Raw genomic sequence first — 144,179 nt, forward strand, 5'->3', positions numbered from 1 at the left:
GCATGTGTGTGTGTCTGGCTATACGCCTATATCTTAAATAATACTTAAAGCCTTGTAATGAAAAGCTACCCTCCTCATTCTTTTCTGACTCCCAGAAACAACTTCTTTAGTTTTCTGGTTGTACCTCTGTATTTCTAAATGAGCTCCTTATACAGTGGTTTCATTTTTCAGCTTTTGACTTTTTCTAATTACTTATCTGAAAAAAATAGCATGTAGTTCTCTTACATATCTTAGGACACAATTCCCCTTGTCCAATACAATTATTTAATGAATTAATACAAACCAAAATTCAACGTCTGTTGTTTTATCACATAAATGTTTAGCACTTTATGACATGTGAATCCTATCCATTGATACGCCATGTAGGATAATATGAAGACATTTCTTGTTTTTTCTTTTGACCTTAAATTTTTTTTAAGTTCATTCATTTTTGACAGAGTGCAAGCGGGGAAGGGGCAGAGAAAGAGGGAGACACAGAATCTGAAGCAGTCTCCAGGCTCTACGCTGTCAGCACAGAGCCCAACGCAGGACTCTAGAACCCACCATCCGTGAGATTGTGAGATCATGACCTGAGCTGAAGACAAACCCTTAACCGCCTGAGCCACCAAAACATCCCAATCTTTTGACGTTTTAAATGGTAAAATTCTGATTTCCTTTTCTTTTTTTCCTATCCATTCATCACTGGTTTATCCCTCTCCACCAGAAATTTAAGTTTCTTTTCAGTAGATCCAGATGCATGAGACGGTTTATCCATTTCTGTTGTTGCTTGGGGACATCCCTATTAGGCTTGAGCATATTACCTACGTGTTGGGGTTATTACTGAGGATGACCATTATACACAATGCTTGCTAGCTAAAATGTAAAACGGGGATTTCTGGTCTACTGCACGTAGGCTTGGGAGGGGCGTGGGTCTCTTGGAATGTCCCGGGCCTGCGTAACCCGCCAGGGCCAGCCTTCCCAGGTGTTTTTGCAGTCCTTGCGGAATTCCGGAATTCCGTTATCTATACATTGTATACAAAGTTTAACAAAACAGTAGGACACATAACCCTTGCTGCTTATCTCTGATTTGATTTGTCTCTTGGGATTGTTCACCTTCAAGTCGTGCATCTTTTTAGCATGCCTGAAATGTTACACGCCCTCTGTACACAACAAGCCAGCCGAGATTTGTGATTGGCCTGACTCTGCAATAAATGAGAACACAAGTGAGGCGAACAGGATCTTGGTCTTCGTCTGCGAACGTTGACCTCCATGCTTTCTCCTCTTTCTTAGCAAACTGTGGAGTAATCTTGCATCCATCGGTGCGGGGTTTGCTGGCCATTCCCAGCATATATGCATATACACACTATATCTATAAAAATGGAAGAGAAGAGGACGTCTATCTCTGGGCAAAGGACTGAGAGACCGTGCTGGGAGTGAGGGTATTTTACTGCCTTGTGAATGTATGACCTAGTACCCTCCCTGTCCCCTCAAAATTCTTAAAATGGCGCTAAGGCAAGTTGTAGAGAAACGAATATACGTATGGTCTCATTTTTAAATAAAGACAGCAAACATGTACAAAAAATTAAAAGCCCTAAATATGGGCACGTCGTTCTACAGCGTTATGTGAGGCTGTGTGAACCTGCAGAAAGGACTGCAGAAAAGTTGTTTCTTGGGCAGCCTGCTGCTAGTACGGTCTAGGGACCCACGGGAAGCCCCGCCTCCAGCCCCGCCCCTGGAACTGATTTCCTTCCACTGTCCCGCCCACCCGCCGAGCCTATTCCAGCCACACCCCTGCCCCGGGAATTGGTTTCCCTCGGCTACAACCCCGCCCACAGCCACGCCCCGGAACTAGTCTCCGCCCACCTCCCCGCCCGCCGTCACCCCGTTTCCGCCCACAGCCCCACCCACGGACCTGAACTCGGCCCGTCTGCCTGGCACCGCCCACAGCCCGCCCCTAGGACTGGTCTCCGTCCCTGGTGCTGACGCAGCCCAGGGCCGTGGGGCCCTCCCTCAGAGAGCTAGAAACTCTCGCCCCAGGCTGGGGTGCGCGGCGGTGGCCCCCGCCCGCCCCAACCCGGAGCCCCTAAACGCCCCTCTCCGCCGCGGCTCGACACAGACCGGAACTGGGGCGAGAGGCGGCCAGCCCGAGACCGGAAGCGGAAGCGTGGGGCGCTGCCGTGGAAAGAGCCTGCGGGGCTGGCTGCGTGGGGTGCGCTGTCTTCTTCGCGCGGGACCTGCTTCACGTGGTATGTTTGGCCTCAGCGCAACGGGCCGGACTCGGTGCGCGGCGGACAGTCCGGGGGGTCCGGTAGGCGCCCAGGGAGGGGCGAGGGCCGCGGGCATTCCCGGTCACGGGCTCTGGCTTCCCCGCGTCCCCCCGTCTGTAACCGGAGCCCCGTTTTCTCCTTGGGCTGTTGCCTCCGGTCAGTCCCAGGCTGCGGTTCCTCCCGACTCCGGGCGCCGCTGCCTCCTCCTTTGAGGGGTGATTTCCACCTCCCCCCTCTCCCCCAGAGGACTTTCAGCAATGTCTGGAGGCATTGTTTGGGTTGTACAAATGGGGGTGTGGGGAGGCCAGGGATGCTGCTGAGCATCCCACAGTGCACGGAACAGCCCCCCACAACGAAGCGTTATCAATAGTGCCGGGGTCGGGAGATCTGCTCTAGGGCCTTAAAAGCTCTGAAGTCCTGATCATAGTCAGCTGAGTCGCTTATCATCGCCCTTAAGTAACAAGCCTGTGTTTAAAGTGTCTGGAGTCACCGTAAAATCTTGATCCAGCCAGATGAGTTGAGCAAGTCACATGCACACCCAGCATGACACTGCTTTCTCCCACTTGGGGTGCAGATGGCTACATGGAAATCAGGTAAATCCAGTCACGCCAACGTTGACACTTTAAATGAAAACGAAACAAAGATGAATGGGTGGTCTTTCTATCCAAGAACGATTACTTCCTATCAAAAGGCCTCAAAAGCGGTCTTCGTGCCTCCCCCCCGCCCCAGTCTGTGTTAAAACCAGCTTCGAGATCCCACCAGCCTTGAAGTGTGCCATCCTCCCTGATCCGTGGGTTTCTGTGTGACCAGGTGAGCACCCCAAGGACCTTGTCACAACAGGTGCCAGCAACCTCCGCTATGCAGAGGAGAGCTCTTAGTGGGTTTTCATGCTGCTCAGGTTGTAAACGCAAAGAGCCACTAAGAGGGAGGGTATCCTAAGAAAAATTATTTGTCTGTTTGATAGATTACGTTCAAAGGAAGGATACTGAGGCGTGTGTGGTTATGTGTGTGGAAATAAGGCAGTAAATGCACTTATATGCAAATAAGTATACATTAAACAAATATGTAAATGAGTGTAACCGTAGAGAAATGCAGACTTTCTTGCATTCCATAATACTAGAAATTTCAGGATTTTATATAGAAAAATATATACATTTTTTACATGTACATGTAAGATTACAAGACATCCCACTGAAGATAAGCAGGACTACTCAGCCACAGTCCTTAGACCCATTCGGTTTGACCTCTAAAGCCCTACAAATCCTCCACAGAGGTTGAAAATATAGGCACATGGTGCGGGGGAGTGCTTAGGACTTCTTTCTGTTAGTAATTAATTTAAAACTGAATTGACCAGCAACAAGATGTATTTTGAAGAAGTGATTTTCATTTCTTTATTTACTTAATGAGATTTACAATTATTTGGGGGGATATACAGCAGCTTGTAGGTCGCAGGTTAGGGCACTAGTTTCCACAAAGATTGCCCTCTCTACCTTGCCTTTTGGTGGACAAGGAATTAACTTTATTTCTTCAAACTTCTCTGAAATAACAGTCTGGCGATTCACATCATAGAGGATTCTGTTAAGTAATCTATTTAATTGTTAGGTTTTACTAATTACGAGTATGTGTGCGTGTCCCTTTTTTGTTCTCACTTTCCTGTAATGTTCTGGAGGGGGGATGTTTATTTGTTACGCAGTAGGTATCCTTTGAGTGCACAGTTTATGGCGACCAACCATCCTTGTGTATTGGAGAGTAAGAGGATTGCCAGGACATAGGACATTTAGTGTTCAAACCGGGACAGTTCTGGGCAAACCAGGATGGCTCAGCATCCCTGGGAGCCAGGCCCTGAGCCAGATGCATAGAGACCTGGGAGAACCAAGAAGACCTTTTTCCATGTCCATGGAATTTACATTCTAATAGGGAATCGTGATTTTAAATAATTAATGACCGGAGTGATGTGGGAGTTTGGCCCAGAGGGCTCAGTGGCAGAAACAGGGAAGCCTTCTTGAGAAGGACGGATATTTACCTGGAGAGCTGAGGTTGGGGTCAGGTTGAACTAGCTGTAGGGTTAGCTGGAGCGAGCATATGGGAGTGTTTTCAAGAGAGCGTTTCAGGCCAAGGGAACCGCATGAAGATAACCCCTGAGGCAGGAGAGAGCCTTGTGTGCTCCATGAGCTGGGAGGACCGGAATGGCTGGGCCGATACAACAAAGTTGGGGGGCAGGGGGTGAGCCAGCCCAGAGCAGGGTAGGCTGGACCAGATCAGGTATGAGATTAGACTCTGTTCTAGGACCAGTGGAGAGACACTAGAGATGTGAGCACTGGGAGGATGTGAGTCACAGCTGGTCTATGCATGTGGGTTAAAATGGACTTCCGGATTAAGAAGGAAGACTTGATGGGGCACCTGGGTGGCTCAGTCTTCAGGTTAAGCATTTGACTTCGGCTCAGGTCACGATCTTGCGGTTTGTGGGTTCGAGCCCTGCATCAGGCTCTGTGCTGACAGCTCAGAGCCTGGAGCCTGCTTCAGATTCTGTGTCTCCCTCTCCTCTCTCTCTGCGCCTCCCCTGCTAGTACTCTCTCTCTCAAAAATAAATAAACATTAAAAAAATTTTTTTTTCAAAGAAGGAAGACTTAAGAGGCAAGACAGGGAGTGGTAAGAAGAAGTTTAGGAATAAGATGATTGTTCCCCAGGCCTGGATGATGGTTGTGGAGAAAGAAAGAAATGGGAAGAAGAGACCCAGGAGCGTAGAACTGAGAAAATGTACGATGCTTTCATTCATGCTTGTATTTTGTGTGATGGGACAGGGCACGTACTATGCCCCTGGTTCCTGTCCATGCAAACCTGCAGGCATCCCCTCACCCGAGTCCATGCTTTCCCCCCACTTTGCCACCCACAGGCCCCCTCCTCCGCATCCTGAAAGCAGTCGGGCCTGAGTGTGTCCACAGCTGCCCTGTCCATGGCGGTAGCCACGAGTCACCTGGAGCTATTTTAATTAAAACAATGGGAAGAGTTCCTTTTCTCGGTCCTACTGGCCACGTTTCAAGTGCTCAGTAGCCACATGTGGCTTGTGGCTGCCAACTGGACGGAGCAGAATTAGAGGACATTTATGTCATCACTGAAAGTCCCATTGGGCAGCACTGATAAGTGACCCATCATCCAGCACTGACATACATCCAGGAGCAGGAGTCACTGAATCTGTAAACTGAGCAGAGACCCCTCCTGCCTTCTTGTGAGGTTTCACCTTCCAGGAGACCTTGATGGGGGGACTCGGAGCCTAAAAGTGCCCCAGGCACCTTCTCAGTCTGCTTTTCCGCTTGGGGCTCTGGGGGTGGCTGGATCCCAGCCCTCTGACTCCTCAGCTCAGTGACTGGAACTCATCCTAACTGCAGATTGGGTCTCCGGTGGGGAGAAAGGAGACGTCCTCCACCTGCAGAAGGTAAGGAGGGCCCACGGCAGTTGTCCGGGTCTGTTGGACTCACACCAAGCCTTAGGGAAGGTTTGGTGTGAGAGGCTGTATTCGTTTACTGTGGCTGCTCTCACCACTTACCGGTACTTAGTGGCTTAAAGCAGCACAGATTTCACCTGCCATTCTGGAAGTCAGAAGTCCGCAATGGGTCAGCAGGGCTGCATTCCTTCTGGAGGTTCTAGGGGAGAATCGGTGTCCATGTGTTGTCCATCTTGTAGAGGCCTCCTGCATTCTGTGGCTTGTGGCTCCTTCCTTCACTTAAAGCCAGTGGGTAGCATCCTCAGATCTCTCTCTCTCTCTCTCTCTCTCTCCCTCTGACTCCTGCTTGCATCACCAACACCTTCTTCTCTGACCTGACCTTCTTACCTCCCTCTGGTAAGGACTCTTGTGATGACATTGGGCTCACCTGGATAATCTCCCCATCACAGGATCCTTACCTTAATCACATCTGCACAATCCCTTTTGCTATGGAAACTCACATATTCACAGATTCTGAGGAGTAGAACATGGACACCTTTGGGGCACGGTCATTAATCTGTCTGCACACAGGCCTGGGAGGCAAAAATGCCCCACAGCTCTTTCTTTCCACCTGGACCAACCAGACTCTTAGTGGCCAAGGTTCCCCTCCCTGCTCATACAGACCGTTTATCGCTTGTATCTTTTGGGTACAGGGAAGGCACACAGAGAGACCTCAGGAAGCTGGTTTTATGGAGTGACATTTGATTCCCTAACTCCGGAGAAAAGAGGTATTCATTCCCTTTTTATAAAAAGGAAACATTCCATATACACTGCTTTGAACATTGATTTTTTTTCCACTTATATTTATTGGAGGGGCACCTGGGTAACTCAGTCGGTTGAGTGCTGACTCTTGATTTTGGCTCAGGTATTATGTCACGGTTCATGGGATCGAGCCCCGAGCTCCATGTTGTCAGCACAGAGCCTGCTTGGGGTTCTCTATCTCCCTCTCTCCGCACCACTCCCTGCCGCCCCCCCCCACCAATAAATAAATAAACTTAAAATTTTTTTTTTAATATTGGAGATAAGAATCTCTATCAATACCTAGGGATCATCTCTTTCTTTTTTGGCTGCATGTTTCTTCATTCTGTGGATATTCCGTAGTTTATTGCACTAATTCCCTATTGATGCTCAGTTGTATTGTTTCCAGTCCTTTGATATTACACGTAAGGCCATTGTGAATAATCACAGCCTGCCTTTTAGTATTTGTGTATCCTTGAGATTGGTTCCTAGGAGTGTGATTGGCAGGGAAAGGGTAAATGATTTTGCATTTTGCATCAAATTGACAATTTTCCTTCCGTAGGAATTGTGCCCCAGTCGCATATGAAAGTGCCTTTCCAGACATCCTTGCCAATAAAAGATGTGCTCCACCAGGTCTTTGTCCATCTGACAGATTAAAAATGGTGTCATCGTAGCTACAGTCTCCCATCTCTGTGGTTATGAAGAAGATCAATGGTGATTCTATCAAGGGTGGCGTCCTTGAAATGGTCGTGGTGGAAGCCAGAGTGTCCTGGGTTGAGGAGCCAGTGGGACGTGAGAAAATGAGACAGAGTGAAACACTTTCCCTGGGCTCAGGGAGAGAGACTGGTACCAGAATGAAGACTGTCCTTACGATAGATTTATTTCACTACTAAAAACACTGCATGGGGTTTGAATGGTGTGGGAGGGGGTCCGGTGGAGGGGGAGAGCGGGAGGGGAGGGCAGACAAGAGACTTTCCCTAAGAAGGCAGGTGGAGGAGCACAGATCTGAGCCGCAGAGCCCGGCCTCACCCAGGAGGGGAGACAGCTCCCGGCTTGTAACAGGAGGGAGGGCGGAGGCCGGGGTCACGTGGCCATTCTGGCGGCTTCCGGGGAAGGGAGACTCCTTCTCGCGGGAAGGGGGGGGGGGTGTTACTGTGAGAAGTAGGAGGCAGGGCCGTCTGCGCAAAGTGAGGGTGCGTGTATCTGTTGCCACCTAACAGGTTGTCCCAAACCTCGGGGACTTAAAACGATGATCATATATCAGATCTCATGGTCTTTGTGGTTCAGGAGTTCAGGACCGCTTCGCTAGAAGGTTCTGGCTCAGGGACTTTCCTGAGTTCCTAGCGGGCTCTCAGCCGGGCTGTAGCCATCTGGAGCCTGGACTGGTGCCTAGGGTTCAAGGCCAAGGCGGTTCGCTCCCAGGGTCAGTGGTGCTGCTGGAGGGAGGCCTCGGTTCCTCTCCAAGTCGGTCCCTCCATGGGGCCGCCCGAGTTCCTTGTAACGGGGCTTCCCCCGGAGCAAGCGGGACGAGAGACCAAGCAACGCTGCAGTGCCTTGGAGCACCCAGCCTGGGAAGTCGCCCCCAAGGCGCTCTTGTGACCCGGGTCAGCCCGACGCGGGCGGGTGTGGACACCAGGAGGCTTGGGTCATGGGGGCCAGTCAGGAAGCTGGTTGCCGCAGAGGGCGGAGGGGAGGGTGTGCGAGGGGTAAAGAGATTAGAGGCCTGATGATGGGGAGCCACACGGACTTACAGGATGTCTTGCAGGGGCAAGGCTGTTTGCATGTTGGTGACCGTGCTTCCCCAGAGGTGGCGGCATGACAGCCCCACCGCGGGCAGGTCCCCCAGACGCTGCCATGGAGCCGGCAGGTCATTGGAACCGGGCCGGGCGCTGCTCTGCTGGGCAGGGGCGCGGGCAGGGTGTGTGGATGAGGAATGTGTGGGTGAGGGGTGATGAAATCCAGGGGGAAGCGTGAGATGAGAACAGGACGTGCCTAATGCCTGATGAAGTAGCGGGGGCGGGGGAGAGTCCTCCGTGTGGTGAAAGAACACGTGAAAGGGGCGCCGGGGTGGCTCAGTCAGTTGAGCGTCTAACTCTCCATTTCGGCTCAGGTCACGATCTCACAGTTCGTGGGATTGAGCCCCGCATTGGGCTCTGCGCTGGGTGTGGATCCTGCTTGAGATTCTCTGTCTCCCTCTGCACCCCTGCCCCCAACTCACACTTGCCCTCTTTCTCTCTCTCTAAAAAAAAAAAACAAAAAACAAAACACATGTAGGGAAAGAAAACATGAACAAGGACACTGTTTGGGAGGCTGGATTCAGAGAGACCTTTCTCAGCTATTGTTTTAGGTGGCAGAATAGTGTCAGGTGATGACAGGGTCTAGGGTGGCGCCCCAGGTGGAAGGGGACAAACTCGTAACACCGAGGGTCGTCCTCACGCACTCTGACGTCACCCGTCATCTGAGGGCGGTGGGGCTGGGGGAGGCAAAGACTAGTATCAGCCGTCATCATCTCCAGTAACCAAAGGGTCGGACCTGGGAATGTGTTTGTGACAGCCACCTGCATGGGAAGAATGTGCCCTGAGACTCAGGGAAGCTGGGGGTTTAGGTGGGGCGGCGGAGGCGTGTCCCGGTCGAACCGTTGGGACCCAAGAGGACGAGCTCTGGCTTCGCCAGCCCTGGTTCATCACCTGCTAAGTAAAGACCCAATACTGGGGACCCCACCTGCATGTTGAAGGAGGACACAACGGGCAGGCTGAGATGGGTTGGTCCGCGGAAGGCCGCGGTGGGAGGGAGGCTGTGAAGGCTTCCTGTTGTCCCGTTTCCACCAGGGCCCGGCCTGAGCACGCTGTGCCGACCAGAGGAGGAGCGTCCGGGAAATTCCTGTCTGAGTCACAGGATGGCGGCCGTGGTTCTGCCCCCCACTCGTGGTAAGTCGGGGGGCCCTCAGAGTCCAGGCGGTAAAGGCCCCTGCACCACGGAGCGGGAAAGGAGGGGCCGAGCGGTGAGGCCGGAGTGGGGCCGGATGCCCGGGGGTCACCGGTCCCCGATGTGGTTCTTGGGATTTGGGATTCTTTCTATAAACTTGGAAAAATAACAGTGGTGTCCCTTGAACTTCAGTTTCTTCATCTGTGAAATGGGACTAATAATCTCTTCCTCCAGGTCAGTAAGACCCTTGGCCCTATTTCCTGGCCCTGGGCCCTGGATGAGACGGGCCACTCTGGTGTCCTGAGAAAGCTGTGTGTGTGTGTGTCCACCCACACGGTGTGGGGTGGTCATGGGTGTGGCCGTGCGTGTGCGTGTGGGGATGTGGTCACGTGCAGGTGGGTGGGGAAGCCCCCAGACTGGTGAGTGCCGGCATACAGAGCCGTCCTGGGCTCTCCTGACTGCTTTCTTCTTCTCCAGCTCAGCCTTCCCTGTACTCAGCCTCTCCTCGGAACGGACGCCCGGAGGAGGAAGGGCTGGCTAAGGGCTTCCTGAGCGGCTGGTTACCGGTGAGTCACTACTCTTTTTTCCAAGTCATTATTCCTTTGACCAGAAGCTGAATTTGTTCTCCTCCAGTGACCCGGAGCCTCATGGCCAAAGCAGGTGTCCAGAGGGCCCCGGGTCTCCGGGCATCTGATGGAGGGCCGGGGGCCCCCCAGGCAACGTCGTGTTTGTCAGCGTTTTCGACGTTGCCAAGGTTCCTCCAGGGTCGCCGTCTCCGTCACGTTCTGCAGAGAGGTTTTTAGGGGAAACTGAGGAAGACCTGACTGTGTCCTAAACTCAAGCACTTGGTGACAGCTGTGGGGGAGTCGCTCATTCATTTACCGGGTGTTTCTCTGATCTCTGCCATGTCCCCGGCCTCTACTCAGCCCCGCAGATGGAGGGAGATCAGCTTGCAGGATTTCACAGTCTCGCTGGAATAAGAGAATCACCTCTGTGTTAGGGGCACGTTCCCCGTGGCAGCGGGCATAAGTGGACAGGGAGGAGCACCGCAGGCTGAGCCCAGAAGCGGTTGAGAGCAGAGCTCAGGACCCTGCCCGCGCATCTTGCGCTTTGGGTTCCCGGCCCCTCGTCCCGTCGTCCTCTGCCCTTCTGCTGCCCGCTCGGCGGGGATGGTCCTTGCCTAAGCCGTGATGTTTTGACGGTTCAGCACTCGGTGACCTTCGAGGATGTGGCCGTGGAGTTCACCCCGGAGGAGTGGGCCCTGCTGGACCCTTGTCAGAGAACACTGTACAGAGACGTGATGCAAGAGAACCGCAGGAACCTGGCCTCGCTCGGTAAGCCTGACCTCCTCCCCGCCTACACTCGGTCCCGTAACGAGACCTTGTTTGTCGTAGACTCTGGGTCTAGAGCTCTTTCTCGCCCAGCAAGAGAGCGGGACACAGGATTAAAGAATGCGAGAGAGATGGCTCATGTCCAGGAGAAGCCAAGAGCCCCGATTAAGGGTCCTCGCTCCATTTTTATTAGGATCAGAAGGCTTACAAACGTGGCAGTGGACGTGCACAAGGAGACCGTGAATCTGTGAACATTATCTCATGGGCGCGAGGGAAACGGGGTCTTGAAGATATGCGGGGTTAGGGGTGTGGGTTGATACAAAACAAAGTCCTGGCACCTGGCCGAAGGTTGTTTACAGCTGATGTGAGGCCCCACCTCTGTTTACCTAAAGTTGCCGAGGGGGACCAGAAAGACAGAGCATGCTACCTTAGGGTCACCAAGGCACCTTTCTTTTGCTAATTAGCTCGGCTCTGGGCGACTTGGCCCAGCACTGGTCTCAAGTCCTGTTTTCCTGGTTTTCCTCTTCCTCCCAGTGAAAGCAGCTTTCTGCTACAGTACTAACTTGGGGGGCGCTTCCGCCCTGAACATATAATCTTGTTTACCTCATACAACTTTGGTCTGTCCTGGAGCCTTTGCCCCGCCCTCTCTATACCTATTTACCTAATCTTGTTTACCCAAACTTGGGTGTGAACATCCTATGGCTTTCTAATTCTTCCTGCCTTGTTAACCCATCGGTGCAAGCCCAGGGAATTCCTAAGCTTATTCCCCACAATATTCCCCACATTATTGTCCTTTTTTTTTTTTAATTGAGGTGACATTCACATAACATAAAAGTCACTGTTTTAATTATTAAAAATTTCCTTTAATGTTTGTTTATTTTTGAGAGAGAGAGAGGGAGAGACAGAGTGTGAGTGGGGGAGGGGCAGAGAGAGACACACACAGAATCAGGCTCTGTGTCAGGCCCCAGGTTCTGAGCTGTCAGCACAGAGCCCAACGCGGGGCTGGAACTCACAGAACTGTGAGATCGTGACCTGAGCCAAGGACACTCAACCTACTGAGCTACCCAGGTGCCCCTGTTTTAGCTCTTTTTTTTAAGTGTTTATTTTACAGAGATTGAGAGACAGAACACAAGCAGGGGAGGGGCAGAGAGAAAGGGAGACACAGAATCCGAAGCAGGCTCCAGGCTCCGAGCTGTTCAGCACAGAGCCCGACGTGGGGGCTCGAACTCACAAACCGTGAGATCATGACCTGAGCCGAAGTCGGATGCTTAACCGACTGAGCAAGCCAGGAGCCCCTGTTTTAGCTGTTTTTAAGCGCACAATTCAGTAACTTTTGACATAGTAGTATTGCTGTGCAACCATCAACGCTATCTAATGTCAGAACATTGTCATCACCCCTCACCCCCTCCCCGGGAAGTGGCCAGGACCCATTACCTTCCCCACAGCCCCCTGCTGCCAACCACCCATTTGCCTTCCATTTCTCTGGGTTTGCCTGCTCAGAACATTTCCTGCCACCGGCATTGTGATCTCTTTGGTCTGGCTCCTTTCAGGCAGCGTAATTAACGTTCGAAGGTCTAGCAGTGTTGCACCATTTTGTGGATTGGCCACGTCTTTAAAATTCACTCATGGGTTGATACGCATTTGGGTGGTTTCCATTTACTGGCTGTTACAAACCTTGCTGCTGAGAATACTGGTGCACGGTTTGTGCAAACATGCGCTTTCGGCTTTCTTGGGTATGTGTTGGAGCAGAATGCTGGGTCATATATCAGTAGGTTTAGCTTTTTGAGGAACTGCTGAACTGTCTTCCCCAGGAGCTGCGCCAAGGTGGGAGGGTTCCAATTTCCCATCTGCCCCAACGTTTGTGCCTCTGATGGTAGCCGTCTTCACGGTTATGAGGCAGTATTTCTTTTCATTGTCGCCGTGATTTGTGTTTCCCTCATGACTGATGACATTGAGCACTTTTTCATGTGTTGGCTGTTCTGGATCTTCTGTGGAGAACGTCTGTTCAAGTCCTTGGCCCGGTTTGGAATTCGGTTGCTTGTCTTTGTTCTTGGATTATACACATTCATTATATGTCGTGAATACTGGTCCCTTGTCCAGAATATGATTCGGAAATAATTTCTCCCAGTTGGTGGCGTATTTTCATTTTCTTGATAGTGTCCTTTGACACACAACAGTTTTAATTTTTTTTAAGTTTGTGTTTGAATTCCAGTTAGTTAACATACAGTGTAATATTAGTTTCAGGTGTACAATATATTGATTCAACACTTCCATACCACACCTGGTACTCATCACGACAAGTGTGCCTCTTAATCGCCATCCAAACCGCCCTCCCCCCCACAACACACGCGCTCACCTCCCTTCTGGTAACCATGAGTTTGTTCTCTGTGGTTAAGAGTCTGTTTCTTGGTTTTCCCCTCTTTCTCTCCTTCTCTCTTTTTTCCCTTTTGCTCATTTGTTTTGTTTCTTAAATTCCACGTGTGAGTAAAATCATGTTTTTCCAAAGAAGACATCCAGATGGCCAACAGACCCACGAAAAGATGCTCAACGTCACTCACCATCAGGGAAATACAAGTCAGAACCATGATGAAACACCACCTCACACCTGTCAGAATGGCTGAAACCAACGACACAAGAAACGACAGGTGTTGGGGAGGATGTGGAGAAAGGGGACCCTCGTGCGCTGATGGTGGGAAGGCAAAGTGGCACAGCCCCCCTGGAAAACAGTTCGGAGGTTCCTTAAAAATAGAACTACCCCATAATCCAGCAATTGCTCTACTAAGCATTTACCCAGAGGATACAAAAATACTGATTTCGAAGGAGCACATACACCCCAACGTATATAGCAGCACTATCTACAATTCCGACTTATGGAAACAGCCCAAATGTCCATGGACAGATGAATGGATGAAAAAGACGTGGTGTGTGTGTGTGTGTGTGTGTGTGTGTATGTAGACACACACACAATGGAATATTACTCAGCCATAAAGAATGAAATCTTGCCACTTGTAATGAAGTGGATGGAGCTAGAGAGTATTATGCTAAGTGAACTAAGAGAGAGTTTTAATTTTTATGAAGTCCAATTTATCTTTTTTTTTTCTTTTTTTGCTTGTCCTTTGCGATCATACCTCAAAAATTCTTGCCAAATCCACCAAGGCCATGAACATTTACCCCTGTGTTTTCTTCCAGGAATTTTCTAGTTCTCTTCAATTAGGTCTTTGGTCCTTTTGGAGATAATTTTTTTATGTGGTTTCGTTCTTTTGTCTCTCTTTATTACCCAGTTGCCCATCATTGCTGTAGAAGACTGTTCTTTCCCCAGTGAGTTGTTTTGCTGCCTTGTCCAAAGTTGTGTGACCACAGACTTTACGAGTTTACACTCACTCAGTTCTCATCCATTGATCTCTGCATCTGTCCTTGTGCAAGTACTGTAGTGCGTTCTTCACTATTGCTTTGAAGTAAGCTTTGATGTCAGGAGGTGTGAGAATTCCTAATTCGTTGTTTCTCAAGACTGTTTTGTCTGTTCAGCATCCCTTGCAAATCCATGTGAGTTTAAGGATCAGTTTGTCCATTTCTGCAAATAAAAGCTGTTGGAATTTTGGTAACAATTGCACTGAATCTGTCGACCGCTTTGGTTGTATGGAAGCGATGACCCACGGGAATCTACCCCCAAAACCAAGAGCACACCTTACATACTGTATGTTAGCCAACTTGACAATAAATTATATTTAAAAAAATTTATAATTCTGTTGTAATTGATCTGTAATTGTTACATCTTCTAGATAATTTGACCTTTTAATCACTACATAAGATCATTCTTTGTGTCTTGTAGCAGTTTTTGTCTTAAAGTCTATTTTGCCTGAAATTAACATAGCTACACTCTCTTTTGGCGGCTGTTTGCATGGAATCTATTTTTCCATCTATTGACTTTCAACCCCTTAGTGTGTTTTTTTGTTCGTTTGTTTGTTTGTTTTTGCTTACCTCTTTTTTTTTGTATATTAAGTATAATTTATTGTCAAATTGGTTTCCATACAACACCCAGTGCTCATGCCAACAGGTGCCCTCCTCAATGCCCATCACCCACTTTCCCCTCTCCCCCACCCCCCCCCACCAACCCTCAGTTTGTCCTCAGTATTTAAGAGTCTCTTATGGTTTTCCTCCCTCCCTCTCTTTTTTCCCCTTCCCCTCCCCCATGGTTTTCTGTTAACTTTCTGAGGATCCACATATGAGTGAAAACATACGGTATCTGTCTTTATCTGCCTGACTTATTTCACTTAGCATTAATACCCTCCAGTTCCATCCATGTTGCTGCAAATGGCCAGATTTCATTCTTTCTCGTTGCCAAGTAGTATTCGATTGTATGGTAACCACATCTTCTTTATCCATTCGTCAGTTGATGGACATTTAGGCTCTTTCCATAATTTGGCTGTTGTTCAAAGTGCTGCTATAAACATGTGGTACATGTGTCCCTATGCATCAGCACTCCTGTGCCCCTTGGGTCAACTCCTAGCAGTGCTATTGCTGGGTCATAGGGTAGTTCTATTTTTAATTTTTTGAGGAACCTTCACACTGTTTTCTAGAGCGGCTGCACCAGTTTGCATTCCCACCAGCAGTGCAAGAGGGTTCCCGTTTCTCCACATCCTCTCCAGCATCTATAGTCTCCTGATTTATTCATTTTGGCCACTCTGACTGGCGTGAGGTGATATCTGAGTGTGGTTTTGATTTGTATTTCCCTGATGAGGAGTGACATTGAGCATTTTTTCACGTGCCTATTGGCCATCTGGATAGTCTTCTTTAGAAATGTCTATTCATGTCTTCTGCCCATTTCTTCACTGGATTATTTGTTTTTTGGGTGTGGAGTTTGGTGAGCTCTTTATAGATTTTGGATACTAGCCCTTTGTCCGATATGTCATTTGCAAATATCTTTTCCCATTCTGTTGGTTGCCTTTTAGTTTTGTTGGTTGTTTCTTTTGCAGTGCAGAAGCTTTTCATCTTCGTGAGGTCCCAATAGTTAATGTTTGCTTTTAATTCCCTTGCCTTTGGACATGCGTCAAGCAAGAAATTGCTATGGCTGAGGTCAACGAGGTTTTTTCCTGCTTTCTCCTCTAGGGTTTTGATGGTTTCCTGTCTCACATTCAGGTCCTGCATCCATTTTGCATTTATTTTTGTGAATGGTGTGAGAAAGTGGTCTAGTTTCATTCTTCCGCATATTGCTGTCCAGTTCTCCCAGCACCATTTGATAAAGAGGCTGTCTTTTTTCCATTGGGTATTCTTTCCTGCTTTGTCAAAGATTAGTTGGCCATACTTTTGTGGGCCCAGTTCTGGGGTCTCTATTCTATTCCATTGGTCTATGTGTCTGTTTTTGTGCCAATACCACACTGCCCTGATGATTACAGCTTTGTAGTAGAGGCTAAAGTCTGAGATTGTGATGCCTCCTGCTTTGGTTTTCTTCTTCAATATTACTTTGGCTACTCAGGGGCTTTTGTAGTTCCATACAGGTTTTAGGATTGCTTGTTCTAGCTTTGAGAAGAATGCTGGTGCAATTTTGATTGGGATTGCATTGAATGTGTAGATTGCTTTGGGTAGTATTGACATTTTAACAATACTTATTCTTCCAATCAATGAGCAGGGAGTGTTTTTCCATTTCTTGGTATCATCTTCAATTTTCTTCATAAGCTTTCTATAGTTTTCAGCATACAGATCTTTTACATCTTTGGTTAGGTTTATTCCTAGGTATTTTATGGTCCTTGGTACAATTGTGAATGGGATCAGTTTCTTTATTTGTCTTTCTGTTGCTTCATCATTGCTGTATAAAAATGCAACCGGGGGCGCCTGGGTGGCGCAGTCGGTTAAGCGTCCGACTTCAGCCAGGTCACGATCTCGCGGTCCGGGAGTTCGAGCCCCGCGTCAGGCTCTGGGCTGATGGCTCAGAGCCTGGAGCCTGTTTCCGATTCTGTGTCTCCCTCTCTCTCTGCCCCTCCCCCGTTCATGCTCTGTCTCTCTCTGTCCCAAAAATAAATAAACGTGGAAAAAAAAAATTAAAAAATGCAATCGGTTTCTGTACACTAATTTTGTACCATGCGACTTTGCTGAATTCATGTATCAGTTCTAACAGACTTTTGGTGGAGTCTATTGGATTTTCCATGTATAATATGTCACCTGCAAAAAGTGAAAGCTTGACTTCATCTTTGCCAGTTTTGATGCCTTTGATTTCCATTTGTTGTCTGATTGCTGATGCTAGAACTTCCAACACTATGTTTAAACAACAGTGGTGAGAGTGGACATCCCTGTCGTGTTCCTGATCTCAGGGGGAAATCTCTCAGTTTTTCCCCATTGAGGATGATACTAGCTGTGGGCTTTTCATAAGTGGCTTTTATGATATTTAAGTATGTTCCTTCTATCCCGACTTTCTCGAGGGTTTTTATTAAGAAACGATGCTTTTTCTGCATTGATTGAGAGGATCACATGGTTCTTTTCTTTTATTAATGTGATGTATCACATTGATTGATTTGCGAATGTTGAACCAGCCCTGCAGCCCAGGAATGAATCCCACTTGATTGTGGTGAATAATTCTTTTTATATGCTGTTGAATTCGATTTGCTAGTATCTTGTTGAGAAGTTTTGCATCCATATTCATCAGGGATATTGGCCTCTAGTTCTTTTTTTTTTTTTTTTTTTTTTTGCTGGGTTTCTGGTTTGAAATCAAAGTAATGCTGGCTTCATAGAATGAGTCTGGAAGTTTTTCTTTCCTTTCTATTTCTTGGAACAGCTTGAGAAGGATAGGTATTATCTCTGCTTTAAATACCTGGTAGAATTCCCCAGGGAAGCCATCTGGTCCTGGACTCTCATTTGGTGGGAGATTTTTGATAACTGATTCAATTTCTTCGCTGGGTATGGGTCTATTCAAGTTTTCTGTTTCTTCCTGTTTGAGTTTTGGGAGTGTGTGGGTGCTTAGGAATTTGTCCATTTCTTCCAGGTTGTCCGGTTTGTTGGCATATAATTTTTCATAGTATTCCCTGATAATTGCTTGTATTTCTGAGGGATTGGTTGTAATCATTCCATTTTCATTTGTGATTCTATCTATTTGAGTCCTCTCTCTTTTCTTTTTGAGAAGCCTGGCTTGAGGTTTATCAATTTTGTTTATTTTTTTTAAAAACCAACTCTTGGTTTCATTGATCTGCTCTACTGCTTTTTTTGGATTCTATATTGTTTATTTCTGCTCTGCTCTTTATTATTTCTCTTCCTCTGCTGGGTTTGGGGTGTCTTTGCTGGTCTGCTTCTGGTTCCTTTAGGTGTGCTGTTAGATTTTGTATTTGGGATTTTTCTTGTTTCTTGAGATAGGCCTGGATTGCAATGTCTTTTCCTCTCAGGACTGCCTTTGCTGCATCCCAAAGCATTTGGATTGTTGTATTTTCATTTTCATTTGTTTCCATATATTTTTAAATTTCTTCTCTAATTGCCTGGTTGACCCAATCATTATTTAGTAGGATGTTCTTTAATCTCTATGCCTTTGGAGGTTTTTCAGACTTTTTCCTGTGGTTGATTTCAAGTTTCATAGCATTGTGATCTGCGAGTGTGCACGGTATGATCTCAATTTTATATACTTATTAAGGACTGTTCTGTGACCCAAGTATGTGATCTATCTTGGAGAATGTTCCATGTGCACTCAAGAGGAAAGTGTATTCCGTTGCTTTGGGATGCAGAGTTCTAAATATATCTGTCAAGTCCATATGATCCAATGTTTCATTCAGGGCCCTTGTTTCTTTATTGATCCTGTGTCTAGCTGATCTATCCATTGTTGTAAGTGGAGTATTAAAGTCCCCTGCAATTACCACATTCTTATCAATAAGGTTGCTTATGTTTGTGATTGTTTTATATATTTGGGGGCTCCCATATTTGGCGTATAAACATGTGTAATTGTTCGCTCTTTCTGATGGATAGACCCTGTAATTATTATATAATGCCCTTCTTCATCTCTTGTTACCGCCTTTAATTTAAAGTCTCGTTTGTCTAAGTATGGCTACTCCAGCTTTCTTTTGACTTCCAGTAGCATGATAGATAGTTCTCCACCCCCTCACTTTCAATCTGAAGGTGTCCTCAGGTCTAAAATGAGTCTCTTGTAGACCGCAAATTGATGGGTCTTGTTTTTTATCCATTGTGATACCCTATGACTTTTGGTTGGAGCATTTAGTCCATTTACATTCAGTGTTGCTATAGAAAGATATGGGTTTAGAGTCATTGTGATGTCTGTAGGTTTCATGCTTGTAGTGGTGTCTCTGGTACTTTGTGGTCCTTGCAACATTTCACTCACAGAGTCCCCGTGAGGATCTCTTGTAGGGCTGGTTTAGTGGTGATGAAGTCTTTCAGTTTTTGTTTGTTTGGGAAAACCTGTATCTCTCCTATTCTGAATGACAGGCTTGCTGGGTAAAGGATTCTTGGCTGCTTATTTTTTCTGTTCGTCACATTGAAGATGTCCTGCCATTCCTTTCTGGCCTGCCAAGTTTCAGTAGAGAGGTCTGCCACTACCCTTATGTGTCTGTCTACCTTTGTATGTTAGGACCCGTTTATCCCTTGCTGCTTTCAGAATTCTCTCTTTATCCTTGTATTTTGCCAGTCTCACTATGGTATGTCGTGCAGATGATCGATTCAAGTTACGTCTGAAGGGAGTTCCTTGTGTCTCTTGGATTTTAATGCCTTTTTCCTTCCCCAGGTCAGGGAAGTTCTCAGCTATGATTTGTTCAAGTACTCCTTCAGCCCCTTTCTCTCTCTTCTTCTTCTGGAATTCCTATGATACGGATATTGTTCCGTTTGATTGCATCACTTAATTCCCTAATTCTCCCCTCATATTCATGGATTTTTTTATCTCTCTTTTTCTCAGCTTCCTCTTTTTCCATAATTTTATCTTCTAATTCACCTGTTCTCCCCTCTGCCTCTTCAATCTGTGCTTTGGCTGCCTTCATTTTATTTTGCACCTCACAACATTTTTTGTTCCTCATGACTATTTCTTAGTCCCTTGATCTCTCTAGCAATAGATTCTCTGTGTCCTCTATGCTTTTTTCCAGCCTAGCAATTAGTTTTATGACTATTCTCAACTCTTGCTCAGTTATATATTGCTTAAGTTGGTTTTGATCAATTTGTTAGCTGTCACTCCTTCCTGGAATTTCTTTTGTGGAGAATTCTTCCGTTTCATCATTTTGGCTAGTTTTCTGTCCCTTATGAGTTTTAAAAGCTTGCTGTGTGCTCTGTACCTGCGAGCACCGCTATATTAAAGGGAGGGTGGTGGGGGTCATACACTGTCCAGGCCTGGCCCCTCAGGAGGTGTTTTTTGGAGAGTGTTACTTGCTCTCTGTTGTGACTTTGGTTATTTTATTTCCCTACCCGTAGTGATGTTTTGGACCCTCCACCAGGTGTGCTTTGATTTGTTCCTTGGAGTAGCCCTGGAAAGGAAAACAGGAGACAAAAACATGCAAACACGCAAATAAAACAAACCAAAAGAAAAAACCCAAAACACCGACTACAAGTAAAGAACAGGGTGGAGGCGGTGCTGACGGAAGAGCAGATACGAAGAGAAATGACAGGAGCGGAGGAAAAAGAAAAAATAAACACTGACCAGGCAGAAAGACTAAAAGGCTTAATCCATAGAGAAAGGAAAATAAAGAAGGAGGCGGGGAAAATGAAACGAAGATAAAGTTACCCAGAGAAACTATACTGCTCGATTATTCCAGAGAGAGAGAAAGGAGTGTAAAGGAGGAGAAGAAGGAGGTGTAGAATATGTATCAAGACAATGGATTAAATATGTCTGTTTAGACAGACCAATAACCAGAGTAACCAGCCTATGGGGAGGAAAGAGATAAGGAGAAGTGGGAGGGAGAATATATCTCTCTCTCCAGAGTTGACCTAGAGTTAATCCAGGCAATGCTGCATCACTTGTGGGGAGTCGCTGTCCACAGGGTCTGTGCCCCTCGGTGGATACGCGGTTACCTAGTGCAAAGGGGCGTGGCTTGGCATAATCTGGACCCACCTCCACTGTGGGCCCCCGGAGTGATCCCTGAGGCCCCGCCTTGGTGCTGGGGGGCGGCAATGGTGATCCCCCAGTCTCTTCTGCACAGACCCCGACCGGTGGACTCGGTTTGAGTCTTCCTCACTGTGTCACGGGTGCAGACGGGGCGGTCCTTCTCGCTCCACCAACTCCCCTGACCCTGCGCTTGGCTAAGATTCACAGTCCCGTTCCCATGCTCTCTGGCACTGGGGAAGTGCCTCTCAGTGCAGCCCAATAGGTGGTCCCGGCTGGCTTTGTCTGTGCCGCCGCACTTCAAGGAGGACCTCCGTCTCCTCCTGCAGGCTGCGTCGCTGACCTCGCCACTGAGCCCCGGGGGTGGCGGACACAGGCAGGCTTTGGTCTGTCCCACCGCACTCTGGGGAAGTGGCCGCTTTCTCCCACTGCGGACGGCGCCCCTGACCTACCACCGAAGCCAGGGCTGGCTCCCCTCCTCCCCAGGTGCGTGAACAGGGAGCCGGCCCCAGGCCGAAGGAAGGCCTGCCGTTAGAGGTGGGATCCCTCTGAGTCCCAGTACGGGATCATTTTCCTGTGCAGATACAGTCCTACGCTTCCCTAGCCCTTCTCTTCCCTTTGTCTCTCCGCAGAAGGGGATCCCTCCCCTCTGTGCCTACCCACCCTGTTCTATCTCCCTCAGTTCACAATCACCCACCTATCCTTTCTCAAGTTGTCCCATTTTCTTCCTGGTAGATTCAGTCTCTTTTCCTCCCATACTCTTGGGGTTCAGAGTCCTTTGGCTTCAGCACTTCTTTGAGAGAGGCGGGAAGTAAGGATCCCCCTACTTCTCTGCCATGTTGACCCTTCCCTACCTCCCTCTTAGTGTGTTTAGATGTAAGTTGAGTCTCTTCTGGAGAGCATATAATTGGATATTCTTTATCTGTTCTGCCCAAATCTGCCTTTTAGTTGGACAGATTAATCCATTAACATTTAAGGTTATTATTGATAAAGAAAGACCTACTTATGCCATTTTGTTATTTTCTACATGTTTTCTATCATTTTTGTTCCTCAATTCTTTCATTGTGTGTGTGTGTGTGTGTGTGTGTGTGTGTTAAATGTTTTCTCATGGACCATTTTGATTCCCTGTCATTTCTTTTTATTTATTTGTTTTAATGGTTGTCCTGGGGATTACAGTTAACATTTTATTTTAATTTTTATTTAATTTAATTTTTTAATTTAGATCCAAGTTAGCATATAGTGCAACAATGATTTCAGGAGTAGATTCCTTAATGCCCCTTACCCATTTAGCCCATTCCCCTCCCACAACCCCTCCAGTAACCCTCAGTTTGTTCTCAATATCTAAGAGTCTCTTATGGTTTGTCCCTCTTCCTGTTTTTACATTATTTTTGCTTCCCTTCCCTTATGTTCATCTGTTCTGTGTCTTAAAGTCCTCATATGTGTGAAGTCATATGATATTTGTCTTTCTCTAATTTTCTTAGCATACTACCCTCTAATTCCATCCACGTAGTTGCAAATGGCAAGATTTCATTCTTTTTGATTGCCGAGTAATACTCCATTTTATACGTGTGTGTGTGTGTGTGTGTGTGTGTGTGTGTGTGTGTGTGTTTGTGTGTGTGGTATATATATAATGTGATATATACAGATACATCACATCTTTATCCATTCATCCCTCGATGGACATTTGGGCTCTTTCCATGCTTTGGCTATTGTTGATGGTGCTGCTATAAACATGGGGGTGCATGTGTCCTTTCAAAATAGCACACCTGTATCCCTTGGATAGAAACCTAGTAGTCAATTGCTGGGTCATAGGGTAGTTCTATTTTTAATTTGGGGGGGAACCTCCAGACTGTTTTCCAGAGTGGCTGCACCAATTTGCATTCCCACCAGCAGTGCAGAAGAGATCCTCTTTCTCCACATCCTCGCCAACGTCTGTTGTTGCCCGAGTTGTTCATGTTAGCCATTCTGACAGGTGTGAGGTGGTATCTCATTGTGGTTTTGACTTCTATTTCCCTGATGATGAGTCATGTTGAGCATTTTTTCAGGTGTCGGTTGGCCATCTGGATGTCTTCTTTGGAAAAGTGTCTCTTCATGTCTTTTGCCCATTTCTTCACTGGATTATTTGTGTTTTGGGTGTTGAGTTTGAGAAGTTGTTTATAGACTTTGGATACTAACTCTTTATCGGATATGTCATTTGCAGCTCTCTTCTCCCATTCCGTCGGTTGCCTTTTAGTTTTGCAGATTGTTTCCTTCGCTCTGCAGGAGCTTTTCATTTTGATGAGGTCCCAGTAGTTCATTTTTGCTTTTGTTTCCCTTGCCTCTGGAGACGTGTTGAGTAAGAAGTCGCTGTGGCCAAGATCAAAGAGGTTTTTGCCTGCTTACTCCTCAGATTTTGATGCCTTCCTGTCTTCCATTTAGGTCTTTCATCCATTTTGAGTTTCTTTTTGTGTCTGGTGTAAGAAAGTGGTCCAGGTTCATTTTTCTGCCTGTCGCTGTCTAGTTTTCCCAGCACCACTTGCTGAAGAGGCTGTCTTTATTCCATTGGATATTCTTTCCTGCTTTGTCAAGGATTAGTTGGCCATACGTTTGTGGGTCCATTTCTGGGTTCTCTATTCTGTTCCATTGATCTGAGTGTCTGTTCTTATCCCAGTGCCATACTTTCTTGATGATGACAGCTTGTAATACAGCTTCAAGTCCGGCAATTAACATTTTAATTCATGGCAGCCTATTTTGATTTAATACCAACTTTGTTTTGCTAGTATATAAAATTTTTGCTCTTATGTACCTGCGCGCGCACACACACACACACACCTGCTTTCTTTTGTTTTGCCACAAATTACATCTTTATACCTTGTGTGCCCATTAACATAGATTTACAATTACTGGTGTAGGCATTTATCTTTTAAATCATATAAGAGAAAGAGTTTCAAACCAAAAAGATAAGCATTATAAACCAAAAATAGCCAATTACTATTGGCCTGTGTATTTTCAATTATCAGGTTATTTCTTTATGTGGATTTGCATTAATATCCATTATCCTTCCATTTCAGCCTGAAAGTCTCCCATTAGCATTTCTTGTAGGGCAGATGTGCTCGTGATCTCTGTGCCTCTCAGTGTAACCTTATACTTGGGGTTTCTTAAGCTTCTTGGCTGTGTACATTTGTGTCTTTGTCAAATTTTGGGAAATTTTTGCCCTTATTTCTTCAAATATTCTTTCTACCTCATTCTCTTCTCCACTTAATGAATTCCCATGATGTGTATATTGGTATGTTTGATGGGATCCCACAGGTCTCTTGGGCTCTGTTCTTATTTTTTTCCTTCTTTTTTCTTTCTGTTCTTCCAGGGAGGTAATGTAAATCATCCTGTCTTCGTGGTTATTGATTCTTTCTTCTGCCTGCTCACATCTGCTGTTGAACTCTTCTTGTGAACTTTTCATTTCAGTTGTTGTACTTTTCAACTCCAAAATTTCTGTGTAGTTTCTCTTTGTGATTTCTGTCTCTTTAACATGGGTTCTAGTTCATCAGAATTGTCACGGTTTTCTTTAGGTCTTTGAGCATACTTAAAAGAGTTGACTTAAATCCTTTGAGGGGCACCTGGGTGGCCCAGTTGGTTGAGCGTCTGACTTCAGTTCAGGTCGTGATCTCTTGGTTCGTGAGTTTGAGCCCCACATCAGGCTCATTGTAGTCAGCCTGTCAGTGCAGAGCCCAGTTCGGATCTTTCTGCTTACACTCTCTCAAAAACTAAATAAAAAACATTTAAATTCTTTGACTAGTGAGTCTGATGTTTGGGCTTCCTTCGGGGCAGTTTCTACTCATTTTTTTTTTCCTGCAATGGGCCCTACATTTGTTTCTTTGCCTGCCTCATACTTTCCGTGTTACAACTGGACATTTGGAACATTATTACACAGCAATTCTGGAATCCGATTTCTCTCCACCACCAGAATTTGTTATTGTTGCTTGTTGAATGTATGTTTAGTGATACCTCTATACTAATTTTGTAATCTGTATTCGTCACGTGTGGTCCCTGAAGACTGTTATGTTAGTTTCGTGGTTAGCTAGTGGTTGGTCAGAGATTTTCTTGGGGGCCTGGAACAAAAACTAAAACACCTGTAGTCTCTGCAGGTGTGTTCTGTGTGGGTGTCCAGGGCCTACCTTCAAAATCAGCAGGCAATTGGCAGCTCTCCATAATCTTTACTTTCTGCTTGTGCAGAACCTGAAGGTCAGCCAGAATTGAGGACTTAATGCAACTTCAGGTCTTTTCTGACCGTGTGCCCGACCCTGGCTTTCTAGATTCAAAGAAATATGAGGGAAATTTTTTAAAAATTCCCCAAACATCTTATTCCATCGTTTTCCTCCCAGGCTTCTTGGTTAGTTTTTTGTTTTCCTCTACTATTTCACTTGCCTCTGGCGGTGATGGCTGAGATATTTGCCTTTAAATGTGTTCCGCACATGCCTCGTGGGTAGACAGCTCAGCCCTTGGAGAGTGGGATTAGATAAATAAAGGCAGTATGGAAACCAATTTGACAATAAATTTCATATATTGAAAAAACAAGTGTAAGAAAAAGTTTATAAAGTAAAAAAAAAAAAAAAAATTAAAAATTAAAAAAAAAAGATAAAGGCAAGCCAGAAAAGTCAAATCAGACAACCACGGATCTTTGACAATAAATAGGTCCCCCCTGCAGTACTAGGAATGTGGGCTGTCGTCTGCAAGGTCACAGCCAAAGCAGTGAATAGATTAGACAAGGGTCAGTTAAAATGTCAGCTGGTTGTTGTCTTTGATTAAACATTTTCCAGTTGCTGTAAACTTTTGATAAGTTTCCAGAGTTCTGATAAAGTTGGTTCTGATGGTGTTCCCCAGTTTAGTCACTGTTTTTGTGGAGTTATGGACTTTTGGTTTAACAGCCCTTAATTTTCACTGTTGTCACTTCTCACAAGTCTTTCTGAGGCACTCCGATGTTTCTGGGTCTTTGCTGGGTTTAGGAATGTAGTGATGAATGAGACAGACGTGGTCCCCACCCTCCTGGAGCTTTCTGTCTGATGCCTTCCCTGTGAACTGAATAGCTGTTCCTTACCCTGACTTTATATTCTCTGTGGTTAAAAGCTTTAGAGCTTTTGAAGTATGTTATGTAAACTTGGACATGGACTTTGGGACTGTTTATATCCTGTCACCTGGACATTGAGGATGCTTGAATTTTTGTTTCTGGAGAGTTACTATACCCATTAGAATTTATGCGTGGTTACTCCACTGTTGCAGAAGTCATACTGGCTCATCTTCAGAATTGTTGGCTCCAGTTTCATGGAGTTGCTTGTCACCTGCACAGTCCCCCTACATCATGTGTCTTTTCTCCACAAATAGGATGTCATGTTGATAAACGCAGTCTGACCTCCCAGCTGGAGCAAGAAGACAAAGTGATGACACAGGAGCAAGGAATTCTTCCAGGCACCTGTCCAGGTGAGCACCAGGTGGACAGGCGGATAGGTGTTTTCTTGAGGAATAGGTCTGGCCAGTGATTTGGGGCATGGGAATAGTACATTCAGGAAACGTCAATCAGGAAAGTTTGTAACGTGTCCTTTTTTCTCGCAGAGATGGTCAAGAACATTTGGTATGAGCTTCTTCGTGTATGTTCCTTCTTTTTACCTTTCTGTTCAACATCTCATGTGTTACCTTGGACTCAGAGGGGCGGAAAAAAGACGTATCTCTTTTCCTTTGAAGTGTACTTAACATATAGTGTTACATCAGTTTCAGGTGCACAACGTAGTGATTTGATAAGTTTATAAGTTATACTGTGCTCACCACAAGTGTAGCTGCTGTCTGTCATCGGACAATGCTAATACATTTCTTTTCCTTTTTAAGTTTAAATCTCATAGGAGCACTTTATCCAATTCCTTCCTACTTTGCATTCCTGATAATCCCTTCTTTTGTAAATCTCTGATCAGTCTTAATCCTTCTAGAATCCTTTAATACCTATAGTTTTCATACTCACATCCCTTTCATGGCAAACTTCCTCAAAAACCCTGATCCCTCAGAGTCTGCCTTTACTCATGTATGTACTTTACTGTTCCTTTCCTCCATCAACTTAAATTTCTTTTCAATTTGTTTCAGGTTTGGAGACTGTACTTAAAGTCAAGTGGTTAACTCCTAAGAAGCACGTTTTTAGAAAAGAACATTCCAATGGTATTAAAGCGGTAAGACTAACCTGGCTGATTTCTGGGTTTTTACAGTAGGAAAGTAAGTTAGAAAAGTCACAAAGTAAACAGTCATAGTATCATTTACACATGAGGAAATTTTGTCTCTGGAGAGATACTGTGAAAAGTTGTGAATTTGGAGAAAACCGTAAGTTAGCTCCAAACTTGTTTCTTCACTGGGAGTTTCCACTTGTAAATATTTCCTTAAATGTGACTACGATATTGATTGTTGAAATATAAAGTGGTCTTAAGTTTATCAGAAGATGCTCTGTGAATATGATAAGGATTTGTGGCAAAGCATCCTTCTTTAACTTCTAACAGCTCAAACTTGGCAGAAGCCACATACAAGCACTGAAAATAGCCAAAATGTCGATTGTAATAATGTAACAGAATTCCTGAAAAAGAGAATTCCTATGACATAAAATTCATTAAATATTAAAAATACTATAAATGATAGTTATCATTCATCTCTTAACAGGAAAGAAATCACCTCGGAGTGAAAGTCAACGAATGTAATCAGTGCTTTAAAGTCTTCAGCACAAAATCTAACCTCACTCAGCACAAGAGAATTCATACTGGAGAAAAACCCTATGACTGTAATCAGTGTGGCAAGTCCTTCAGCAGTAGATCCTACCTGACCATTCACAAGAGGATACACAATGGGGAGAAGCCCTATGAGTGCACGGACTGTGGCAAAGCCTTCAATGATCCCTCATCCCTTAGGCTGCACGTGAGAATTCACACTGGAGAAAAACCCTACGAATGTAATCAGTGTTTCCACGTCTTCCGCACCAGTTGTAACCTCAAAAGCCACAAGAGAATTCATACGAGAGAGAATCACCATGAATGTAATCAATGTGGCAAGGCCTTCAGCACGAGGTCCTCCCTCACAGGGCATAATAGTATTCATACGGGGGAGAAACCCTATGAGTGCCACGACTGTGGGAAAGCCTTTAGGAAGAGCTCCTATCTGACCCAGCACATGAGAACTCATACTGGAGAAAAACCCTATGAGTGTGATCAGTGTGGAAAATCCTTCAGCAGTAGCTTTTCTCTTACTGTGCACAAGAGAATTCACACTGGGGAGAAACCCTATGAATGCAGTAACTGTGGGAAAGCATTCAATAATCTCTCCGCTGTTAAGAAACACGTGAGGACTCACACTGGAGAGAAACCCTACGAATGTAATCATTGTGGAAAATCTTTCACCACTAACTCTTACCTTTCTGTGCACAAGAGAATTCATAATAGGTGGATATGAGTACAGTAATTAGGAAAGCGTTCATTGATCTCTTAACCCTCAGACAACTGACGGTAACTCACTAGATGGGTGAGTTATCTGCTGCTGCCTAACAACTTTCCCTCCAAAACATAGTGGCTTCAAACCTTATACATTTATTATAATTTCTGTAGGTCGGGAATCTGGAAGCAACTTAGCTGTGTAGTCCTGGCACAGAATCTGTCATGAGGTGAAATCAAGATGTCTGCTGGAGCCACAATCATTGGAGTCTTTACTGATACAGAATCTGCTTCCAGAATGGCTCACTCACATGTCTAGCAAGTTAATGCCAGTTGTTGGCAGAGAATCTTCATTACTTCACTCTCCAGAGGGCCAAGTATCTTCATGATGTAGCATCAGGTTCCTCCCAAAGCATTTGATCTACAGGAGAGCTAATGCAGAAGCCACATTGTCTTTTTTGACCCATCCTCAGGAGGGCATACTATCATTTCTTCCGTACTGTATTGCTTACAGAGTGGGAAGAAACAACACAGGGTGTGTGTGTGTGTGTGTGTGTGTGTGTGTATATATATATATATATGTATGTATATATATATATGTGTGTGTGTATATATATATATATATATATATATGGAGACAGATCATAAGGAACCATCTGAGGAGTTTCCATGAAATCAGTGAAGAAAAGCCTTTAGCAGACTCTCATTCTGCCAATCTATTGTATATGAAGTAGCCCTCGGTAACTTAAGTCAATTCCCTCTGGAGAGAAACCTCATGAGTGCAATCTTTGTGGTAAGCTTTCAGCTCAAACTCACCCTAATGTGCACAAAAGATTATGTGTGGAGAGAAACCTGAGGAGCGCAGTAGCTATAGGAAAGCCTTCAGTGATATCTCTAGGGAGTCACATAACAGTTCACACTAAGGGAAAAACCTTAAGACTATCCTCAGAATGCAAAAGCCTTCAGCGACACTCATCCCATAGAGCATATGTGAGAAATCACTACAGAGGAATCCTAAAAGGAATGTGGGAAACCCTTCAGCACAAGCGTTTGCATTACTGAGCGAAAGATGGGGAGAGATTCCGAATACAATTACTGTGGGAAAGCCTCGAATGTTCTCTCAGTTTTTAAGAGACACGAGGGTTTATTCTGGAGAGAAATTCCCTTCGAATGTCATCAGTACTGGAAAGTCATTTTTCCACATTCCTTAGGAAACTGAGAATTCACTGCAAAGACACTTGTGAATATAAAGACTGAGGGAATGCCTTTGATGATACCTCTTACATTAGGAAAAATAGGAAGTTTTCTTTGGAGGCAAAAGTTGTGAGTGTATCAATTTGGAAAAAATCTTTCAGTGATTCTTTGTTGGTTTGTGAGAACTCACATTGTAGGGAAACCCTAGAAAAGTGATGCCTCAGCTCTTTACTGAGGGGCCACAAAATAAGTTAAACTGGGAATGGAAATTATCGATTTTGAGTGTGGGTTTACCTTTATCTCGTCCTAAGATCGGGCCACTAGTTCATTAATTTTCAGTCTTTTTGTTTTAGTATAAACACGTCTATAGCCATACCTAAAATAAACCTTAAATTATGTTCCATAGTTTTGTATGTAACATGTTAACTCTAATTTACTCTTGAAAAACATCAGTACCTAGCATATCCAAAAAGACATTTCTGAATATCTCCTGAGTGAATTAGTTTATCATTAGTGGAAATTAGACCGTATTTACTATATACTTTTTCTAGTTTAATGGCATTTTTGTCAGGTAAGCGGACTTTATGATGCTGATTGTTTTTTATCTTTCTCCTCTAGTATGGCATTTTGTTTAGCTTCTTTCCCAATGCCCATCGTCCCCCACTCATTTACGTAAAAAATGTTTTCGTTGTCATTCAAGTTGTCGATGAGGATTAAAAATGCGCAACTTATAAGGCTTCTCTGAGGCCCAGAGAGGTATTGCCTGGCTCTGCTGACCATGAGGAGTAGGTAGAAGTCACTGGGGAGAACACCATCTGGCTCGTTCCCCACCTGTATCCTGTTCGTCTTACCCGTGCTTTCTCTTGAAAGTCGACTCAAGGCCAAGAGTCGGAAGTGCTCTATTTTGATCGTGATGCCAGACACCATAGTGCAGCACAAAATGACAGTGACATGGGCTCCCCCTGGACCTCTGATTGGCGGTCTCAGCTCTGGACTGCTTATGCCCAGACTACTCCTTACATGATTAAAAGTAACCTCTAACTGGTTGCAGCCAAAGTCTTTTTCTCGGGGGGTTTGTTTTTGAGGTGGTGGTCTGTTCATGTCCAGCCGAATGCAATATCTAACTAGGAAACCTATTAGTTGGTCCCATTTGATAAGTGTTCCATGTTTCTTTGAAAATAATGTATATTCTCTAAGTTTTCGATGTAGACTATGTGCCCATTTACTCAAGTTAATTGTGTTTTCAGATATAGTATGTACATTCAGGTTTTTGTCCTCAAACTTATTTAGTGGTAGATGTCTATTAAAGTCTTCTAAGGATATGGATTAACGGGTTGTTTGTTTTTTTTTTTTTTTTTGTCATTTCTGTCATTTTTTTCTTTATATATTTGGATGTATAACTAAATACATTCAGGATTAGTTTTTTTTCCTTGTGAATTGTTCCTTTTTATGTAGGGGTCATTTTTTTATAATGAAGTATTTCAGTACATTAATAAATGACTAAACATTTATGTAGCCCTTCCTATAGCTGAGGCACTTTTCTGAATGCCTTATGAAAATACGAACTTATTAAGTACTCAGTATAAGCTTAAGAAGTATGTACTATTATTATTCCCATTTTACAGATGAGAAAACTAACATGATATACTGGTAACTTGCCTGAACTCACTGGCTAGTAAATAGTAGAGCCCAGGTTTGAACCCCATCCGTGCTCTTAACCACTAGTCTATCTACTGAGTATATTCTATATGCCAGGCCCTGTTTGAGACACTGGTGTTTATAGCAATGCATGAAATGTACGTTTTGCTATTGAAGCACTTACATTCTAATGGGGGAAGACAGATTATAGAAAAATCAATAAGACTTGCTATTTTAAGTGTTGATCAGAAAAGCAAAGCATGATAAAATAGTTAAGGGGGGATTTGGATCTTACCGTTGTATATAAAATAGGAAGGGAAGGCCTCTTAGCCAAGGGACCCTTGAGCAGAGACCTTAACAAGTTGGGACAGTGAGTCAATGTGTGTGGCAAGAGCAGGCTTGGCATGCAAAGTCCCGCCACAGAGCAGCCAACGAGATGAGCGTAGAACGAGCTGGGGGTGCAGTGAGGGTGTGCTAGAGGATGATGTGGTCAGAGACGTGGTGGATCTTGATCTTGTTGGATTTTATTGTCCCATTAGGACTTTTTCTTATACTTTGAATGAGCTGGCATGCCAGTCAGAGTCCCAGCAGGAAGCAACTGACACAGACTAGGACACTTCAAGTAGAGTTTCCATAAAGAGGCTACTCACAGAGTTGTGGACAGGATGGAGGAAAACCACAAGAAGTCGTTGGTACCCAGTAGCGGGTAAGGCCAGGACTCTATTAACATCCCTACCCCTGGAAGGATAAGAGAAGGGAACAATTACTGAAATCCACAGACAAGAGAGGACAGAACTGCATTCCAGGAGCTGGGGGGAGGGGGTCGGGGGTAGCATCCAGCTCCACGTTCTGCAAGAAATAGCCAGAGCTAGACGTCCCCTTCTTTCATCCTTCTGATTTCATGCCTAGGGTCCCCATTGACCAAACCCAACCAAAGGCCACAAGGCAAGGAATCCCACTGATGTAGTTCATATTGATTAATGTTACTAGACTCAAAGGTAGAGAAAGTGGGTCCACTGGGGCAAATGGAAGCTATTCAGAACTTTTCACCCCGTTTGCTTCTCAGAATCTACTTTTGTCAGTCACCTGCGTAGAAAGTTCACATACCTGAATTGTAGCAGCCGCTGTACCATCTGGGTATTGTCAAAGCACTGATGCTCCCACCCGTAGTCTAGAACAGTTGCCTTCACACGTGTTCTTCATATAAGGTAGGTCAGGGGACTCTTGGGAGGAAATCACAAAAATAATTAACCTAAAAGCCTGAGTTACCAGAGGGCTTTTTACCAGCAAAGTAAGGGTCCCATGGAGCTTTATGATTGCATAGGTAACCCTATGCCAGCTGATGTGGGGCTTCTGTTACACAGTAAGGGCAGAGGACATTTGGCACTCAGGCAGTCCTTTGGCATGTCTCTTACCCCAGGTTTTTGTTTGTTCTTGATAAATAAATGTAGCAGCTGTATCCTGAGAGGGGCCTATTGCCAGATGTTCAGACTCCTCAGGGGTGAGGATCCAGACCAGCCCTCCAAGTCCAGCAGAGGTCATAGTTACGGGTGAAGGGAATGGAGGATGGGATGGTAGGAGTGTGGCGGTTAAGTATCAGTTGCAGCACCTCGAAGAGCTGCTGTCGAGAGCGATCTGTAATTTGTTCACCGATCTTCCTCTTGTAAGTTTCTCCAAGCAAGAGGACTAACCAGAATCCCGTGTGCATTCACTTCCAAGAAGCAAGTGCATCTGAGTGGCCTAAGTCTTGCGCCATAGTGGAGACGGTGGTATATTGCTCAGATCCTTCTTTCAGGACTCTTTAAGGCACTCATGCCCTCAGCTGCTGGAAGGGTTCTAATGGCTTGTGCCACCATGCTCTCAGGAATTCTCTTGGGCCAAAGGAAAGTACCACACCTAAGGCTAAGTCCGCCCCCACCCCGGGGTAGCCCACTTCCAATGACTGGTTCCTACGGGGAGTGCAAATGCCCAGATTCCTTTGCCTCCATTTGTGATACCCTGAAAGGCCACCTCAGCCCTGGAACTCCCCGTGAGACCAACTGTCATCTCCGTTTTGACCTTATCAGAGTTCAGTCTCTTGTTCTGCCCAATCTTGGTTCTCTCCTTTGGAGATGGTTACCTCAAGCAAGTGACAAACTTCTTGTCCCAAAGTTTTATTTCTTCATCTGTCAAATAGAAATGATAGAAGGCCTACTTTGTAGACTTGTATTAAGTATTCAATTAGTTAACATATGTAAAGCATTTGTGGGGCTTCTGGTGTGTATCTATAGGAAACATTATTTTATCTTTTATTATAACCTAATTGAAACATCATAGGAATGTACTGAGCAAAATAAGCCACACACAAAAAAAGAGTAAATATTATATGAGACTCTAAATTCCAAGAATAGCAAAAAAAAAAAAAAAAAAAAATCTGTGATAGGAAAAAAAATCAGAATGGTGGTTGTATCTAAACACACTGAGATGTGACAGGAAGGAACTTCATGGAGTGAGGATAATGTTCTATATCTCAATGGGAGTGTAGGTTACATAAGTATATGCAATTGTCAAAATGTATTGAATGAGACACTCAAGATACGTACATTGAACTGTATGCAGCTTCTGCCTCAACTTGATTTATTTTGCTAAGTGAAAGAAGCCAGACATGACAAGCCATTTCTTGTATGATTACATTGTATGATATTTAGTAAAAGGCAAAACTGTAGGGAAGGACAACAAATCAGTGGTTTTCAGGGACAAGGAGTAAGAGAGAGGGGGGAATGACTACAAAGGGGCAACTGAAAGGAATTTGGGAGTGATGGAATTATTCTCTCGTGGCTGTGTTGATGGACACAACTCTAGACGCTTGCCAAAACCCATAGAACTAGACAGCATAAAGAGTGACTATGACTGTCGGTTAAAAAAATCCACCAGGTAGCAGAGGGAATGCAAAATAGAATAAACTATAATACAGGAGCCTAACTATACAAATGAATAACATAATCACAAGGAAGAAAACCAAATTTACTCTGGAAAACTGTATATTTTGACAAGAGATGTAAGGCTGACTACGAAAAGAACTGTCTGGAAATCCTCTGGATGAAAATGGGTTTCTTACAATGGTGTGGATTAGCGATTGTGAAACTACTTTATGTGTGTACTAGAGTTGAACAAGTAAATATGTGGTAGATTATGAAAGCCAGTTTCTTACTCTCAAAGAGATAGGTTGCAAACAAGGAAAGAGAGAAGGCTAGAATAAACACTGTGGCGTTGGAGTGGATTGGAATTGGAGGTATCAGTATGAATTCATGCTTTTTGATAGGTGGATGGATAGGTGTTTGTGTGCGCGCACACGCATGTGCATAGGATAGTACACTTACATGTATTTTCAAGGCCTATCAGCTCAGGAGGCCTAGTAGCAATGAGAATATCACCCACTGAGATCTTGATTTCTAAAGTAATATTCTTAAAAAAAAAACAAACAAAAAACAAAAAAACAAAAAACAGCGCTCTTTGGAGAAATAGGGGGCTGTCACAGGGAATATAGAACCTGATCCTAAAATGTCTGAATTTCTTTTCATGTAACATAAAGGTTGACAAAGAAGAAGCCCCAAAAATCTGCCTAAAAATTCCCCGCAGGTCCTTAAATAACACCTAAGCTGTGCATGTACAGAGAAAGACTGTAGGAGGCTTAGAAGAGAGTAGCTAGAGAAAGCTGAAGATTGTGCAGAAAATTCAGAGATCATACATGCCAGTAGTTGGAGGTTGGTTTTTGGACCCATCTGGAGTGGAATGATGAGAGAAGAAAAGAGAGAAAGAGACAGGAGAAGGAAAGGGAAGATGAGGGGAGAGGAAGGGAAGGGAAAGGAAAAGAAAAAAGAGAAAAGAGGGAGGAAGGAAGGAAAAGAAACAGGGAGGGAGGGAAGGAAAGAAAAAAGAGAAAGAAAAAGAGGGGAAAAAAGAAAGGTTTTTAATTATGCCCCTACAAATGTCACACCCTGACAGTAAGTACCATGCACTACAAGTAAGGACTGCATCTTAGAAGTCAGTGCAAAACTGAAATAGATCTGTGCTTTTAGAGGCTAAAATCTAGACTTCAGAGGCTCAAGGTGGCCCATTAGTACCATAACTGCCTGCCATAACGAAACCTAATCTTTAGAGGAAGGTACCATAATTAAGAACCTCTACCAAGTATATTGTTCACAAGATCCAGCAAACAAGAGCAATAGACACGCAAAGTCTGCAGGAAGATGTTGTCAATTAAGAATATAGAAATCTAGGGGCACCTGGGTGGCTCAGTTAAACGTCTGACTTCAGCTCAGGTCATGATCTCACAGTTTGTGAGTTTGAGCCCCGCATCGGGCTCTGTGCTGACAGCTCCGAGCCTGGACTCTGTGTCTCCCTCTCTCTTTCTGCCCCTCCCCCACTCTCACTCTGTCTCTGTCTCTCTCTCAAAAATAAACATTAAAAAAAGAAGAAGAATATAGAAATCCATAGGAGCAGGCCCAGAGACCAGATATTGGAGTTAACAGACAAGGACTTCAAAACAACTATGAATAATATGTTTTTTTAAAAATGGAGAAAACGTGAAAAAATTGTAGAAAAAGAAAGACAAGCTGCAAATCTTCAAACCAACTGAAGAAAGGACATGTTGCCTTCAAAGGAGCAACAGTAAGACTGACGATTTTTCAAAAGAAACTATGGAAGCAAAAAAATAACATCCAACATCCAAAGGGTTGAATGGGGGGGGGGGGGGGTAGGGTATTAACCACGAATGTAAAACTCAATGACCTAAGAAAAATATTCTTTGAAAATGCAGAAAATGGAAGACGTGTTCCAACCGGGGGGGGGGGGGGTTAAAAAAGCAAAAGCTGAAATAACGGCAGAACTGCACCTCAAGAAAAACTAAAGAGAGTTTTCAGGTTAAGGGAAATCAGTTCACGTGAAGACAAATAACTCCAAGAATCAAGATCAGCAGGAGACAAAATGTAAGTAAATATAAATGTATGTTGACTGTGTAAAACAACCCTGTATAGTTTCACAACTTTTATGTAAGCCTAAACTTTTTCAAAATAAAATACTTTTAAAACACATTGAACTGATTGCCCAAAGCTAGAGATGATGTAAGCCGCTGCAAGAGAGCTCCCAGTCCGCCCCCACAAGACCAGACATTATGGGAACCCCAGCAAGTGCTGCTCACGGTCGACATCCCAGGCAAGACGACAGACGCCCTAGTTGAGGACCACCAGTTCCATCCCAGGACTAGAGACAACGGGACCTCAGATATCAACTGTCATTACCCAAACACAAATGACGGGGTCTGAGCAAGCAAGCCCCCCCCCAGTCCCCTCAAAACTAGGAACGAGAGGAACTCCAAGTACCCCCTTCAGTAGCTTTAATTCTAGAAGCGACGGCAGCCCCAGCAGTGACTCCTTCAGCTGCTCAACACTAGGCAGTGGGGAGTCCCAGTCCACTGACCAACCCCCCCCCCAGTCTCTACCAACAGTACAGGCAAGGGGAGACCCAGAAAGTGACTCTTCTTGTTCTACCCCCAAACTGGATAAGAATGACCTATATAAAAAGACTCCCCTAGTCCCCATCACTAGAGATACATGGAATCCCATGCAAATATCCCCCTGATCCTCTCCTCACATTAGAGACCATGGAATCTCTTCATGGCCCCTCCCTGTCGCACCAACACTTGAAAAATGGGATCCCCAGGCAGGCAGTGACCTCACAGTCCCCTGACACCAGAGACAATAGGAGCCCCAGCCTCATACTTCCCAGTTACCTCCAGCATCATGAGGGTTTCATCTGATGATACAAGTCTCAACAAGTGATTCCCCCATATCCCTCCAAGATTCGTGATGATGGAAATCCCAAAAAGCAACTTGTAATCCCCACACACGAAAGGAGACAGGAGCCCCAGCAAATGCCCCACCACTCTCACTCAGCACGAGTCACAGCTTGCCTCCCTTGACTCCCCCAGACCAGGTAGACGAATATCCCCAGCAAAGAGCAACCCGTCTCCCCCAAGGGAAGCAATACCAGTTTCAACAGGCAAGACTCCAGGTTCTCCAACATAGGTGTCAGGCAGTCCCAGAAAACTGCATCTATTCCCATGGTCACAAAATAAAGTTGATGGAAGGGTCAGCAAGCAGCACCCTCAACCGAATGAGGAGGGAAGCTCACAGTATAAATCCCTCAAGTCCCCCCAGCATGAGATGACTGCCCCTGTGGGGACCCTCCTTTATCCCAAGCACAGAATCATCTGAGCCCCAGCAGGTAACTTCTCAGCCTCTTCGTGCAATACAGAGATCTCTGTCCCCAAGTTATAGTGGATAGGTAGAGCCCCATCAAACCAAGTGTCCCTCATCTTAGGGAATGTTGAGGACCCGTCTCAGAACAAGGAAGACAATCAGGGCACCTGGGTGGCTCAGTTGGTTAAGTGTCCGACTCTTGATTTCAGCTCGGGTCATGACATCACAGTCATGCGATTGAACCCTGCATAAAGCTTCATACTCAGTGTGGAGCCTGCTAGGTCTCTCTCTCTCTCTCTCTCTCTTCCTCCCTCCCTCCTCCCATATCCCCTCCTTTCTCTCTCTCTCCCTCCCTCCTTCTTTCCCTCCCCCTCCCTCTGCCCCTCTCCCCTTCTCTTTCTCCCTCTTTCCCTCTCACTCCCTCTCTACCCTTCTCTCTCTCTCTCTCTCTCATAATCAATAAACATTAAAAAGAAGAAGAAGGAAGGCAATCGTAGTCCTGATAAGCCAGCAGAGACCCCAAGCTCTCATTATCCAAGAGACAGGAGCTCAGGAAGCAAAACTTCCTCCAACATTTCCTGCCCTAGCAGACCCATTCCCAGCTGACCCTCAGATCATCTCCACAAAGAGGCACTAGTGAATCAGAAAGGCTGGAGCTGGGGTCAAGGCTGAGAGGGATAGAGAGGGGAGAGGAGTAAAAGAAGTAAAGGAAGAAAGGAGACCTTCTAAGTTGGTCCAATGCCACATATGAATTCATGAGGCTCCAAACAGCTACAATGACCAGAAACCAGGCTCTCAGGAGAAAAATGAGCAGAACAAAGAAATTCTGGGCTGACGAAGAGAAGTGGCCTAGAGGAGAGGTGGGTGCCTCTGCTAGCCTCCAAGATGGCCACCAAGGGTCCTTGCACTTGGTACCCATGCCCTGTGCAGTCTCCTCCCACACTGAATCAGACGTGACCCAAGTGAGCAACACAACGTTACAGAAGTGACAGTATGTCATATCTGGGGCTATGTCCTAAAACACAGTGGAGCTCCCTCCTTAGTCTCCTAGGTTGCTTCCTGTATGGGGGAAGCCATCAGCCATCCCATGAAGGTACCCAAGCAACCCCAGGGAGATATCCACGTGAGAAGAACCAACTCAGCGGCAAAGAGCTAGCCATTCACCAAGCTGCGTTGAAAGATCTCCCAGCCCTGATTTTTGAACTCTGTGTGCTAAAATGTTTGGGGATGAAGTCTACTGCTGTCTGCAACCTACTTCAACATGTTTTTTTTTTTTTAATTTTTGTTAATGTGTATTTATTTTTGAGAGAGAGAGAGAGACAGAGAGAGAGAGAGAGAGAGAGAGAGACAGAGTGTGATCTGGGGAGGGGCAGAGAGAGAAGGAGACACAGAATCCGAAGCAGGCTCCAGGCTCCGAGCTGTCAGCACACAGCCCGATGTGGGGCTCGAACCGTGAGATCATGACCTGAGCCAAAGTCAGATGTTTAACCAACTGAGCTACCCAGGCACCCACCCCCGCCTTTTTTTTTTTTTAATGGTGGATTGATGGATGATAGAGGAATGAAAGTAGCAAAGCAAGTATAGAAAAATGCTGTAGAATCTAGGGGTGGATATTAGTTCATTAGGACCGCCTAAACAAAACACCACAGACTGGGGGACTTAAGCAACAGAAATTTACTTTCCCACAGTTCTGGAAGTCCAAGCTCAAGATGCCAGCAAAGTTGGCTTCTTCTGAGGCTTCTCTCCTTGGCTTGCAGATGACCACCCTCTTGCTGCCTCTCTGTGTGGTGGTCATCCCTCTGAGTGTGTGTGCTCCTGCCATCTCTTGGTCCATATGTTTTAATCTCCTCTCCTCATAAGGACACCCTAATGGCGTCATTTAACCTTAATTCTTGAAAGGCTCAACCTCAGAATATGGTCATGTGAGGAGGTGCCAGTGATTTGGGCTTCAACATGTGAACGTGAGGGGACAGAATTCAGCCCACAACACGAGTGTTCACTGTAAAACTCTTTCAAATCATCCCCATACTTGAAATTTTTTCATAATAAATTGGGCGCAGGTGATGTGCTAAGTCACTAAAGGAAAAATGGATTGTTTTAAAAAATCATGTCAGGGGGACCTGGGGAAGATGGCGGTGTAGGAGGACTCTGGGCTCACCACATCCTGCTGATCACTTAGATTCCAACTACACCTGCCTAAATAACCCAGAAAACCACCAGAGGACTAGCAGAACAGAGTCTCCAGAGCCAAGCGCAGATGAGAGGCCCAGGGAAGAGGGGCCCCTCCCGAAGCGGATCACCGAAGGAGAAGCAAGCTGAGCCTGCCCCTCCCGCCCCCGTGCACCTTGCCGATCCACCCCAGCTAATACACCAGATCCCCAGCACCACAAGCCTGGCAGTGTGCAAGTAGCCCAGACGGGCCACGCCACCCCACAGTGAATCCCGCCCCTAGGAGAGGGGAAGAGAAGGCACACACCAGACTGACTGTGGCCTCAGCGGTGGGCTGGGGGCAGACATCAGGCCTGACTGTGGCCCTGCCCACCAACGTGAGTTATTCAAGACAGCACAGGGGAAGGGCCCCGCAGTCCCACACCACTCCAGGGACTATCCAAAATAACAAAACGGAAGAATTCCCCTCAAAAGAATCTTCAGGAAATAACAACAGCTAACGAACTGATCAAAAAGGATTTAAACAATATAACAGAAAGTGAATTTAGAATAATAGTCATAAAATTAATCGCTGGGCTTGAAAACAGTATAGAGGACAGCAGAGAATCTATTGCTACAGAGATCAAGGGACTAAGGAATAGTCAGGAGGAGCTTAAAAATGCTATAAACGGGCTGCAAGATAAAATGGAAACAACCACGTCTCGGATTGAAGAGGCAGAGGAGAGAATAGGTGAACGAGAAGATAAAATTATGGAAAAAGAGGAAGCTGAGAAAAAGAGAGATAAAAAGAATCCAGGAGTATGAGGGGAAAATTAGAGAACTAAGTGATGTACTAAAGAGAAATAATCTACGCATAATTGGTATTCCAGAGGAGGAAGAGAGAGGGAAAGGTGCTGAAGGTGTACTTGAAGAAATAATAGCTGAGAACTTCCCTGATCTGGGGAAGGAAAATGGCATTGAAATCCAAGAGGCACAGAGAACTCCCTTCAGACATAACTTGAATCGATCTTCTGCACGACAGATCATAGTGAAACTGGCAAAATACAAGGATAAAGAGAAAATTCTGAAAGCAACAAGGGATAAACGTGCTGTAACATATAAAGGGAGACCTATAAGACTCGTGACCGATCTCTCTACTGAAACTTGGCAGGCCAGAAAGGAATGGCAGGAGATCTTCAATGTGATGAACAGAAAAAATATGCAGCCGAGAATCCTTTATCCAGCAAGTCTGTCATTTAGAACAGAAGGAGAGATAAAGGTCTTCCCAAACAAACAAAAACTGAAGGAATTCGTCACCACTAAACCAGCCCTACAAGAGATCCTAAGGGGGATCCTGTGAGACAAAGTACCAGAGACATTGCTACAAACATAAAACATACAGACATCACAATGCCTCTAAACCCATATCTTTCTATAATAACACTGAATGTAAATGGACTAAATGCACCAACCAAAAGTCATAGGGTATCACAATGGATAAAAAAAACAAGACCCATCTATTTGCTATCTACAAGAGACTCATTTTAGACCTGAGGACACCTTCAGATTGAAAGTGAGGGGATGGAGACCTATCTATCATGCTACTGGAAGTCAAAAGAAAGCTGGAGTAGCCATAGTTATATCAGACAAACTAGACTTTAAATTAAAGGCTGTAACAAGAGATGAAGAAGGGCGTTATATAATAATTACAGGGTCTATCCATCAGGAAGAGCTAACAATTATAAATGTCTATGCACCGAATACAGGAGCCCCCAAATATATAAAACAATTACTCACAAACATAAGCAACCTTATTGACAAGAATGTAGTGATTGCAGGGGACTTTAACACTCCACTTACAGAAATGGATAGATCATCTAGGCACACAGTCAATAAAGAAACAAGGGCCCTGAATGATACATTGGATCATATGGACTTGACAGATATATTTAGAACTCTGCATCCCAAAGCAACAGAATATACTTGCTTCTCGAGTGCACATGGAACATTCTCCAAGACAGATCATATACTGGGTCACAAAACAGCCCTTCATAAGTGTACAAGAATTGAAATCATACCATGCATACTTTCAGACCACAATGCTATGAATCTTGAAATCAACCACAGGAAAAAGTCTGGAAACCCTCCAAAAGCATGGGGGTTAAAGAACACCCTACTAAAGAATGAGTGGGTCAACCAGACAATTAGAGAAGAAATTTAAAAATATATGGAAACAAATGAAAATGAAAATACAATAATCCAAACGCTTTGGGATGCAGCAAAGGCAGTCCTGAGAGGAAAATACATTGCAATCCTCAGGCCTATCTCAAGAAACAAGAAAAATCCCAAATACAAAATCTAACAGCACACCTAAAGGAAATAGAAGCAGAACAGCAAAGACAGCCTAAACCCAGCAGAAGAAGAGAAATAATAAAGATCAGAGCAGAAATAAACAATATAGAATCTAAAAAAACTGTAGAGCAGATCAACGAAACCAAGAGTTGTTTTTTTGAAAAAATAAACAAAATTGATAAACCGCTAGCCAGGCTTCTCAAAAAGAAAAGAGAGAGGACCCAAATAGATAAAATCATGAATGAAAATGGAATGACTACAACCAATCCCTCAGAAATACAAGCAATTATCAGGGAATACTATGAAAAATTATATGCCAACAAACTGGACAACCTGGAAGAAATGGACAAATTCCTAAACACCCACACACTTCCAAAACTCAATCAGGAGGAAACAGAAAGCTTGAACAGACCCATAACCAGCGAAGAAATTGAATCAGTTATCAAAAATCTCCCAACAAATGAGAGTCCAGGACCAGATGGCTTCCCAGGGGAGTTCTACCAGAAGTTTAAAGCAGAAATAATACCTATCCTTCTCAAGCTGTTCCAAAAAATAGAAAGGGAAGGAAAACTTCCAGACTCATTCTATGAAGCCAGCATTACTTTGATTCCCAAACCAGACAGAGACCCAGCAAAAAAAGAGAACTACAGGCCAATATCCCTGATGAATATGGATACAAAACTTCTCAACAAGATACTAGCAAATCGAATTCAACAGCATATAAAAAGAATTATTCACCACGATCAAGTGGGATTCATTCCTGGGCTGCAGGGCTGGTTCAACATTCGCAAATCAATCAATGTGATACATCACATTAATAAAAGAAAAGAACCATGTGATCCTCTCAATCAATGCAGAAAAAGCATCGTTTCTTAATAAAAACCCTCGAGAAAGTCGGGATAGAAGGAACATACTTAAGGATCATAAAAGCCATTTATGAAAAGCCCACAGCTAATATCATCCTCAATGGGGAAAAACTGAGAGATTTCCCTGACATCAGGAACACGACAGGGATGTCCACTTTCACCGCTGTTGTTTAACACAGTGTTGGAAGTTCTAGCATCAGCAATCAGACAACAAAATGAAATCAAAGGCATCAAAATTGGCAAAGATGAAGTCAAGCTTTCACTTTTTGCAGATGACATGATATTATACATGGAAAATCCAATAGACTCCACCAAAAGTCTGCTAGAACTGATACACGAATTCAGCAAAGTTGCAGAATACAAAAGCAATGTACAGAAATCAGTTGCATTCTTATACACTAATAATGAAGCAACAGAAAGACAAATAAAGAAACTGATCCCATTCACAATTGCACCAAGAAACATAAAATACCTAGGAATAAACCTAACCGAAGATGTAAAAGATCTGTATGCTGCAAACTATAGAAAGCTTATGAAGGGAATTGAAGAAGATATAAAGAAATGGAAAAACATCCCGTGCTCATGGATTGGAAGAATAAATATTGTCAAAATGTCAATACTACCCAAAGCAATCTACACATTCAATGCAATCCCAATCAAAATTGCACCAGCATTCTTCTCGAAACTAGAACAAGCAGTCCTAAAATTCATATGGAACCACAAAAGGCCCCGAATAGCCAAAGTAATTCTGAAGAAGACCAATGCAGGAGGCATCACAATCTCAGACTTTAGCCTCTACTACAAAGCTGTAATCATCAAGACAGCATGGTATTGGCACAAAAACAGACACATAGACCAATGGAACAGAATAGAAACCCCAGAACTAGACCCACAAATGTATGGCCAACTAATCTTTGACAAAGCAGGAAAGAACATCCAACAGAAGACAGTCTCTTTAACAAATGTTGCTGGGAGAACTGGACAGCAACATGCAGAAGATTGAAACTAGACCACTTTCTCACACCATTCACAAAAATAAATGCAAAATGGATGCAGGACCTGTGAGACAGGAAACCATCAAAACCCTAGAGGAGAAAGCAGGAAAAGACCTCTCTGACCTCAGCCGTTGCAATTTCTTACTTGACACATCCCCAAAGGCAAGGGAATTAAAGGCAAAAATGAACTACTGGGACCTTATGAAGATAAAAAGCTTCTGCACAGCAAAGGAAACAACCAACAAAACTAAAAGGCAACCAACAGAATGGGAAAGGATATGTGTAAATGACATATCAGACAAAGGGCTAGTATCCAAAATCTATAAAGAGCTCACCAAACTCCACACCCGAAAAACAAATAACCCAGTGAAGAAATGGGCAGAAAACATGAATAGACACTTCTCTAAAGAAGACATCCGGATGGCCAACAGGCACATGAAAAGATGCTCAACGTCGCTCCTCATCAGGGAAATACAAATCAAAACCACACCCGGATATCACCTCACGCCAGTCAGAGTGGCCAAAATGAACAAATCAGGAGACTATAGATGCTGGAGAGGATGTGGAGAAACGGGAACCCTCTTGCACTGTTGGTGGGAATGCAAATTGGTGCAGCCACTCTGCAGAACAGTGTGGAGGTTCCTCAGAAAATTAAAAATAGACCTACCCTATGACCCAGCAATAGCACTGCTAGGAAGTTACCCAAGGGATACAGGAGTGCTGATGCATAGGGGCACTTGTACCCCAATGTGTATAGCAGCACTCTCAACAATAGCCAAATTATGGAAAGAGCCTAAATGTCCATCAACTGATGAAAGGATAAAGAAATTGTGGTTTATATACACAATGGAGTACTACATGGCAATGAGAAAGAATGAAATATGGCCCTTTGTAGCAACGTGGATGGAACTGGAGAGGGTGATGCTAAGTGAAATAAGCCATACAGAGAAAGACAGATACCATATGGTTTCACTGTTATGTGGATCCTGAGAAACTTAACAGAAACCCATGGGGGAGGGGAAGGAAAAAAAAAAAGAGGTTAGAGTGGGAGAGAGCCAAAGCATAAGAGACTCTTAAAAACTGAGAACAAACTGAGGGTTGATGGGGGGTGGGAGGGAGGGGAGGGTGGGAGGGAGGGGAGGGTGAGTGATGGGTATTGAGGAGGGCACCTTTTGGGATAAGCACTGGGTGTTGTATGGAAACCAATTTAACAATAAATTTCATATATTGAAAAATAATAAAATAAAAAATCATGTCAGAACCACTAGTTGGTCTGTGAAATGAGCATTTTATTTGATTTGATGTGAAAATGGGAAGCGATTAAAGTCCTAGAAGAAACCAAGGCATAAATATTTTATATATAATCTCAAAGGAGAGATGGTCTTTTTAAACTATACATAAAGCAAGAAGAAACAAAAATTAATACATTTGATTTCATTTTTAAAAATCTGCATGGCAACAACCTGAGGCCAAAAAAAAAAGGGAAAATGTTGGCAACTCATCACCAAGAGCTAATTTATTAATATTAGAGATCTCACCAAACCAAAGAAAAAGACCAAGAATCCATTGGAGAAATAGGTAAATGCTGGAACAGAGCTCACAGAAAACACAGAACAGTCTCAACAGACGAGATGATTCCCAACAACCCTTCAAAAGAAAACTACGAAGTAAAATACGGAGATTCCTCTTTTCATTTTTCAAGTTCATTATGTTACTAGCCAGGATGTGGGAAGTGGCGCTCCCACACCTCTATGACTGGTTCTTGAATCTGAACAACGTCTCCCTACACACACAAGAACCCGACCCGACAGTGACAGTCCGCCAGAGCCCAGGGTGGCGGAGAGAGGCGGAAAGAGCCGAACCGTGGCCGCGAAACCGGAATGCAGAGGCGAGGCGGCGAGAGCCCGACGGAAGGAGCGGAACGGAGGAGCGGGAGAGGCGGCGAGGCGGCGTTATACGAAAGGAGTCGAAGGCGGGCGGAAGGAGCCGAGGTCCGCCGAAGGGGGAGGTGGGTACCGGGCAGAGCAGAAGTGGCGGAGGGCGCCGAGCCGGGGCCTCACGGGGAAGAACAGACAGGTCGCGGGGTGGGGCAGAAAGGGGAGAGGCTGGCGGCACAGGAGCGCGAGGCCGAGGCGAGGGTGGCGGAGAACGGGCGGCTGTGCCGGGCGGGAGGAGCCCTGGAGGCCGGTCCCCGGGCCTTCCTGGGGCGCCGCGCGCAGGGGTCCTGGATGCCGTCCTCCCGCTGCCCTTCTCTCTGCTGCTGCCCTTCGATCCGACGCCGCAGCGTGTTCTCCGCCCGCGACGAGGACGCGCGGACCCCGCCCGGCCTGACCCCTCCGGGCTCGATCAGCTTCTGTCTCTTAGGGCCCTTGCTGTGGGCTTCGTCAACGTTTGCATTGAGCAGAGCTGGTGTTTTAACCCTTGGCCTTGGCTTGGTATTCTCAGTCCCGGCACTACGACATTTGGGGCTGGGTGACTGCTTTGTAGGATGTTTGGGAATACTGGCCTCCACTAGCTAGAGGCCAGGACCAATCCTCTTCCGCCTAACTTTGAGACAAAGACAAGTTGGGTCCTCCTCCTTCAACTCTTTGACAAGGACAAATGTCTTCGGTCATTCGCAAATGTCCACTGGGGTACAAATTTGTTCTCTCGTGGCCACCAATGACCTAGACTAGCTATTTTCTGAGCTACATACCAAGGTTTTACGCTTAGCATAGTTTTGTTCTTTAACATTTATTTATTTATTTTTGAGAGACAGAGCACGAGCAGGTGAGGGACAGCGAGAGAGGGAGAGACAATCTTAAAGCAGGCTCCAGATTCTGAGCTCTCAGCACAGAGCCCAAGGTGGGGCTCAAACCTACAAACTCTGAGATCATGACCTCAGCCAAAGTTCAAGGCCATCCAGGTACCCCTGCTTAGAATCATTTTTAAGTCCTATCTTGAAGGGCGCCTGGGTGGCTCAGTTGCTCAGTCGGTTGGGCGGCAGACCTGCTCAGGTCATGATCTCACAGCTCCTGAGTTCGAGCCCCACATCGGGCTCTGTGCTTACAGCTCAGAGCCAGGAGCCTGCTTCGGATTCTGTATCTGCCCCTTCCCTGTTCATGCTCGCTCGCTCTCTCAAATAAACATCTTTTTTTTTTTAAATAAAGTCCTATCTTGGGCAACTGCAGTCCTTCATTGTTCACCCCTCTCTCTTCTAGCACAGCTCTTGCTCCTGGATCTTGGCCCTGTGGTGCCCCCATGTGCACACCCTCATCAGATACCACAGCTTTGCCCTGGGAGATGGGAGTTAAGTAGAGATCCAGGCCTTATCCTCTTTTCAAATTTCAAGAGACAACACTTTCATCAACTGCTGTTTTTCACAACAGCCTCCACCAAAGTCCACAGCTAGAGGCAAGAATTTAATTTCCCTGGAAAGCACGCAGTGGGCAAGGGGAGAGTAGGTAGGTCCCTAAACAGCTTCCTTTCTGCTTCCTCAGCCATAATTCCAGCTCCGGCCCACTGGCAGGCTGCAACAAATTCCCGCCTCATAAAAACTATCTCCGTAGCCTCTCATCCTGCAGCTGGTTCTCTGGTCTTTTTCATTACTTCTCACGATAATTTCCTCCTACAGGCGTTCCTGGCTTTATCTTTGGAGAGGCACCCAGATGCCGGTTAATTTGCCAGCTTGTGGCTCCGAATTGTAGGCAACTTCCTATCCTACCTGCTTTTTTACAAATACGTTCAAACAGTTGAAATGTTAACTCAGATTTATGCTAAAATTTATGTTTCTACTATGGAAGGTTGAAGGCATAAAGAACAGTATAAGAGCTCCGTGTAATAAATGACAGGATAATATAACTTGAATATCACTATTTGCAACTACTAATGATACTGGATCCGTGGAAGATAAGAGTGCTTGTTAACTTCAAAAATAGATTCTTCCAAGATAACAGTTGCCTGCTGATGGATGCTCACAAAACCACCTTAGAATGCATCTTTCTGTAAAACAGAACATGAACCCGATCAAGACTTCATTTCCAACTATTATTCCCATTGGAACAACAGATGCCAGACTGAAATGTTAAGTGAAACCGTGGAATTTCAATAAACAAAATGCAAACTGTATAAAACTCTGCAAGACATACAATCCCATTCCTTCTAGAAATAATTAACATCATCATCATCATCATCATCATCATCATCATCATCCCTCTCCACCCCCACCCCAACAAGCTACGGAGATTGAAGAGACTTCACATACAGATCAATCAGTTGCAAACTGTGGATTTTACAAAGATCCTTAATCAAATAAAATGTAAAAACCAGGGAACAAACAAGACAATTGGGGAAACTATTTAAAAAAATAATAAAAATGCTGTAAGCTGTGTGAAGAAGTGAATCGCTTGAAATACGCATTTTGTAGTGTATGCACACTCTTTTTGGCTGCATTTGGGGACAGGATTTCATGCGTGTAAGGGCATACATAGTCCATGAACTATTCCAGGATGCAAGTACCTGTGATCAAATGTTGAATGCATCTTTCAGTCCTCCTCCATTTATTCCCTTCCAAACTTTAATATATATTTTGGTGTGTAGCATCTAAAACTTTTATCATTCCTAATTTAAATGTACACAAGTGCCTATTTTTTTAAGCACTAATAACATGTTTTTATTCTCTTTTCTAAGGTGACAGAAGACAGGTGATGGATGGATGGATGGACAGACGCTAGATATACATAGATGGTAGACAGATGTTCCTTGTATAGTTTTATATTTTACATTTTCTTTATACAATCTTGTAAACATTTTTATATCATTTAGTTTTTCTAATGTTTCTAGAACATTTAATTTTATGCATGCATAGTCATTTATTAAGCATTTCTATATTATTGAGATATTGTTTCTGATTATTTGCTTATTTTGTATAATATCGCAATGAAAATCCTCCTGCATGAATATTTCTTTGAATTGCTGAGTTTTTCCTTAGGAGATGTTCCTATATATATATATATATATATATATATATATATATATATATATATATATATAATTTATTGTCAAATTGGTTTCCATACAACACCCAGTGCTCATCCCAACAGGTGCCCTCCTCATTGCCCATCACCCACTTTCCCCTCTCTCCCACCTCCCATCAACCCTCAGTTTATTCTCAGTTTTTAAGAGTCTCTTATGGTTTGCCTCCCTCCCTCTCTAACTTTTTTTTTCTTTCCCCTCCCCTATGGTCTCCTGTTAAGTTTCTCAGGATCCACATAAGAGTGAAACCATACAGTATCTGTCTTTATCTGCCTGACTTATTTCACTTAACATAATACCCTCCAGTTCTATCCACATTGCTGCAAATGGCCAGATTTCATTCTTTCTCATTGCCAAGTAGTATTCCATTGTATATGTAAACCACATCTTTTTTTTTTCAATATATGAAGTTTATTGTCAAACTGGTTTCCATACAACACCCAGTGCTCATCCCAAAAGGTGCCCTCCTCAATACCCATCATCCACCCTCCCCTCCCTCCCACCCCCCATCAACCCTCAGTTTGTTCTCAGTTTTTAAGAGTCTCTTATGCTTTGGCTCTCTCCCACTCTAACCTCTTTTTTTTTTTTTTCCTTCCCCTCCCCCATGGGTTTCTGTTAAGTTTCTCAGGATCCACATAGAGTGAAAACATATGGTATCTGTCTTTCTCTGTATGGCTTATTTCACTTAGCATCACCCTCTCCATTTCCATCCACGTTGCTACAAAGGGCCAGATTTCATTCTTTCTCATTGCCATGTAGTACTCCATTGTGTATATAAACCACAATTTCTTTATCCTTTCATCAGTTGATGGACATTTAGGCTCTTTCCATAATTTGGCTATTGTTGAGAGTGCTGCTATACACATTGGGGTACAAGTGCCCCTATGCATCAGCACTCCTGTATCCCTTGGGTAACTTCCTAGCAGTGCTATTGCTGGGTCATAGGGTAGGTCTATTTTTAATTTTCTGAGGAACCTCCACACTGTTCTGCAGAGTGGCTGCACCAATTTGCATTCCCACCAACAGTGCAAGAGGGTTCCCATTTCTCCACATCCTCTCCAGCATCTATAGTCTCCTGATTTGTTCATTTTGGCCACTCTGACTGGCGTGAGGTGATATCTGAGTGTGGTTTTGATTTGTATTTCCCTGATGAGGAGCGACGTTGAGCATCTTTTCATGTGCCTGTTGGCCATCCGGATGTCTTCTTTAGAGAAGTGTCTATTCATGTTTTCTGCCCATTTCTTCCCTGGGTTATTTGTTTTTCAGGTGTGGAGTTTGGTGAGCTCTTTATAGATTTTGGATACTAGCCCTTTGTCTGATATGTCATTTGCAAATATCTTTTCCCATTCCGTTGGTTGCCTTTTAGTTTTGTTGGTTGTTTCCTTTGCTGAAACCACATCTTCTTTGTCCATTCATCAGTTGATGGACACTTGGGCTCTTTCCATAATTTGACTATTGTTGAAAGTGCTGCTATAAACATGTGGTACATGTGCCCCTATGCATCAGCACTCCTGTATCCCTTGGGTAAATTCCTAGCAGTGCTATTGCTGGGTCATAGGGTAGTTCTATTTTTAATTTTTTGAGGAACCTTCACACTGTTTTCCAGAGCGGCTGCACTAGTTTGCATTCCCACCAGCAGTGCAAGAGGGTTCCCGTTTCTCCACATCCTCTCCAGCATCTATAGTCTCCTGATTTATTCATTTTAGCCACTCAGATGGGTGTGAGGTGATATCTCAGTGTGGTTTTGATTTGTATTTCCCTGATGAGGAGTGACGTTGAGCATTTTTTCATGTGCCTGTTGGCCATCTGGAGGTCTTCTTTAGAAAAGTGCCTATTCATGTCTTCTGCCCATTTCTTCACTGGATTGTTTTGGGTGGTTTTTTTTTTGTTTTTGGTGTTGTTTGTTTGTTTTTGGGTGTGGAGTTTGGTGAACTCTTTATAGATTTTGGTTACTAGCCCTTGTCTGATATGTCTGTCATTTGCAAATGTCTTTTCCCATTCCATTGATTGCCTTTTAGTTTTGTTGATTGTTTCCTTTGCTGTGCAGAAGCTTTTCATCTTCATGAGGTCCCAGTAGTTCATGTTTGCCTTTAATTCCCTTGCCTTTGGAGATGTGTCAAGTAAGAAATTGCTGCAGCTGAGGTCAGAGAGGTTTTTCCTGCTTTCCCCTCTAGGGTTTTGATGGTTTCCTGTCTCACATTCAGGTCCTGCATCCATTTTGCATTTATTTTTGTGAATGGTCTAAGAAAGTGGTCTAGTTTCATTCTGCTGCATGTTGCTGTCTAGTTCTCCCAGCACCATTTGATAAAGAGACTGTCTTTTTTCCATTGGGTATTCTTTCCTGCTTTGTCAAAGATTAGTTGGCCATACTTTTGTGGGTCCAGTTCTGGGGTCTCTATTCTATTCCATTGGTCTATGTGTCTGTTTTTGTGCCAATACCATGCTGTCTTGATGATTACAGCTTTGTAGTAGAAGCTAAAGTCTGCGATTGTGATGCCTCCCGCTTTGGTTTTCTTCTTCAATATTACTTTGGCTATTTGGGGTCTTTTGTGGTTCTACACAAATTTTAGGATTGCTTGTACTAGCTTCAAGAAGAATGCTGGTACAATTTTGATTGGAATTGCATTGAATGTGTAGATTGCTTTGGGTAGTATTGACATTTTAACAATATTCTTCCAATCCATGAGCACGGAATGTTTTTCCATTTCTTTGTATCTTCTTCAATTTTCTTCATAAGCTTTCTATAGTTTTCAGCATACAGATCTTTTACATCTTCGGTTAGGTTTATTCCTAGGTATTTTATGGTCCTTGGTGCAATTGTGAATGGGATCAGTTTCTTTATTTGTCTTTCTGTTGCTTCATTATTAGTATATAAGAATGCAACTGATTTCTGTACATTAATTTCCTATCTTGTGACTTTGCTGAATTCATGTATCAGTTCTAGCAGACTTCTGGTGGAGTCTATCGGGTTTTCCATGTATAATATCATGTCACCTGCAAAAAGTGAAAACTTGACTTCATCATTGCCAATTTTGATGTCTTTGATTTCATTTTGTTGTCTGATTGCTGATGCTAGAACTTCCAACAGTATGCTGGTGAGAGTGGACATCCCTGTCATGTTCCTGATCTCAGGGAAAAAGCTCTCAGTTTTTCCCCATTGAGGATGATATTAGCTGTGGGCTTTTCATAAATGGCTTTTATGATATTTAAGTATGTTCCTTCTATCCCGACTTTCTCGAGGGTTTTTATTAAGAAACGATGCTGAATTTTGTCAAATGCTTTTTCTGCATCGATTGACAGGATCACATGGTTCCTATCTTTTCTTTTATTAATGTGATGTATCACATTGATTGATTTGCTAATCTTGAACCAGCCCTGCAGCCCAGGAATGAATCCCACTTGATTGTGGTGAATAATTCTTTTTATATGCTGTTGAATTCGATTTGCTAGTATCTTGTTGAGAAGTTTTGCATCCATATTCATCAGGGATATTGGCCTGTAGTTCTCTTTTTTTGCTGGGTCTCTGTCTGGTTTGGGAATCAAAGTAATGCTGGCTTATAGAATGAGTCTGGAAGTTTTCCTTCCCTTTCTATTTTTTGGAACAGCTTGAGAAGGATAGGTATTATCTCTGCTTTAAATGTCTGGTAGAACTCCCCAGGGAAGCCATCTGGTCCTGGACTCTCATTTGTTGGGATATTTTTGATAACTGATTCAGTTTCTTCGCTGGGTATGGGTCTATTCAAGTTTTCTATTTCTTCCTGTTTGAGTTTTGGGAGTGTGTGGGTGCTTAGGAATTTGTCCATTTCTTCCAGGTTGTCCGGTTTGTTGGCATATAATTTTTCATAGTATTCCCTGATAATTGCTTGTATTTCTGAGGGATTGGTTGTAATCATTCCATTTTCATTTGTGATTTTATCTATTTGGGTCCTCTCTCTTTTCTTTTTGAGAAGCCTGGCTTGAGGTTTATCAATTTTGTTTATTTTTTTTTTAAACCAACTCTTGGTTTCATTGATCTGCTCTACTGCTTTTTTGGATTCTATATTGTTTATTTCTGCTCTGCTCTTTATTATTTCTCTTCCTCTGCTGGGTTTGGGGTGTCTTTGCTGGTCTGCTTCTGGTTCCTTTAGGTGTGCTGTTAGATTTTGTATTTGGGATTTTTCTTGTTTCTTGAGATAGGCCTGGATTACAATGTCTTTTCCTCTCAGGACTGCCTTTGCTGCATCCCAAAGCATTTGGATTGTTGTATTTTCATTTTCATTTGTTTCCATATATTTTTTTTATTTCTTCTCTAATTGCCTGGTTGACCCATTCATTCTTTAGTAGGATGTTCTTTAACCTCCATGCTTTTGGAGGGTTTCCAGACTTTTTCCTGTGGTTGATTTCAAGTTGCATAGCATTGTGATCTGCAAGTGTGCATGGTATGATCTCAATTCTTTTATACTTATGAAGGGCTGTTTTGTGACCCAGTATGTGATCTTTCTTGGAGAATGTTCCATGCACACTTGAGAAGAAATTATATTCTGTTGCTTTGGGATGCAGAGTTCTAAATATATCTTTCAAGTCCATATGATCCAATGTTTCATTCAGGGCCCTTGTTTCCTTATTGATCCTGTGTCTGGCTGATCTATCCATTGTTGTAAGTGGGGTATTAAAGTCCCCCGCAATTACCACATTCTTATCAATAAGGTTCCTTATGTTTGTGATTGTTTTATATATTTGGGGGCTCCCATATTTGGCATGTAGACATATATAATTGTTAGCTCTTCCTGATGGATAGACCCTGTAATTATTATATAATGCTCTTCTTCATCTCTTGTTACCGCCTTTAATTTAAAGTCTCGTTTGTCTAAGTATGGCTACTCCAGCTTTCTTTTGACTTCCAGTAGCATGACAGATAGTTCTCCATCCCCTCACTTTCAATCTGAAGGTGTCCTCAGGTCTAAAATGAGTCTCTTGTAGACAGCCAATAGACGGGTCTTGTTTTTTATCCATTCTGATACCCTATGTCTTTTGGTTGGAGCATTTAGTCCATTTACATTGTGTTGTTATTGAAAGATACGGGTTTAGAGTTATTGTGATGTCTGTAGGTTTCATACTTGTAGTGGTGTCTCTGGTACTTTGTGGTCCTTGCAACATTTCACTCACAGAGTCCCCGTGAGGATCTCTTGTAGGGCTGGTTTAGTGGTGATGAAGTCTTTCAGTTTTTGTTTGGGAAAACCTGTATCTCTCCTATTCTGAATGATAGGCTTGCTGGGTAAAGGATTCTTGGCTGCTTATTTTTTCTGTTCATCACATTGAAGATGTCCTGCCATTCCTTTCTGGCCTGACAAGTTTCAGTAGATAGGTCTGCTACTACCTTTATGTGTCTGTCTACCTTTGTATGTTAGGGCCTGTTTATCCCTAGCTGCTTTCAGAATTCTCTCTTTATCCTTGTGTTTTTCCAGTTTCACTATGATATGTCATGCAGAAGACCAATTCAAGTTATGTCTGAAGGGAGTTCTCTGTGCCTCTTGGATTTCAATGCCTGTTTCCTTCCCCAGATCAGGGAAGTTCTCAGCTATGATTTGTTCAAGTACACCTTCAGCCGCTTTCTCTCTCTCTTCTTCTTCTGGAATTCCTATGATCTGGATCCGTTTGATTGCATCACTTAGTTCTCTAATTCTCCCCTCATACTCCTGGATTTTTTTATCTTTTTCTCAGTTTCCTCTTTTTCCATAATTTTATCATCTAATTCACCTATATGCTCCTCTGCCTCTTCAATCCATGCTATGGCCACCTCCATTTTATTTTGCACCTCATTTATAGCATTTTTTAGTTCCTCATGACTATTTCTTAGTCCCTTGATCTCTGTAGCAATAGATTCTCTGCTGTCCTCTATGCTTTTTTCAAGCCCAGCGATTAACTTTATGACTATTATTCTAAATTCTTGTTCCATTATATTGCTTAAATCATTTTTGATCAATTCATTAGCTGTCACTACTTCCTGGAGTTTCTTTTGAGAATTCTTCTGTTTCATCATTTTGGGTAGTCCCTGCAGTGGCTCCAAACTGCAGGGCACTTCCCCTGTGCTGTCCGGAGTAACATGTGTTGGTGGGCGGGGCCACAATGAGACCTGATGTCTCCCCCCAGCCCACCACTGGGGCCACAGTCAAACTGGTGTGTACCTTATCTTCCCCTCTCCCAGGGGCAGAACTCACTGTGGAGTGGTGTGGCCCCTGTCTGGGCTACTTGCACACTGCCAGGCTTGTGGTGCTGCTTCAATGGGATCTGGCGTATTAGCTGGGGTGGATCTGCAAGGTGCACAGGGGTGGGAGGGGCAGGCTTAGCTCACTTTGCTATCGGTGGTCCCCTGCCAGAGGGGCCCTGCAGCACCAGGAGGGAGGCAGACCTGTCGGAGGGATGGATCCACAGAAGCACAGCTTTGGGCGTTTGTGCAGTGTAAGTAAGTTTGGTGATGGGAACTGGTTCCCTTTGGAATTTTGGCTGGGGGATGGGAGAGGGAGATGGCACTGGCCAGTGCCTTTGTTTCTCGCCGAGCTGAGCTCTGTCGAGCTGGGCTCAGCAACTCTCCCTCCCGTTGTCCTCTCACTCTCCCTGCTCTCTGAGAGCAGAGCTGTTGACTTTTAACATTCCAGATGTTAAGTCCTGCTGGCTGTCATAACTCATGCAGTCTGGCCCCTCCACTTTTGCAAGCCAGACTTGGGGGCTCTGCCTTGCCCAGCGGGCTGCCCCTCCATGGCCCCGCCTCCCTCCCGCCAGTCCGTGTAGCGTGCACTGCCTCTCCGCCCTTCCTACCCTCTTTCCATGGGCCTCTTGTCTATGTTTGGCTCTGGAGAGTCCGTTCTGCTAGTCTTCAGGCGGTTTTCTGGGTTATTTAGGCAGATGTGGGTGGAATCTAAGTGATCAGCAGGACAAGGTGAGCCCAGAGTCCTCCTACACGGCCATCTTCCTCCATATAAATTTTAACATTTGTTCTAGTTCAGTGGAACGTGATATTGGTATTTTGATAGGGATTATGTTATCTTTGTAGATGGTTTGGGTAGTAGGGACATCTTAACAATATTAATTCTTTGAAATTATGAGCAAAATTTACCTTTCCATTTGTGTCATTTTTAGTTTCTTTCATCAGTATCTTATAGTTTTCATAATATATGTCTTTCAACTCCTTGGTTAAATTACTCCTAGATGTTATTCCTTTTGGTGCAATTATAAATGCGATGGTTTTCTTAATTTCCTTTTCCAATACTTTGTTGTTAGTGTATACAATATAAAAGATTTCTGTATAATAATTTTGTATTCTGCAACTTTCCTGAATTCATTTATCAGTTCTAATTCTGGTAGAAACATTAGCGTTTTCTATATATAGTATCATGTCATCTGCAATACTGACAGTTTTCTTCATTGCCAATTTCGATGTCTTTTATTTTTCTTATCTGCTTCAGCTAGGATTTTCAATACTGTGTTGAATAAAAATGGTGAGAGTGAACTTTTCTTGTCTTGTTCCTGTGCTTAGGGGAAAAGCTTTCAGTTTTTCACCATTGAGTACGATTTTAGCTGTGGGTTTTTCATATGTGGCTTTTACTATGTTGTGGTATATTCTTTCTAAACCCTCTTTGTTGAGAGCTTCTATCAGGAATGGATATTGTATTTTCTGAAATGCTTTTTCTTCCTCTATAGTTTTTACATCATACAGTTTTTATCTTTTCTCTTGTTAATGTGATGTATCACATTGATTTGTGAATATTGAACCACACTTGCATCGCTGAACTAGATCCCACTTGATTGTAGTGAATGATTTTTTTAATGTGTTGTTGAATTTGGTTTGCTAATGCTTTGCTGAGGATTTTTACATCTATTTTCATCAGAGATCCTGGCCTGGAGTTTTCCCTTTTTGTAGTGTCTTCATCTGGTTTTAGTATCAGGGTAATGCTGATCACATAGAATGGGTTGGAAATTTTCCTTCCTCTTCTATTTTTGGAATAGTTTGAGAAGAGTAGGTATCAACGCCTTTAAATGTTTGGTAGAATTCACCTGTGAAGCCATCTGACCCTGGACTTTTGTTTGTTGGAAGTTTTTTTTATTACAAATTCAATTTTATTACTCTTAATGTTTAAAATTTTCTATTTATTCCTGATTTAACTTTGGAAGATTGAATGTTTCTAGGAATTTATCTATTTCTAGGTTGTCCAATTGTTAACATACAAATTTTTATAGTATTTTCTTATACCCCTTACTTATGTGATGATTGTTATTTCTCTTCCTTCATTTCTGATTTTGAGTCCTCTTTTTTCTCATTGAATTTGGCTAGAGGTTTTGTTTATCTTTTCTTTTTTTTTTTAATTTTTTTTTAACGTTTATTTATTTTTGAGACAGAGAGAGACAGAACATGAATGGGGGAGGGTCAGAGAGAGAGGGAGACACAGAATCTGAAACAGGCTCCAGGCTCTGAGCTGTCAGCACAGAGCCCGACGCGGGGCTCGAACTCACAGACCGCGAGATCATGACTCAGCTTAACCGACTGAGCCACCCAGGCACCCCTTGTTTATCTTTTCAAAGAACCAGCTCTTGGTTTCATTGATCTTTTCGACTAAGTCGCTATTTCATTTATTTCTGCTCTGTTATTACTTCCTTCCTTTTACCAGTTTTGTTCTTAGTTCTTCTTTTTCAGCTCCTTTAGGCATCAGGTTAGGTTGAGATTTTTTACTTCTTGAGGCAGATTTGTGTCATTGTAAACTTCCCTCTTAGAACTGCTTTTGCTGTGCCCCCAAAATTTTGGATCACTGCTTTTTCCTTTGTCTCCAGATACTTTAAAATTTTCCTCTTTGGTATCTTTGAACCATTCATTGGTTCTTCAGTATCATGTTGGTTAGCCTCATGTGTTTGTGTTCTGCCCGGATTTTTTCTTATAATTGATTTCTAGTTTTATACCATTGTGGTTGGAAAATATGCATGATATGATTTCAGTATTCCTAAATTTATTCAGACTTGTTTTGTGGCTTAACATGTGATCTATATCAGAGAATGTTCCATGTGCACTTGGACAGGTATTACTGTCCATTTCTTTTTTAAATGTTTGTTAATAGTTGCATAACATATTTAAGTGCTTTCATATTGGGTGCATAAATATTTACAATTGCTTTATCCTCGTGTTAGATGGTTGCCTTTATCATTATATAGTGCCTCTTGCTAGAGTCTTTCTTTTAAAGTCTACTTCGTCCAATAGGAGTATTACTTCCCCAACTTTCTTTTCACTCCCATTTGCATGGTTTATATTTTTTTCCATTCCCATCACTTTCAATTTGCATGTATCCATCTCTTGTAGGTAGCATATAGATGGGTCTTGCTTTTATATTCATTGAGTTACCCTATGTCTTGATTGGAGCATTTAGTGCACTTACATTCAAAGTAGTTATTGATAGGTATGTACTTATTGTCATTTTGTTATTTGTTTTATAGATTATGTAGTTCTTCTCTATTCTTTCTTTGCTCTCTTCCCTTGTGGTTTGATGGCTTTCTTTAGTGTTATGCTTGGATTACTTTCTCTTTATTTTTGTGTATTTATTGTGGGGTTTTTTTTCTTTCAAAAAATTTTTTTATTTTTTTTAACGTTTTTATTTATTTTTGAGACAGAGAGAGACAGAGCATGAACGGGGAGGGGCAGAGAGAGAGAGAGACACAGAATCGGAAGCAGGCGCTAGGCTCTGAGCTGTCAGCACAGAGCCCGACGCGGGGCTCGAACTCACGGACCATGAGATCGTGACCTGAGCTGAAGTCGGACGCTTAACCGACTGAGCCACCCAGGCGCCCCTATTGTGGTTTTTTTTAATTATAGGTTCTGATTTACGGTTACCCTTAGATTTGTATGCAACATCTTATGCATGTAACAGTCTGTGTTAAGTTGATGGTTAAGTTTGAACCCTTTCTAAAAGCACTTAATTTTTTACTCAGCCTCTGTTTATATATATGGTGTCATATTTTGCATCCTTTTGTGTGGGGGATAAGTTTAGGAATCCCCCAGGTTTACACCAATGGGTTAACAAGGCATAAAGAAATACAAAGTCACAAAATGTTCACACACACCCGAGTTTGGGTAAATCAGATTGGCACCCTAAGAATGGGGGGGGGTGCAAAGGGACCCTGAGAATAGGGAGGTGCAAAGTTACCATAATGGGGAGGTGAAAGGTACCCTAAAATAGAGAGTGGGTGAAGAGCCCCCGGAATAGAGAGGGAGGGGCAAAGGCCTAAAATAGGAATGAATGCAAAGGTGCCCAATATATAGGAATATGAATTGAACAAGATTAGATATTCAGGGTGGAAGCACCCCCACTTCAGTACTATAGCAGAAAGCTGCTTTCACAGGAAGAAAGGACCAAATTAGGTAAGCAGGTAAGTTGGTCTATAGACCCGCTGTGCTGCAGGTGAAGCAGCCCAGAGCAGAGATGGTTAACAAAAGAAAAGGTTCCTTGTCAACCCTGAGGTTACTCACCCTACCTGTCTCATCCCCTAGGCTAGCTAAGGTAAACATAGGTGCTGCCTCATGTCCGCTGTAAACAACCTTCCTCCTGACTGCCAGGCACCCAGATTTTGTTTTGTGTTAACCCAAACCCCTAACCCCAAATTCCTCAAGACCCCCTTTCCCTCACATTAATGTTCACGGTTAATGTTCACAGATTCATCATCTCTTTGTGCACGTCCATTGCCATGTTTGTAAGCCTTCTGATCCTAATAAAAATGGGGCAAGGACCCTTATTCGGGGCTCTTGGCTTTTCCTGGACATTCGCCATCTCTCCCTGGTCATCCTGCATCCTGTTCTCTTGCTAGACAAGAGAGAACTTTAGACCCAGAGTCTATGACAGATGGTGACCCCGACGTGACAGAGGAGAAGGGGACTACAGGCCAACGTGGACGAGGAGCCGACGTGGCCAGGCGGTGTGACACAAGGACTGCAGGACGCCACGGAATGATCAAGGAGCACCAAGAAAAAAAAAATGCACTGTGTACAGTCTCTACCTGATGAGGTAAGCGATAAAGCAAAACTGTGTTAGTATCCACTGCCATGGAACTTTTTTGAGAGATCTATCATGGGAAACTCTCTAGCCCCAGAACGAAAGCACTATATTCGAATTCTTCAGTCCCCAGGAGAGACAGCAGGGATGACTCTAAATTATAAGGTTCTCCTTAGATGATTGCTGGCTGTCCAACAAAATTGCCCTTAGTTCCCAGAACAAGGAACTTATGGTCTTGACATGTGGGAACGAGTAGGGAAAACATTGAAGGCCAGGCATTCTGAAGGGGCTAGTGTCCCCCCTCAGGTAATCCTCACCTGGTCCATCCACACTGCCCTTCTCCCCTGGAGCTTGGTGCATGTGAAGACGTAGGAGTTATCTAAAAAGGAGGAGAAACCTCGGTCTCCCTATAATCTGGCTGTGTCTCTAGCACCTTTACAGCCAAAAGATACTCCCCCTCCCCCAAGAGGATGGGACAACATGGAGCCTCAAAAAACCTCATCAACCGGCTCTGATAAGGTCCTTACCCCAATGCAAAAATGCCTTAAAGAAGCCCATAAGGCCGGTGAGCTCCAGCTATTTCCCGTTGTCAGGCAAAATGGACAGTATGTCCATGAAAGCCTGGCCTTCCAAATAGTAAAGGAATTGCAGAAAGCAGTTCGGCCATACGGCCTCCACAGCCCTTTTACGATCAGTATCTTGGAAACCATTTGCGGCACTTATTCCATGTGTGCCTGGGACTGGGGCTCTCGCATGAAAATCACCGCGACCCCGGCCCAATATGCTGTCTTTGCTCGGGAATTTCATGATGTTTGCGTCACTCACGCTGTGCAGAACATGACGCTGCTATTCCAGTGACTTCTGAACAGTTGTCTAGCCCAGGGCAATATGTCCAACCAAGGCAGTAAGCTCCACTCCCGATCATTGTCAGCGAGCAACGCACTGATATCATGTGACGTGGTTTTCATAAAATCTCCATTTCAGGAAAACCATCAGGGTCCTTTACTAATATCCGACAAGGGGCCCGCTGAAAACTATATGGATTTTATGAATCGCCTCCAAGAGGCTATTCAAAGACAGCTTGATAATATGGAAGCAACCGAAACAATACTTCTCTCCCTGGCTGTTGAGAATGCTAATGACGATTGCAAAAGAGTTCTTAAGTTCAGCCCAAAGCAGCCCCACAGCCACTATCAGTGAATATGTTAAAGCCTGTCAAAATGTGAGAACTGAATCCCACAAAACAAAGCTACTTGCCCTGGCCCTTAGACAATCTGATCCAACCTGTTTTGGCCATGGAAAAGTGGGACACTTCAAAAAGGACTGTCCCTTTGTAAAAGCTCCCCAAGCCTCCCGCTTGCTGGGATTATGCCCTCGATGCAAAAAAGGAAATCAATGGGCAATGCCTGTAGATCCGAATTTGATAAAGACGGCTGTACCCACAGTTCAGGAAACTCCCAAGTGGGTGCCCCCCTCCACACCCAGGACAACAAAGAGAGGGGATGGCTCCTTTCTGCTCACAAGAAAAGTCACCCTCCCCCACCAAGGCATGGGCTACCCAGGATCCGTGGGATCCCTACCTGCCACCACCAGAGGAAGCACAGGGTTCGATTTAGAATCCCAGGAGACCATCAGGCTTAATCAGCTTGAGCATGTATACCTCATCCCTACTGGCATATTTGGCCCACTTCCTAAAGGCTACGTTGGTGTCCTTCTTGGAGGATATAGCACTAGTAAAGCCAGACTCCTAGTTCTTCCGGGGGTGACTGACAGTGGCTTTACCAGGGAAATTAAAATTATGGCGCAGGCCTCTAGGTTAATCACCATTAACAAAGGGTAGCAACTGCTCAGCTTCTTATCCTTCCTTCTTGGGTCCCCAGAACGGTGGACAAACCTCAAAAAGAAGGCAGGTTTGGGAGCACCAACTCACCTTTAGAGCAATACAGCCTCGCCAACATTTCTCAGGACAAACCTCTCTTGCAAATAAAAGTCAGAGATAAACTTGTCTCAGGGTCGATTGACACAGGGGCTGATGTAACCATTATATCCTCCTCCCAATGACCTTCTCACTGGGCCACCACCCCTACAGCCACCCTGGTAGGAGGTGGGAGCACCCAGCCTTCCCAACAAAGCCTCAGCTTATGCAGATGTTTAGGGCCTGATGACCAAATAGCCTACATACAGCCCTACATGACGAATATCCCTATCAATTTGTGGGGAAGAGACTTACTGAGTCAATGGAATATTCAGCTTAAAACAAGTTTTTCCTAGCCACTGCTCAAACTGAGCCCCTCCCATTGAAATGGAAAACTAACAAACCTGTATGGGTTGAGCAGTGGCCAATAAAAGGGGACCAATTGGTTCATCTCCAACAATTAGTGGACGAACAATTAAAAAGTGGGCATACTTGGAATACTCCTTGGTGCCCTTGGAATACTATGTTTTGTGTTCCTAAAAAAAAAAAAAACAAAAAACAAAAAACAATAAATGCAAAACAAAAACAAAAAAACTGGCAAGTGGCGATTTCTTCATAATCTCAGAGCTATTAATGCAGTAATTGAGCCTTTTGGCCCCTTGCAGCCAGGAACTCCCTCTCCCTCAACATTGCCTCAAAATTGGCCGATTCTTATCATTGATTTGAAAGATTGCTTTTTCACAATCCCCTTAGCTGAACAAGATAGAGAAAAATTTGCCTTTACCGTTCCTGTTCTCAATCACTGCCGGCCAATACCCTGTTACCATTGGAAGGCCCTCCCCCAAGGGATGCTTAATAGCCCAACTATGTGCCAATTTTATGTTAATGAAGCATTAGAGCCAATTAGGGTGCAGTTTCCTTCTTTGTTTATCACTGTATGGATGATATCCTTTTTTGTGCCCAGCATCAACGACCTCTAGATGAACTCTTTGTTATCCACCCCCCCTTCTAAACCGACAGGGTTTAAAAATAGCCCCCCCAAAAATACAAAGGTCGACCCCTTTTTCTTACGTGGGGCTACAAATGTTTAATACTCAAATCCCCCCCCACCCCCCCACCCCCGTCCTTTAGACCATTCCTAATGATGTTCATACTCTTAAGGATGTACAAAAACTGTTGGGCACCATTAACTGGGTTCTTCCTCTCCTAGGCATTACCAATGCCCACCTAACCAACCTCCTAGCGCTGCTTTCTGGTGATCCTAACTTAACATCACCACGCCAGCTCACCCTGGCAGCAAAGAAGGAGCTGGACGATATTCAGTCCCTTCTCACCTCTCGTAGCTACGATAGGCAAGATCCCAACCTTCCACTGCAGCTATGTATTCTTAACACTAAGGATTTTTCTACCACATTAATTGGACAAGCCACTGCTAAAAAAAAACTTTTAAAAATAGAATGGTTCTTTATCCTCATTAGTCTTAAACATACTCTCACCCCCTTCATATTCAACATAGCACAATTAATCCCAAAGGGATCTCTAAGATGCTGGGAATTGTTAGGTCGGGATCCTGCAAACATCCACTTGCCAACTGGCAGCACTTTCTTCGACAAGGCCATCTCTCATTCGCTAGAGCTGCAGCTGGCTCTCGCAGACTACGTGGGCAATACTATTTATGGGTTCCCCTCTCACTCTTGGTTTAAGACTCACCAGGAGATTCACATCATTCCTGAGGGAATCATGCTAAAACTGTTACGGAACCAGGCTGGAACGCTGGCGGAAAAACCAAGCAGCACTCGGAGATCTTGATGGATTGGAGATTTATTTTATACCGGCGGGCTCAGAGGAGACTGTTTCTCCAAAGGTCTGAGCCTGGAATGCCAGTGGGGAGGGTGATTTATAACCGACAGCCTCCATATCTGTGGGGGTTTTCGGGCGCACAGCAAACAAAAGAAGAAGAAACCAGAGGGGGGGTCCCTAAGCTAGAGACCAGAGTTGGTTTTAGTCCAATCAGCCATCTTTGGTGTACTTTATCCACTTCTCCAACAAAACAACCTATTAAGAATGCCCTCACGGTTTTACAGATGCCTCCGGAAAAACTCACAAGGCTTCTTGCCTTTGGAGAGTTGAGGAAAACTGGGAACATATTTCTTATACCAGAAATATGGCTCCATCCAGCATGTAGAATTACAAGCCATATTATTAGCAGTAGAAACTTTCCCCTACCCTTTAAACATTACTTCTGATTCTCAATATGCAGTGCGTTTAATGGAAAATTTCCCTTTTCATATTCTTTGCCTCCCTCCAGACCCTGCCTTTGCTATACATCTCCTAAGTATTCAGTTAGCTCTAATCTGTCACACCTCCCTCTCTTTTTCATTCACACTGGCTCCCATATGTCCTTTCCTGGGCCCATTGTTGAAGGTAATGCCTTAGTTGACAACATTGTTTCCCAAGAATGTTATCCCCTCTTTGAAGCCAGAGCCTCCCATAATCTTTACCATCAAAACTGGCTCTAAGCAAACAATTTAACCTCACTGTAAATGAGGCCAAACAAATCATTCACTCCTGATCAGACTGTCAATTACTATCCCCTGTTTCCTTCTCAGCAGGAAGGAACCCCAGGGCCTCAAGCCTAATGAGATTTGGCAAACTGATGTTACAGTTTACCCTACATTTGGTAAACATAAATATATCCATGCGTCTATAGATACGTACTCAAGTGTTGTATTTGCCTCAGCTCATACAAAAGAAAACACCAAAGTGGTATTCAACATCTGCGTGCTATTGCAGCCTGGGGTTTCCCCCACACAATTAAGATGAATAATGGCCCAGCCTAGGTCTCCTCTTCATTTCGTGACTTCTGTGCCTTATGGAATATCCGACATATTACAGGTATTCCTTACAACCCACAAGGCCAAGCTATTATAGGACGAGCCCTTAGGACATTAAAAAACATGTTAAAAACAAAAAAAATGGGGGGGGGGGAACATAACCATGGCTGTCTACATTACAACCTCAACTTCTCCTCGACCATGCTATGATTACTCTTAATTTCTTAAATCTTGACTCTCAAGGACTGACTGCAGCTGAATGGAATTCTTCAAAACCAGATAAGCCCTCTCACCCTCTGGTGCTGTACAAAACCCCCAAAGGGGGGCCCACATGGTCTGGGCCCACTAGACTTCTCACCTGGGGTAGAGGATATACTTGTGTTCTTTCAGATTCCGGACCTCTATGGATCCCCTCTCGGTTGGTGAAGCCATACCAGAGCATGGTGGAGACCCCCAAGACATCTTCCAATGAACCAAGACTTCCAGAGAATGACTCTGAGCGAGGAGCCATGCCCCTCTTCTTCAAGATGGAAGAAGCCTCTTCGTGGACTCCCCACCCTGAAGCCACTCTACAAACGCAAGTCCTTCCTCCTGATATAACATGGGGAAGCCTTAAGCACCTGTCTAACCAGGCCGGCACCCTCTTACAGCACAGTGGAATTGCATACACCCCCGACTCGCACCTAATGGCCATGATCTCCATCACTAACAGAAATTTGATGCGGGTAACCCTGGTTATATTCCTTGCCCTCATTTGTCCAGGTCAAGCTCAATATTCATATTGGGCTCATCTCCTTAACCCACCTATATTTGACAGCCTAACACTCCTGGACCAGGATATTCCTATTAGCAATAATGACACTGAGTTCATGGGAGGAGCCAATCTTAACCCGCCCTTCCAAATGGAACAAAACCATTGGCTTTCTATGCCAAGGCCTCAATGGTGGCTTCCTCCAGTACCTCCTATGTGTGTTACTAAACTCAACAACTTGGGGCGCCTGGGTGGCTCAGTCGGTTGAGCGTCCGACTTCAGCTCAGGTCATGATCTCACGGTTCGTGAGTTCGAGCCCCGCGTCAGGCTCTGGGCTGATGGCTCAGAGCCTGGAGCCTGCTTCCGATTCTGTGTCTCCCTCTCTCTCTGCCCCTCCCCCATTCATGCTCTGTCTCTCTCTGTCTCAAAAATAAACATTAAAAAAAATTTTTTTTTAAAAACTCAACAACTTATCTGCTTGCCTGAAACTAAAACTCAACTGGCTTTTCCATGTACAGCCCAAAACCTCTACAACAGCAGACAACCTTACCTTTTTCAAAGCTGCAAGCTTTGATATACCTCAAAAAACAAACATATCTCACACTTCTAATGTTGTGGCTTGCTCTAATCTCAAATATTCAGACCATCCCTGGAACATTACCCCTGGACAACCTGTTATGGAGAAACTGAGCATAACCTTCACTGAGGGCAATTGGACTATTATTGACAGGGGTCCTAGAGGACATCTTGAAACAAAATATTCTAATAAGACCATACCCTTTGGCCAGGCTAGTAGGGAGGATATTCTTTGGAAAAATGGAGGCTTGTCTGGTCCTATAATTTCTGCACATAAAGGGAAATTAAAAGAACCTTGGCTTGCTAATCTTTGGAAGCTAGGTCTTCCCTTCTTCACTCTTACTATTGGCCACAGTGAGATTCATGTAAAACAACGTGCTAACCTAACTTGGACCTCCCTGTACAATGACCAGTTCACATGGACCACTATTTGCATTCCTTCTCCCTATGTTCTCTTTGCTACCTCCACCTTACAGATCTGACAACTAGGAAATAATTGTAATGTCTCTACCTCCCAAGGTTGGTTTATGTCCTGTGTAAGTAATGATAACATCACCAATTAAACATCTCCTCTTTATTAGTACTTAGCACGTCTCAGCCTGGTTCCTGTTAATAGCTCTGAACCCTATATGCATCTGTCAGGACTAGGCATGCTTTCCAAGCTTATTCGACACTGGCACTCTGCTGCAAGGCAGAAAAGATTTGTTGGCCTGTTAATCATGAGCATCCTAGAAGGAGCAGGCATTATCACCTCTGCCACTGTAGCTGGAATCAGCCTGCATCATATTATCCAGAGAGCCCATGTCCTTAATAAATTTATGGTGAACACCACCAAAGAACTCATGAGCCAGACTTCCACTGATAAACAAGTCTTGTCCTGCCTCAAAGCTCTTGATGCTGCAGTAGAATTTATTGGAAAGAGATAGGAGGCCTTGTTCCTCCACTCTAAACTGCTCTGTGACCCTAACTATCAGCATATCTGCATGACTGGCATTCCTTATAATCACTCCCAAGCTTGGGATGCTGTCCAGACACACCTTTGCACTGTCTTTTCTTCCAACCTGACAATATAAAAAATTTAGGTATGACATTGCACCAACAGCTACAGTAGGCAGAGGATCAGCTTAAAAAAGAATGGGCTGATTCCTGGGAAATGTGGCACAACCTAAATCCTTTCTCACTTATGGCTAGCACCCATCTCAAATTCTGGATAACTCTGGGGAGCAGAATCTTTCTACTATGTCTCCTTTTATGTCTTTGCAGAATCACTCTTCAGGCCACCCAAAAGCAAAAGAAGGACCAGGAGCTCATCATGATGGTCCTCAAACACAAGACTAAAAGAACCAAAAAAAACAAAAAGGGGGAACTGTGGTGGATAAGCTTAGGAATCCCCCGTGCTTACACCAATGGGTTAACAAGGCATAAAGAAATGCAAAGTCACAAAATACTCACACCCGAGTTTGCGTAAACCAGATTGGTACCCTAAGAATAGGGGGTGCAAAGGCACCCCGAGAATAGGGAGGCACAAAGGTGCCAGGAATAGGGAGGTGTAAAGGCACCCCAAAATAGAGAGGGGGTGAAGAGCCCCCAGAATAGAGAGGGAGGGGCAAAGGCCTAAAATAGGAACCAATGCAAAGGTGACCAATACATGGGCATATGAAATGAACAAGATTAGATATTCAGGGTGGAAGCACCCCCAATTTAGTACTATAGCAGAAAGCTGCTTTCACAGGAAGAAAGGACCAAGTTAGGTAAACAGGTAAATTGGCCTATAGACCTGCTGCACTGCAGGTGAAGCAGCCCAGAGCAGAGATGGTTAACAAAAGAAAAGGTGCCTTGTCAACCCTGAGGTTATTTCCCCTGTCTCATCCCCTAGGTAGCTAAGGTAAACAGAGGTGCTGCCTCGTGTCCACTGTAATCAACCTTCCTCCTGACTGCCAGGCACCCGGATTTTGTTTTGTATTAACCCAAGCCCCTAACCACAAATATCCTCAAGACCCCCTTTCCCTCACATCCACAAGTTAACATTCATAGATTCATCGTCTCTTTGTGCACTTCCATCGCCATGTTCCTAAGCCTTCTGATCCTAATAAAAACGGGGCAAGGACCCTTATTCGGGGCTCTTGTCTTTTCCCAGACATTTGCCATCTCTCATCTGTCATCCTGCATCCCGCTCTCTTGCTAGACAAGAGAGAACTTTAGACCCAGAGTCTACGACACTTTTGTGAATTATTTGACTGATATTTATAGATCTAATTGAATTTACTGTTTTTGTACTTAAACCTCTGTACTGCTTTTATAATTGATTAATCTACTACTTTTATTATGTTTGCATTTAGCAGTGATTTTTTTTTTTCCTTTCCTAATTTTCTAACTCCTGATTGTGGCCTGTCTTTCCACTCAAAGAATTCCCTTTATAATTTCTTTTTTTCTCAAGCTTATTTATTTATATATTTGAGGGGGAGAGAGAAAGAGAGCATGCACATGTGTGCAGGGGAGGGGCGGAGAGAGAAAATCCCAAGAAGCTCCATGCTGTCAGCATGGGCCCTAGCATGGGGCTTGATCTCATGAACCATGAGATCATGACCTGAGCCAAAATCAAGAGTCAGACACTTAACCAACTAAGCCACCCAGGTACCCCTCCTTTAACATTTCTTGTAAAGCTGCTTTAGTGGTCATGAACTCCTTTATCTTTTGTTTGTCTAGGAAATTCTTTATCTCTCCTTCTATTCTGAAAGATATATTCTTTGTTTTATTTTCCTTTTAGCACTTTGAATATATCATGCCACTCCCTTCTAACCTGCAAAGTTTCTGCTGAAAAATCAGCTGATAGACTTATGGGCTTTTCCTTTGTATGTAACTGTTTCTTTTCTCTTGATGCTTTTAAAATTCTCTTTTTATTCTTTTTGCCATTTTAGTTACTATGTGTCTTGGTGTGGACCTCCTTGGGTTGACTTTGTTGGGTGCTGTGCCTCCTGGATGTGGATGTCCAATTCCTTCCCCAGATTAGGGAAGTTTTCCACTATTATTACTTCAAATGCATTTTCTGCCCCTTTTCTCTCTCCTCTCCTTCTAGGATCCTATAATGTGAATGCTGTTACATCTGGTGATGTTGCTGAGTTCCCTTCACCTATTCTCATTTTTTATTATTCATTTTTATTTTTGCTGTTCAGCTTGGTTACTTCCCATTACCCTGTCTTCCAGGTCACTGATCCATTTTTCTGTCTCCTCTAATCTACTATTGATTCCTTCCAATTATTGAATTCTTAATCTGTGGCTGCTTCCTTTTTATTTTTTATTTCTTTTTGAAGACCTCACTGACATCCTCCACTCTTTTCTCAAGTCCGGGAAGTACCTTTATGACCACTATTCTGAATTCTTATCAGGCATATTGCTTATCTCTGTTTCATTTAGCTCTTTTGTCCTTTTTCTTTCATTTGAGACATATTCCTCTGTCTCATTTTGCCTATCTCTTTATGTTTATTTCTATGCATTAGATAAGTCAGCTATGTATCCTGATCATGAGAGTAGTGGCCTTTTGAAGAAGAGATCCTGGGGTCACCATATCCAAGGGTCACCCTCCTGGGGAGGGTATGGGCAAAATTAAGGGAATACACAAAACACAAGGATGTGGCCCCAGTGGCATGGCCTGATGCCAGATTCCCTGCAGAGTAGTGCCAAACTGGGTTCTCTCATTCACACCACCCAAGATCTGCTTGTATTTACCTTTGAAGACAAAGTTGAGAGCCTAGGTGGGGAAGTATCTAATGACATTGGCCAGAAGGACAGGGATGCCTGCTCGTTGGAGATATGAACCACGCAGTTCAGCAGTTTATAATGCCCTTGTATTGTTTATCTGAGGATTTGCTTGCCAGCATGCTGCACCTGCAGGGGCAGCCTGACCTGCTCAGTAGGCACCGCCACAGTCTTGGAGATGGCCTCAGCCACTCAACCTGCCAGGAAGTTGTTGGCAAAGGACACAGAGGCATCTGTCATGTTGAAAGGAAAGAGGACGTGGGTGACTGCAGGACTGCAGTAGGAATCAGCTGGGACTCTAGGCTCATTCTTTTTATGGCTGAGTCATATTCTGGTGTGTGTGTGTAATATATATACAATGGAATTTTCCATTCTTCTTTATCCATTTATTTACTGATGGACACTTGGATTCCTTCCCTAATTTGGCTATTATAAATAGGGGTGCATATCTTTTCAAATTAGTGTCTTTGTATTCTTTGGGCAAATACCCAGTAGTGAAATTATTGGGTCATATATGGAAATTCTATTTTTACGTATTTTATTTTTTAATGGGGGTTTTCCCCAGTTTTGTTAAGAAATAATTGATATACATCACTGTAGAAGTTTAAAGTATACAGTGTGAAAGTTTGATTTACATATATTGTGAAATGATTATCGCATTGAGTTCAGCTAACATCCGTCATATCATATAGATACAATAAATTTTTTTTCCTTGTGAATAGAACTCTTATGATTTACTCTCTTAACAAATATCTTGGGGCGCCTGGATGGCTCAGACAGTTAAGCGTCTGTCTGACTTCGGCTCAGATCATGATTTCATGATCTTTTGTGAGTTCAAGCCCCATGTCAGGCTCTGTGCTGACAGCTCAGAGCCTGGAGCCTGCTTAGGATTCTGTGCTTCCCTCTCTCTGCCCTTCCCCCATTTGTGCTCTGTCTCTCTCTTTCAAAAATAAACATCATGAGGCGCCTGGGTGGCTCGGTTGGTTAAGCGTCCAACTTTGGCTCAGGTCATGATCTCACAGTTGGTGAGTTCAAGCCCTGTGTCGGGCTCTGTGCTGACAGCTTGGAGCCTGCTTTGGATTCTGTGTCTTCCTCTCTCCCTGCCCCTCCTATGGTTCACACTCGGTCTCTATCAAAAGTAAGCATTAAATTTTTTTTAAAAATAAACATCTTTTAAAATTTTTTTAAAAAACAAAATACATATAATATAGCAGTGTAAGCTAGAATCCTTGTGTTGTACTTTGCACCTCTAGTACTGACTTATAACTGGAAGTTTGTACCTTCTGACTCCCTTCCTCCAATTCTCCCTCCCTGCACATCCTCTGGCAACCACATGTCTGATTTCTTTTTCTGTAAGTTGTTTTGTTTCTTTTAAAGATTCCACATGTGAGATTATACAGGATTCTTTTTTAAATTTTTAAAATTTTTTTTATCATGACACGTGCACTCTCTAATCCCCATCACCTATTCCCCCCCCCCCCCCACATCCTCTTTTTGGTAACTATCAGTTTGTTATCTATACGTAGGAATCTGTTTCTTGGTTTGTCTTTTTTTCTTTTGCTCATTTGTTTTGTGTCTTAAATTACACATATAAGTGAGATCATATGGCATTTGTCTTTCTCTGTCTTATTTCACTTAGCATTATGCATTCTAGCTCTATCCGTGCTTTGCAAACGGAAATACTGCTTTCCTTCTTACGGCTGAATAATATTCCATTGTAAATATATACCACATTTTTATCCATTTATCTATCGAACACTTGGGCTGCTTCCATAGTTTGGCTATTGTAAATAATGCTGCAATAAACGAAGGGTACATATATCCCTTTAAATTAGTGCTTTTGTATGTTTGGGTAAATATCCAGCAGTGTGATTACAGATAATAGGGTAGCTCCATTTTTAAGTTTTTGAAGAACTTCCATACCGTTTTCCACAGTGGCTGCACCAGTCTGCATTCCTATCAACAATGCACAAAGTTTCCTTTTTCTCCACATCCTCACCAATACTGGTTTTTTTTTTAAGCTTGCTTGCTTATTTATTTATTTATTTATTTATTTATTTATTTTGAGAGAGCATGAGCGGGGGAGTGGGGCAGAGAGAGAGGGAGAGAGAGAATCCCAAGCAGGCTCCACACTGTCAACATGGAGCCCAACGCAGTGCTCGAGCTCACAAACCATGAGATAATGACATGAGCCGAAATCAAGAGTTGGATGCTCAATCAACTGAGTCACCCAGGTCTTCTTCTTTTGTTTTTATTTTAGTCCTTCCATCTGGTGTGAGGTGATGTGTCATTGTGGTTTTGTAGTTCTCTGATGAGTGATGTTGATCATCTTTTTGTGTGTCTGTTGGCCAGCTGTTTATCTTCTGCCCATTTTTTATTGAATTATCTGGTTTTGGGGTATTGAGTTGTGTTCGTAATATATTTTGGATACTAACCCTTTATCGGATATGTCATTTGCAAATATCTCCTCCCATTCAGTAGTGCCTTTTAGTTTTGTTGATTGTTTCCTTTGCTGTGCAGAAAAGTTTTATTTTGATGTAGTCCCAGTAGTTTATTTTTGGCTTTATTTCCCTTGACTCAGGGGAGACCTATCTAAAAAAAAAAAAAAAATATGTCACTATGGCTGATGTCAAAGAAATTATTGCCTGTGCATTCTTCAAGGATTTTTATAGTTCCAGGTTTCACATTTAGGTCTTTAATCCATTTTGAGTTTATTTTTGTATATGGTGAAAGAAAGTGGTCCAGTTTCATTATTTTGCATGTAGGTGTCCAGTTTTCCCAACACCATCTGCTGAAGAGACTCTTTCTCATTTTATATTCATTCCTCCTTTGTCAAATATTAATTGATGATATAATAATGAGTTTATTTCCGGGTTTTCTATTCTATTCCATTAATCCAGTATCTTACTGTTTTGATTACTACTGCTTTGTACTATAACTTGAAATCTGGAATTGTGAATTAGTGATGAATCACTAAAGTCTATTCCTGAAATTATTACATTATATGTTCACTAACTTAGATTTAAATTAGAAAAAAGAACCCATTTCTGTTTCCACCAAAAGTATTTCACAGAGGGCTTGGGCCATGGCATACATGGCATCATAGATGAAATAACTGGAGTCAGACATGGTAATTATGTCAATATCTGGCATAAGCTCTAACAAAGAATTTGGTGGGCAGTCTCCAACTTTTCCACATAGTGATCTAGCAAGTGAACAATAAAAAATTTCAAGCGAGAGGCACCTTGCTGGCTCAGTTGGTTTAGCATCTGACTCTTGATTTTGGCTCAGGTCACAATCCCAGGGTTGTGGGATCAAGCCCCATGTCCATGCTGAGCATGGAGCCTGCTTAAGATCCTCCCTCCCTCTCCCCCGCTCATGCTCTCTCTCTTAAATTTTTTTTTCAAGTCAAAATTTACTGAAGTAAAACTCTTCTACGTACTGGGAAGGATTAAATGTCTTGAGAAAGTATGTAAAAGGAGGGATGTCCCTCTTCTGGTGTGAAATGTGAGAGTTCCACGGAAAGAATACAATATGTGTCTCACACAAAACATATCCCACTCTGCTACCATCACCCACACCTTCTCCAAGGTTAAATAGGATTCTGCCATCATGCCAAGTGTCATGGAGCTTGCTACATTGCCATAAATTATATTCATCTCTACTTTATGAGATCATTTGCATAAAATACCCCATTTCATATTGTGGTTAAAGATAGAGAGGGGAAAAAGTGAGAAGGAAACATGAAATGAGATAGCTAGAAGGGAGGTCCTCACGCGGATGAGAGAAAGTAAGACTGAAATTCTAACCCCAAAGATCAGCATCCTGGCTGTCCCTTCCCTCCAGTGCAAGGGCATCTACTGAAATGACAAGTGTGAAGTAATCTCTCCCCAAAACTGTTATGGATGGAGTTACCCCATCGACAAGAGAAAAGAGATAGGAGCTATGCACCTCATCGAAAAGCTCTGGAGAAACTCTTGTCCTGGGGCTGTGCACCTGACTCCCTCCATCCAGGTGAAAAACAATTAGGAAAAACATGTTGTTCCTCATACCTCTACGATATCATGTTATGTGACCAGTATAACTTCCAAGGTGGTGGTGGGAGACAAATCCATCCTGAGACAGAGAGCTCCATAATCCTGTGCCCATAATTCCTGTGCCTAAAAAGATCTCAGGGTAGTTGTCAGACTACTGCTCTGAAGGATTTGGTAAAGTTTGAACAAGCTGGTGTCTGAATCAACAAAGAACCTTGCAGCATCATTTCATCTGATGCTTTAGCAACAAGATAAAAGATAAGCAACAGTCATTGATAATGACCTGTACCACCCACAGAGGGCACTTTATTTCAAACAAATATTAACTCAATTTTATTTATCTCCTGTCAACAACCTGAACTTACATCCTAAAAAATTGGGAAAAGAAAGGCAAACTAAATCCAAAGCTATCAAATGGAAGGAAATAATGTAGATTAGAATGGAGATAAATAGTCAAGAGAAAGCAAAACAGAAAGTCAACAATATTGATTCTTGGAAAAATCAACCAAATTGACAAGACTTTAGTTATTCTGACTAAGAAAAAAAAGGAATGAAGACTCAAATTACTAAGATAAAAAATGAATGTGGGGATGTTACCACTGATTTTGCAGAAGTAAAAAAAAAAATTATGAGTAATATAAGCAGTTTATGCCCAGATTGTCCATTTCATCAACGTTGTCCAAACTCCTAGACACACAGCCTACCAAAACCGAATCACAATGAACCAAAAAAATCTGGATAGACCTTTAACTAGCAAGAGGATTGAATTGGTAATCAAAAACTTTTCAACAAAAGAAAAGCCTTGGACCACACGACTTCACTGTTGAATTCTACCAACCATTTACAGAAATGGTTAATATCAACCCTTGTCAAATGCCTCCAAAAAATTAAAGAGGAGGGAACACTTTCTTCCTCATTCTTCAAAGGCCAGTACCACCCTGATCACAGAGTCAAACAAAGACAATACAAGAAAAGAAAGCTGCAGACCAATATCTCTCATGAATAGTAGTGGAAATATCCTCAACAAAACGCTAGCAAACCAAATTCAGCAGCATATTAAAAAGATCATACACCACAGCCAAGGGGGATTTATTGCTGGAATCCAAGGATGACCCAACTTATGAAAATCAATCGATGTAATATACAACATTGACAAAATGATGGGGAAAAAACCCACATGATCATTTCTATTGATACAGAAAGTGCATTTTTAAAAAACTCAACACCCTTTCATGATAAAAAACACTCAACATAATAAAGGCCATATATGAAAAGCCCAAGGCTACCATCAGACTCAACGGTAAAAGTCTGAAAGTGTTTTCCTTAACATCAGGAACAAGAGAAGGATACCTGCTTTTGCCACTTCTAGTTAACATGATATTGTAAATCCTAACCAAGCAATTATGTGGCAAGAAAAAGAAATACGAAAGCATATAAACTGTAAAGGAGGAAGTAAAATTATTCCTGTTCACCGATGACATGATCCCACATGTAGAAACCCCTGAAGATCACACACACACACACACACACACACACACACTGTGCACTAGTAAATTAATTCAGCAAAGTTGCAAGATACAAAATCAATGTACAAAAATTATTTGTGTTTCTATGCACACAATAATTTTTTTTTTAATTTTAAAAATTCTATCCACAGTAGCATCAAAAAGAATAAAGTTCTTAGGAATAAACTTAGCCAAAGAAGCAAAAGTCTTGAACACTGAAAGCTATAAAACATTGCTGGAAAAAAAAATGAAGTAGACATAAATAAATGGGAAAACGTTCCATGTCATGGACTGGAAGACTCTGTATTGTTAAAACCACCCTAGTACCCAAAGTGATCTACGAATTCAATGCAATCCGTATCAAAACTCCAATGGTGTTTTTTACAGAAACAGAAAAATCCATCCTAAAATTCGTATCGAATCTCAAGGGATTCTGCATAGCCACAGCAATCTTGAAAAAGAAGACCAAAACTGGAGGCATCACACTTCCTAATCTCAAAACTTACTACAAAGCTACAGTTATTAAAACAGTGGGGTCCTGGCACATAGATAGACCAGTGGAATCGAATCTAGGGCCCAGAAATAAACCCTGATATACACGGTCAAGTAATTTCCAACAAGGGTACCAAGACCATGCAATGAGGAAAAGGACAGTTTTCCAACAAATTATACTGGGGAGAGTGGCAAACAGGAGGGGAGGTGAAGTGGGAGCGTTTCCCTGCATTGAGAGGCCAGAGCGGAGTCCGTGAGAAGGCGCCACTCCCTGGGTCCCTGGGGTGACGGGCCCACGTTAAGGCTGCCTGTGAATTTACCGGCAAAGAAAGAATTTTTCTTCGGTACTGGCTGAGGTGACTGATCCTGATTCCCAAAGGGAAAGTGGTTTGCTGCTCTGCAGCGCAGATAAGGAAGCCTAAGTCTAAAGGAAATTTCTTAAGGCTTTCTTAGTAGCACCATGCCCTGTGATTTAAGTGTCTGGAAAACTACAAGAAACCAGTCCGGGTGGGACTAATGGCCCAGACTCTTCAGGAATGAGGTCTAGGCTCCCTCATCAGGCAGCAAACCACAACCAGCTGAGAACACAGCAAATATAAAATAGGTAACAAAAGAAGGCATCAATCCCACCAAGGTAATCAGTTGCTAAAATGTGCATTTGTTATATTTCTCCCTTATCCTGGTATGAATAAGTTTGAGGGTGTATTGTGTACATGTATTTAATTTACATGAATGTACGATACAGATAATACCCCCTCCCCGCAACCATGGGTCTCTTTCGGGTGCCGGCCAGTGCACTATTAGCCAATGGATTTCCAAGGGTGCAACAGACTGTCCCTCCCAGCCATATGGTAGACACAAGACTTATAAACTATTCTTACATGCTGGGTCTGCTCTCAGAAGCCTCACGGTCCTGGAGGAAAAACCCTTCTGACCTCCTCCCAGCCCTAGATTAGCCCTGGGACCTGGCCCTTCTCTTTCTCTTTGGAGGGAAAATACAGACTTACCAACTACCCTTAAGCAAATCACTTTCCTGGATGGCTGTGCCGTGTCAGGAAGGGTCCAGGATGCCAGGAGCCCAGGTTCATCTTTCCTGCTGGCTATACCCAAAGGCCTCCTGACAGAGTCCAGCTTGCTGTGTCTCTGGGTAAAGCTTGCAGCCATCACAGAAGCGGCAGATAACCCAGTGGTCTGTCAATTCATCTGGGCCTTGCTCTTGCGGGGTGTTTCCAAGTGGTGATATTTAAATTGCCAGGTGGTAACCCTTTAGCTCCTGGTTATGGGCTCAGGTGAGGCTGGGCACAGAGCGGTGTAGTTTTCAGCCCAGATTGGAAGCATCTCAGGATTCTAATTGGTAAGGCTGTGTCCACGCTTGTCCACGGATCATCGGTTTGGTGGCATTCCCCTGCTGGGCCCCCACCCTACCCCCTCACGTCTCACCTTTCAAAGCTCCCAACAGGAAGGCTTCACCCGCCCATGCCATAACCATAGCACAAGCCCGTGGAAGGCAACACAGCCATCCCAGAGGCTACACGCTACAGAGGCTGGGGCCCAGCTGCCCCTTTAGGACAAATTGGTAACAACACGACTGAGTGTATAAACTGGGGACACCTGGGTGGCTCAGTCGGTTAAGCAGCAGACTTTGGCTCAGGGCACAATCTCGCGGTTCATGGGTTCGAGCTCTCTCTCTACTGTCCAAGCAGAGCCCACTTCAGATCCTCTGTCTCCCCCTCTCTCTGCTCCTCCCCCGCTCATTTCTTCTTTCTCTCTCCCTCTCAAAATAAATAAATAAATTTAAAATAAATAAACTGTGACTGCTGAAACCAGTGACCTCAGAACCACACGGGGCCAGAAGTCACCCTTGGCAGCAAAGGAGAGTATGGGGGTCATTCACTGACAAGGATTACGATCCCCTTATCCTTGCAAACCGGAGTTCACCCATGATCCATCAGGCCCCAGCCAGAGAGGCGGTGCCATGATGTACCTGATAGGTAGGGCCTTCTAGGGAATTTCTGCCCTAAAAGGAATTGATTAAGAAAGTGTAGGGATGCCAGAAGCCCTAATTAATTCACAGGGGGCCATGATGTTTAAGGACCGAGGCCCAGCTTTGGTCTTAAAAGCTACATCACAAATCATTCCCTCTGGTAGGAAACAAACGGGAAAAGGAATTCAGAGGTCATGGACAGGGATCCCAGGAGACTCAAATCTAGGTAAAGAGTCAACCAAGAAGCCCCTTGAGGGGGCCCAAGGCTGGAAAGTCCTGTGGGCCCTTGGTTCATTTGCAAGCTCATTTGCAAATGATCTTCCTCTGGCCGTATCCTTTCCACCCGCACATTCCGACTTTTCTATATCATTTCCCCCACTGATTGCTGACGTGCTTCTAGAGGCTGAACTAGAAAAGTAGACGTTCCTGACGTCTGGTCAAAAGCAACGTCAACAAGAGAAGCAGAAAAAGTTCCTCTGCCTCCAGAGCTGTTGCAAGGCAGTCCCTGTCCTGGTGCAGGGCATGGCCCTGGCAAGTGCTACTTTTGAAAACAACCGCGTTTCAGGGCGCCTGGGCGGTCAGGTCAGTTAAGTGTCAGACTTCGGCTCGGTCATGACCTCTGGGTTCATGAGTTCAAGCCCCGGGCCCCATGTCTTCGGGCTCGTGGCTGTCAGCACAGATCCTGCTTCGGATCTTCTGTTCCCCCTCTCTGTCCCTCCCCCACTCGCTCATGCTCACTCACACTCTCTCTCTCAAAAATAAACATTTTTTTAAAAAGACAACCCCCCCCTCAGTGGTCGCTGCTCTCCCCGCGGAATTACCTCCGACCGGGAAATCCTGGGAGTTCTGAGGGGCTGTCTCTGCTCCTGAACCAGGTGAAGGGCACTGAAAGGAACCTGCCCCCTGGCTCCCGCTCGGCCTCCCCTCTCATCCTCCCCTCTCATCTTCCCTAAGGGGCTCCAGGGCCTGGAACCAGGCCCCCAGTCGCTTCTCAGGCCCCCAGGCGGTAGTGATTTGCAGTCTCCCGGAACAGCTGGGCCTCCCCAACTATTCCAGGGGCAGAGGTCAGGATGCAGACCCAAGGTAGGGGGCCAGAGAGCATCCTTCCCAGGAGGGTCTCTGCTTCCCCCCCCCCGCCCCCCCCGCCACCGTCCCTGCAGTGAGGCCACAGCTGCTGACCTCACTCCTCTCCTCTGAACGCAGCAGCCAAATCCCACCAGAAACAGTCCCTGAGCCCGTCACTCCCGCGCATCCCCACCGCCTCTCCTGTCGCGCTACCGCCAGGGCCCACCAGGGGGCAGGCACGCGCAGAGACAGGCCGGGCTCCAGAGAAGCGGAGCAAGACAGGGGCGGGGACATTGCAGCCCAGCCCTCTCCGCCGGGGAGACCGAGGCCTCAGGCTGGAAGGCATTGCTCCGCAAGGGTGTGCTTCCCGACTCGGAGGGGCCTGGCGTCACTCCCCCTGCGGCAGGGCCTGAGGGAGAGGCTGTCTGGCCCTGCCACGGCCTCCTGCAGCTCCGAGTCCGGCAGCCCTGAGCCCCGGCTTCCGGGCTTCCGTGCACTCTCCCCTTAACCCCAACATAGGCAGGTTGCCCCAACTCCCAGGACGGGTCATGAGGAGTTGTGCCAGCCCTCAGAACTCAGGAGGGGATGACACCCTGTGCCATCGCGGGGGAGGGGGGGTGACGAGCCCTGTTCTCAGGTGCCCCCCCGTGGGCCCTTTCCCGAAACCCTCAGCCTCCTGCCCCCCCTCCTCCCCCGCCCAGGCTCCCAGTGGAGAAGCCCGGAGTCTTAGCAGCCTCCCCGCAAAGCCCCTCCCCTGCCCTCCAGGAACATTTCTCCCTCCAGGCGGCTTTTGGCCAATCCCAGGGTACACGGGTCCTGGCCCTCCCCACCCCAATTCCATCCTGCACCCAGCTCTCCAGGCCCTGCCCCCCGCCCCGCCGTTCACTCCCAGTGCAGGCATTCTAGGCTCTGCGCTCCAGGAGCGGCTGAAGAAGGAAGACCCCTGGACTGGTGGAGGCCTCCAGCTGGGAGCGAGGAGCCCTCTCTCCCCAGACCCGCCCCTTCCCCCCCCCCGCCAGACACTCTCGCCTCCTGCTGCTCTTCCCCTGGGCTCCCTAGGGTCTGGGGTGGCCAACAGGAGGTCACCTGCAGGGTGGAGGATGGGACCAGTCAGTCCAGTCTCCCCCCCAATATGTCCCCCCCAGAACCCAGACTGGGGGCTCCGGACATCTGCCGGAGGTGGGGCAGCAGAGGTACCAGGTTAACGCTAGCAGGCTGATTCTGGAACTCTCCCAGCTCCAGCACTCACTAGTGCGTGAGCTTGTGCCCGTGGCCTGGCCTCCCTGAGACTCTCCTCATCTGGAAAGTGTAACAAACCCCTGCCTCGCTGGGTCTCCCGAGGATTCAGTGTCATCTGACTGTCATCGCTGCTCCCACACATTCCTTACCACCCCTGAACTTCATCACCCCCATGAGGCCTGCCCCACGGGATCATCTCACTTCGTGGCCCCCATGAGGAGGTAGACATCCAAAGGGGCAGTTGGATGCTGAGGGGCCCCAGAGGAGAGGTCACCCCCTCTCACAGCTACAGGCCCTGTCCCGTTGCCTTCGCCTACCCCCGGCCCCACCACTGACGAGGGTTCCCATCCTCTGGTCTCTTGGTGGGTGTCCAGGCCCCCAGCCAGGCCTAGCCATGGAGGGAGAGGGACTAGGTGTCAGCTACTTGGTTGAGTGACTCCCGCTTGCCCCAGCACCCCCACGGGTCTCTAACCCCAGCCAAGGCCCAGGGTCATGCCAAAGGCCTCCCCTCCCTAGGATCTCCTCAGCACATTCCCCTACACAGAACCTTCCTTCATCTACGCAGGAACGGGACACCCCCCCCCCCAGGCACTGACACAGACTGACAGAGTAGGGGGTGTCCAGAGCAGGGTGGTAACCCTGCACTTCCTCTATTACATGGCAAGTTCTGACTTCCCATCAGGAAGGGCCCGTTAAGAATCCATCTGTTCCACAGATACTTCTCGTGTGCATTTGGGGCAATATATCTGGGTGGGGCAGGGGGCACGATTCAGCCTATAACAAGAGCTTTACCCCAAGTCAAAAGAGTGTTTGAGTGTTGGAAGCTGAGGCGGGATAGGGGGCAGGGAGGGAGAGCGCACTGGTTGGTGGGCAGCACTCTCTCACGAAGCCTCCAGCCCTGGAAGGGGAGAACTAAGAGGAAAAAAAAAAGAAACAGAACAACAGAAAACTCTCTTACCTCCTTTGAAGGAAACAAGGTCAGCGGGAAGAGAGGAAATATGGACGGTCTGGGATGTGGGGGTGCAGGGGGAAGGACAGGAAGGTGATGTGTAGAGCCTCGGTCCATCCATCTTCAAACCACCTAGGTACCTTCCATCATACTAATCAAGCGGAAAATAAATAAAAGGCACTTACCGCTGGAAAATGACATCCTTGCTAGGCCCATTGTTCCCACTATATGGGAGAAATGTGTAAAGGGGAGAAAAACCCACCAACGGCCACATCTCCATCCTTGTATACACTGGCTACCATCCTCAAAATGCAGCTGGGATCAGCCAAACTGCACACAAAGAGAGGAAACTGCAGGAGTAAGAAAATGAAAAGCAAAGGGGGCATCTCAGAAGCGGCTGCAAAGCCCTGTCTCATGAGGTGTGGGCCAGGCGGAGAGGTGCGTGTATGATCCGTAACATCAGATGTATGAAAACAGGGGCACCTGGGTGGCTCAGTCAGTTAAGTCTCCGATTCTTGGTTCCAGCTCCGGTCACAATCTCGCATGTTGGGAGTTCAAGCCCGGCACCGGGCTCTGCACGGACAGTGTGGATCCTGCTTGGGATTCTCTCTCTCTCTCTCTCTCTCTCTCTCTCTCTCTCTCTCTCTCTCCTTTCTCTCTGCCTTTCGCCTGCTCAAGTGCTCTCGCTGTCTCTCTCTCTCTCAAAATAAATAAACTTAAAAAAATATGCAAGCCAAATATATATTAATGGAAATACATTACATAAATTAAATACACAGAATACTAGGACCCAAACTGAACACAGTGATTGGAGAAATGGCAAGCTGGAAAATAGTATAAGACATGTACCATGAACACAGAAGAGTGAAGAAAGAGAAGAAAATAAGATACGGAGTGGTTGGCACCACTCAAGGAAGTTCCAGAAGGAAACAAGAGAATGAGTGAAAGAATATCCAAATTCAAAAAAAAAAAAAAATTACAGGAGTGACATTTCCAAAACTGGAGCCGTCCTTTGTTTGTCTCAGTTTTAAGACGCCCAGGGAGTGCTAAGTAGAATAAAAGTCAATCCACCCACAGGTATATGGTGGTAAATTTGCCGAGTGGTTTTTTCTTCCCCATAGCAACCACAGAGATAAGACAGATTACCTACAAAATGTCAAAGAGTAAGAAAGTTAAGGGGCGCCTGGGTGGCGCAGTCGGTTAAGCGGCCGACTTCAGCCAGGTCACTATCTCGCGGTCCGTGAGTTCGAGCCCCGCGTCGGGCTCTGGGCTGATGGCTCGGAGCCTGGAGCCTGTTTCCGATTCTGTGTCTCCCTCTCTCTCTGCCCCTCCCCCATTCATGCTCTGTCTCTCTCTGTCCCAAAAATAAATGTTAAAAAAAAAAAAAAAAAAAGAGTAAGAAGGTTAAAAAAGAAGAAAAAGTTGCATTGAATTCAGGATGTAGGAAGTTGCCAGAAGCACTTGACTGCCTTATTCAGCCCTGGAGAAATGCATTCCCCAACCGTTTACAAATATTAAAAATAGTGGACGAGGACAGGCATGTGAAGTGTTCCCCTTTAATGCCAGAAGTTACACAGGCTGGTGACCTGTCACCCATCTGGCATTCATTCTGTCCCCTCTGCTTGACCCTGAAAAAGAGGGACAATGAGACTTACTGAGTGATGAGTACATGGAACTCTCTACTCTTTCCATAACTGCTGGAGTCTATAATTATTTCAACAGCAACAAAAATTTAATCTCCATGTATCCCAAAGAAATTAAGATGTACATTCACACAAAAATATGTACACAAGTGTTTATTGAAAATCTTTATTCTTAATAGCCAAGAAACAAAACAATATACTTCAGGGGGTGAATGGTTAAAGAGAGTAATATGGTGCATACCATTGAACACCACTCAACCATAGAAAGAAACAAACTGTTGATGCATGCAATGACCTAGATCAATCTCCAGAATATTATGTTTAGTGGGGGGTGAAAAAAAGCCAATTCCAAAAGGTTACATACTGTGTGGTTCTATTTGTATAACACTGTTTAAATGGCAAAATTATGGAGAAGGAAAGCGAGTTAGTGGTTTCCAGGGGTAAAGGACAAAAATGGCCAGAGAGGGGAGGTGGGCGTGTCTACAAAAGGGAAAAAGAAGGGATCTCTGTGGTGATTAAACTCTTCTGTATCAAGGGGGGCCTGGGTGGCTCAGTTGGTTGGACGTCTGACTTCGGCTCAGGTTATGATCTCACAGCTTGTGAGTTTGAGCCCCACGTCAGGCTCTGTGCTGACAGCTCAGAGCCTGGAGCCTGCTTTGGATTCTGTGTCTCCCTCTCTCTCTGCTCCTCCTCTGCTCATGGTCTGTCTCTCTCTGTCTCAAAAATAAATAAAAACATTTTTAAAATTTTTTTTAAAAAACCTCTTCTGTATCTTGACAATGCCCATGCCAATTTTCTAGCTGTGGTATTTGTACTACAGTTTTGCAAGATGTTGCCATTGGGGAAACCAGGTAAAGGCTCTGCGAGATCTCTCTGTATGATTTCTTACAACTGCAAATGAATCTATAGTTCTCAAAATTTGGAAGTTTAATTATAAAGATCTTGTTGTAACATTATGATACAGAGGTCCGAAGGTCTCATTCTAGGTTCGCTTTGATACCTGTTTTTGTGCCTTTCAAGAGTGTAAAAGGTGCTTCACAAGGGGCTGGAGACCCACACCTGATAGAATGGCTATCATCCAAAAGATAAGGGATAACAAGTGTTGGCAAGGATGTGGAGGGAAGTGAACCCTTGTGCACTGTTGGTGGGAATGCACACTGGTGCAGCCACGAAGAAAAACTGTGTGGAATTTCCTCCCCAAATTAAAAATTGAACCACCATAATGTCTAGCAATCTCATTTCCAGGTATATGTCCAAAGAAAATAAAATCAAGATCTCTAAGAGATATCAATATACCTGTGTTCGTTTTAACATTATGTTTACAACAGCCAAGGTATGGAAACAACCAAAACTTCTGTCAGTGGACAAATGGATAAAGAAAGTGTGATATATTTAAATGGAATATTATTCAGCCTTAAAAAAAGAAGGAAATCCTGCCATTTGAGACAATGTGGATGAATCTGAAGGACATTATCTAAGTGAAATAAACCATATGCAGAAAGACAAATGCTGCACAATCTCACTTACACATGGAATCTGAAAAGTATTCAAATTCACAGCAGCAGCATATGATGGTGGTTTTCAGGAGGTGGGAGGAAGGGCAAAGGGGGAGATGTTGATCAAGGGGTACAAGTTTCAGTTATGCAAGATGAACATATCTGGAGACCTAAAGTTCAGTGCTGTGATTATAGTTAATGATGCTGAATTGCATATTGAAATTTGCTAAGAAGGTAGATCTTTAGTGTTCTTAACACACACACACACACACACACACACACACACACACAAGAAGATGGGAAGCAGGTGAGGTGATGAATATGTAAATTAGCTTGACTGTGGTGATTAATCACAATGTATATGTATATCAAATCATCAAGTTAAATACATGCAATTTTTAATTGTCAGTTATACTGTAACAAAGCTGGGGGAAAGAAGGGTCTAACGTTTTACTTTAAAAAAAAAATTTAATGCTTATTTATTTTGGAAAGAGAGAGAGACAGAGCATGAGCAGGGGAGGGGCAGAGAGAGGGAGACACAGAATCGGAAGCAGGCTCCAGGCTCTGAGCTGTCAGCACAGAGCCCGACACGGGGCTCAAACTCAAGAGCTGTGAGATCATGACCTGAGCCGAAGTCAGATGCTCAACCGACTGAGTCACCCAGGAGCCCCTACTTTTGCACATTTTATGAAACATTTGACCATGTGAGCACAGCGACGAACTATTTCAGATCTCATTGTATGCTTTTTATATCAAATAATTTAAGTTATATCATGAATATTTGCATGAAGTGATTAAACCACATTGTAATACCTCTTTCAGAAGTGTGTCCTAGTCTGTCCCCAGTGAAATTTAACCTCTCCCTTTTTGCAATGGTAAGAGCACTGCACTTTGCCCTTCGGAGTAGTGGACTGATTTCCCCTTGCACGATAATTTTGCCCAAAATTGTTTTCACATAAACGCTGCCCTTCTGGAGAGCAAGCAGACTGCTTCCTCTCCCTTCAGGAGAATTTAACAAAATGTCTTACAGAAGTAGATCTTCTCAAACTTCTAAACGGAATTAATATTTATGTTTAAGCTTAATGATTTATAAAATAAGCAAGCTAGTATTTGACCACTCACCTTGCTTACCTAGAAAGATTGCCATTATAAACAAATACTACAGATTTGTATTGTTTTGCAAAAATATGAAGCAATACACCAATTCAGCATGAGAAAGAAAAAGGAGGGGCGCCTGGGTGGCTCAGTCGGTTGAGTGTCTGAATTTGGCTCAGGTCACGATCTCATGGCTTGTGGTTTGGGTTCCTGCCCCGCGTTGGGCTCTGTGCTGACAGCTCGGAGCCTGGAGCCTGCTTGCGGACTCTGTGTCTCCCTCTCTCTCTGCCCCTCCCCTGCTCACGCTCTGTCTCTCTCTCTCTCTCTCTCTCTCTCAAAAATAAATAAACATTAAAAAATTTTTTTAAAGAAAGAAGGAAAGAAAAAGAAACACACAGTAACCTTAATTAGTTGAAACCATTCATCTCTGAAGACTCATTTCTTCATCTGATGAATTAATGACTCCAGGTGGCCCCTAGTTACCCTCCAGGTCTGGAGATTTGCTATCCTATTTTTATCAGCAGTTCCCTAAATTTCTAACTTAATCCTGTGATTGTGGATATCCACTACAAAATATATTGAAAATATGAATTTTCATTGAAAAATGAATACTTGAAAATATGCGTGCATTTAGAAATATAATAAATGCACACTGCAAAAATGGTCTCAAATGACTTAACTTTGAATGGTTGGATTATCATCATGGGTTTTTCTCAATTTCTTCATACTTTCTTGAGTATTTTTTCTTTGCTATTTTGTTGTCACTGAACCACTTTGTTTCTCATTTAATTCAGCTCACAAGTTTTGTAATCTGACACATATTTTGTGCTATTTGCTTATGATTCCAATTACCCTCTGGGTTCATCTTTTGTGTAGATCATTTCCCTAGCATAATTTATATAATGGCACTTTCCTGTCATAGAATACTAAACTGTTGAAATTACATCTCTACTCCAGATAAATTAAAAACTCAAATCTAAGAAATGTATTCACAATTTTCTAGAGGAAAAAAAGTGATTCTTTATTATTATTATTATTATTATTATTATTATTATTATTTTAATGTTTATTTTTGAGAGAGAGCGCAAACAGGGAAGGGGCGGACAGAGAGGGAGACACAGAACCCGCAACAGGCTCCAGGCTCTGAGCTGTCAGCACAGAGCCCGATGCGGGACTCGAACTCGCGATGAAATCATGATCTGAGCCAAAGTTGGATGCCCAACCAACTGAGCCACCCAGGTATTCCAAAAGTGATTCTTTAGATAGTCGTGGGTTTTATAAGATCTAAATTTGACATGAAATCCATAAGCCATTGAGGCAAATATAGGCAAAATTTGATTCCATAAAATCTAAAGACTTCCTTTGCCAGAAAATCCCATGACAAAATTAATAGGCAAATGGCATCTTGGCTAAAAATCTTCTGGTAAACATGAAATACAAGGATTAATAGACTTGATGTGTTTTTTGGACGCTTACAAATTAACAAGGATGAGTTAAAGTCTCCCAAAGAATGGACAGAGAGGAAATATAACTCACCTGTGAATATATTAAAATACACTTATCCTTGAAGAAATACCTTCAACCATTTGCAAATATAAAAATAGTGATAATACCCCTTTGTGAAGAAAGTATGGGGACAGGTTCACTAATTTTCATTCCTGATGGGAATCTAGATTTAAACAGTAATTTTGGAAGACAATTTTAGAAATATATTTATCAGAAGTCTTAAACTAAGCATACCCTCTATCAAGGAATTCCTCTCCTAGGGGCTTGTCCAAAGAAAATAATCCAACAAATGAGCAGAAATGGAAGCACACTGATGTTCATTACAACCTATGTATAATACTGAAAAATTTTCAAAACCCCAACTATTGATAGGATGCTGGTTAAAGTAACCATGATAAACTCAAAGGATTCCAGACATTAGAAATTACATATTTATGGGTGCCTGGGTGGCTGAGTCAGTTAAGCATCCGATTCCTGGTTTCAGTTCGGGTCATGATCTCATAGTTCTGGATTCTAGCCCCTGATCAAGCTCTGTCCGAGCTGACAGTATGGATCCTGCTTGGGATTCTCCCTCCCTCCCTCTCTCTCTCTCTCTCTCTATCTCAAACAAACTTTGAAAAATTACATATTTATGAATATGGGGGAAAGTTCAGAGTCTATCTGTGAGCAAAAACTAAGTTTAGTTGTTATGCAATATCAATGTGAGATAATGTCTGCTTATACACATAACAGGAAAATTGGCTAGAAGATGCACCATAATGTCAATAGTGAATATCTCTCAGAGATGAACTAACTTATAGTTGACTTCGTTTTCTTTTTTTTTCTTTCCTTGTTTATCTGCTTTTCTAGTAGAATGATCACATAATCTTTGTGATGAGGAAAATTGTGTATCGCTTTCTATAACTAGATCATAAACCTTGACATTTCTGATAAAACATGAGGGAGAGATAAAGAAAGGACCACACATGTCCTGACTTCTGTCAAATAACAGCTTTAAAACTATGGGTACAAGTGGAGTCTTGTTTTTCCAGAGTCTAGCTTATTCTCTCCTCTAACAGAAAAAGAGTCTAGGGGCGCCTGGGTGGCTCAGTTGGTTGAGCATCCGACTTGGGCTCAGGTCATGATCTCATGGTTCATGGGTTCGAGCCCCACATGTCCAGCTCTGTGCTGACAGCTCAGAGCCTGGAGCCTGCTTCGGATTCTGTGTCTCCCTCTCTCTCTGCCCCTCCCCTGCTCATGCTCTGTCTCTCTTTCTGTCAAAAATAAATAAAACATTAAAAAAATTAAAAAAAAAAAAAGAAAAAGAGTCTAATATGTAGTTCAAACCTACAGATAAAATACTGATCCTAAAAGACAGTTGTTAGGAAGCCTGTCGTCTTCTTTTATTCTCCTAAACTGCAGGACATGTGTTGTCCATCTGAGTAATCCATGCACCCCTGTTGTAGGCATTGGTGTTGATGATGCTTTTGCTGAAGGTATATTTGTGGTGGTAGTGCTGGTGTGTGTGTGTGTGTGTGTTGGGGTTGGACATGAAGGCTAGAAGAGAGAAGTGTTCTGCAGTGTCTGGGCCACCCTCCTCCCTGTCTACTACAGCACCAAGGGCAAGGTCATGGACTCCATCTTGGTTTCAAGTGCTAGATTAGTAGGTGGCATCTTTGCCCCAAAGTGCTACATCGTGCTCCTAAGATCCACCAAGCACTCTTCAAAAGGTTTAAGGAATAAAATAGGTCCTAGGAGAAACAGGCTTTCTTAGGTTTTATCTCATAAGTCTCCACAACGTATTTTTAGGTCTTTAAACAATAAACCACTCTGGTTTTTCATTCAGAAGTTACAAAACTATTATCTTTATCTCTTTAATCTATTTATCAAGGAGTTCTCTCCTCTGTTTTTAAGAGTCCCTATGTATACCTCCGTCAGCCATCAAAGCTCACAAACAGGAGTCCTACTTTGGATTAACGGCTATCCTCAAAGTTTTTGCCGTTGAATCTAGCTATTTCTTCCACTATTACATATACAGTAAGCACATTCTCTATGTCTTCTGCCACCTCTTTAGCCTGAAAAACTCATTTCATAATTTAGAAATATTCAGGTCATCTTCCATTGTACCTTCTCTGTTTTTTTTTCACCAAGTGACAGTTACTATAAAGATTCATATTTAGGTAAAATACCTAGGTTATACACAAGTTCCTCCATGTTTTCTTCTGACTTTTAGAGTTTTTAATTTTACCTTTCGAATATAGTTGGAACTTTTTCCTGAATACTTCAGTTAATTTTTGCTTTTTATTTAAAAACAATTTTTTATGTTTACTCATTTTTGAAAGACAGAGAGAGACAGACCACAAGCAGGGGTGGGGCAGAGAGAGAGCAGAACACAGAATCTGAAGCAGCCTCTGGGCTCTGAGCTGTCAGCACAGAGCCCCACGTGGGGCTCAAACCCACTAACCGGGAGATCATGACCTGAGCCTAAGTCGGAGGCTCAAACGACTGAGCCACCCAGGCGCCCCCAGTTAATTTTTAAATGTGTACTATATTCCCCTCAAATCATTATTAAGTCATCATTTTCCAGCTCATTTGAAATGCTAACTTTACCACATACTAAGATACAAGGATTGTCTCTGCACCCACTGTATTCCTCCCTCAACTGGTTATTTTCATTGGATTTTTTTCTCCAATAACAAAAGTTAGAGAATGCTTCGGTAAATCACTTTTTCCATAGTCCTCTCACGGACTTTGATTTGTCAAAAAAGTCATCTTTCCTTGTCAACTAAGCAAACTAAAGCACCTCTGCCTGAGGCCCGGCTCCCTCCCGCCCCCGCCGCTGCCCACCCCTTCACCCCTTCCCCTAACCCGCCCACCCTTAACCACGCCTCCTACCCCATCCCCGCCGAAGTCCTCCCCTTCAACCGGCCCCAACCCCGCCCCCCTTAGCCACGTCCCCGCCCAAGTCCTCCCGGGCAACTCGTCCCATCCCCGCCACCGCCCACCCCTTAACCCCGCCCCCAAACCCCTCCCTGCCACAGCCTACCCCGCCACCCAACGCCTACCCCTTAACCACACCTCCTATTCCGTCCCCGCGGAAGTCCTCGCCTTCAACCCGCCCCAACCCCGCCTCCGCCGCAGGCCACGCCCCGTCTCCGCCGAAGCGCCCCTTCACCCCGCCCCCAACCCCGCCCCCGCCGCAGGCCACCCTTTAACCACGCCCCAAACCCTCCCCGAACCCCTCCCTACCACAGTCCACCTCTTACCCCGCCCCCCACCTCTTAACCATACCTCCTACCCCGTCCCCGCCTCAGACCACCCCTTCACCCCGCCCCCAACCCCTCCCTGACACAGTCCACCCTAACCACGCCCCTAACCACGCCCCCCACCGCAGCGCATCCCTTCGCCCTGCCCCCTTGCCACACCCCACCGCAGCTCACCCCTTAACCACTCCCCCTTACCCCGCCCCCGCCGCAGCCCTCCCCATTACCTCGCTCCTCGCTCCCCGCCTCCGCCCGTCCCGGCCCTGTTCCCTCCTTGCCGCCACAGCCCACCGCCCGGAGACCCCGAACGCCCGGGTCTCCCGCCGCTATCCCGAGGCCGGAAGCGGAAGTGCGGCCGGGGAGCGGCCGCGGGTCTGGCACCAGGGCTGCGAGTCCTGTCTTCCCGGCCGGTGCGCGCCGGAACCCGCTTGAGGAGCGGGACTCGATGCGCCGCGGAGATCTTGGGTCCGATCCAGGAGGGAGGGGCTGGGCCTCGGGCAGCCCCGGGTCACGCCGACATCCCCCTGTCCCTCACGCGAGCCCCAGTCCTTCCCTGGGGCCTCAGGCTGTTCCTCAGGTCAGCCTCTAGCTCCGGACACCGCCGTCCCCTACTCCGAAAGCACGGTCCTGTCACCTCCCCTGCGGCCACTCTACCACTCTACCCCCGGACTTCCGGCCATGTCTGGAGACTGTGTGATTGTCACGTACGGCATCTAGAGGGTACGGGCCGGGGATGCTGCTCACCGCCCTCCAATGCACGGGACCGCCCCCCACTACGGAAACTTAACCGGCCCCAGCCCTGCTCCATCTAGAACCTTAAAATCCGTGAAGTCCCGAATCCACTGTGGAAACTGTTTCAGAGCCGGCTGAGTCACTCATCCGAGGGATCCCTAAGCGAGGAGCCCCAGAAGCTTAATCCTGCGGAATGAGTTGAGCAAGGCTGCTTCCTCCCATTCGGGTGCAGATGCTGGATGGGAATCGGGCACATTCAGTCCCGGCCAACAGGCTGGGACCCTCGGGACCCCCGTTACATCTTAAATCAGTTAAAAAAGAAAAAAAAAATGAATTGTGAATGGGCGGCCTTTCTATCCAACAACTATTACTTCCTATAAAAATGCCTCAAAAGCAATCTTTGTGCCTTTTTTTTTTCCAGGCAAGAAAAGCATCTCTCCGTTTCAAGTTTGTATTGAAACCAGCCTCAAGGTTCACCTGCCCTCAGGGATCCGTGGATTTCTGTGTGATCAGGTGAGTACCCTGTGGAACTGGTAATAATAGGCCTCGGCAGCCTCCACTGGGCAGGACCCTTCCTGTGCTCAAGCTGTAAACACCAGGAGTCTCTAAAAGTGAAGCTTAAAAATTAAATTACTTGATTTTCTTTCTTTTTTTTAATTAAAAAAAAATTTTTAACGTTTATTTATTATTGAGAGACAGAGCATGAGTAGGGGAGGGGCAGAGAGACGGGTAGACACAGAATGTGGAGCAGGCTCCAGGCTCTGAGCTGTCAGCACAGAGCCTGACGCAGGGCTCGAACTCACAAACTGTGAGATCGTGACCTGAAACCAAGTTGGAAGCTCAACCGACCGAGCCACCCAGGCGCCCCTAAATTACTCGATTTTCTTATAAAATACTCAAATGTTTAAAATTCTCGTTAAAATTTTTCTTTGCATTTTCTTTGCATCTTTGCAAAACCAAGACGACATGAAAAAGTATATATTATAAAATCTTGTCCTCACGTGTTCTAAAATGCTATTCTTCCCTGAACGACTTACGGGTAATTACTTTTTTTTAGTTTGGTTTTTGTTTTTTGTTTTTTTTGTTTTTTTTTTTTTTTTAGAGTAAGAGAGAGAGGGAGAGAGGGAGGGAGGGAGAAAAATCCCAAGCAGGCTCGACACTCAGAGCAGAGCCTGATGTGGGGCTCGGTTCCAAAACCCTGGGATCATGACCTGAGCTAAAATCAAGAGTGGGCTGCTCAACCAACTGAGCTCCCCAGGTGCCCTGGTAATTACTTTTCATGGTTTATCATGCATTCTTATCCTTCCAGGTTTTAATTAAGTAAATACAAGCAAATATATTCTTGTTTCCACTTTGCCTCCACAAAACATTGTAGTACTATATGCATTTTTCTTTATCTTGCTTTTTTTTCCCTTTAACATAAACTGGAGATTTTCCATTATTACTGCATACTTTGCTCCTTGTCATGGTGAATCATATTAAAAACCAAGATCTAGGGGCACCTAGGCGGCTCAGTCAGTTTAAACGTCTGACTTCAGCTCAGGTCATGATCTCACGGTTCCTGAGTTTGAGGCCCGCGTCGGGCTCTGTGCTGACAGCTCAGAGCCTGGAGCCTGTTTCCGATTCTGTGTGTGTCTCTCTCTGCCCTTCCCCCACTCATGCTCTGTCTCTCTGTCAAAAATAAATAAACTTTGGGGCGCCTGGGTGGCTCAGTCGGTTAGGCAGCCGACTTCGGCTCAGGTCATGATCTCGCGGTCTGTGAGTTCGAGCCCCGCATCGGGCTTTGTGCTGACAGCTCAGAGCCTGGAGCCTGCTTCAGATTCTGTCTCCCTCTCTCTGACCCTCCCCCGTTCATGCTCTGTCTCTCTCTGTCTCAAAAATAAATAAACGTTAAAAAAAATTTTTTTAATAAATAAATAAATAAATAAATAAATAAATAAACTTTAAAAAATTAAAAATAAATAAAAACCGAGATCTAGACCCTGGATGTGCTAAGTGATGCTGGAGTAGCATTACTTCTAGGACCTTTCTCTGGATATAACTAGGAAATATATGTGTATTGGGGTTTGTTTGTTTGTTTGTTTGTTTTTAAGATTTTATTTTTAAGTAATCTCTACGCCAAACATGGAGCTCAAACTTACAACCTGGAGATCAAGAGTGGCACACTCCACCAACTGAGCCAGCCAGTGCCCAAGACATACATGTTTTTTAAATCATGAGTTTAACATGACATTTCTAATTTAATTTAATTTTGCAGTGGTTTTTTTTTTTCCCTTAACTTCTTTGATTTTATATTGATCTTTTATATGTTATACAAAAAATATTGACTCCTAACAACATTGATTTATCTACTTAATGGTATTCTCCTTCACAGTATGTAAAAACTGACACTCGGAAGCATTGCTGTCCATGTCTCTGGAAATACACTCTGAATGTAAACCTCCCAACATGCAAAACAATATGTACACGTGCGGTTACTCATGGGAGCATTATTTCCAACAGCAAAAGATGTGAAGCAACTCAAATGTCCATCAGTAGTAGGAAACGGGCAGAATTGACGATATACTTCATTTTAAAGTCATGTAAAGGCTTGACTCATGGTTTTCCAGACTCTGTATGGTCTTGCTTCCAACTTGATATGCAGTTAGGTTTGTTTCATTATTTGTTTTCAGTTTTGAGGATTGCAATTGTGTGGGGTGTTTAAAATTTTTTTTTTTTAACATTTATTGATTTTTGAGAGAGAGCACACATGAGCAGTAGAGGGGCAGAGAGAGGGAGACACAGAATCTGAAACAGGCTTCAGGCTCTGAGCTGTCAACATAGAGCCCGATGTGGGGGTAGATATGTATCTTTCCTGGCCTTTCCCTTTTTATAAAAAGGAACTTTCTAGGGGTGACTGGGTGGCTCAGTCAGTTAAGCACCTGAGTCTTGGTTTCAGCTCAGGTCATGATCTCGTGGTTTGTGGGTTCCAGCCCCGCAGTGGGCTGGGTGTGGATCCTGCTTGAGATTCTCTGTCTCCCTCTGCACCCCTGCCCCCAACTCACACTTGCCCTCTTTCTCTCTCTCTAAAAAAAAAAACAAAAAACAAAACACATGTAGGGAAAGAAAACATGAACAAGGACACTGTTTGGGAGGCTGGATTCAGAGAGACCTTTCTCAGCTATTGTTTTAGGTGGCAGAATAGTGTCAGGTGATGACAGGGTCTAGGGTGGCGCCCCAGGTGGAAGGGGACAAACTCGTAACACCGAGGGTCGTCCTCACGCACTCTGACGTCACCCGTCATCTGAGGGCGGTGGGGCTGGGGGAGGCAAAGACTAGTATCAGCCGTCATCATCTCCAGTAACCAAAGGGTCGGACCTGGGAATGTGTTTGTGACAGCCACCTGCATGGGAAGAATGTGCCCTGAGACTCAGGGAAGCTGGGGGTTTAGGTGGGGCGGCGGAGGCGTGTCCCGGTCGAACCGTTGGGACCCAAGAGGACGAGCTCTGGCTTCGCCAGCCCTGGTTCATCACCTGCTAAGTAAAGACCCAATACTGGGGACCCCACCTGCATGTTGAAGGAGGACACAACGGGCAGGCTGAGATGGGTTGGTCCGCGGAAGGCCGCGGTGGGAGGGAGGCTGTGAAGGCTTCCTGTTGTCCCGTTTCCACCAGGGCCCGGCCTGAGCACGCTGTGCCGACCAGAGGAGGAGCGTCCGGGGAAATTCCTGTCTGAGTCACAGGATGGCGGCCGTGGTTCTGCCCCCCACTCGTGGTAAGTCGGGGGGCCCTCAGAGTCCAGGCGGTAAAGGCCCCTGCACCACGGAGCGGGAAAGGAGGGGCCGAGCGGTGAGGCCGGAGTGGGGCCGGATGCCCGGGGGTCACCGGTCCCCGATGTGGTTCTTGGGATTTGGGATTCTTTCTGTAAACTTGGAAAAATAACAGTGGTGTCCCTTGAACTTCAGTTTCTTCATCTGTGAAATGGGACTAATAATCTCTTCCTCCAGGTCAGTAAGACCCTTGGCCCTATTTCCTGGCCCTGGGCCCTGGATGAGACGGGCCACTCTGGTGTCCTGAGAAAGCTGTGTGTGTGTGTGTGTGTGTGTGTGTGTGTGTGTGTGTCCACCCACACGGTGTGGGGTGGTCATGGGTGTGGCCGTGCGTGTGCGTGTGGGGATGTGGTCACGTGCAGGTGGGTGGGGAAGCCCCCAGACTGGTGAGTGCCGGCATACAGAGCCGTCCTGGGCTCTCCTGACTGCTTTCTTCTTCTCCAGCTCAGCCTTCCCTGTACTCAGCCTCTCCTCGGAACGGACGCCCGGAGGAGGAAGGGCTGGCTAAGGGCTTCCTGAGCGGCTGGTTACCGGTGAGTCACTACTCTTTTTTCCAAGTCATTATTCCTTTGACCAGAAGCTGAATTTGTTCTCCTCCAGTGACCCGGAGCCTCATGGCCAAAGCAGGTGTCCAGAGGGCCCCGGGTCTCCGGGCATCTGATGGAGGGCCGGGGGCCCCCCAGGCAACGTCGTGTTTGTCAGCGTTTTCGACGTTGCCAAGGTTCCTCCAGGGTCGCCGTCTCCGTCACGTTCTGCAGAGAGGTTTTTAGGGGAAACTGAGGAAGACCTGACTGTGTCCTAAACTCAAGCACTTGGTGACAGCTGTGGGGGAGTCGCTCATTCATTTACCGGGTGTTTCTCTGATCTCTGCCATGTCCCCGGCCTCTACTCAGCCCCGCAGATGGAGGGAGATCAGCTTGCAGGATTTCACAGTCTCGCTGGAATAAGAGAATCACCTCTGTGTTAGGGGCACGTTCCCCGTGGCAGCGGGCATAAGTGGACAGGGAGGAGCACCGCAGGCTGAGCCCAGAAGCGGTTGAGAGCAGAGCTCAGGACCCTGCCCGCGCATCTTGCGCTTTGGGTTCCCGGCCCCTCGTCCCGTCGTCCTCTGCCCTTCTGCTGCCCGCTCGGCGGGGATGGTCCTTGCCTAAGCCGTGATGTTTTGACGGTTCAGCACTCGGTGACCTTCGAGGATGTGGCCGTGGAGTTCACCCCGGAGGAGTGGGCCCTGCTGGACCCTTGTCAGAGAACACTGTACAGAGACGTGATGCAAGAGAACCGCAGGAACCTGGCCTCGCTCGGTAAGCCTGACCTCCTCCCCGCCTACACTCGGTCCCGTAACAGGTGTTTTTTTGGATCCAGGTAACACTCACAGAAGAGAAAACGTTTCTTGTGTACAATTCAGTGATTTTTGGTACTGCCACGGTGTTGTGCAACCATCTCTAACTCCAGAACATTTATTGCGCCAAAATAAACCCTGTAACCATTAAGCGGCCACTCCCTTTCCCACCTACTCCAGCCGCTGGCTACCACTGATCTGCTTTCTGTCTCTAGGGTTTTACCTCTTCTGGATATTGCATGTAAATGGAATCCTACAATCCACAGCCTTTTGGATCTGGCTTCTTTTGCTTAGCAGAATGTTTTCAGGGTTCAGCCATGTTGTAGCTTGTATCAGAACGTTATTCCTTTTTCTGGCTGAACATCGTTCCGTGGTGTGTGTGGACACTTTTTGTGTCCCCACTCATCAGTCGATGGACATTTGTGTTGCAGCCACCTTTTGGCTATTGCGAAGAGTGCTCTGCTATGAACATTCATGTACATTTTTGCTTGAACACTTATTTTCAGTTCTCTTGTATGCACACCTAGAAATGGAATCTCTGGGTCATATGGTCATTCTATGATTAGCTTTTTGAGGAGCTTCCAACGTTTTCTCCGTGGTACAGATGCACAAGTAATGTGGGAATGCTTGGTTTTCATTTGCATTTCCCTAAAGAATAATGACACAGGTCATCTTTTTATGTGCTTGTTAGCCATTTGTAAATCTTTTTTGGAAAAAATTTGTATACATGTCCTTTGCCCATCCTGGAGAGTGGAGGGTGGGGTCGTTTGCCTTTTTATTGTGGACTTCTAAGAGTTCCTGATATATTCTGGATGCTAGACCCTTATCAAATACCTGGCTTGCAAATATCTTCGCCCCTTCTGTGTACTGTCTTTTCATATTCTTGAAGGATAGTTTTGCTGTGTATAGAATTAATGATGACAGGTTTTTTCTTTCAGCACTTGGAATATGTCATCCTATTGCTTTACGGCCTCTACAATTTCTGACAAGAAATCAGCTGTTGATCTTATCAAAGATGATCCCATGTATGTGAAAAACCAAAAATTCTCTTGCTACTTTCAGGCTACTCTCTTAGTCTTGAGCTTTCAACAGTTTGATTATAATGTGTCTCAGTTTGGTCTCTTTGAATTGATCCTCTTTGGTGTTAAGTTTCTTCAGTGTGTAGATTCATGACTTTCTGCAGTTCAGGGAATATTTTGGCCATTTGCTTTTTAAAACAATGTTTCTGCCTCTCTCTGTGTCCTCTCCTTCAAGAACTCCATTATGCATATGTTGGAAAGTTGGATGTTGTCCCACAGGTTTCTTATGCTCTGCTCTATTTTTGTTTTCTTTTTTCCTCTGTGGGCTTCAGATTGGGCGATCTCAATTGATCTATCTTCAAGTTCACTGATTCTTTTTCCCACCAGATCAAATCTGCCAATAAATTTCAGTAGTGAATATTTCATTTCAATTTATTGTACTTTCAACTCCATAATTTCTGTTTGGTTCCTTTTTACAATTTCTTTCACTATTTCTTGAGAACCTGTTCTCACGGTTTCCTTTAGCTCTTTGTGCATGCTTAAAGTAGTTGAAATCTTTGTCCAGTGAGTCTCTTCCTCAGGGACAGTTTCTATTAATTTCCTTTCCCTATAATGGACCATGCTTTTTTGTTTCTTTGCATGCCTCATAAATTGTTGAAAACTCTACCTTTGGAATGTCCTGGCAATTCTGTAAATCAGAGATTCCCGCATCCCCATGGTTTGATGTTGTCACTTGTTGTAGTTGGTGTTGTTTGGTGACATTTTCTGAACTAATTTTGTTATGTCTGTATTTGCCATGTGTAGCCACTGCAATCTCCATTTTGTTAGGCTAATGGTCAGTTAGTGTTTTATCAGAGATTTCCTTAAATTCCTGGAACCCCCAAATTCCCAGTCTTTCCACACAGTCTCTGTGTATATAGGAGCATGCCTTTAAAAACCAATCAGGTTACAACCTGGCCTTAGCCTTCACTTCCTGCTTGTACAAAGCCTGAAGGCCAGTCAAAGGTGAAGGTTTACTACCTTTTCAGATGTTTTCTGAGCATACACCCAACCCTGGGTATGTACATGGCCTTCCACATTCCTAGGACTACATGGGAGCATGTCAAAGCCCCTTTCCCCCAAAGTATCTTGTTCCCTACTTTTCCTCTGAGACTTTCTGGTTAGTCTTATTCAGCAATTTTCCTTTGCCCCAGGCAGCGGTAGCTAATACATTTAAATGTATTCAGCACATGCCCCAGCCCTCCACCCCCATAGCACTTCAACTCCGGGAGAGTTTGGAGTTAGGCAAAATAAAGGCAAGCCCTCTGAGCCAGTCCTTCTGGGAGCCACCAGGAAGGTCAAAATAGACAACCAAAGTTCTCTCAAAATAACATTTGTCCTGGTCCTCCTTCCACTAGTACTAGGAGCACAGCTTATTGTCTTTAAGGTGGCTGCTGAGGGGGGAAGCTCCTCAGGGGCGAGGGTCAGCTCAAAGGCCACAGGGCTCTCTTACAGATTCAGCTGTGTTGTCTTAAGTAAGCATTCTCCTCATTGCTGGAAGCTTTTGATAACTTTCCAGAGTTCCATCAAAGTTAATTCTAACAGTTTTTACCCCTTTATTTGCTACTTTTTGTGGAGTTCCCTACCCCAGCATTTTTGCTGGCATCACCTCACAGAAGTCTTCCTTAAGCACCTTCATGTTCCTAGGTCTATGCTAAGAGTTAGGCATACAGTGGTGAACCAGATAGAGTGGTCCCTACCGTTGCGGAGGTTACAGTCTAATGCCTTCCCTATGAACTAAAGATATATTCCTGGCCCTGACTTTATATTCTCTGTGCATGAAAGCTTTGGGGCTCTTAATTCTGTATTTCAGCTTGGGCATTAGCCTCTGGGACTCATTATTCCCCCAGACACCCTGGATATTGACTGAGGACGCTTAGTTTGTTTTTTCACTATGAAAGAGGAGTTACTCTATTTATTAGAATTTAGGGATCATTATCCCAGTGTTCCTAAAGCCGCACCTGCTTATCCTCAGAAGTATGGGCTTCAGTTCCATGGTGGGACTCATTTTCCCCTGGAGAGTCCCCCTTCATACTGTGTCTTTCCTTTATGTGTAGGAAATCAAGTTGGTAAGCCTGGTGTGGTCTCCAAATTGGAGCAAAAAGATAACGTGGTGACAAAGGAGACTGGAATTCTCCCAGGCAGCTTTCCAGGTGAGCACCAGCTGGATTATGAGTCCTCATGAGGATCATCTCTGGCCTGTGGCTTGGGAATTTGGAGTATTACGTTGGGAAATGCCAATCAGGGAGCTTTGGAAAATCGTCCCCCTTTTTTTTTTTTCTGACAAGATCGAAAGCCTTTGGGATAAGCCTCCTTGTGCACCTTCTTTGCTTCCTCTTTAATTCTCTTTTCATCACCTCACACCTTAGCCTCAGAGGAAGAACAAAAGCATGTCTGTTTTCCTTATTACTTGTAAGTGTCACGTGAGATCCTTCTTCAGTCCCTTCCCACTTTACATTCCTGACAATTCCTTCCTCTGTCAGCATCAGTCTCAACCTTCCTAGAGTCTTTTTTTTTTTTTTTTAATACCTACAATGTTTATACCTGTGACCCTTTCATCGCAAACCTTCGGAAAAACCCTAATCCCTTAGGGTCTGCCTTCACTAATATGTGCATTTTATCTATTATTTTCTCCACAGACTGAAATTTCTTTTCAATTTGTTTCAGATTTGGAGACTCTACTTAGAGCCAAAGGGTTAACTTCTAAGCAGCATGTTTTCAGACAAGAGCAACACAAAGGTGTAAAAATGGTAAGACTGCTGGGGTGCCTGGGTGGCTCAGTCGGTTAAGCATCCGACGCTTGATTTAGGCTCAGGTCATGATCTCACGGTTCGTGAGTTTGAGCCCCACAATGGGCTCTGCTCTGTCAGTGTGGAGCCTGCTTGGGGTTTTCTCTCTCTCCTTCTCTCTATGGTCCTCCCCTGCTTGTACTCTCTCTCTCAAAATACATAAATAACTTTTTTTAAAATGGTAAGATTGCTGATTTTCCACAGTAGGAAAATGCCATAAATTAGAAAAACTACAAAGTTCCCAAGAGAGTCATTCTCTAAAGAGAAAGTGGTGCCTCTGGAGAAATACCATGAAACTATTGTGAATTTGGAGAAAAATATAAGTTATCTCCACAATTATTTCTTCCCTGAGCATCTCTCTGTTTCCATAAATGTGACTCAGATATTGAGGCTTCAAACATAAGCTGGTATTAAGCCTATCAGAAAAATGCTCTCTGAATATGATAAGGCCTATGGCACCACAGCCATGTTTTTTAGCTTCTAATCATTCAAACTAGCAGGAACCCTATACAAATACTCGAAGTAGCAAAAACACCAATTATAATAATGTTATATATAACTGAATTGCTGGGAGAGAGAATTCCTACAATAGTCTTGAATATTTAAAATATTACAGGGGCGCCTGGGTGGCTCAGTCAGTTAAGCGTCTGACTTCAGCTCAGGTCATGATCTCGCAGTTTGTGAATTCGAGCCCCACGTCAGGCTCTGTGCTGACAGCTCAGAGCCTGGAGCCTGCTTAGGTTTCTGTGACTCCCTCTCTCTCTGCCCCTCCCCTGCTCACACACTGTCTCTCTCTCCCTGCCTCTCAAAAAATAAATAAACATTAAAAAAAACATTACAAATTATGGGTGCCTGGGTGGCTCAGTTGGTTGAGCATCCAGCTTCAGCTCAGGTCATGATCTCATGGTTTGTGAGATCAAGCCCCGCATCGAGCTCACTGATGACAGCACAGAGCCCTCTTCAGATCCTCTGTCTCCCTCTCTCTCTCTCTGCCGCTCTCTCACTCACACTCTGTCTCTCAAAAATAAACAAACATTAAAAGTAATAAAAAAATAAAATAAAATAAAATAAAATAAAATATTACAAATTAGGGGCACCTGGGTGGCTCAGGCAGTTAAGCATCAGACTCTGGATTTCGGCTCAGGTCATGATCTCACAGTTTATGAGTTTAAGCCCTGCATCGGGCTCTGCTGACAGCACAGAGCCTGCTTGGGATCCTCTCTCTCCCTCTCTGCCCCTTCCCCATTTGTTCTCTGTCTCAAAATAAATAAACAAAACTTTAAAAAAATAAAATAATACAAATTATAGTTATCATTCATCTCTCAACAGGAAAGAAATCATCTCGGAGTGAAAGTCAACGAATGTAATCAGTGCTTTAAAGTCTTCAGCACAAAATCTAACCTCACTCAGCACAAGAGAATTCATACTGGAGAAAAACCCTATGACTGTAATCAGTGTGGCAAGTCCTTCAGCAGTAGATCCTACCTGACCATTCACAAGAGGATACACAATGGGGAGAAGCCCTATGAGTGCACGGACTGTGGCAAAGCCTTCAATGATCCCTCATCCCTTAAGCTGCACGTGAGAATTCACACTGGAGAAAAACCCTACGAATGTAATCAGTGTTTCCATGTCTTCCGCACTAGGTGTATCCTCAAAAGGCACAAGGGAGTGCATACCGGGGAGAATCATTATGAATGTAAGCAGTGTGGGAAGGCCTTCAGCACAAGGTCCTCCCTTACTGTGCATCACAGAATTCATACGGGGGAGAAACCCTATGAGTGCCACGACTGTGGGAAAGCCTTTAGGAAGAGCTCACACCTGACACAGCATGTGAGAACTCATACTGGAGACAAACCCTATGAGTGTGATCAGTGTGGAAAATCCTTCAGCAGTAGCTTTTCTCTTACTGTGCACAAGAGAATACATAATGGAGAGAAACCTTATGAGTGTAGTGACTGTGGGAAAGCATTTAACAATCTCTCGTCTGTTAAGAAACATGTGAGAACTCACACTGGAGAGAAACCCTACAAATGTAGTCATTGCGGAAAATCTTTCACCACTAACTCTTACCTTTCTGTGCACAAGAGAATTCATAATAGGTAGATAGGAATGCAGTGACTATGGGAAAGAATCCATTGATTTCTCAACCTCAGACATCTTGGCAATTCATACTGGATGCAGAAATTATCTTTGCATAACAAATTAACCCCAAAACGTAGTCCTTTAAAGCAACAAACCTTTATTGTCTCACAATTTACGTAGGTCAGGAGTTCAGAAATGGATTAGCTACGTAATTCTAATTCTAGCTCCCTCATGAGGTTGCCATCAATATGTCAACTAGAACTACCATCATCTGAAGTCTTTAGGAATGAAGGGTCCACTTTGAAGGTTGATTATTCACATGCCTGACAAACTAGTGCCAGTTGTTGGCATGGGACCTGCAGTCCCTCGCCATGTAGGCCTCTCCACAGTGATGAGTGTCTTTACAATATGGCAGCAGGTTCTCTCCAAATAAAGTGATCCAAAAGAGCCAATGCAGAAGCCATAATGTCTTTTATGACCTAGTCTCAGAAGGATATATTGTCTCTTCATCTATATTGTGTTGGTCATCTGGACCAATCCTGACTCGATGTGGGAGGGAACTACACAAGGTATGCATAAAAGGAGACAGAAACTACTGGGGACCATCTTGGAGCCTGGCCATGACTCAGTGAGGGAAAGCCTTCAGCAGGCCCTCCTTCTAATCTAATCAACATGGAATAATATTCAATAGCCCACATGTTAACTAACTGTGGAGAGAAGCCCTATCAAGTGCAGCCTATGTGGTAAAACTCTCACAGAAAAAAATTACCTACTGGGGAGCAACAGGAGGAATGCATTGGCTAAAGGGAAGCCTGTCATGACATCTCCAGTGAATCACAATTATCACAATAGTATGACAATTCACACTAAGGGAAAGCCCTAGGAATATCATCAAAATGGAAACCTCTTCAGAAGACACACACCCTTTGAGGCGTGCATAAGGAATCACACTGTAGAGGAACACTGTGTATAAGAAATACGGAATGGAAACCATTGGTACCCTACTCTTCCCTCTCTGTGCCTAGGGAGGTTAATGGGCTATATCCTTGGGCTCATTTGCCTTTGGGCTTCTGTTTGGGTTGGTCAGTGGAGAGCCCAGGTAGGAGATCAGAGGGATGGAGGAGAATGAGTACATACCACACCATTTCCCCACAAGAGAACTGGGATCTGGGTGCTATCCTGGGCCTCTTCTCAGCCCCTGTAGTGCAGCCTTCTCCCCTCTTTCCACTATGCTCCAAAACTTCAATAATCACTCCCTCCTCTTTCCTCTCCTTCCTTGTTCTTCTTCCAGTCACTGAATATGCACTATTACCTTTTGGTTTCCCTGCATCCTGCCTGCAATTGTTCTGGTATAGTGATACACCAAGGTACTAAGAGTATAATGAATGGTCTTTACCGTTTCCTACAAGGCCCCAAACAATCAGGATCCACTGTAGATCTGACCCTCCCCCCTTCCACCAGTCTTGTTTACTTCCTATACTCTAGTCACACTTGTCTTGCTGTAGCCCCATCACCCCAGCACAGTTCAATATCAGGGTCTCTGTACTGCCTAGACTCATATTCCCAACGTAGCTACATAGCTCACTCTTTTCAGTTCACTTAGGTTTCTGCCAAAATGTCCCCTGAACTGAAAGGCTTTCATTCCCACTCCATATATAATGAGCAAGTCACCAATTCCCACATTTCTATCTTTATTAGGAGTTCTTCATCTCAGTAGTACTTATTATCATCTGACTGACTTTCTATATATACTTCTTTATTTGACTAATACTTATTCCCCATTCCAACCCTCACTAAATTATAAACACCATGAAAACAAGGACTGTGCATTTGATTCATCACTGTAGATCCTGTGCCACAAGCCATGCCTGGTCCAAAGGCAGTGTTCTGTTCTATTGCATAGAGATTAAGAGGATGGACTCTGGAGAGAGACCATTTGAGGTCAAGTCTAGACCTTACCACTTAATTGCCTGGTTACCTCAGACAAATAACAAACATTTTGTGCCCAAGTTTTTTCATTTGTAAGATGGAAACAATGAGAGTGCTTTGTAAACTTGTACTGAGGATCCAATTAGTTAAAATACGTAAGCACTTGAGGGGCGCCTGGGTGGCGCAGTTGGTTAAGCGTCCGACTTCAGCCAGGTCACGATCTCGCGGTCTGTGAGTTCGAGCCCCGCATCAGGCTCTGGGCTGATGGCTCAGAGCCTGGAGTCTGTTTCCGATCCTGTGTCTCCCTCTCTCTCTGCCCCTCCCCCGTTCATGCTCTGTCTCTCTCTGTCCCAAAAATAAACAAAAACGTTGAAAAATAAAATACGTAAGCACTTGAGAGACTGCCTGGTATATAGGAAACACTATATATGTATCTCGTTTTTTATTGTGAATTAAACTTAACTGAGAATTATACCAAGCAAAACAAGCCAGACACAGAAGAGTAAATACTGTATGATTCTATTTATACAGATTTCTAGAACAGGCAGAATCTAATCTGTGAGGGGGGTTGGGGGGAAGAAGAGTGTTGCATCTAAGTTTGAGGCGGGGAGGTGAGGCAGTAGCTGGGATTGACTGGGAAAGGACAACCAGGAACTTTACAGGATGAGAAAAATATTCTATGTCTTGGCAGGAGTATAAGTTACACAGATCTATGCATTTGTCAAAATGCACTGAACTGTACACTTAAGATTTGTACATTGCATTGCATGTAAATTATACCTCAATTTTAATCAAACTCAATTTGCTAAGTGAAAAAGACAAAAAGCCACATGTATGATTCCATTGAACGACATTCTGGAAAAGACATGACTGTAGGGAAGGACAACAAATCAGGAGTTACTAGGGGTAAGAGGTAGAAATAGGATTACTACAAAGGCACAGCACAAGGGAATTTGGAAATTTTGGAATTACCCAATAGCATGACTGTGTTGATGGATACAAATATCTCTGTATGTTTCAAAACATTACATTACATGTGGAACATTACAGCACAAAGAGTGAATATTACTATAGGTTAGAACAAAATATAGTCACTAGGTAGCAGAGGGAACACAAAATGGAATGCAGACTATGATGAATGCAGCTCACTGTATTACAAATGAATAACCAAACAACACTGAAGGGTGTGGAGAGGAAATCTAACTTACTTAGGAAAAAAATATTTTGACCTGATACTATAAGACTAAAAGCAAAAATAACTGTACACAAATTCTGTACTAGAGTTAATAAATTTGTTTCACTCAAGGGTACGGGTTAGCAATTCTGAGACCGCTTTATATATATACTTTATGTGTATATATATATATATATATATATATATATACCGCTTTATATATATATATATATATATATATATATATATATATATATATATACAACTAAGTATATATATTATAGGTCATTAAAGATCATTAAAGCCAGTTTCTCATGGTCACTGCCAAAGATAGTACAAGCAAGGAAAGAGAAAGGCTAGAATGGACCTTGTGGTAATGAATTCAAATTGGAGGTACAGCACCTAGATCTTGGGTTTTCTTTCTTTTAACTTAAATTTGAATTCGTTAATATACAGTGGAATATTGGTTTTAGAAGTAGAATTCAGTGATTCATCACTTACATATAACACTCGGTGCTCATCACAAGTGCCCTCCTCAATACCCATCACCCATCCAGCCCATCCCCTACCCGCCTCCCTCCATCAACCCTCAGGTTGTTCTCTATTATTAAGAGTCTTATGGTTTGTTTCCCTTTCTTCTCTTTTCCCTCCCTTCACATGTGTTCATCTATTTTGATTCTTAAATTCCACATATGAGTGAAATCATTTATTCGTCATTCTCTGATTGACTTACTTTGCTTCGCGTAACACATTCCCGCTCTATCCACATCATTACAAACAGTTGGTGGCTGAATAATACTCCACTACAAACACACACACACACACACACACACACACACACACCACCTTCTGTATCCATTCTTCAGTTGATGGACATTTTGACTCTCTCCATAGTTTGGCTATAGTTGATAATGCTACTATAAACACTGGGGTACATATACCCCATTCAAATCTGTATTTTTTGTATCCTTTGGGTAAATACCTAATAGTGAAATTGCAGGATTGTAGGGTAGTGCTAGTTTTAGGTTTTTTTGAGGAATCTCCACGCTGTTTTCCAGAGTGACTGCACCAGTTTGCATCTCACCAGCAGTGCAAGAGGGTTCCCCTTTCTCTGCATTCTCGCCAACACCTGTTGTTTCTCATGTTGTTAATTTTAGCCATTCTGACAGCTGTGAGGTGGCATCTCATCACGGTTTTGATTTGTTTTTCCCTGATGATGAGTGATGTTGAGCATCTCTTATGTGTCTGTTAGCATCTGGATGTCTTTGGAAAAGTGTCTATTCGTGTCTTCTGCCCATTTCTTAACTGGGTTGTTTGGTTTTGGGTGTTGAGTTTGATAAGTTCTTTATAGATTTTGTATACTAATCCTTTATCAGATATGTTGTTTACAAATATCTTCTCCCATTCCACAGGCTGCCTTTAGAACAGATCAGCGAAACTAAGAGCTGGTTCTTTGAAAGAATAAACAAAATTGATAAACCCTTAGCTAGACTCATCAAAAAGAAAAGAGAAAGGAAACAAATAGATAAAACCATGAGTGAAAGAGGAGAGATCACAACCAATACCATAGAAATGTAAACAATTCGTAAGAGAATATTATGAAAAAGGAGACGCCAACATATACATATGTGCAACCTGGAAGACATGGACAAATTCCTAGAAAGTCACAAACTACCAAAACTGAAACAGGAAGATGTAGAAAATTTGAAGAGACCCATAACTAGCAAAGAAATTGAATCAGTAATACAAAATCTCCCAACAAACAAGAGTCCTGGGTTTTTTGGTGTTTTTTTTTTTTTTTTTTTTTTGCATCTCACATCCATGAGATCAGCCAGACCAACACTAAACCATTCTGCACATCTAGAAAACTGACTCGAGGATTAACACAACAATCTGCACAATCTGAACCACAGAACTCACCAGGTACATGGCACAGAGAGGTGAACTGGGGGAGAAAGAAGACACAGAGGGCAGGGAACTGCTTTTGCTTGCGAAGAAGGGACGGAGATGGGGGGAGAATACGGGAAAAGCACCCCCCCCCCAAAGCAGCTGGAGAGAAAGTGGAAAAGTGGAAACAGCCGCAGGGGCTGAACTAAAAAGGGAGAAAGGAGAGGGTTTAAATGCCAATACGAATCTACAAACAGGGGGAGCGCAGAGTCTGAAACTCTCCAGTTCCATACCTGGGGTGCTCTGGTGGGAAGGGCGAATCCCCAGGAGCAGAGTGGAGTCCGGGGGGCTTCGGCCACATGGGGAGAGGCGGTTCCCCTGCTGGGAGGACAGCCGGTAGAGGCTGTGCGGCCCCCACACAGGCAAAGGTGCCAGCAGACCGGAGAACAACCACATTCGCTGGTGCTGGAACAAGGGCGTTAAGGGGAAACCTGGTGCCAGACGCGTGTCGCGATTTTCCATAATCCCTGAAACGCTGCTGCTACAGATCATGGGAGCTTTTTCCGGGGTGGGGTGGCGCCCAGCCGCAGTCTCTGGGTCGGAGGCGGCACATCCCGAGAATGGTCTTGGGTGCGGCCGGCACCGGCCATTGCTGGGTGAGACCCTCCCCCAGAAGGTGTGAGCGGGACAAAACCGCAGCCCCTCTGAAGTGAGGGGTCGGGAAACAAAGCCGCATCTGAGATAAAACTCAGCAGGGAGGTGCCGCCTGCAGCCTGATGGCTTGCTCACGGACAGGGTAAGAGCGGGGAGTGGATGGAAGCCGAAGACAAAGGACAGGTGCGCGATTGCTGCTCCCGGAGACACAGAATTCCGATACTAGAGCCGGGGTAGATGCCATTTTCACCCCTCCCGCGCATGCGCATACACACCTACCAGCGCCACAATTCACCCCAGTAAACTAAGCAGCGCCACCTAGTGGAGAACGGAGCCGTTACACCAAGCCCCGCCCAACAGGGCCAACCTCACTCTTCAGGAACCACAAGTCTCTCCACCTGCTTAGTTTACGGACTATAAAATGCTTCATAGTGACTTTTAGGAGAAAACGATGTAATTTCAATCATATTTTAGTCTTGGTCCATCTATTCAATTTTCTTTTTTTCTTTTCATTTCTTTTTCTTGAATACAGAAAGAGAAAAAATTTATTTTTATTTTCAATTTTTATTAAAATATTTTCTTTATTTTTTCTACCATATTTTTTACTTTTTTGTAAACTTTCAAATTCTATTTTACTTCCATCATTTCATTCTATTTTATTGTATTCATTTTCTCAAATTTTCAAACATTTTCCTTTTTTATTTTCTCCCCTTTTTTCTCTAATCTATCAAGCACCTTTCAACAACCAGACCAAAACACACCTAGGATCTAGCATCATTTATTTGATTTGTGTGTGTGTGTGTGTGTGTGTGTGTTTTGTTTTTAATTTTTAATTTTAATTTGTTTTTACCTTAATTCTTTTTCTTCCTTCAAAATGGCAAAACGAAGGAATTCACCCCAAAAGAAAGAACAGGAAGAAATGACAGGGAATTAATCAACACAGATACAAGCAAGATGTCTGAACCAGAATTTAGAATCACGATAATAAGAATACTAGCTGGGGGTGAAAATAGATTAGAATCCCTCTCTGTGGAGATAAAAGAAGTAAAAGCTAGTCAGGATGAAATAAAAAAAATTCCATAACTGAGCTGCAATCTCCGATGGATGCCACAGCGGCAAACATAGATGAGGCAGAACGACAAATCAGTGATATAGAGGACAATCTTATGGAGAATAATGAAGCAGAAAAAAAGAGGGAGACTAAGGCAAAAGAGCACGATTTAAGATTCAGAGAAATCAGTGACTCATTAAAAAGGAACAACATCAGAATCATAGGGGTCCCAGAAGAAGAAGAGAGAGAAATAGGGATAGAAGGGTTATGTGAGCAAATCATAGCAGAAAACTTTCCTAACCTGGGGAAAGACACAGACATCAAAATCCAGGAAGCACAGAGGGCTCCCATAAGATTCAACAAAAACCGACCATCAGCAAGGCATATCATAGTCAAATTCACAAAATACTCAGGCAAGGAAAGAATCATGAAAGCAGCAAGGGGGAAAAAGTGTCCTTAGCCTACAAGGGAAGACAAATCAGGTTTGCAGCAGACCATTCCGCAGAAACTTGGCAGGCCAGAAAGGGGTGGCAGGATATATTCAGTGTGCTGAATTGGAAAAATATGGAGCCGAGAATTCTTTATCCAGCAAGGCTGTCATTCGAAATAGTAGGAGAGATTAAAAGTTTCCCAGACAAACAAAAATTAAAGGAATTCATGACCACTACGCGAGCCCTGCAAGAAATTTTAAGGGGGACTCTCTGAGGGGAGAAAAGACAAAAAATGGAAAAGAGTTAATACCTTTACTCTCAAACTGTTCCAAAAAAAAAAAGAAAGCAATGGAAGGAAAGCTTCCAAACTCATTCTGCGAAGCCAGCATTACCTTGATTCCAAAACTAGACAAAGGCCTCACTCAAAAGGAGAATTACAGGCCAATATCCCTGATGAACCTGGATGCAGAAATTCTCCACAAGATACTAGCAAATCAAATTCAAGTACATTAAAAGAATTATTCACCATCATCAGGTAGGAGTTATTCCTGGGCTTGGAGGACTCGTTCAATATTCACAAATCAATCAACATGGTAGATCTTGGTTTTTAAATACCATTCTCAAAAATGGGGTGGGGGAAGGGTGGCAACCAGGGCTCCCTGGGAAAGTGGTTAATTCTAGGGCTAGGGCAGAGAAAATACAAGATGGTCATGGAATGTCTTGTGGCGCCATAAAGTAAGGAAATGCTCAATAAGTGCTGGGTGCATGTTGCAAGAACACGGGTGCTAACCTTAATGCTCTTCTAATGGAAAAGAAAGAGTCCCAGGAAAGTGCACAAAATCTGCCTACAAATTTCCCTCAGGTCTTCGAATAACACCTAACCTGCACCCAGGCAGAAGTCACTAGGAGGATTGGCAGAGAATTGGCAGAGCTACTGAAAGGTGAGGGTTTGCACAAAAAGTTTCAGAAGACACACATTCCAAGAATTGAAGGTTGGTTTTTGGACTTATCCGTAGTGGAGTGACCTTGGGAAAAACCTGTTTTCAACCCATACCCTTGAAATTCCACACCATGATATGTATCATGCACTAAGAGGAAGAGTTACACCTTAGGAGTAAGTGCAAAATTGAAATAGACCTGCCCTTACAAAATTTAAAACCTACCCTTCATGGGATCAAGGTGATTAGCCCTATAACTGTCCGCCATTACAAAACTTAATAGAAGAATAATCAAGAACATCTACAAAGTGTCATTGACGAGATCCAGCAAACAATAAAAAATTACTAGACATGCAAAGAAATAGGAGAAGTTACAAATTGTGAAAATATAAATCAACAGAGGCTGATCCAGAAACAATCCAGGTACTGGAGTCAGCAGACAAGGACTGTTATTTCAAACTCGCTATGAAAAATATGTTTTTAAAAAATGAAGGAAACAGGGCCAAATTGTGGAAAATTGAAAGCAAACTGCAAAGCTTCAAAGCAACCAAAGAAAAGGGCCACATTACTTTCAAGAGAGCAATAATAAGTCTAATAATGACTTTTTAAAGGAAACTACAGAAACAGAAAGACAGTAAATGACATCTAAACGGTTATGTTGAGGGGCACTTGGGTGGCTCGGTTGGTTAAGTGTCTGACTCTTGATTTCAGCTCAGGTCATGATCCCAGGGTCATGAGATTGATCTCTGTGTTGGGCTCCATGCTGGGCAAGGAACCTGCTTGGGATTCTCTCTGTCCCTCTCTCTGCCCCTCTCCCACTTGTCTCTCTCAAAATAATAATAAAAATAAACTTTAAAATAATAAAAATAAACTTCAGTCATAAAAACAAATAGGTTTTAAAAAACTTCTCGGCCTAAAATTGTATAACTTGACAAAACGTTCCTCAAAAGCGGAGATGAAATGAAATGTTTTCCAACAGGGTTTTTTAAAGAGCTGAAAGGACTAATCACCAACAGAACTATACTGTTGACATAGTATAGACACACTAAAGTGAGTTCTTCAATCTGAAGGGAAATTTTTCCATATGGAGACACATAACTCCAGGAATGCATGAAGACCAATAGGAAACATACATGTGAGTAAATATAAATGACTATTGATGTATTTTTTAAAATCAATACAGTTTTGTAACTTTCTTAGAAATTTAAATTTTTTTCTAAATAAAAAGGTTTTAAAAAATGTTGAGCTGAGCCCCCCAAAACTAGAGATGATAGAAGGCACAGCAAGTGATCCTTCAGTCTGTCCTCCAAGACTAGAGCTTATGGGACCCCCAGCAAGTGATGCTCACAGTCTGTGTCCCACAGTCAAGCTGACAGAAGTCCTAAGCAAGAGACTCCCAGCCTCCTCCAACACCAGAGACAGCAGAACCTCAAAGAGTAATCCCCAACCCACCCCTAAACACAAAAGATGAGGTCTGAACAAGCAACACCCCAAATTAGAGATGATGGCAACTCCAACAAGCACCCCAGTCCCTTCCAATTCTAGAAATGACAGCAGGCCCAGAAGGGACTCCTTCAGCTTCCCTGCAACAGTAGAGAATGGGGAGCCCAATCCCAATGACCCACTCAGTCTATACCAACAAGACAGAGAAGGGGAGTCCCAGAAAGTGACTTGTGATAAGTGAAGCTCTACCCAATGACCCCAAAACTAGAGTCAATAGGATCTCCATCCAGTGACCCCTTCCCAGATCTCCATATGAGAAACAACAGGAATCAGTTCTCTGGTGTTGGGTTAACCCCTCAAGTTAACACAACATCAGAGACCAGGGGAGCTTAGCAAATGACCTCCCATATCCCTCCAATATTAATGATGATAGAAACTCCAAATAGCAACCCTCAATGCCCTATACACTAGAGAAGAAAGGACACCCAGCAAATGCCACACCATTCTCATTCAGCACAGACTCCAGCCTACATCCCTTGTCTTCCCAAAATTAGATCTGAGTGTCCCCAGCAGTGACACCCCAATATCCTCCCAAGACAAGCAATAACTAGAATCTCAACAAGTAACCCACTGGGTTCTCCAACACAAGTGACAAAAAGAATACTGTCTCTTTCCCTTGTCCTAAAATAAGAATTGACAGAAACATCGGCCAGCAACACCCTCAATGAAACAAGCAGCCACAAATTAAAAATTAATAAATGTATCTTCATTTTAAAAAGGCCGCATGGCCAAGACAAAAGAGAGAGGAAAATGTTGGAAACATACCATGATGGCTGATTTATTAATATTAAAGAATTCCTACCAAATAATAAGAAAAATATAAATATCCATTAGAGAGATGGGCACACAACTCACAGAAAATACAAATGGTTCTCATAAAAAAGAAAAATACAAAGTAAAATACCAAAATTCCTTTTTTCATTCATCAGAGAACTTTTTTTTTAATTTTTTTTTTTTTTTACATTTATTTATTTTTTTGAGAGACATAGAGCACAAGGTGGGGAGGGGCAGAGAGAAAAGGAGACACAGAATCCGAAGCAGGCTCCAGGCACCGAGCTGTCAGCACAGAGCCTGACGCCGGGCTCGAACTCACAAATCGCGAGCTCATGAACTGAGCCCAGGTCTGACGCTCAACCGACTGAGCCATCCAGGCGCGCTCCCCGCTCCCCCCGCCCGAGTGAGAACTTTTTTTAAGTGTAATAACATCATGTGATGGTTAGGGTGTGGGAAAGTGGCACTCCCATAACACACTAACAGGGAGGTGATTAATTAGTTGGTCATCTCCATGTGGACCTCTCCCCTGGCTGCCTGGGTACCCTCATGGCATGGCTCACGCTCTGTCACCAAGCTCCGCAGAGGGAAGTCTGTGTGAGGCTGAAGCAAGAAAGTAGCTGTCTGCGAGCCAGGAGGAGAGCTCTCCCCAGGATCTGAATCAGCCAGCATCTGGGTCGGGGACTCCCAGCCTCCAGAACTGTAAGAAATAAACCTCTATTGTTTAAACCACCAAGTCTGTGGCACTGTTTATAGTTTATCTATTTTTTGAGAGAGAGAGAGAGAGAGAGCATGAGGGGTAGAGATAGAGGGAGAGAAATAGAGACTCCCAAGAGCAGGCTCCACACTGTCAGCAAAGAGCCAGATGTGGGGCTCGAACTCATGAACCGTGAGATCATGACCTGAGCCGAAATCGAGAGTCAGACACTTCACCTACTGAGTCACCCAGCACCCCTGCGGCATTTTGTTATGATGGCCTGAACAGACTAATACACTCCCTATCCACTTGTCCTCTATTTTGCTTCTAGCACAGATCATTTCTAACACACCATATAGTTTTATTTTCTCATAGTTGGAAATGTAATGAAGAGATTAGAAACAGAACAACACAATAAGCAAGTAGAATGAAAGCAATAATAAAGAGCATAAAGCAACAAAATTTAAAACAAAGATGCCACATAGAGGATTAACAATGATGAAAGTTGACTCTGAAAAACAGATAATGAAATTGACAAACTGCTGGGGCACCTGGGTGGCTCAGGCCATTGAGCATCTGACTCTTGGTTTCAGCTCAGGTCACCATCTCATGGTTCATGAGTTCGAGCCCCACGTGGGGCTCCAAACTGACAGTGCGGAGCCTGCTTGGGATTCTCTGCGTCCCTCCCTTTTTGCTCCTCCTCCCCTACCCCTGCGCACATGCACGCACCTTCTCTCTCTCTCCCTCCCTCTCAAAAATAAATGAATAGATAAACATTAAAAAAAGAAAGAAAGAAATTGACAAACTTTTAACATGACTGATTAGGGAAGAAATAATGCCCCCTCAAAAAAAGAAGAAAGAAGGGAGGGAGAAATGGAAAATGAGACAGAACTGCAAGGATTAAAAAGATGATGAAAGATTATTTTGAACCCCAGTCCCAAGTTTGGAAAACTTACACAAAAAGGACAAATTCCTAGAAAAATATAATTTGCCAAATGAGACTCATTTACAAATGAGACTAGATGGCACCAGAATGTTGGTGTTGGAGACTTCCAAGTTTATCCAGGGCTTTGTTTCTGAATATTTAAGGGATCTGTGCTGGGACGGCCCAAGGCAGGGGCATCCCGGGTTTGCACGTGTAGCATCCTGCACCTGTGGGTCACTCTTTGGGGGGCTGGGGACAGTAGAAGGCAAACGCCATCCCTGTGTTCACTGCAACATTATTCACAATAGCCAAGATACTGAAACAATCAAGGTGTCCGTTGATGGGTGAATGGATAAAGAAAATGTGGTATAGATATAAATGGAATATTACTCAGCCATAAAAAGAGTAAAATCTTTCCATTTGCAACGACATAGATGGACCTTGAAGGCGTTATGTTAAGTGAGGTAAGTCAGACAGATAAAGGTAAATAATAGGGCGCCTGGGGCTCAGTTGAGTGCCTGACTTTGCCCAGGTCATGATCTCACAGTTTGTGGGTTTGAGCCCCACATTGGGCTCACTGCTCTCAGTGCAGAGCCCACGTCAGATCCTCCTCTCTCTCTGCCCCTCCCCTGCTTGCACTCTCTCTTTCTCTCTCTCAAAAATAAATAAACCATTTAAAAATAAATAAAAATATTTTTTAAAAGACAAATATATGATTTTACTTATATGTGGAATCTAAAGCAAAAACTCAGTTCATAGGTACAGAAAACATATCGATGGTTGTCCGAGGCAGGGGGTGAACGGGGTCAAAAGGTACAAACTTCCAGTTATAAATAAGTCATGGGGACGTAACACACAGCAAGGTGACTGTAGTTAATAATACTGCATCATGCGTTTGAAAGTTGCTAAGCCCGTAAATCTGAAATGTTCTCATGACAAGAGAAGAAATGTAACTGTGTATAGTGATGGACGTTAATTAACTACACTCCTCTCGGAGACAATTTTTGAATACATACAAATGTCAGAATAGGTTGTATACCTGAAACTAACATAATGTTATGTGTTATATGTACCTCAGTTTCAAAAAGAAAAGAAAAACTAGGAGATACATAGAAATAAATACAGATATAGATGATATAGATACAGATATAGATCCACAAGGTTGCCTTCCACCAGGAGCACGAGCATGGTGATGATGTCAATGCCGGCGACGCGTGTTAGCTAACACTTAAAGACACTCTCTGTGCTACACAGGACTCTTCACCTGCCCAATACCTCAGATCGGGTCACTATGCTATTTTATCAGTTTTCTTTTGCTGTGCAATAAATTTAACACCTTAAAAGCACATTCATTTATTATCTCACACTTTCTGTGCGCCGGGAGTCTGGACGTCATTTAGCTGGGTCTCGGAGTCTCTCAGGACTGCAGTCAAGGCGTCTTCCGGCCCACGTTCTCACCTGGAGAAGGATATGCCTCTGTGTTCATCCAGGTTGTCGGCAAAGTCAATTTCCTGTGGTTGTAGGACTCACGACACCAGCTTTATCCTGGCCTTGGCTGGAGGCCACCCTCAGACCCTAGGGGCAGCCACAGTTCCCTTCAAGTGGCCCCTTTCGTAGCTCACAATAGAATGGTTTGCTCTTGGACGCCTCCGGTAAAATCTCTCACGCCAACCTGCTACTATAAATTCTATAAAATTCCGTAAACATGGTCTTGACATTCCATCATCTTCTCCATGGTCAACGAGTTAGAAACAAGTCACGTATGCTGCCCATCCTCAGGGCGAGGGGATCCTACAAAGTGGTGGACACCATGAAATGGGAATTATTGGGGGGGGGGTCACCCTAAAGTGTGTCCACCAGTTTTCTCTGACACAACAGGACAGAAAGGAAGATCAGTGATGCTCCTTCAACTCCCTGAAACTCAGGTGCCACATCTGTGAAACACAAGGTTGTCCTGAGCATTCTGCCATGTAAGGTCCTCGAAACGACCCCACGCACCACGGCATTCCCTGGGGGTGGGGGTGGGGGGTGAAAATGCATATTTATAATAATAAAAAAAAACAAGTAAAGCTACTAATCTGTATTAAGCTTATACCACATGCTGGGCTCAGTGCTTACTACCTTTTCGATCTTACCCAATTTAATCTCAGAATGACTCCACAGTAGAGGTTCTGTGATTATCTTTTTCTAAAAATGAGGAAACTGAGGCTTAGGGAGGCCTGATGAGTTGTCCCAGATGGCCTGGCTAACAACTGGAAAATTCACAAACCCCTAACTTTGAAGCCTTGTTGTGAACCTGTTAGCATCTCCGTACTACCCTTAACCCTGGGAGCTTTGCCTTCTTCCTCTGTGGGTTGCTGCTCCGTATTTTTCAGGGCAGCCATGGAGGGACTGTGCTCAGAAACCTCACAAGGACAACTCTTTTATTCCTCCTTAATGCTGGAAAGCCCGATGAACCTGTAGGTCCACCAACCAGAGCACAGGGGAAGAAAGAACCATTGCTGTGTGAGCTTTGGGAGTTCACTGTCCCTCTCTGATTCATTTTCTAAAGCTGCCAATGAGTCTCCCTGAGGTCCTAACATCTCTGGTTGTGGCAGATGGGGGTTCCTTGAGAAAAAGACTTTGAAATCTTTTAGCCTGCCACCATCACAGAGATGAGTGAAACCGTCTCGAATAATTCAGCCCAGGCAAGCCATCGGCTGACCCAAGGCGTGGATTTCAACACGCGCTGCTGGCCTGGCTCATGGAATGGCGAGAAAGAATAGCGGATTGTTGTTTTAAGCCACTTTGTATGGGAGAGCTTGTCACACAGCAACAGAGATAAAGGTTCACATGGGGAGTTTTATCCGGGATAACGTGGGATCAGTATCTGTAAGGGAGGGGAGTGGGTCTGAGCAAAGGGAAAAATTATACTGCGATGCAGCTGCCACTGACACCTTACCCCATCCAACGGGGAGCACTCTAACCGTGGTGGCGTCTCAGAGCTGTCCCACCTTGTACCACTTCGCTAGGGCTGCTGTACCAAAGTACCACGGACCAGGGGGCTGCACAGAAATGCATCCTCCCACAGTTCTGGGGGGGCTGGAAGTACAAGACCAAGATGTCAGCCAGGCTGGTTCCTCCTGAGGTTGTGAGGGAGAATCTGTCCCTTGCTTGTCTCCTAGGTTCCGATGGTTCACTGGCAATCTCTGGTGTTCCCTGGCTTGAAGATGTGTTGTCCCAGTTTCTGCCTTTATCGTCACATGGCGTTCTCCCTGTGCATCTGTGTCCAGGGAGACCTTTCATAAGGACACCAGTCATATCGGATTGGGGCCCCGCCCTACTAGTTACAGATGTAACTAGTTACATCTACAGTGACCCTATGTCCAAATAAAGTCACATTCTGAGGTACTGGCAGTTAGGATTTGAACATCTCTTTTTTGGATGGGGCGTGGGGGACACAATCAAACCTATAACATGCATCCAGGCACAGGGGCCAGGCCTTGGTGTCCCCACATACAACAGTCGTTAGATGTGGCTACCCCGAGCGAGGGAGCCTAACTGTGGGCAAAGCAGGTCCCCAAAGCCTAGGAAAGTGCTGGCAGAGGGGCTCAGTTGTGAGCCCCCAGAAGACAATGCCCCCATCAACTACAATGGACCCACTACAGCGACCACAGCAGTGTATTCATCACAGCATGCACTACATCTACCCCCGTGGATCTAATGTAGTTCTGGTCACAACAAGGGCTTCTAGAGGCGATTGGGGTGTAAGACTCTGGGTGAGTCACCTTGAGGGCACAATCTCAAGCTGCACAGTCAGCTTCGGGGTTGAAACCATGCCCCAGGAGATGGGTCGGGAGCACCTAAGGAGGTTAGAGACCAACAGCTAGAAAACGTGGACCTCATCATACATCGTCTAGACCACCTGCGAACCATGCCAGCCTTGTTAAGAGTATCACTTCCCTTTTATGTGGAGTACTTTGGAGATACCAAAGCTTTCATGTGCTTCCTTCCTCTCACTATGCTGGTGGCCACTGGCTCAATCTTTGGTCATATGGCACACACTTGGGGCAGGAATCAGGGTTTCCTGGCCCCGAACCCTGAGCATTTCAACCACTCACATCCCCAGTCCAAACCAGAGCCCAGCTGGAGCTCCTTCTCTGGTTGCAAGATTGTGGCCTAGAAAGCCCACCCAAAGATGTGCTTTTCCTCAGCTTTGCTAGGTTCTCACCGAAGCCTGGAAGTCTTGCATGGGTGGACAGATGGATGGACAGATGGATAGATAGACGGCTGAATGGACAAACAGGTGGATGGATAAACAGATGGGTGTACAAACGGGTGGTTGAATGGATAGAAGGAAGGAAGGAAAGGCAGAAAGATGACTTCATGGACAGATGGATGGATGGATGGATGCATGGATGGATGGAGTCAGGCTGTGACCAGAGGACCCACTTGGCCAACACACAGAACTGTGAGAAGTAAGTGTTTGCTGTTTCAAGCTACAAAGTTTTTAGGATATTTGTTACAAGCAGCAACTAACGTGAAGTCATGTGACTCACTCAAAGTCACATACGGAGCTGAAGGCAGGGAGTCTGTCTCCTTACCCACTACGCTCCGTGTGTAGCTCATGCAAGGCTGTTCAAAATCCTCTTTCAATCTGCGGTCCCCCACTGACCACCCATCCTGGGGCACTTCCATCCTGTCAGATGACATTAAAAGTGTTCAATATATACATGGTGAAATACAGCAAGACCCCGGAGGTCCCCTGGTATCCCTGGAGTGAACCCCTTAGTGCTTGTATCATGGGAAGGTCTGAGGATCTTTAGGATAGCAGTTACCAACCGTTTTGGAAATAGTTCAATATTTAAACCACCAGTTCAATCATACAGGTATGTACCAGCAGATCAGCCCTGATTGTAACAATATTTAACCTCCCGCTTCATTGTTCTGAAGAAACAATGAAGGTTTGTTCCCTCTGAAAACAGATACCCGTGATTTCCAGAGTTCTCTTAACACAGCCCACCCCACAGCCACGAGCCCACACAGTTCACAGGTCCTTGCTCGAACACCACACAAAACAAGAATATTCTCCGATAATTTATTCAGAATTTTCATATAAACAGGTAATTATCCCATATTTTACATGCAGAGCAATTTCAATATTCAAAGAAAAAGGCATATTCTGTACATGGCGCCACTTGGCTCTTGTAGGAAAACATCGAAAAAATAATAATTGAGCTTTTGGTGGGTTTTGTGTTTCTGAGTTGTTTTCCCCATAAGCTGAGGCACATTTGATCCTGTGCAGCTGACAGCGGATGGAAAGTGTCTGCGGCTGACACGCAGGGCCAGGACCCCCCGAGGCACAAAAAGCAGAAAGACTAAACAAGCCATTCCTGAATGTGTACATAGACGCACACTTGTCTTGGATGTTGTTCCTTCCTTCCCAAAGGGGACAAAGAGCCTCAGATTCATGATCTGGTTTTTAACAAGGACTTTTAGGGTCCACACCCGAATAAGACTTTGGCTGGAGGTTGGTTCTCGACCCTGACTGGTATGAGGTGACAGTGAGCTCACAAAGTCAACGTTTCCCTCTGCTTCTGGGGGACCCCTCAGGAAACATTCACCTTCAGTTGTAGCCCCTGAAAGTCCACGACATTCTTTCACGTGTTTGAAAGAACAAATCAGCATTTGTTCTTTCCATTTCAACCTCACCTCTGGTATAAATCAATAGTCTAAACAACCTTCTGGAAGGTTTTCTGAAGGGACACCATTCTATGTGCACCATTCATACACAATCAGCATTTCCCTGTTCCCCCCATCGAACAAAACCGTAATTTCTGAAGAGCCCGAGGTGTCAAGGACTCACCAAGTGGCATCCAGAAGACATTTAACCCCAAATTCCCACCCACCATGAAGTCGAAAAATGATTGTCACTGGACCTACAGCACATCCACGAGCTACTCAGATGGCTGGCATGGGCCATGCTTTGATAGCATTCCTGCCCACTGCCCACTGTTACGACAGCTACGAATTAACACCTCCCAACCCAACCAGCACATTTTATGGCAGATTGTCTGCTCTGGTGGGAGATAGTGGAAGATTTGTCCATCAATTGGCAGCAGTCTCCAATGATCACAGGATTGTATGTGCAGACCCTTGCATCAATTCCCACATTTTCTCTGTTGTGCTCAATATCTCTCCACGAGAACCAGCAGCGTTCCTCCCTACGAGCTTGACATTACAGGAAAGCACCAAGGACAGCTCCCAGAATACAAACGTTTCCAGACGTGTGCTTGACATCACTGGTCCCGGGAGAAAGTAATGTGCTTGCTATTCTCCTCCCGGAAGAAGAAACTACTCTGTTGATTATGCCACATTAATGAAAAGGATTTTAATAATAATGAGACATCTTTAAAAACAAACAACAGAAAGTACCCATCTAAGCCGGCTTTGTTGCTCTTTTTAGAGCCCATCACTACAACACTGCCAGGTCAATCATGACTTTCTAGGACCAAAGTTGTTGTTAGACACAACACTGTGTGATGAAAAAGGTTGATGACCCAATGGCTGCTTTCTCTTCTCACTGCAGTGGCAGAGACAAACTAAAAGAAATAGGCGATATCCCATTTGTGCAGGTGAGCCCAGCATTCTCACACAGGGGTCCAAGGTTCTGTGGCTAAAAAATATACTCAGCATGCTGGTAGATTTGGGATTGGAATTTCTCTACAGTCTCCTTTTCCACTTGGAGGATAGAGACGCTGCATTGGGTATTTCTGTGTGAGGTGCCCACAGTGCAATTTGTTCCACTCCCCCAAAGCATCTCAGCTTAAAAGGAGTAGGAAGAAGCCATGGGGAGTCCCGGGCACCTCGGTGCTCACTGCAGGGGGATGCAGTAGGGCAGCGGGGATGCTAGCTTTCACCAAAACCTATCTTCGCCCCAGCAGGAGACGGAGTATTCTCTCCTCACCAAAGGAAGCTAGCTCAGGCCTGGGCACCCCACACATCAGATACGTCATGATGACCTGAAATTTCAGTTCACATTTGGAAGCATGGTGCCAATGGATGCAGGATCAAGAAGAGTGGGGGTGGGGAAGATTGAACTCAGAGAAGACTATTATCAGCCAGAAAAAGGATCTATGCTCACACGAAAGCCACACTTTATCCCAACTCCCTCCCTCAAAATTCTTACTGGTCCCTGGCATTTGGAATCAGCTGATACAGATTTTCCCTGATTCAGATTGGATCCAGGCAGAATTCTGAAGTCTCAAAGATGTCCATTATTGAACCACATCTTAATGATACACTGAGGTAGACTGTGCTGGAAAAAAAAAAAAAAATCATCACCCCACATTCACCTGTTTATTTCTCGTTGATAAAAATTTACATGCTCTCCATTTTTTACGAAAGTGATTTTTACAGTGATTTTTATATATTAAAATAAATAATTTCCCCCTAATATAAGAAAACCTTTCTGAATTAGAAAAATGTGAAAATTGTTGCTAGTGTCATATACGGCCACTACAAATTTACTATGAAAAGAACAAAATACCTAGATCTATGTATTTTTAATTTACGTACAGACCCTCTTATATGTACAAAATAAATTTGGCGAAAATAATTTCTGTTCTCTTGTTCCTTGTACCCAATCATTGAGGCTCCCCAGAAATATTTCATGTGCTGTGATTTCTCAAATCATATAAATAAGATAGTAATAGGCAATTGGGATTTGTGTCTACCTGTGTTCTTAACCAAGAATTGAGAAGGTTCAGAGGTCGCCATTGTCTCTATCCTGTTCTTAAGCCCACAACTTTTAAGAGAAGAGGAGAAGGAAGCAATCGAAAACTCATGAGCAAATGCTCTCAGGGATAACCCGTGGGTGACGATTTTGATGAACCAAAGTAATGAGTTCACCATGTTCTTTATTTGAGCAGCTGTGATTCTTTCCCCAAAGGGAAGAAACTGAATTCACGCCCACTCGGAAGTTCTTGGTGGCGCGACGATCCTTAGCGGTTTCTCCTCCAGACTCTACTCTCTTGGGGACTGCGACATCATAAGCACCTGAGAGTTCTGCTCAGGCCCCACACCTGGCCCAGCTGAGGTCACTGGGTGCAGAGCAGCTTCTGGGAGGTCAACTCTGAGGACAGCTGGATGCCCTGAGGGTGGAGGTGACCGACAGGTGCATCTCGCTTCATATTGCTTAGTGTTCTCAAAGTCCATCTGGGCTGTCGCACTTTGGGATTTGATTTTGTTGTTTGCACAGTAATCATAGGATGTGCACACCCAGTTGAGGAAGCGTGCGAGGTACACACAAGGAACCAAAAGATCCAAGAGCCACAAGTGTGTCTGAAGGCAGGACTCAGCTCCAGGCGCCTACCAGCTTACCCAAGCAGAAACCAAGCCATCCACCAAACCCAATCACCCACACCCATGGCCTCATGATGTCCAAAAGGGTTAGCAGCTAATGTGGCTTTATTCCCAGAAAAATGGATGCCTTTAAGACCAAGCAAATCAGCCACTGGTGCCTCGCTCCCCCTCTGCACACAGGCAGATCAACCAAGCAACCCACAAGCCCTCCCCTCCCCGCCCCCCCCCCCCCCGGGAAACAGTTAATAACTTATGAGGCTGATGCTGGAGATTTTTTCAAAAATTAAATATGTTACAAATATATTCTCAAAACTCTTAATCACCTTAGTTCTTTTTTTTTTTTTCTTTTTCTTTTTTTACGTCCTAGCTTTGTTTGGTCTTGAAAAGACCCACTATCACTCCAAACTACTCCCTTGGCTCCCGGAAAACATTTTTCACCAAAGTTAAGGGAGAAAAGACTCCTGAGACTAGGCTTGGGGCAGAAAAATCTGTGGAGGGCACAGTCTCCCAGTAAATAAGAAGGAAGGAGATGGGAGGGATCAGGAGCTCGAGAAGAGCAGACCCCCCAAAGCGTCAACGCGGCATGAATACTCTGTGCGCGTGCGCGCACACACACACACACGCACACCAGCCATATCTAGCCTGGACACACACACACACACGCACGCACGTGGACACACGTGAACCGCACACCGGGACTGCAGATTCTTATCAAAAGTATAAAAGCAGTAGCTATTGGTCAATTTGAGGAACTGATTTTGTGAAGAAGAAGAAGAAGAAAAAAAAAATCCTTCAGCCTGGATGAGAAGACTCTTCCCGAAGCCCACTCCGTAAAGTCTGAGATTCTACTGGAACAGGGTGGGTTTTTTTTTTCTTTCTTTCTTTCAAACTTTTGTTCCACAAACAAGTTTTATGCTTTATACTGTAGCTCAGACACCAGAAAAAAAAAAAAAAAAAAAAAAGAAGAAGAAGAAGATTTTTAAAAACAAGTCCTTGCTTTCAATCTACTTGAAAAAATAGTAACATTCTGGCTTAAAACCGCAGTTGCCTGTAGGGACAGCAGCCGAGGAAACCCCTTCTCCTCTAGAGTCACAGTTAAATTCTCTGACAGCTCGTCAACTTGGCAATCAAACAAATGTGTTTTAAGTCATCAATGAACAGCAATGGATAGCAATGATCTCTGAGCTCCGTGTGACACTGTGGCAGATTCATAGGAGAATCCTGAGTTTTCTGGAGGCCTTCAAACCAGAGGAAAGTGAACCAGAGGGATTTGGAGAACCCCTCCCCCAAAACAGGCGCCGTTAGGAAGGATTCGACCTCGGCAGGGTCAGAATCCGTCCGTTTTTCTTGCCCCCGTTCATGTGGGTGTAGGGGATGTGGTCCTCGTAGTTCCGCTTGAGGCCCAGCGAGGACACTCCATCCCGGCCCCCGGCCTCTTCCCTCTGTGAGTGTGAGGCCCGATCCAGGGGGACACTCTCCATGTCCTCAAACTCCATTTCCAACTCCTCACTCTCAGGCGCCTTGTTCTCCTCGCTGTGGAAGAAGGAAACTTCCGGAAAGCTGGGGTGCAGGTCGTCCTTGAGCAGGTCAACGATCTCCAGGAAGGTGGGCCGCATCTTGGGATTGAACTGCCAGCACATGTGCATCAGGTCGGTGCTGCAGGACAGAGGGACGTGTCAGGAAGGAGTCCGGGGGATCCAGCCATGCAATCCCCACTCCCACCCTTGTCCCCGCGGGCCGCCCCCACAGATGACAAGTACCAGCACCAGACGGTGGCCACCAGCGCAGGCAACAGTCAAGACAGAAACAGCATTTCTACCGATGCTAAAAAAAATGGTTTTGGAAAGACAGCCAAAGGGGCTGCCTCATTCCCAGGGCAGATCAAGAAGGGCCCCTTCTGACACAGCCACACGTTGAACAAGGTTTATACATTTTATACATTCCTGGTTTTTGTAAACTTTAATTTCTACTGGGGCTGCTTGAAAGGCTTCCCTGTGCCAGTAGGCAATCTTTCTAGGGCCAGAGATCCCTCAGGATCTAGATGCTTGAGGCCTGTTGGGGCATCAGGAGGACCAGCCGTAAGCAGCCATCCTGCAGGCCCAGCACTCACGCGCTCCAGGGCAGTAGCAGCGGGGGTTACAACCTGACTCAGCCAAGAGCACACAGGGCAGGTGCCGAGGGCCTGGGATTTCCATTTTACCTCTTCCTCGCCCCGCTGTAATTTCTAAGGCAGGGGTTGGCAAATTTCCACCCTCGGAATAAATGTGGCCCCCTGAAGTGTTTTTGTAAATAAAGTTTTATTGGCACACAGCCACACCTGTTCATTTACGTACTGTTGATGGCTGCCTTCAGTCTATACGCAGAGTTGAGTAGCTGCAACAGAGGGCCACACAGCCCACAAAGCTGAAAATATTTACAATATGGCCCTTTGTAGCGAGTCTGTGGACCTCTACCCTAGGGCCTACTCGATTTCCCTGGTCCTGGAACTACAGCCAGCTGCTTACTGGCATGACTTAGTGAAGGACTTTCATGAAGCAACGTCTCGAAATACTTTGCTCAGAGTTTCTGAACAACTCTGCTTCGTACTCTTTTTCCTATGAGGTCCCTTGCAACTGGGTTTTCTAAATTAACGTCATTTTCTTCGGGGGATGAAGTGTCAAAATAGCCCTTCCCCCTTCAGGAGGGAAAACTTTTTCCAAAGAAACACTAATAAAGCACTTTATATTTAATAAATGTTCATTGTAGAAATAAAACACCAAAACATAGAGAAAATACAGCTTGCATACAACTTCCCTTCAGATCTAACCTCATTTTTCTATCTGAAGACATTTAGAAGCGTAATACATACTTTTTACCCTTGATATTTAACGTAGGCTTATTCACCAAGTTATAAAATATTTTCATAAAATACGTTGAAATATTCTCAACATATTTTATTTTGGAAAAATAATATTTTGCAAATTTCATTTGAATGGCTACATCATCTTAATTTATAAATTTACTTGGCAATTCTCATATTGTTGGGTATTTAGATCATGTCAATTTTTTTTTGAGACTTTAAAAAACATTGCTTTGAGTAGCTGTTAACAACAGGGGGGTAAGAATGATTATCACCAAACTGTTGTCAGCACTGAGTATTAAAACTCTCTTTTCTTAGGGGCACCCGGGTGCCTCAGTCGGTTAAGCGTCCGACTTCGGCTCGGGTCATGATCTTACAGTTTGTGAGTTTGAGCCCCACCCTGGGCTCTCTGCTGTCAGCATAGAGCCTGCTTCGGATCCTCTGTCCCCTTCTCTCTCTGCCCTCCCCCCACTGGTTCTCTCTCTCAAAATAAATAAATTAACTTAAAAAAAAAAACAAAACCTCTTTCTTTCCTCCTTTCTTCCTTCCTTTTTTTGCTAACTTAGGAAGACGGTATTTCATTTTACTTTATGTTTCTTGGACTCTAAGTGAGGAAGGACAAGTTTGCAAGTGTTTAAATGGCTTGTGCATGTATATTGTCCATTTGGTCCCCTAACAAACATTTACTATTTCTTTTCAGCAAAAAAATGTAAAACAAAAACTGGGGAGTATTGGGGAGATACATAACACATATCCCTGGACCCCAAAATAATTTTAATGTTTATACTTAGGATTTGTTTTTTTCCCCATTCTATTGAGGTGTAATTGACATGCAATATTGTATTCATCTCCTGACAACCCAGTAAGTATATAAATAGACAGTTAAACATAAATACGCCACCCCAGCCACCCAGTTTCCTTCTCCCGTGGTAACCACTGAGGTGGGGTTTCTTGTAGAACCTTCCACACACATGATACGCAAGAAAGCATACCTGTGAAGGTGTGACATGCAAACACGAGCACATATGTAGATACAACGTGCAAAAAAGTGCCCGTGCCCAGACACAGTGTGCAACACAACCGCCTGTGTAGACATATGACAGCGAACCAAAGGGCACTAATGCCTTTTTAAGGAAGAGCCCGGACGCTGCACACTTACACTCTCTCCGGACAGTTGTCAGGTTGGTCCAAATATCCTCCGTCCATGACAAATTTCAACACCTGTTCATTAGACAGGCCTTGGTAAGGTTGTTCCGCCAAGCTGGTGATTTCCCAAAGGACCACACCAAAGGACCTGCCAATGACAGTTGAACGTAGTAACAAAGAAGCCATTAAAACACACACACACACACACACACACACACACACACACACACACACACACCCCTTCTTCGTCTACTAGAATGTGGTTGGCCAGTTCATTCAACAATTCATCCTGCATCCAGAAACGTCTACATTAGTCTCAGTCGGAACACAGGTAGCTGTGCAAGCGTCCTCAGACATGACATCCCCTTCGTTTTCTTGATTACGAGGCTACGAGGAAGGCAGGCTTTAACTGGCCCCCGGTTGCTGGTCACACACAGGGAACGACCCGGGATTCGGGCCCAGCGTTCTGTCTGCCGATCCGTGCGTGCACGACTCACCACATGTCAGAAGAAGTGGTGAAGACCCCGTCCTTCAGGGATTCCGGTGCCATCCACCGCACGGGGAGCAGACCCTTGCCTCCTTTCCGGTAGTAATCCGTTTCATAGATGTCTCTGGTCATTCCGAAGTCTGACAACAAATGGTTCAACATCGTCTTAACTTTCAGCCTGCAGCCCAGGTGTCTCCATCCTCAGGGCCCCACGCCTCGAAGAGCCCGCAGATGGCTCACCTGCCCCAGGTGTGGGCTCACCTGCGTGGCGGCCAAATCCACCGAGAATGGATTCTGAGGGTACTTAGGGGGATGTGGAGGGAAAGGATGGACCGCCATGTAAAGGGAAGGAAACGGAAGCACCAAGTGGTAAGGAAGCAATGTTCCGGCCCGCAGCCTGGGAATCCTGTTTCTAGCAACACTTCCTTCCCACCCACGACCTTGCAGGCTTCCCAAACCAAAGCTTTGAGTCTCTGCAGCCAACCTTCTATTCTCCGCTAGATGTGGCTCCACTGCTACCCAGTGCCCAGCTCAAAACCCAGGGTCAGGTCCTCTTTTGACCCACCCCCTTTCCTTACACCCGCATCTAAGACACATCTAAGACCTGCCCACTCTCCTCCCACATTCCCCTCTAGTCAAGCTATTCTTCTCCATCACACCGGCCCCACCCAGGCCCACGGCCACCTCTCCCCTGCAGGACCTTCCCTCCATCTGGACCCTGGCAGCTCACTGCCCAAGAAAAGCTACATAAGGAGGATCGTGCTGTTCCTTGCTTTCCGTGGCTAATGGGAGACGAGGTCTTTCGGGACTATAAGCAGAATGACATCACTTCCGGCTTCCCTTGCTGATATAAGATAACGTCTTTGGGGGTCGTAAGTAGACTCGTGTTACTTCTTGCCTTCTAGCCTCCCTCCCCAGGTCTGGCTCCTGCCTCTCTCCCTCACCTCACATCTCACGCTGCTCTACTCCCCTCTACATTCCTTTTATTCCTATCACATCAGCCATCCTTCTGGCCTCCTGGCCTCACATTTGCCATAACTCCCCCTGGCGTGCTGTCACTCAGGTCAGTTCATCCTGCAAGTTTTGGCTGAAACGCTGCCTCCCTACAGAGAGAGAGGCCTCTCCTCACTATCACGGAGCTCTTTATTTCTTTAGGCTTCATTATCTTGTTTATATAAGCATTCTCTTACGGTTCAGCTTGAATGGCCCCATCCAGTAGAACTTTCTGTGGTGATGAACACGGTCTATGTTCACACTGCCCAATACTCGCAGCCACCAGGCTCAAGGGGGCTACTGATCACCTGAAATGTGGCCAGCGGCAGCCACAGGAATACATTTTTAATTCTACGCCATGTAATTTAAACGTAGATGGCCACAGGTGGCTGGCGGCTACTGGCGCGGGTAAAGACTGCATGCCGAGGGCAGAAAACCCGTGGTGACTTACCCACCATCACACCTCTCGGCTCCTAGTGCAGTGGCTTCCGCCAACAGGGAACACGAATGTGATCCAGAGCCGTAAATGAGCGAGTTCACGAGCAAATGTGGTTCCATCACAGTCTGAGGTTCAAGCCCTCTTTGCGCTATTGGAAAAGACCGAACTGCTCGGTCTAGACAACTCCTTCCAAAAATCAAACTGGGCCTGGGCCCTGTGTCTCAAAGCAGAAAGCCGGACAAACCTCCAATTTTGACGGTGAAGTCGTGGGCCACCATGCAATTTCGGGCTGCGAGATCCCGGTGCACAAACTTCTTGGCATTCAGGTACGCCATCCCGTCGGCGATCTCCGCCGCCATCTGAATCATCTCTTGCAGAGTAGGGGGAGGGCGGCCAGGGTTATTCTGAGAATCGAAACAGGGGGTCGTGTGTTCAGCAACGTGGGCTCCTGCGGCCGGGAGCGGATGCCCTGCCGGGTCCCCAGAGGCAGCTCACCTCAGCCTCCGGCCGCAGGGAGCGGAGGTAGCTCTTCAGGTCTCCGTGAACCATCAGCTCCATCACGACCAGCGTCGGCTGGCCTTTGGACACCACCCCCAGGAGGCGGACCTGTGGAGCAAGTGCAGCACGTGGTAGGGTGAGGGTCTGGGGGAAGGTGTCCACTCATCAAGGTGACACACAGCACCCTCTGTGGTGAGCCCTGGTCTGTCTGGCTCAAACGCCAGGGTCAATGCCTTGCTGGGACAGGGGAGTCGGAGGAAGGAGGGAGAATTCGGGACTCAGGGTCTGGTGGGTGGGGGAGCAGACAGACATGCCTACAGACAGCAACAGCTGAGACAGACACTTGGATATCTCCTCGGTGTCTCTGAGCACATAAGGCACGTTCCCACCTCGAAGCCTTTGCACCTGCTGTTCCCTCTGCCTGGCTCTCTGTGCCCTAACAGGTCCACATGGCTCAGTCCCTCCATCCTTAAGTCTTGGCGCAAATACACCTTTTCCCAGTCCTGAATTCCCAGCCCCCTGACTCTGCTCTCTTGTTCCATTCTGCCATAGCATCAGCCCCCAATGTCTTCCCTAAGGAACTTATCGGTTTTAGGGTCTGCCTCCGCGGCTGTACAGGAAGCTCCATCAGGGCGGGAATCCGATGCATCAAAGAGACGAGAGATGAGGCTTAGCACACAGCCGGTCCCCTTAGCACTAGGCTCCAGGAGAAGGTAAGTGGGAAAGGGTGGGCAGGGATGGGGGTGAACACTCCTGTGTTTAAGGGTTATAAAGGAGCCAGGAAGAGGGAAGAGACAACATTCTGGAAAGCAACGGGACGAGTCTGGCTCCAGGCAAGGTGGGAGAGGATGAGATTAGAGGAGGGAGAAGGAGGGGGGCCCTCCCCCACACCTTGAGGATACTGCAGAGTGGGGGACAGGCAGGGTCCACACCTAGGGTCCTCCCACCCCGTGCAGGAGGAGGAAGAGGAGGAGGGACAGGGGAGCTGGCACCAGAGGAAGCCTCTGTCTGCTCCGGGGGCAAACGAAGGACTCACCACGTGATGACAGGTGAAGCCCTTCATGACTGAGGCCTCGTTGAGAAACTCGATCCTCTCTCGCAGACTGGCGGACTCGTTGACCGTCTTCACCGCCACGCGGGTCTCCGCCTCGCCCTTGACGATGTCCCTGGCATTGCCCTCGTACACCATGCCGAAGGAGCCCTGCCCCAGCTCGCGCAGGAGAGTGATCTTCTCCCGAGGCACCTCCCACTCGTCCGGCACATACACAGAGCAGGGAAACACTACTCCTCACTTATCTACACAGCATCCTTGACAGACCCCTGGGGGCCCCCCAGCCAACCTCCCACCTGAGCACCCCTGGCAAACATTCGTTAAGTGATTTCTGTGGTCCAGAACCTGTGCCAGGCACCGAGCGTAGAGCCGAGGACAGGACAGGTGTGGGTCCCTGCCCTCACAGGGGGGGACAGCAGAGGCTTGGGAAGGAGCCACTGTCAGCCCAGGGTCCTGGCCGGTAAGTGCCGCACCGAGCCTGCCTCCACATCCTTTCTGTCTGATCTCAGAGCCCCGCCACCAGATCATCCTTTCTGTCTGATCTCAGAGCCTCCTGGGTCGGAGGCTGTGGTCTCTGCAAAGGGCCAAGGGGATGGGGACAACTCCGCCTGCCAACCACTGGCATGTGAATGAACCCATCCAGGACCACCCAGCACCAGCTGATCCCCAGGCAGCCTGCAGCCATGTGAATGAGCCCGGATGAGATCAAAGGATTTGCCCAGCTGATCAGATCACAGATGGCGGACCCACCAAACTGTGTGCTAATAAAGGGAGGTCGTCTTAAGTCACTAAAGCTGGGGTGGTTTGTTACACAGCCAACGATTTGCAGATGAATGCACAAAGACCTCATAAGAAAAGCCGAAATGGTTCCTGCGTCCTCTGCACCCGTTACAGGCTGAATACACCCATTACTTCATTCCTGGAGGGAAGCAGGGCGGTAGGGTGGAGAGGCAGCCCCGAGGTTCAGCTTCCCCACCTCCGGTGTGCGGTAACAATGCCGTCACCCGCGTTCGTTCCCTCCCGCTCCCGTTCCCGTTCCCGCCGCACAGTTCCACCTGGAATGACCACTAGTTTCTCTGTCGTGATGCTTTGGCATCTAGGCCCTCGATGGCCCTAAAGGGGCTGCCCCTCCCCAGGGTGGCCAGTTCCTAGAGACAGTAAGTGACCTGCCAGTGAGTATACCTTCTGTATGCAAAACAACTAATCCAGAGCCCAAACCATAACCCCTCCCTCTGTGAGGCCCGCACCCTCTGGGCTCTATCCCCTTCCCCTGATCACCCAGGGCCAGGCCCTACACCCCAGAACCCACGGAAATCATTCAAACTAGCCAATCCTCATTCTTTCCCCGCCTTGCCACGCCTCCCCAAGAAACCACAATAACGGTTCTTGTCCGCGTTCTTTCCATGCTCCCTCTGCCTCTTGCCCGACCCCGGGGCTCCCCTGTGCGGTGCTGCCACCCCCCCCCTGACCGTGCATGTCTTATCAGACCTGATTAAAACAAATCCTGCGGATCCTTAAAAGCATCACCCCTGTATCCCAAGGCGTATCCTTGGGATCATCGACAACACTCATGCCTTGAAAGTCACTTTTTCTGCCGTTTGCTGCATGAAGCACTTTGGAAACTTGTCCTGCGGCAGATGCTTTCCCCTCTGATGGAACAAGCAAGCCTCATCTCTAGGGGCTGCCCGATGCCCTTTGGTACAATCACGGGAAACACAGGTGTCGGTCCTACGTGACTACCAGATCAGCATCACATCTGTGTTCAGGTGCCACCAACAGCGGATGTGTCCCTGCCACACATACAGCCTCCTGTTCACCCCATTTTATCCTTCATTCTTGTCTTCCCCACCCCAACCCCCAATGTCTCACTCTGGCTTCCGACTCCCACCTGCCAGTTTGGACGGCAAGTCCGTACATGGCTCTCTGGCTCTGACCCTCGGCGCGGTCTCGGGCACAGGCCGCAGATGCCACAACCCCACAGCTGGGGCACCAGATTCTCAGCCTCCCAGCCCTGCTAGATCAGCCCATCCAACAGGCGCCAGACAGCAGGTGTCCAGCTGCTCCCAGCAACGGGGTCTCCGCAGCCAGGGACAGGTCTCCAGTGAGCGAGAGGGCTCATCTCAGCCTCCCAGGGTATCAACCCCCGACTTCCACTGGACAGTAATGGGAAAGGGCACTGCAAGGCAGGATTCCGGCCACCCAGAGGTCAGGGGACGGTACTCACCATCACTGGCACTGAGGTACTCAGGGTTTGAAGAAGCATACAGCGGCCCCAGTGGGCCATCCGGCTGCCTGGAAGGGCAAAAGGAAGACATTCCAGCTTGGTATTCTGACGAGGCCCTGGGTCACTCGCAAGGGGGTTACGAGCTCCCCAGTGCAAACAGCAACCCTTACCAGCAGCATCAGCGTAATAATCCTGGATGCAGTCTGGGGTTATGAACGGAAGCCCATCAGATGGCTACTGAAGTGCATCAACATGGAACCATCAGCTGTAACTCATGGGTGTCCACGGGACACCCAAGAGCCACTCACCCCTTGCTGTTCTCAACCCAGCTCACGAGAAACAAGTGTTACATTTTCAGGAAACGTGAGAGCAGGTTGTTAATACAGCCATCATTTAAAGTTACAGGGCACAGGTTTACAATGAAATAAAATGATATCAAAAGCAAACTCACCATTTCCTCATTATCTTACTGTCATCCGTGACCGTCTGCAGCTTGAAATTGGCCACGGTAGGAATATTTACGTGATAGAAACAGGAATGATACAAACCAAGACTTGATCTATTGTTCTGTTGTTTGTGCAGGCTTAAGAAAGTGATGGCAAAAATGTTACCAATGCAGATTAAGCTTCAAAGTCTGTCAGCGCTGGGGCGCCTGGGTGGCTCAGTCGGTTGAGCATCCGACTTCAGCTCAGGTCGTGACCTCTCTCGGTTCGTGAGTTCAAGCTCCGTGTCAGGCTCTGTGCTGACAGCTCAGAGCCAGAAGACTGCTTTGGATTCTGTGTCTCCCTCTCTCTCTCTCTGCCCCTCCCCAGCTCTCTGTCTCTCTCAAAAATAAATGAACATTTAAAAATTAAAATTAAAAAAAAAAAAGTCTGTCATCTCCACAGTCATGATATTGCAAACAGGAAAAAAAAAACTTAAGAAAATGTTCTTCTGTATTTATGAATTATTACCTGATTGACTGAAGTCACTTGTTCATTGAACCCATACACCTTATTTCATTTTTACCTTACTCTTTTTTTTTTTAATTTTTTTTTTTTAACGTTTATTTGTTTTTGAGACAGAGACAGAGCATGAACCGGGGAGGGTTAGAGAGAGGGAGACACAGAATCCGAAACAGGCTCCAGGCTCTGAGCTGTCAGCACAGAGCCCGACGCGGGGCTCGAACTCACGGACAGCGAGATCGTGACCTGAACCGAAGTCGGCCGCCTAACCGACTGAGCCACCCAGGCGCCCCTACCTTACTCTTAAATGAAAACAAAATATCAACCAACATCCAGGTTGGAACTATACTCATTCATCACTTGCAACCATAGGTTGGCTATAGATACAAAGGTTCAGGGGGAAAAAATCAACCAAAACATTCGGTGAGAATCAACCAGCTAGAGGGAATTTATGGTAACAAGCAATGTATATTGTGTTATGATCACTGCCTGTAAATTGCATGCTATGCACATCCCTATGACAGTAAAACTTATAATAAACTTAGATACAGCTCTCTCTGTATCTAGGCACACTTTCTTTTCTGGAGAGCTAGTTTTTAACCATTTACCATCACACCATTGTACCCACCTCTTTCTCAGGAATAGATAAATACTTCCAATCACAACACTGAAGAGAAAGACAAAGATGAGAGGCCCGATGATAATTTTTGCAATGTTCGATGGGACATCTACTGAAATAGAGTAAGAAAACATATGTTTCGCACCAAAATGTATTCACATCACAAATCACACCTTTGCCTGTGATGGCGGGCCACACACACCTGCCCCCTCTCTTGTCCCCAAGCCTCTCTGCCGGTCTCCTGGGCCGTTCTTTTCTAGTCATCTTGAATCACCAGTTGGCTCCATGGGGCTGGGCAGTGGGCTCAGAGGCCCTGACCTCCAGACCACTGCCCACTGCCTTCTCCCTCCCCCCCAGCCCAGGGCCAGCTTCACAGGCACGTAAGCCTGGCCATCACCCAAGTCCCCACACTTGGAAGGGCCCTGCTCCTTAACACTCTGCTGTCGCCATCTTGAAAGTCTTAATTTGTAAGCAAACGGTCTTGCGTTTTCATTTTACAGAAATGAAATTTTAATTTGCCCCACAAGTTAAATAGCCTATTTTAATCCCAACAGCACCTCCGGCAGATGAAGATTTCACCAGGAAGTGCCCTGTGTGTGCTAGGGGGTCTTGCCCAAAATATCCTTTTAAATCGACCGAAGAAACGTTCTGTTAAATTTGCACGTGAGGCCCAGTTGTCTGCAATTATAAACACGCCCATGTATTCAGACTCTCCCGAGCCGAGGAGGAAAATGGGTTCTAAGGAATCAGGGAGGGAACCCGGTCCCTGGGCTCTTCAACATCCACAGCGGTTTACTGAACACTTACTAAAAGTACCCGGCGCTATTTGAAGAGCTTTGCACCAGTGTTTTTATTTAATTGTCACATAAGCCAAAGTGGGAGGTGCCGTGACTGAGGCCAGTTAACAGATCGGGAAAAGAGGCTCAGAGACTGGAGGCGGGTCTTGCCCCAAGTCCCAGAGCCGATCCACGGCGGAGCAGGGATTTCAACCCGGGCGATCTGAGTGAGTTCTTGACCACTACTCCACACTGCCTTCGGCGGCCAGCGCTGCCCTGAGGCATCCTGTCTTCCTGTACCCCTCCCTGAATTGGCAGCGAACTGCCTCATCCCCCCTCCCACAGCTCCTGGCCACAGAAAGTCTCCATGAATATCTGGTGGCCGAACGGGCCATGAGAGATGGACACCTACTGGTCACATGCAGGTGAAGGTCTGCATGTCCCTCCTTCCTGTCCCTTTTTCCTTAGGAACAGGGGAGCTGGAGGCCACCAAGTGGCCAGGACTCACAGTGTCTCAGGACATAATGGGAGAGGCAGGCTGCACCCCGCCAACCCCACCTCTGCTTCCTGGACACCACGGTCGGGCTCACACTCCGATTCCAGTGGCCACGGGAACCAGGGTGAAGAAACGGAAATTTAAGAACTCTTGCTCTGAGTCACAGAAGGGGAAGGTCAGCCCCTGGGGGTGAGCGCCTCCTTAAAATCTGCACCTTGCTTGCTTGTTATAAAATAAAAAATCACTCAGGGTGCCTGAGCGGCTCAGTCAGTTAAGTGTCCACCTCCTGATCTCAGCTCAGGCCATGATCTTAGGGTTCGTGAGTTCGAGCCCTGTGTCGGGCTCTGGGCTGATAGGGCAGAGCCTGTTTGGGATTCTGTCTTTCCTTCTCTCTGCCCCTCCCCCACTTGTGCATTCTCTATCTCTATCTCTCTCTCTCAAAATAAGTAAACTAAGAAAGAAAGAAAGAAAGAAAGAAAGAAAGAAAGAAAGAAAGAAAGAAAGAAAGAAAGAAAGAAAGAAAAGGAAGGAAGGAAAGGAGAGGAAGGAAGGAAGGAAGGAAGAGAAAAAAGAAGGGAAGAAAGAAAGAAAAAAGAAAAGAGAGAAAGGAAGAGAAAAGGAAGTTAGGAGGAAAGGAGGGAGAAAAAAATCCTTTTTAAGTAATCTACTGTGTTAGTCATGTAACTCTCCAGACTTTTTGCTATCTCTAGTAATGCTGGGCTACCTTTCCTTGAACATGTATCTTTTTTGGACATCCCTGATAATTTCCTCAGGATAAATTTCTAGAACCAGAACTGTTGGCTCCAATAGAGCTTTAACAAAATATTTGAAACATATTAATAAAGAACATCTATGTGTCTGCTCTCAGACAACGCTAAGCACTATAATTAAAAAACAGAGGAGGGTACTTGTTGTGCTGAGCACTGGGTGTTGTATGGAAATGATGAATCACTGAATTCTACCCCTGAAACCAATATCGCACTGCATGTTAACTAAAATTGAAATTAAAAAATATATATATTCATATCAAAATATATTTACATATTTATATTTATATATGTATAATATGTTTATATTTAAAAATATATATTTGTATTTTTAACAACCCAGAAACAAAAAGCCTTACCAATTTGATAAGTTAAAAATTACGTTTTGTTTTAATTTGCTCTTGGGGGGGGGTGTGGTTTTGAGGTTGGACTTTTTTCCTTATATCTTCTATCTTTTCTATTTCTTTTTAAATTGGCTATTTATGTTCTTTGCATATTCTTGTGTGTGTGTGTGTGTGTGTGTGTGTGTATTACTCATATACTATATGGATATTCATTTGATAGTAACTCTTTGTCAATGATGTTACCAATGTTTTTCCCACTTTGATATTTTCCTTGGAACTTTATTCATGGCATCCCTGGTTCTTAAGAGAGAGACCCCAAATCCTTGAGCTGACCTGGGTAACAGGAAGTGTCTTTGTTATTGACGAGCCCCTGGGAACATACCTGAGCTTATGCTACGAGATGGGCTGACCCAGGACTGGGGTTGGTCACCAGCAGACCAAGCATGTGATCAGAAGGCTGGGACTTGAGCCAGCCTGACCTCCAGAGTACGGAGGGGCCGGGGAAGGACTTCTATCACACAACCAACGATGCGATTGGTACCGCCTGCGTAATGCAACTCTCAGCACCTTAGCTCAGAGGAGCTTCCTGGCTGTGAAGACAGCCACATGCCAGGAGGGTGATGCAACACGTCCTGATTCCAGGGGGAGGAGACACAGCTCAGTGTCCTGGACCCTCCCCTACGTGTCTCTTCATTTGTGTGGTCCTCACCTACAGCCTTTATAAGAAAACCGTCCTTGTAAGATGGCACTTGCCTGAGTTCTGTGAGCTGATCCAGCAGATGATTGAATCTGGGGGGGGGGCCATGGGAAGCTCTGAGTTTGTTGCCAGTTGGTCAGGAGCGTGGGGGGCTTGGAGAACCCCCAACTTGCATCTGGCTTTGGAAGGGAGGGCAGTCTTGCTGGGAACCCTGCTCCTAAGCCGGCAGGGTCTCTGTGAACTCTACCAGGCAGCATCAGATTCACCGTGTAGCCCTCCCAGCTGGGGTCAGGATGCTTCTCCCCGCTCTGACCCCGGCCAGAGCCTTCCCACTCTCCGAAGTCCACCATGCCTGGGGTGTGAGAATCCAGCCAGCCAAGCAGAAGGCTTGTCTCACTCCTCCCACCCAAGCTCCCGCTCCTCCTGGACTAGAATCTCCCCTCCTTCCAAGTTATTTGTTTGTTCACTCATTCAAGTGTCTGGGCTCCTGCCATGCATCTCAGGATAACCTTCCTCTTTTGTTCCCACTTGTACATTCTTCCAGGTCTTGGTCAAGATGTCACCACCTCCAGGAAGCCTTCCCCGATCAGCTCAGCCTTCCCCACCCTCCCACCTTACTGTGCTCACCCAGGGGCAGCACTTACTGCCTGTACATCAAGAGCACATCTGAGACCAAGTAGGTGAGTTCCCCCATCCTCCCCTGGAGGACACAGCCCATCTAGAAACAAATACTGAGGGGCGCCTGGGTGGCTCAGTCGGTTAAGCATCCGACTGCAGCTCAGGTCATGATCTCATGGTTCATGGGTTTGAGCCCTGTGTCGGGCTCCATGCTGCCAGCTCGGAACCTGGAACCTGCTTCGGATTCTGTGTCTCCCTCTCTCTCTGCCCCTCCTCTGCTCACACTCTGTCTCTCTCTCTCAAAAGTAAATAAACATTAGAAACAAAAACTGAGACCCTAGTAACAGGAGCTAATGTGTTAATCAGACATGCCCTGTGCCAGCCACTTGGCATTCATAATGCCACTGAAACCTCCTTTTGTTTCCAGGGGGATCCTCTTATTATCCCACGGTCAGATGAGGAAGTGCAGGCTCAGAGAGGGCAAGCACCCTTCCCAGGTCACACAGTAGCAGCCGACAGACCCAGAGGTCAAGTCCAGGGCCGGCAGGTGTAGCCACTTCCCCGACCATCCTCTGAGACGTTCCCCAGAGCAGACCCAGCCAGAGTTGCCGTGCACACTTACAATAGTCTGTCACATAGAAATAAGTGGCTTCTGTCCAGGAGCCGTTGCCCGCCAGGGAGGTGGCCCGAACTCGCACACTGTAATTCCCCGGTGGCAGCCCTCGCAGCCTGCAGCCCCGCTCCAGAGCAAAGTGTCTACGGGAGACACAGAGGTGCAGCTCCTAGAAGACAGGGGAGGAGAGAGGGCAGGTGTGGGGGGTGTCCATCCCCTGGCAGGAATGTCAGAAATGACACAGAGGAGGGGCGCCTGGGTGGCTCAGTCGGTTAAGGATCTCACGGTTCGTGAGTTCGAGCCCCGCGTCGGGCTCTGCACGGACAGCACGGCGCCTGCTTGGGATTCTGTCTCCCTCTCTCTCGGCCCCTCCCCTGCTCGCTCTCTCTCTGTCTCTCTCTGTCTCTCTCTTTCTCTCAAAATAAATAAAAATGAACTTAAAGAAAAAAAGAGATGACACACAGGGAGTAAGGAACAATCACTGGGCAACACGCGTGAGCGACATTAGGAACCTCGGAATCTCAGCGCCCCAGTTCTTGGGATAAGGAAGCAGACACAGAAGCTATCGTTACTGATGACCCTTCCTGAGCCACAAGCCAAGCATTTGACCTGGATCGTGTCATTTCCTTCTTACCCCACCAGGGCTTAGCCTCTTGTTACAGACAGGAAACAGAGGCTTCGGGGCAGAGGTCGGCAAACTTCGGCTATAAAGGGCCAGACGGTCAATGTGTATGGCCTCAAGTGGCCACTCACTGTGACCCACTCAACTCAGCAGCCGGGGACCGCTCCCAAATCAGTTCGCGTCCGTCCACAGACAGGCGTGGCTGCGTGCCCACGGAGCCTGGTGGACGCTGAATGCCGGACTCCACGTTAAGTGGACACGCGTCATGACGTTACTCTTCTCTCGATGTTTGGAATTGTTTTCCCCAACCATCTTAAGACGTGAAAGTGATTCTTTGATCTCGGGCTGTACAAACAGGCGTACAAACATAGTGGGCCGACCCCTGGTTGAAGAGACAAAATGCTGTGGGGAGGGGGGGGAGATCTCGTGGCTGGTAAGTGGCAGGACCAGTCCTTCAATCCAGAACCATCCGGCTCCCAAACTCTACAAAACCACCGTGGGACGTTGTCACCAGGCCTCCAGAAAGTCCGAGAGGGCCAGGAAAGAAAACACCTACATCACCTAAATCGAATTTCAGGCTTTGCCCTACACCCCCTGGTCTCAGAACCAAACACATGCGTGGGCTTAATGTCTTAAGGACAAATTTTAAAGCTCCTTCCTTCCCAGGGTGCAGCCTTTTGATTTGATTTGATTTGATTCATTGTACCATTACTAAAAGAGTTGGGATCTACCCAAATCTCTGAAAACAGAGAGGAGGTAAGTAAAGCATACACACCCCAGTGATAACCACATAAACAGAGATCAACCCCAAGCTTACTGGGAGAGGCACGAGGCTCCCTGGGAAAATGAGACCATGAAACCTGCACGCATCGGGCCAAATATGAAAAACTTTCCAAAACAGCTCCAAGTTCATAGTGCATGCAGAGAGCTGGACTGGAAAATTTTAGCGGGGAGAGAAAGAAATGTAAAAACCCCCGTGCTTATCATGTGACAATAACAGCAAGAAAACAGATCGGGCCGGATCAGGCTGGCGGCAGGGGCGGGGGCTCTGGTCCAAAGGTTCTTCCAAGTAGGATGAGTCACCAAGTAGAAAGGGACAAATAAGCAAATATAGAAACCAAAGGTAGCTGCTATCCAGGACAAAGGGGAAATGCATCCTCCACGACCGGCCACGGACCCCAGGCACTGCAAGGGGTGTGCTGGAAGGAACCAGAAGCTTCAGGCAGCTGTCTCCACAGACACCAAGAAACAAAAACAAAAAGCGAGACAGGACACAAAAACCTGATAAAGAGCAAAGAAGCCAATGACGTAAAAGTCTGTGCGAACAAGAAGAAAAGCTCAAAACTGAAAGATACTGACGCAAAGGAAGGAGCCCGCCACCATGAAAAATCCATGCTCCTCCCTGGCAGGGGTGGTCCTTGGGGCCAGGGTCTCCTGGGGCGGAGAGGGGACACGGTAAGAGGGTGAATGACTTGGATTCAAGGCCCAAGGAGACAGAGATTCAAGAATGATGCAGCTGGGGGTGATGTCAGCTATTCAACTAGCAAATACAAAAAAATCCCCCAAAAAACAAAAAAGAAAAAAGAAAATGACCTCCCACCAAATGCCGGAGAGAATTTTGCAGGACTGGCAAAATCATACCATAACAGTATAGATGGTGTTTAAAAAAAAAAAAAAAAAAAAAAAAAAGTTTTACATTATTTTCTCACTTGATTTTTTTTAAAACATTTATTTATTTTTGAGAGAGAGACAGAGCATGAGCAGGGGAGGGGCAGAGAGAGAGGCAGACACAGAATCCGAAGGAGGCTCCAGGCTCCGAGGTGTCAGCACAGAGCCCGACGCGGGGCTCAAACTCACAAACCGTGAGATCATGACCTGAGCCGAAGTTGGACGCTTAACCGACTGAGCCACCCAGGCGCCCTGTATTTTCTCACTTTATTAAAGCAATGCAAGGTAATAAGGGAAAATGTTGGAGATAATCCACCATCTTGTCTATGAAAAGGTTTTTGTATTTTTTTTAATGTTTATTTATTTTTGAGAGAGAGAGAGAGAGAGAGAGAGAGAGTGTGTATGAGCAGGGGAGGCGGGGGCAGAGAGAGAGGGAGACATAGAATCCGAAGCAGCCTCCAGGCTCTGAGCTGTCAGCACAGAGCCCAACGCGGGGCTCAAACCCAAACTGTGAGATCACGACCTAAGCCAAAGTCAGACGCTTAACCCACTGAGCCACCCAGGCACCCCTAAAAAGGTTTTTTAAAAGATGGTTGTAATCTCTCAGTCTCTCTTATTTTTCCCCGTCTCTCTGTTCCCATAAAGGGCAAATGGGGCTAATTCGTCTGGGATTGGTGTGGGGCCATGTGGGGCAGAGGCTCTGGTGGGGATTCGCAGTGCGGATTCCTACTGGTGACTGCTGGGCTCCAGGAACAGGGGAGGCGGTCCAGCCACAAGAAGCTGGGAGAATTTAGGGTTAGGTCCAATGCCAACAGGGTAACCGACTGCCTCAGTTTACCCAGGACCAAGGGCTTCCTAGTTTAATGTAGGTAAACTCCAGGCAAATGCGAAGAGTCAGAGCAGCAAGAAGAAAATCAAGGAGGGACTGCGTTGCAGATATCTTGCTCACTGCACAGAATCCACATTCTCTTCCTCGCTGCCAGCAACGTCCCCAACTTCCTTGGGAAGCCGCACCTCCCTCTTGAGGGGCTCTTGTCTCCCACCCTCAACCCCACCCCGGTTCCAGGACTGACCCTAACTGCCTGCAGCTGCCCCAAGCGGAAGAGCCCCATGGGTTCGGGGAAGAACACAAACTCAGGCCCAAATGAGCCATGCAAGAAAACGCAAATCGCGACCACAGTGAGATACCATTCACACGCACCAGCATGGCTCTTCTCCGAAAGATAGCCCAGAACAAGTGTTGGCCACCAATGTGGAGAAACTGGAACCCTCAGACACTACTGATGGGGATAGAAAATGGTGCAGCCCCTTTGGGAAAGAGTGGGCATTTCCTTTAAAAGTTAAATGCAGGGGCGCCTGGGTGGCGCAGTCGGTTAAGCGTCCGACTTCAGCCAGGTCACGATCTCGCGGTCCGTGATTCGAGCCCCGCGTCAGGCTCTGGGCTGATGGCTCAGAGCCTGGAGCCTGTTTCCGATTCTGTGTCTCCCTCTCTCTCTGCCCCTCCCCCGTTCATGCTCTGTCTCTCTCTGTCCCAAAAATAAATGAAAAAGTTGAAAAAAAAAATTAAAAAAAAATAAAAATAAAAATGAAAGTTAAATGCAGACACGGGCGCCTGGGTGGCTCAGGCAGCTGAGCGTCTGACTCTGGCTCAGGTCATGATCTCACGGTTTGTGGGTTCGAGCCCCATGTCGGGCTCTGTGCAGACAGCTCGGAACCTGCAGCCTGCTTTGGATTCTCTCTCTCTCTCTCTCTCTCTCTGCCCCTTCCCCACTTGTTGTTCTGTCTGTCTCGCTCTCAAAAATAAACATACAAAAATGTTAAGTTAAATGCAGAGTTAGCACAGAACCCATCCCTTGAGATGCACCCAAGAGAACGGAAACCATACGTCCACACAAAAACTTGCACATCAGTGTTCTGACCAACATTATTCACAATGGCCATATGGTGGAAACAACCCAAATGTCCATCTACAGATGAGTGAATAACAAAATGTGGTCCATCTATCTGAAACCAGTAACAAAAGGCCATATATGCTATGATTCATTTATAGGAAGTACCCAGAACAGGCAAATTCACAGAAACAGAAAGCAGAGAACAGGCTGGAGGGGAGGCAGGGAATATTGGGGAGGGGGAGGAGGGGAGGGTCTTTTTAGGGTGATGAAAATACTCTGAAATGCGTCATGATGATGGCTGTACAACTCTGTGAACTACTAAAAACCACCGAATTGTAGGGGACCCTGGTGGGCCCAGTCAGCAAAGTGTGAGACTCTTGATTTCGGGGTGTAAGTCTGAGCCCCATGCTGGGTGTAGATGTACAGATTACTTAAAAACCTAAAAAATCCTTTCAAAAACCCGCCATTGACTTGTAGCTCTTAAATGGATGTATTTTAAGGTATGTGACCGGAACACAGTAAAGCTGTTATAAAAAAATTTTTTGAAAAGGAAAAAAAAGAAGAAAAAAAAACAAAAACAAAAACAACCTTCATGCCCATGCCTGACGTTACGGCTCCCAAAACTAAAAATACTGTCTGGCCATTGAATTGGAGGGTGTGATGCTACGTGAAATAAGTCAGTTAGAAAAAGATAGAGATCGTATGTTTTCACTCATATGTAGAACTTGAGACACTTAACAGAAGACCATGGGGGAGGGGGAGGGGAAAAAATAGTTCCAAACAGAGAGGGAAGCAAACCGTAAGAGACTTTTATTTTTATTATTTTTTTTTCACTTGAACTGATATTTCTTTTTTTTTTCTTTTTTTTTTTTTTAATAATGTTTACCTATTTTATTATTTTTGAGAGACAGAGACAGAATGCGAGTGGGTTAGGGGCAGAGAGAGAGGGGAGACGCAGAATCTGAAACAGGCTCCAGGCTCTGAGCTGTCAGCACAGAGCCCGACATGGGGCCCGAACTCAGGGACCGTGAGATCATGACCTGAGCCGAAGTCAGCCGCCCAACCGACTGAGCCACCCAGGCACCCCGTAAGAGACTTTTCAATATAAAGAACAAACTGAGGGTTGATGGGGAGGCGGGGAAGAGGGGAATGGGTGGTGGGCATTGAGGAGGGCACTTGTCAGGATGAGCACTGCGTGTTGTACGTAAGCGATGAACCACGGGAATCTACTCCCGAAACCAAGAGCACACGGTATGCACCCTGCATGTTAGCCAATTTGACAATAAATTAGATTTAAAAAATGATAATAAATTTTAACATTTCTCCATTAAAAAAAAAAAAAAAAAGATGAAGGAAAGAAAATGACCTCTGACCTAAGTGGTTGTCCTCAACTGTAGACGGTTGACTCCAGAGCCCAACAGTCTGGATTTAAGTGCTGCACGTGTGACCCTGACCAACTCCACTGGCTGCTCCGCTGTCCACGCTTCTGGCCGTAAGCGGAGACACTAACGGATCCCACCTGGCCGGGTCACCGTGCAGTTTGAATGGATGATTGCAAAGGACTCAGCGCAATGTCTGGGACAGGGGAAGGGCTCAGTCAAAGCCAGGGAGGTGACGTGATTTCTCTGAAGACACACGGTAAAGGGAAGAACTGTCCCCGGTCAGAGGCAAGCCCCAGCCAGGGCATCTCCCAGCAGGAGCAGCCCCCGAGCCCTTCTGGGGACACAGATCTACCCCCACGGTATTACAGGCGTGGCTTAGAGCAGGGGCTGGCCAATTCCGGCCCACTGTTTCACGGGTCTTGAGAGGCACGGTATTACATGCGTTTGACATGTCTGAAATGGGGATGCGTCTGAGAAGCCGCACCAACTTACAATGAGACCCGGCAGCATCTTTTTCTTTTTCAGCAGCCCACAAAAATAACGGGGTTGCCTAATCCTGTCTCAGACGTGATAAACTATGATAAATGAGACACGCCTGTGTGTAAAGCGCTTAATATGTGCAGGACACGCAGCGAATCCTTGGCTACTTTTTTGATCTCCTGAGATTCCACATCTTGTGCGGTCACCCATCACCCTGCCCGGTGTCTGGGTGTAAACAAAAAGTTACTTATTAAGGTTCGGCGTGATTTCTCCCCAGTCTCAGGTAACTCTGTCTAAAGTGAAACGGGTCTCCTGTCCCCTTGAAGGACAGAGCTGAAAAAGCAATGTGAGAGACTGAGGAAATAAATGAGTTTGTAGACTGGCATTTCTATCCCACCTCCCTGGAAAGCTATAACTCAAGGCTTTGAGTCCTAACGACAAAGCATCGAATAGGAGAAGCCTTGGGCTAAAATTTAAGAAGAAGAAGGGGGTGGGGCACCTGGGGGGCTGAAACATTGGTTTCAGCTCATGTCGTGATCCCTTGGTGGGTTCGAGCCCGAGTGCTGGCAGCTTGGAGCCTGCTTGGGATTCTCTCTCTCTCTCTCTCTCTCTCTCTCTCTCTCTCTCCCCTTCCCCCATTTGTGCTATTTTAGTCGCTCTCAAAATAAATAAATAAACTTAAAAAAAAAAAGACAAAGGGAGTACCAATGACAGCTCGGAAGCACATGTCCAAGCATCAAGGGTCTTACCTCATCACCATACCGTCGGTAACTCACTTCATAC

The 144,179-nt window shown here is 45.2% G+C and overlaps 2 protein-coding genes and 2 long non-coding RNA genes across 14 annotated transcripts in view; 2 read left to right on the plus strand and 2 right to left on the minus strand.

Moving 5' to 3' along the window:
• The first annotated feature begins 1,886 nt into the window (after positions 1-1,886).
• Positions 1,887-103,589, plus strand: ZNF557 (zinc finger protein 557). Of its 7 annotated transcripts, XM_053219938.1 has the most exons (8): positions 1,887-2,225; positions 9,294-9,347; positions 94,103-94,172; positions 94,672-94,760; positions 95,402-95,528; positions 98,682-98,777; positions 99,292-99,374; positions 100,743-103,589. In XM_053219938.1, the coding sequence occupies exons 3-8, from the start codon at positions 94,142-94,144 to the stop codon at positions 101,517-101,519; spliced, it is 1,203 nt and encodes a 400-aa protein (XP_053075913.1). In that variant the 5' UTR covers positions 1,887-2,225; positions 9,294-9,347; positions 94,103-94,141; the 3' UTR covers positions 101,520-103,589. The 7 variants fall into 7 exon arrangements, 6 of the variants coding, with proteins under 6 accessions (XP_053075913.1, XP_053075916.1, XP_053075915.1 ...); XM_053219941.1 differs by lacking the exon at positions 98,682-98,777; XM_053219940.1 differs by lacking the exon at positions 1,887-2,225 and having other exon boundaries at positions 7,617-9,347.
• On the minus strand, positions 28,790-81,642 carry LOC113596555 (uncharacterized). Its single transcript, XR_003417331.2, has 4 exons — positions 80,968-81,642; positions 80,715-80,845; positions 32,094-32,209; positions 28,790-31,724 (listed from the first exon to the last, which is right to left on the minus strand). It is a non-coding gene; the product is annotated as an uncharacterized LOC113596555 (long non-coding RNA).
• Positions 89,869-94,119, plus strand: LOC106979039 (uncharacterized). Its single transcript, XR_008297302.1, has 3 exons — positions 89,869-90,264; positions 90,841-90,932; positions 94,073-94,119. It is a non-coding gene; the product is annotated as an uncharacterized LOC106979039 (long non-coding RNA).
• Positions 103,590-118,521: 14,932 nt separating the features above from the next.
• The window catches only part of INSR (insulin receptor), a 139,711-nt gene continuing 114,053 nt past the window's right edge, over positions 118,522-144,179 (minus strand). For 3 of the 5 annotated variants that reach the window (XM_053219932.1, XM_027050113.2, XM_027050115.2), the window contains 10 exons: positions 144,146-144,179; positions 137,362-137,521; positions 133,051-133,153; positions 131,479-131,546; positions 129,240-129,484; positions 128,201-128,311; positions 127,950-128,109; positions 126,284-126,413; positions 125,800-125,934; positions 118,522-123,457 (listed from right to left, as the gene is read on the minus strand). The exon at positions 144,146-144,179 is cut by the window's right edge and continues 106 nt beyond it. In XM_053219932.1, the coding sequence (XP_053075907.1) occupies positions 123,103-123,457; positions 125,800-125,934; positions 126,284-126,413; positions 127,950-128,109; positions 128,201-128,311; positions 129,240-129,484; positions 131,479-131,546; positions 133,051-133,153; positions 137,362-137,521; positions 144,146-144,179 (1,501 nt within the window). In that variant the 3' untranslated portion in view covers positions 118,522-123,102. The remainder of the gene's footprint in view (positions 123,458-125,799; positions 125,935-126,283; positions 126,414-127,949; positions 128,110-128,200; positions 128,312-129,239; positions 129,485-131,478; positions 131,547-133,050; positions 133,154-137,361; positions 137,522-144,145) is intronic. The other 2 variants (XM_027050116.2, XM_027050114.2) reach the window with 1 other exon arrangement.

This window comes from Acinonyx jubatus, chromosome A2, assembly GCF_027475565.1.
Source record: "Acinonyx jubatus isolate Ajub_Pintada_27869175 chromosome A2, VMU_Ajub_asm_v1.0, whole genome shotgun sequence".
Classification (NCBI taxonomy): domain Eukaryota; kingdom Metazoa; phylum Chordata; class Mammalia; order Carnivora; family Felidae; genus Acinonyx; species Acinonyx jubatus.

Coding starts and splice junctions, on each gene's coding strand:
- ZNF557 (XM_015076797.3), top strand. CDS start 9,362: ATGGCGGCCGTGGTTCTGCCCCCCACTCGTG. Junction 10,725..26,085: donor CAGGAACCTGGCCTCGCTCG/GTAAGCCTGACC, acceptor CTCCACAAATAG/GATGTCATGTTGATAAACGC. Junction 26,182..26,832: donor TCTTCCAGGCACCTGTCCAG/GTGAGCACCAGG, acceptor AATTTGTTTCAG/GTTTGGAGACTGTACTTAAA.